Source organism: Monodelphis domestica, chromosome 1, assembly GCF_027887165.1.
Source record: "Monodelphis domestica isolate mMonDom1 chromosome 1, mMonDom1.pri, whole genome shotgun sequence".
NCBI classification, from domain to species: Eukaryota; Metazoa; Chordata; class Mammalia; order Didelphimorphia; family Didelphidae; genus Monodelphis; species Monodelphis domestica.
The window spans coordinates 658,012,291-658,143,600 of NC_077227.1; the positions used below are offsets into that span (position 1 = coordinate 658,012,291).

The 131,310-nt window shown below is 37.8% G+C and overlaps 1 protein-coding gene across 3 annotated transcripts; it reads left to right on the plus strand.

The window, feature by feature from the left end:
• Positions 1-41,233: 41,233 nt before the first annotated feature.
• Positions 41,234-119,074, plus strand: LHCGR (luteinizing hormone/choriogonadotropin receptor). 3 transcript variants are annotated; one of them, XM_001382136.4, is made up of 11 exons: positions 41,239-41,790; positions 72,493-72,564; positions 74,790-74,864; positions 79,154-79,228; positions 82,826-82,900; positions 82,989-83,066; positions 98,776-98,844; positions 104,528-104,602; positions 107,845-108,030; positions 114,414-114,494; positions 116,816-119,074. In XM_001382136.4, the coding sequence occupies exons 1-11, from the start codon at positions 41,627-41,629 to the stop codon at positions 117,966-117,968; spliced, it is 2,103 nt and encodes a 700-aa protein (XP_001382173.1). In that variant the 5' UTR covers positions 41,239-41,626; the 3' UTR covers positions 117,969-119,074. The 3 variants fall into 3 exon arrangements, with proteins under 3 accessions (XP_007476905.1, XP_007476906.1, XP_001382173.1); XM_007476843.3 differs by lacking the exon at positions 98,776-98,844 and having other exon boundaries at positions 41,234-41,790; XM_007476844.3 differs by lacking the exon at positions 72,493-72,564 and having other exon boundaries at positions 41,237-41,790.
• The last annotated feature ends 12,236 nt before the right edge of the window (positions 119,075-131,310 follow it).

Here is a 131,310-nt window from a genome sequence, read left to right on the forward strand (position 1 = left end):
TTAAAAATCCTCAGATGAAGACTAAAGTAAAGATCCTAAAAATCAAAGAAGAAATTAATAAAATTGAAAGTCAAAGAACTATTGATTTAATAAATAAGACTAGAAGCCAGTACTTTGAAAAAAACAAATAAAATAGAAAAAGTACCAGTCAAACTAATTTTAAAAAGGAAAAAAGAAAACCAAATTGATAGTATCCAAGATGAAAAGGGAGACCTCACTTCTAATGAAGAGGAAATTAAGGCAATCATTAAAAATTATTATGCCCAATTATATGGCAATAAATATGGAAATCTAGGTGATATGGATGAATATTTACAAAAATATAAATTGCCTAGACTAACAGAGGAAGAAATAGACTTCCTAAACAACCCCATATCAGAAAAAAAATTAACAAGCTGTCAAAGAACTCCCTAAAAAAAATCCCCAGATCCAGATGGATTCACAAATGAATTCTATCAAACATTCAAAGAACAACTAATTCCAATATTATACAAACTATTTGACAGAATAAACAAGGGAAGAGTTCTGCCAAATTCCTTTTACGACACAAATAAGGTACTGATTCCAAAGGCAGGTCAAAAACAGAGAAAAAAACTATAGACCAATCTCCTTAATGAATATAGATGCAAAAATCTTAAACAGGATATTAGCAAAAGACTCCAGCAAGTGATCAAAAGGGTTATTCACTATGACCAGGTGGGATTCATACCAGGAATGCAAGGGTGGTTCAATATTGGGAAAACCATTCACATAATTGACCATATCAACAAGCAAACCAACAAAAATCACATTATTATCTCAATAAATGCAGAAAAAGCCTATTGAAAACACTGTAAAGCATAGGAATAGAAGGGCCTTTCCTAAAAATAATAAACAGTATGAATCTAAAACCATAAGCAAACATCAACTGCAATGGGGACACACTAGAAGCCTTCCTAAAAAGATCAGGAGTGAAACAAGGATGCCCATTATCACCTCTATTATTTGACATTGTATTAGAAACACTAGCTATAGCAATTAGAGAAGAAAAAGAAATTGAAGGTATTAAAATTGGCAATGAGGAGACCGAGCTATCACTCTTTGCAGATGACATGATGTTCTACTTAAAGAACCCCAGAGAATCAACAAAAAAGCTAGTCAAAATAATCAACAACTTTAGCAAAGTCACAGGATACAAAATAAACCCATATAAGTCATCAGTATTTCTATATATCTCCAACACATCTCAGCAGCAAGAATTAGAAAGAGAAATTCCATTTAAAATCACCCTAGACAATATAAAATACTTGGGAATCTATCTGCCAAAGCAAACACAGGAGCTATATAAACACAACTGCAAAATACTCTCCACACAATTAAAACTATATCTAAACATTTGGGGAAAAAAAGCATTGATTTCTCATGGTAGGATGAGCTAATATAATAAAAATGACAATCCTACCCAAATTAATTTACCTATTTAGTGCCATACCCAATTAACTACCAAAAAACTTTTTTACTGAATTACAAAAAAAACCATAACAAAGTTCATTTGGAAGAATAAAAGATCAAAGATATCCAGGGAAATTATGAAAAAAAAATGTGAAGGAAGCAGACCTTGCAGTCCCAGATCTCAGACTATATTATAAAGCAGCGGTCATCAAAACAATTTGGTACTGGCTAAGAGACAGAAAGGAGGATCCATGGAATAGACTTGGGGTAAGAGACCTCAGCAAGACAGTCTATTATAATCCCAAAGATCCCAGCTTTGGGGACCAAAATCCACTATTTGATAAAAACTGTTGGGAAAAGGTTTGGATCAACATCTCACACCCTACACCAAGATAAATATAGAATGGGTGAATGACTTGAATATAAAGAAGTTAACTATAAGCAAATTAGGTGAACACAGAACAGTATACATGTCAGATCATTGGGAAAGGAAAGACTTTAAAACCAAGCAAGAGCTAGGAAAAAAATCACAAAATGTAAAATGAATAATTTTCATTACATCAAATTAAAAAGGTTTTGTACAAACAAAATCAATGCAACCAAAATTAGAAGGGAAGCAACAAATTGGGAAACAATCTTCATAACAAAAACCTCCGACAAAGGTCTAATTACTCAAATTTATAAAGAGCTAAACCATTCGTGCAAAAAAATCAAACCATTCTCCAACTGATAAATAGGCAAGGGATATGAATAGGCAATTTTCAGTTAATGAAATCAAAACAATTAATAAGCACATGAAAAAGTGTTCTAAATCTCTTATAATCAGAGAGATGCAAATCAAAACAACTCTGAGGTACCATCTCACACCTAGCAGATTGGCTAACATGACAGCAACGGAAAATAATGAATCCTGGAGGGGATGTGGCAAAGTCGGGACATTAATCCATTGCTGGTGGAGTTGTGAATTAATCCAACCATTCTAGAGGACAATTTGGAACTATGCCCAAAGGACACTAAAAGACTGACTGCCCTTTGATCCAGCCATAGCACTGCTGGGTTTGTACCTCAAAGAGATAATAAGGAAAAAGACTTGTACAATAATATTCATAGCTACACTCTTTGTGATGGCAAAAAATTAGAAAATAAGAGGAAGCCTTCCAATTTGGGAATGGCTGAACAAATTGTGGTATCTGTTGGTGATGGAATACTAGTGCAATCAAAGGAATAATAAACTGAAGAAATTCCATGGGAACTGGAATGACCTCCAGGAATTGATGCAGAGTGAAAGGAGCAGAACCAGGAGAACATTGTACACTGTAGTACAATCGAATGTAATGGACTTCTCCATTAATGGCAATGCAATGATATACAAGAAAAAACACTATCCACATTCAGAGGAAAAACTGTGGGAGTAGAAACACAAAAGAAAAACAACTGCTTGAATTCATGGGTCAAGAGTATATGGTTGGGGATGTAGAATCTAAATGAACATACTAATGCAAACACTAACAACATGGAAATGGGTTTTGATCAAGGAAACATGTAATACCCAGTGAAATTGCGTGTCAGCTATGGGAAAGGTGGGGAGAGGGGAGGCAGGGAAATAATATGATTCTTGTAACCAAGGAATAATGTTCTAAATTGACTAAATAAATTAATTTAAATTAAAAAAAATAAAATATATGTTTAAATGATTTAAAAAAAAAAGGATCCAGTTACCAAGATAGTAGGAGGATGATTGATGGCAAGGTAATTGATATACAACTCATCTTTTCTTGAATACAAGTGCCAACTTGGAGCACTGAACTTATACAATGTTATTTCAAGTCCCTTCAGGCCAGGTACCATGTTTTCTATGTCTTTGTAACACCCAAGAAACCTGCAGTCAGTGCTCAATGAATATTTGTTGATTTGATTCTATTCTCTTTTCATGAACCAGGACTAGAGAAAGGCAAGTGATACTACAAGGTATATTACTTTTCATAAAGGCCTATAATTTTTTTCCTATAATTTTAAAGACAGACATTTCTGCTCTCCATGCAGGGGTGTACTGATAAATGTGTAACAACCAGTTCTCCAGGGAAAAAAAGGGGGGGGGGGTAGATTTGATACACTTTTAATTTAATCTGCATTATTCACATTTTCAATATCTCTTTCTTAAGTCTAGACAATCAACAAAACAATAAATCAAGCCTTGATTTGTAGCATTTGCTGATTACTGAAGTATAAATGCTCACACTAAAAATTTAACAATTGGCTCTTTAGAGCTTGATACAATAGGCTCTAGGAAATTCCTGATCTCAGAGCATTACACAATCAGCCCTTATGATATCCTGTCATTCTAAGCTTCTTGAGGGCAGGTACCAAGTCTTCTATTTCTTTATATCCAGTGGGACTACATATAGGCAATGCTCAATGAATATTTATTGATTTGACTTGCTTTTCTTTTTGTAAGCCAGGTAGGCAGCCACCAAGGGCACCACTTGTCAGTGTTATAACAAGATATGCTTTTCTAATATTACTTTTCACAAAGGTACATATTTCAAGTGACAGCAAATTCTGCTCCCTATGGCACATAGCTATTTTGTAATGTCAAGCTACATGTTCTGCCTAGGAGGCTCAAAGCCTTTAATGGATTGCATATGGCACAAGAAGCATCAATTTCCAAACCTTGTCTTGGCCACATCAATGCCTTGTCCTTTTCCATGTCCTGCTTTCACGCCTTTGTCTGGAATGCCCTCCCTCCGCACCTCCACCTCTCAGAATTACTTCAAACCTCAGCTCCAACATTTCCTCCTACAAGAAACCTTTCCTGATCCCTGAAGCTACTAATGCCTCTCCAGCCTCAAAATGACCCTCTCTATATTTTGTATTTGCCCATACATGAACAGCTGAGCTCCTCCTCGAGAATGTCAGAGCAAGGGGCAGTTTCATTTATAATGTGCAACCCAGAGCCTGGCATCTAGAAGGCACTTAATAAATACTTATTGATTGATTGAGTGAATGAGTGATTGGTTGTTCCAGCTCTGGGCTAAGCTCCCTAATTAAACTCTTCAAAGGCAGACTCCTTATCCACAGCTCCTCTTGTATATTCCATATCACTAAGTCATTCAGTAAATTCGTAGAATTGTGGGATTGGAAGGAAACGTGGAGATCAGGTAGTTCAGCTCCCTTGTTGTACAATGCAGAAACAGAAGGATAAAGTGATATATACCCAAGGTCACATGGGGAGGAAGAAACAGAGCCTGGAGACAAGTCCATGTTTTCTGATCTTAATTCTTGAATTCTTTTAGGTCAATGAATTCATGCCATAAAAGCATATCCTTCTACTTTGCACATACATAGTCTCCCTGTTCTTCTGTTTTTAATTTTATTAGTGGGCTTGGTATGTGGATAGACTGACCACCCCTGACCCCATTCATACCACTCCCACAACCAACTTGAAAAGATCCTGGCTGATTTTTGTTTGAAAAATAGTCAAGGCAGCAGTGGGGAGGCTCAGTGAATAAAGTGCCAGATCTAGAGACAGGAGATCCTGGGTTCAAATATGACCTCGGACACTTCCTACCAGTGTGACTCTAGACAAGTCACTTAACCCCAGGTGCCTAGCTCTTACCTCTCTCCTGCCTCAGTATTGATTCTAAGGCAGAAGGCAAGGATTTAAAAGAAAGAACAGTCAATACAATAGATGATTAGACAGGGTTGGCTCCTGAAATAATCTTGTCATCTGTAGTAGTAGAATCTCCCTCTCCCAGGCTGCTTTGTCCTCTAAATGCCAACTGTAAGTTACAGGAGGTGTCACATAGGGAGAGACTCCATAGGACCAAAGTCTGTTCATTGATTTTTCTTTTCATTTTACTGCACATCAAAAAATAATCATTAGTTATAGGACCTTGCTTATAATGTTGCAATTCATCATTTCAGTTCATTGATTTGTACAACTACATATGTTGCTTTCTATGGGTCTAGACCTGTAATTACATTGATAAAAGAGATTCCTGGCGAAGAAACTCCCTCTACCAGAGCAGACAAACAATTTGGAACATATACACTTAGTGAGCTGACTGAGGCACTAAGGATTTCAATTACTTATCTAGAGTCAGAGAGTCAATATATGTTAAAGACAAAACTTGAACTCAGGTCTTCCTAACTCCAAGAATAGCTTCAGGGGCAGCTGAGTGGCTCAATTTTAAAGAGACAAGACCTGGGTATGAGAGGTCTTTCAAATCCAGCCTCAGACACTTCCTAGCTGTGTGACCTTGGGCAAGTCAATTAACTTCCATTGTCTAGCCCTTTTTACTAATTTGCCTTAGAACCAATATAGAGTATTGATTCTAAGATAGAAGGTAAGGGTTTAAAATATAGTTCTTTTTCCGCTATACCACACTGTCATTAATGTACATTGCATTTTAATAGAAATAATTTTAATTGTGTTTTTTTAATTTGCTCCAAGATTTACTTAGTATCAGTATCACTAGCTTCCTAAAACAGAGAAACCAATGCTAACCTAAAGGGTGTGTGAGCATCTTGGAGGATTTCACACATAGACCACAAAGAGAAAAGAGATCCCCAATCAATAGGGATGCATAGGCAGCCAAGTGGCACAGTGGATATAGTGTCTATTAGGGAATAATTTTAGAAAATTTCACATTTACTTATGCATGATTTCATCACCTAGAAACAGAAAACAGTCCCCAGATAAACTATGCAAGCACAAAAACTACACACCAACACACACCTCAAACATCTTCCTATTACCTCAGTTCACCCCAAGTTTTGTCCTGCAAGGTCCTGTCACAATCACTCACAAGATGAAACCCTTCTCAAGTCCACTTCCACAAGCAAACTTCGGGTCTCTCTCAGGGCAAAGTGCCACGTCGATTGTATATCTTTTGGTGCTGTATACAGGTTGTGCTGAGGAGGATTAGTCTGCCCTCCCACCTTCCACCTTTCACCATTGCTGAATCCCCAGGACTCTGCTCTCCCTTGCAACAACCTGACTTCACCAGCTTGGAACATCAGGCCAAGACTAGTGATACGGCCACTATTTATTTTGGGGTTCAGGAAGGATACCTTTCTGCAAGAATGCAAGACTCCGAAACTTAGCTTAAAAATAAAAAAGAGAAATTTATTAATTTAGAGAGTAATGTTGAGAATGGTCAGGAGGATGGTACAGGTGGAACAGCAAGATGGAAGGCTGCTTCTTGGGAAGACAGCATAGATGGAAAGACTGTCACCCTGGGAGGACAGCATAGATGGAAAAGCTGTCCCCCAGAAGACATCAATTCTGGGGATTTTATACTCTTTACACAGATGCTGTGTCATGGTGAGGACAGGGCTCTAGAGTGGTAAACCCTCAGGCATTGTTAGGGGTTTGGTCATCTGACCTGGGTCTGCCTGGAAACATAGGGAATGACCCTCATAAAAGATTCCTTAGTTTTAGGGAGTAGATACAGCCTGATAGAATAGAGGTATAGCCTGGAGGTGCATCTCTCTGTCCATCTTAAATCTAAAGGAGGATCAAAGGAGGATAATCTCCTCAGGGTTTTATAGGAGTTATTAGATGTTTTGGGTTAGGAGTCATGAGAATGTATGGGAGCAAAGGAATTTCCGTGATAATAGTTTGCCTGAGTTTCTGGGGGTACAATGCCCATGTCAATATCATTTTAAAGTTGGCATTGATGAAGACTTTCAATGTCATGTCCTTATCCCAATTTTCCCTAATAAACCCTTTGATTTTTATTGGGCAGTTTGCAAAGTGAATCAAGGTGAGTCTCAGAAACACATCTCATTCTAGCAGAACTGACTGTATTGGAAATTGATGACTTACTTGATGATAGCCAATCATGTATTTTGGACTTCCAAAGTCTTTAGTGAACTCTAGATGAGGTTCAAAGGCTGAAGAGCTATTTAATCTAGGTTATTTTCCAAATAAAATTTGGGGTAGTTTTGTTATAGTTATTTGTTCTTTATAACTTTGCTGTGGTGGAAGTCTGAAAATGGGGCAAATGATTAAAAATCCAAACTACCTTCATCCCCACCTCTTAAAGAAAAAACAAAAGGGCCAATGCCAGACAGGCCTGAGAAATCATGGGTCTGAGGCAGAATCCTGGGTCATCCCAGGCAAAGAAATCCCCCACCTGCTCCTTGTCCTTAGTTTATCAAGAGAGTGCCAATTGCAATGACCCCAACAGACTCCTTCTCAGATAAAGACCTCCTGCTTCATAGAGGCTTCTCGACCAAACCTCACTGGAATCTGCCCTTGAAATCTGGATAAATGCAGTTCAAATTTGAAAAAAAAAATAAAGTTGTGAAACGGATCTGGGCAATGATGCACTCATACTGAATTCAAGTAGTGGAAAAACTCACCACACATATTTATTTTACCTCTTCATTAAAAAGGTTGACGTTGGGTTATGTGCCGCTCAGACAAATCTCTTAAATGTGTCAAGAGTGAAGAGGGAGCTCACCAGGAGTTCTGAGGAGGTCCATATGTTCTTGACAAGGACATTGCTACACTGGGTAGCTCTCCCAATATACCTTGAGACAATTGGAAAGGAAGGGAGTTGTAGAATAAAGTTCTTTTTCTGGCACTGGCACTAATTAAATATGCCACTGTCCAAGGTCAACACTTTACAAAACTGTGTTGCCACCATTTTTGTTTGGTGACCACAATTCAAAACAGCAACTATATATATCATTGCATCATTTCTCACCTCATCCTCAACAACAGGCATTTTCTCCCCCTTCATTCACCCATTATTTTCTGACTTTCTTTCTTCCTCCCCGCTTGAGAAAACCATTCTAAGGCAATTTTCTAGTTTCAACCAAGTATGCTTCTATGTAAATTTAGGTTATTCAGTTTCCTTCCCAGAAGTATTTGCATTTTGAGACTCTCTCATTGTAATTTGAAAGGTTTTACACCTTTTGAAAGATAGTTCAATTTGTATTAAGTAAAAGTAGTATATATGGGAGAAGAGGTCTTCTCTGTTACCCTTTTTTTTTTACCCTAAAAGGATTGGTAAGTGCTGGGCAAGTGAGGCCAAGTGACTTGCCCAGGATCACACAGCTAGGAAGTGTCTGGTTCTCAATCCACTGAGCCACCTAACTTCCCCATTCTTAGCCTTAAATAATGTGTAACATCCCCTCTGGCTTCCTTTGGGACTCTGCTCATATAACACCTGTAAGAAGTTCTTTCCAGTCCTATCAAATTCCCTTCATTTAGGTAGACAAGTGGTACACAGTGTATGTTCTAGAGCAATAGTCAGGAAGACTCCAGTTCAAATCTGATCTCAGACACTTACTGGTTATACAAATCTGAGCAAGCACCTCACATTGATGGTCTTATGGTCTGAACCTCTTCCCTCTTCTCTTCCTTGCCAAGGGACAGGAACCCCAAGTTTATCTTTCTTTGTGTCCCCATCACTTAATAGAGTGTCTGCCTCAATTTCCTCACCTGAAAAGCAGGACTAATAATAGCACCCACTTCCCTAAGTTGTTGGTTAGGATCAAATGGGATAGGATGTATAAAACATTTCACAACCCAAAGAACTATATAAATACTAGCTATTCTTATTATGTTGGGGGCAGCTAGATGGCCTAATGTGCAGAGCACTGGACCTGAAGCCAGGAAGACTCATCTTCCTGAGTTCAAATCTGACCTCCAACGCTTACTATGTGACCCTGGGCAAGTTGTTTAACCTTGTTTGCCTCTGTTTCTTCATCTGTAAAATGAGCTGGAGAAGAAAATGGTGAACTACTCCAATATCTTTGCCAAGAAAACCCCAAATGGGATTACAAAAAGTTAGACTTCACTGAAATTAACTTAATAACAACAAATTATGATTATCTACTCTATACTTTCCACTTAGTTGTTTACATGCTGTCACTCCCATTAGAATATATGGCTCCATGAACATGGAGTCAACCAACACTTATTGACTAACTGAGCCCCAGGCTGACACCTCAGTGTTTTCAGACTCACAGGTTGGGTCCAGAGAGGTCTGAATACCACCTCAGGTTCAAGGTTACCCTGTGAGGGACTCTTTCTAACAGTTCACAAACTGTCCTCAGTATATATATAGCCAATAGACTCAATGAGCTCTTGGAATTAAAAGACATTTACTTTATCTACATACCAAGAATAGCTTTTTTTCCCCCCTACAAAAAAAAAAACCCTGGTCCAACATAAGCCCCAGAGAGTGTGGTGGGAGTAGAAAGAGGAAAGTGGGCACAGTGAAAGTGAGCAGTGAAAGCAATGGTTTCTGAGGCCATGGGGACAGAACACAAGCAGCCAAAGCCCTAACTGGAACAGGAACACCATTATGTCCTTTTTACATCTGGAGGCTTCCTGAAGCCCACTAAGGGGATGGGGTTCAGTGACAGTGATGGACAAGCTGCTCCAGTGCTAGACTGAGATAGTTCTTCAGTCAGCTAAAGAGAGGCTCAGTTGGACTTGCCATTCCCAGGGCATGAGGTCAGTGGCAGACAGATCCATCCAGTGCCAGCCAGTGTCAGCCACTGGCCAGGCTTCTCACAGGGCATATCTCTGCTGCATGGACAGATCCTCTGCAATCCCAGGCTTTCTTCCTGGATGTGGCCTCAGCCAGGCATTACTAAATATTTTGGCTAGAGTTTTAGAGTACTTTTCTAGCTGGAATGTGATTGTACCATTGCAAAAAGGGCAAAGACCCTTTCACGTATGATGGACAGAAGTCTCTCTAGTGCTCTTTTCCAGAGTAGAGCTAGAATTCAGAGCTGGGTTCCCTCAGTGAAACACTTCACCCTAATGTATGGGGTGACCATCCTTGCCTTTTCTTTGAATCTTCAAGACTTAGCACACTGTGCCTGGACACAGTAAATACTTAATAAATGCTTACTGGTTGTTCACTTTTTATAATAATGGGTTATTGAAATTATGTGTAATTTGTGCAAGTTAAATTCTTTAAATTTCAAGGAGTTGCTTTTAGAGAGAAACAATTGAGAGTCCTTTGGCAAAGTAAAGCATCTTTTTGTAAAGATCAGATTGTACTTTCCTTAAGGATTGAATTGTTTCTGTCTTTTTTTGTGCATCTCCAGCACTTAGCACAATGCCTTGCAAACAGTAGGCATTTAAGAAATAGTTATTGACTTGATTTTGTAAAGTGAAAAACACATTGCTATTTATGTATATGAAGTTTCTAATTTCCTATTTCAGTCTCCTTAAGCTATTTTACAGATGGAGAAACTAAGGTCTAAAACAACTTCTAAAACACCCAAAATCATCTGGTGTACTCTGTTTCCCACATTTCTCCTTCACCTCAGTCAGGATCCTGTCTCTGATTCCCATGGTTAGCCCACTTCATCATTTCTGCCTCCCTTTCTGAAGCACAGAATAGAATAGATTTCCTTCATGGCTACCCCACTCAGTTCCTAAGTTGATGTATCATCAGATTTTTGTGAGCTGGACCAGATTCTAGCACTACAGAGAAAGGATGGACCTGCCTCCTGACCAAGAAAAGTACTTTGGCATCTTTGGCCATTTGTCATGCCATATTTCTTCTAACTCCTAGATACACTTGCTTAATGGATCTTATTGCTTAACAGAAGTATATGCCTCTTTCATAATCGATTTAGGCACAGCCTCAGAAATGGTAAAATGGGGCACAGGACAATTTGAAAGCATTCTTGAATCCACTTGCATTTTCTGAGGAGTATCCAGCATCAACCTGACTTCCACTTCTAGAGGAAATTGCTTTTGCCACCAAGATGCACCATCCTTAAAGTCTTGGTTTACCCAAGAAAGATGTGAGGTTGATGAACCCATTATTCCTTCCTTAAATGGAATCAAGTAGACAAAATAATTTTTAATGGCTGAACTTGAATATGCTAGAATAGCCCCTCTCACTTCATTATGACAGGTAGTCTAATATAGTAGTGTCAAACTCAAATAGAAAGAGATCCTTTTGGGGCTTATATTGACTTAGAAAATAACAAATTGATATTATTAATGTTGTATTGCATTTTTTTATTCTGTTAAACATTGCCCAATTATATTTTGATCTAGTTCTGGCTATACTGGAGAATTCTGGGGCCATATAGAATCCCACGACTTGAGTGTAACACCTCTTATCAGATAGAGATTTGGCCTGGGAATAAATAACAACTGAATATGAATCCCATCTTCCAAAGGCTTTACAAACTTTAAAGCACTATATGAGTGATATTTTTTCCTGTGATATACAAACCCTGAAGTCATATTTTGAGTGTCTATACTACTCATTTGATAACTAATCAAAGACCACATCAAGATATTGCTTCTATAATTGCATAAGGAAGAATGGTATAGTGTCACCAGCCTGAGACTTAGAAGATTTAATTTAGAGAAATAGCTCTGCTTCTTGCTGTCTGTAGGAGCATGGGAAAGACACCTTTACTTGCACACGGGTACCCAGAAAAGTTATCCCACCCAGGCTCAAAATATTTTGAAAGGATAGACCCAATGCAAAACCATGGCTCATAAACTCCTTTCAATGTATGAACTTTTACTAATCAATGAGAGGATGCAATCAGTTTTTTAAAAAATGTAATTAATGAAATAGTATGTTAAGAAAAAGCACAAAATATTTCCTCCATAAATCAAGAACTAACTCTCTTATGAAATATGTATACTTTCAGAGACAACATGCAAGAGTATCATACATGAGGGGCACACATAGAGAGAACACATGAGGACAGGGTATATATTTAGAAGAACAAATCTCTAATTGTTTAAATAACTGATATCTTTTGGTGATATAATTGCCCTATTCTCATAGGGCCCAGTTCCCAATAGGCACCAAACTCTAGTCCTCCTCATTAAATATGGCATGCTCTTCTGGGAGTATGACATTGTCCTGGGTTTCTGGAGTTAATCCCAAGAGTTGTTATGGCAACTAGACTCTCATATTCATTCTTCAACATTTAACAGCAAATGTTCCCTAAATGAATAGTTATATGGCAAGGATTACCTCTAAACCACTAAAAGATTAAAATAAAACCCAAAAGAGAATTCACATATATACCAGATAGGTTTAGTTTCTGTTGTTGTTTAGTCATTTCAATTGTGTCAATTCCATTTCAATTAGTGACCCTATTTAGGGTTCTCTTGGCAAAGATACTGGAATGTTTAACCATTTCCTTCTCCAGCTCATTTTTACAGATGAAGAAATTTGGACCAACAGGGTTAAATGACTTGCCCAAAAGCCCATATCTAGTAATTACTTCCTGAATCAAGGCTTGGCACTTTTTAAAAGCAATTTATTTTTCAAATTACAATAATAATTTTCAACACACATTTGCCAAAATTATGAGATCCTAATTATCTTCCTCCCCTCCTCTCTGATGGTAGCAATTTGATCTGGGTTATACATATATTATTATGCAAAACATATTGCCATATTGGGCATTGTTGTAAGAGAATATTCATGTAAAACCAAAATCCCAAAATGAAAACGCAAATAAAGCAAACTGAAAATAGTATGTTTTGACCTGCATTCTAACTCCAACAGTTCTTTCTCTGAAGATAAAGAGCATTCTCTCTCATGAGTCCTTTAGACTTACGCTGGATCATTGTATTGATGAGAGTATTCTTTCACATCATAGCATTCAGCATAGTAGGCCTACTGTTTCTGCATACAATGTGCTCCTGGTTCTGCATATTTCATTGCATCAGTTCCTGGTATGTCTCCATCTTTTTCTGAAATCATCCTGTTCATCATCTCTTACAACACAATAATATTCCATCACCATCATTTTTTACCACAATTTGTTCAGCCATTCCCCAATTGATGGACATCCCCTCAATTTCCAATTTTTTGCCACCATAAAAAGAGCTGTTCTAAATATTTTTGTACTAGTAGTTCCTCTGCCCCCCCCCTTTTTTTTTCTTGAGATACAGACCTAGTAATCCCTATATACTGGATTAAACAGTATGTACAATTCTATAGTGCTTTAGGCAAAGTTCCAAATTGCCCTCCAGAATATTTGAATCAGTTCACAACTCCATCAACAATGCATTAGTGTCCCAATTTTGCAGCATCCCTTCCCCAATTATGATTACTATGCATTCCTCTTCATTTTATGGTCCTCCTTTTGGTCCTCCTCTTTTTCTCTCCTATTACTCTGTTCCAAATGTTTTGCTTTTGACCACTAGCTCCCCCACTTCACCTCCCTTCTGTTAGCCTCCTCCTGCCCCTTTTCTGATTCGCATCCTACTGCTCTCTAGATAAAGATAAATTCTATACCCAAATGAGAATGGTTATTATTCCCTCTCTGAGCCAATTCTGATAAGAGTAAGAAGCACGGCCCATGTCCACCCTCATCCTCCCCTCCACTGTGATCCCTTTAAGATTTTTATAACATTGGCATTTGTTTTAGTAAAAAAAAATGTAAGACAGAGTTTTTTGCCCTCAAGAATGTTACAATCTAAGAAGTGGATTCCCACATTAAATCTCTTCAGGCATATTTTACTCGAATTTTATAGAAGTCTACCCTTAATTGTTCAGTTATTTTCAGTTGTGTTTGGCTCTTTGTAACCTCATTTGACATTTTCTTGGAATTACTTGGGACAAATACCTCCAGATCTGCAGAGTTTCTGTTCCTCCATCAGCCCTTTCACACTGGCAACAGGATCGCTACAGGCTGGCTTGTTTTTGCTTTACATAGATAAAAATTGCTTCATTCCTTATTAGTAAGGCCCCTACCCTACCAGTTTTCTTAAAGACTGCAGTGTTAATTGGTTAGAGCACATGTGCCTCAGCTCATAGGCAGTCTTTTTCAAACTCACGATTGATTAGGCACTTCAGCCTAGGCACACATCCAAGCCCCTCGGTGGCACTTGCTGTCTGGGAAGAACCCGTAATGGAACAGCTCTTGTAATTAGCCTCAAAATGACATATAGTCTGGGACATTAAGAAGCAGCGGTCATCTCCGAACACTTATTCTTCTCAGCTTGAGTATTAATCCAGAGAATGGCCTTCACAGACATATCTGGGGAAGTGGAAGAAAAGATGCAAATCTACATAGTGATTTTTTTTGGGGCTTTCAGTTATTTTTTTTTTATTTTAAGAGTGTAAAAGCATTTATAGAGATTATATACATCCTGGTTCTACATAGTGATTTAAAAAAAAAAACTTTCCATTTTTGTCACACTAACTTCTGAGGCTACCAGGGACTATCCTTAAAAGCACACTTTATTACCTTAATATGTAAGCAAAAGGGACCGCATTAAGCTATATTCAAGGTGATGTCTCTTCTCTTTAGACAAGGATTCTCCCAAAATGGAAAACCGTATTTGCTTTTTAAATAAACAATAAGCAATAACAATAATGACAATACAGTCTTGTTCATGGCTTCCCCTCAGTTTTATTAGTAGAAATTCATTCAACCAAAGCACCAGTATAAAGTGGACCAGTGCCATCACGTAAGACCAAGCAAGACCACTTGGGGCAAGCAGAGGATTCAACTAGGGTTGGCTCTACTGAACTAATGGTCACTCTATGAAAGCAGCCTCTGCTACTACCCGTTTCTGTGGTCTTTCAATGTATTTCAGCTGACTCTTCACCTGACATACTACTTCTTCCTCATAAGAGAAATGGGCTCTACCTCTCTTTTTGAGCTTAAAGCCGAGTTGAATCCTGAGCTAGCTTTAAAAGGCAGAACCTTCATACCGCCAGTTATTGGGACTAAAGAAAATCAGTTTTATACTGGGAAGAGATATGTTTGCTCCCAAAATGTTAGCCTTCTTCTTAGGATAAAATCATAACCATTAGAAAAATCCTACAATTTGGAAATATACCCAAAGGGCTATAAAACTGTGTATAATCTTTGATCTGGAAATGCCACTATTGGGTCTGTATCCCAAAGAGATAATAAAAAAGGGGGGAAGGATCTACTTGTACAAAATAAAAGTTTATAACTGCTCTTTTTGTGGTGGCAAAAAATAAGGGGATGTCTATCAATTGGGGAAGGGCTGAACAAACTGTGGTATATGGTGGTGATGGAATACTATTGTGTTATAAGAAATGATAAGCAGGATGATTTCAGAAAAAGTTGGAAAGATCTGTGGGAACTGATGCAGAGTGAAATAAGCAGAACTGAGAGACCATTGTACACAGTAACGGCAATATTGGACAATGATCATCTAAGAAAACTTGGCTATTCTCTTCAATGCAGTGATGTGGGACAAACCTGAAAGACTTATGACAGGAATGCCATCCTCCAGAAAAAGAACTGTTGGAGTCATCTTTTACTTGAGGGTATCTTTGATTTTATTTTGGGGTTTTGTTTATGTATGAGTGTGCTCTTACAACAATGACCAATATAGAAGTGTTTTTCATGACAATAAAAAATAAATAAAGCCTAAAAAGAGGGGGGAAAGAAAGAAAAACCTGATGTGGGGACACCTAGGTGGCTCAGTGGATTGAGAGTCAGGGCTAGAGATGGGAGATCCTGGGTTAAAATGTGGCCTCAGAAACTTCCTAGATGTGTGATCCTGGGCAAGTCACTTAACCCCCATTGCCCAGCCTTTACTGCTCTTCTGCCTTGGAACTAATTCACAGTATTGATTCTAAAATGGAAGGCAAGAATCTTTTATTTTAATATTTGAAGTATATATACTTTGTATATATACATATGTATATGTATATATACTTAGTATTCTTTGCAGTATATGGGCATATACATAGTATAATGGATAGACCACTGAGTCTAGAATCAGGAAACTCATCTTCCTAAGTTCAAATCTGGCCTCAAACACTTACTCACTGTGGGACTCTAAAGAAGTCACTTAACCCTGTTTGCCTCAGTTTTCTAATTTGTTAAATGAACTGGGGAAGGAAACGGTAAAACCATCTAGCATCTTTGCCCAGAAAACTCCAAAAATTGTTCAAGAAGAGCCAGTTATGACTGAAACAACTCAAACAAGAAGGTTTAAGTTATATTACACATATGCACACACATTCCCTCACACATAAACATGCACACATCATACTTTAAAAAAAGAGTTGAAGGAAAAGTTTTTAATTTTGTGTTGCTTAAAACCTCAGTCTTGGAATGGTCTGTTTTATTGAGGTAGAGCTTTTAAAAATGATGTTTTTGATAATTTTCTTCCCTAAGAGGAATTTTTAAGTCCTCAAGATTATTAAATTGTAAAAGTAATAAAAACAATATTAACTCCCAGTAATACAGTGCTTTTCTCACAACAATCCTATGAGGAAATGGTCTGGAACTATATAGACAAAAGACCCTGTGGATTAATTCTTCATTTTTTAAACCAGTGTGTTTTCTAAATCATACTGAAAAGGTACATTATAAATTGGCAAATTATATCACTTGGCATTTTACTCATTCAATAAATGAACCCATTTTAAACAGGTGCATATGCTGAGAACACCATAGATGCATGAAAACATTCCAGCTCATTGATGTGCACTAAATTGGCAATGTGAGGCTGCTCAGTTTAGATCATGTGATTCATTAAAGTCAAATCAAGAGGGTAAAAAATGAAAATAATAGGATTGTACCATTAGAGACATATGTGGATTTATGATCCAACATGCAGAAAATAAGGAATGTGCATTTATAGGGACTGGGGGAAGCAATCCTGTTTGAAAACAAAGCTTCTAAAGTTGATACAGTGGATACATTTACAATAAAGCCTGTCTAGAGGAAGAAACTGAGCTATAAACACATATCCTGAGCCAACAAAAAAAAATTACCCATAAACATATAGTCAGAGTGGAATTTCAGTGAGAGTCCCAAGAATATCTTGAAATTCATAGGTTTAATCTGAATAAGCATCATGAGATTTGAAGAGGATCAGTAGAATATTGTGGATATTGATATGGAATAATGATTCTTCAGGAGAGCATCCTATGAGACTCCCATCATGTCCTCAGAGCATTTCCACCAAAATAATAGATGACTGTAGCATATCTGGTCAATAGTGCAATAAAGAACTCACATCAGATGCCTCTTAAAATTTATGATTTATGTTATTACAAAAAAATAATAATATAGTCTCTAGTCAATTGTCTTTCAAAAGGTACTTTAAAGATTTCAGTACCTTAGAGGCAATTGGGGAGCACAATGGATAAGGATGTCAAGTCTAGAGTCAAGAAGACATCTCCCTGAGTTCAAATCTGGTCTCAGACTTAGCTGTGTGATCCTGGGCAAGTCACAACCTATTGACCCGAGTTTCCTCATCTATAAAATGAGCTAGAGAAGGAAATGGCAAACCACTCCAAAATCTTTGCAAAAAACAAAAAACAAATAGTCATTGAGAGTAGGATACAACTGAAGAACAAAGCCTCAGTTTCCTCATATGTAAAATGGAGTTAATAATAGCCTCTTCCTCCCAGAGTTGTTGTGAGGACCAAATGTGATACTATTTGTAAAGCCCTTAACACAGTGCCTAACACATGGTAGGTTCTACATAAATGCTCGCTATTCATATTAATTATTTTTACCATTATTATCATGGCTACAAGAAACTCCTCTTTTAGTATAGCCTTTTTTTTTCCTCAAGTGTAAGTGATTGAGAGGAAAAATAAGAGATTCAGTAAAGCAATACAAAGAATGGTCCACACCTTTCTTTTATTAACCTTTGTATGAAAGGATAGTGCCATGAATATAAATATAAAACAACCTAAGTTTTTAAAAGCCCAGGGGCATGTTAGCCTCAGAAGCATGAAAGAATTGTAGCACAACCAGGCAGGATTTAGAGTTATTTCCTCCACTGTTCTAGAGAAGGAATAATTCTACTGTGGGGTACAAGAATGGAAGAGAAGTTAACAAAAGGGACAAGGAACACTATGACCAGAGTGGATTTATACCAGAGGGCAATTATGTAGTTGCACAACTGAATATGCAATTCCACATAACAAAAACTGTAAATATAATAAGCTACCTCAATAATAATAATATGATCATAGCAATAGCTGCAAAAAGGGTTTTTGATAAAACCCAACACTTCTTTCTCTTCAAAATTTTACAAATCATAGGAATAAATGGACTTTTCCTTAACATAGTAAACAGCATTTATCTAACTCTATAATTGAGAAAAGTTAGAGTCTTTTACAATCAAATCAGAGAAAAAGCAAAGATGCATTTAGACACTACAACCATTTAACATGGTGCTAGAAGTGCAAGCTATAGCAATAAGACAAGAAAGTTAAATTAAAGGAATAAGCACTGGCAACGAGAAAACAAAATACTCACTTTATATACATTCTTGACAGTGTACTGAGAGAGTTCTAGAGTTGATTTCAAAATTGATTGAGATAATTAACAACTACATCAAAGTTTCAAAATATACCACGAATCCACATAAATAATCAATATTCCTATATAAACAACAAAATCCAGCAAGAACCAGAATGAGAAATTCCATTCAAAAAAACTATGGAAGCTTTAAAATACTTGGCAATGCATTTTCCAAATTCACCCAAAAACTAGAAAATATTCTTTACAGAAATAAAGACAAAAAAATGAATTGCTTATGGGTAGGTCAAGCCAATATAATAAAAATCACAATATTGTCCAAATTAATTCAGTTATTCCCTGCCAGACCAATAAAATTCCCACAAGAATATTTTATAGAGCTAAAAATTTTTAAAAAATTCACATAGAAGAACAAAAGATCAAGAGTCTTAAGGGGGAAATGGGAAGGAAGGTGAGTTGGTACCAGCTCTCAATCCACAGCTGTTATTACAAAGCAATCACCATTAAAAGTAGTACTAGGTCTCAAACTATACTACCAAAAAAAAACAATCATTAAAATGATTTGATGCTTTTTATAAATAAAGACTTAACCCAAAAGGTCAGAATTAAAGGATGGAGTAAGACCTTCTGGGCCTCAACTGACAGAAAGAAGGCAGGAGTGGCAATCATGATATCTGATAAAGCCAAAGCAAAAATAGACCTGATCAAAAGGGATAGGGAAGGTAATTGTATTTTGTTAAAAGGGACTTTAGATAATGAGGAAATATCACTAATCAACATGTATGCACCAAATAATATAGCATCCAAATTTCTAATGGAGAAACTAGGAGAATTGAAGGAAGAAATAGACAGTAAAAGCATATTAGTGGGAGACTTGAACCAACCATTATCAAATTTAGATAAATCAAATCAAAAAATAAATAAGAAAGAGGTAAAAGAAGTGAATGAAATCTTAGAAAAATTAGAATTAATAAACATATGGAGAAAAATAAATAGGGATAAAAAGGAATACACCTTCTTCTCAGCACCACACGGCACATTCATTAAGATTGACCATACATTAGGTCACAGAAACATGGCACACAAATGCAGAAAAGCAGAAATAATAAATGCAGCCTTTTCAGACCACAAGGCAATAAAAATAATGATCAGTAATGGTACATGGAAAACTAAATCAAAAACTAATTGGAAATTAAACAATATGATACTCCAAAATCGTTTAGTTACAGAAGAAATCATAGAAACAACTAATAATTTCATTGAGGAAAATGACAATGGCGAGACATCCTTTCAAACTTTTTGGGATGCAGCCAAAGCGGTAATCAGAGGTATATTCATATCCCTTAGTGCATATATTAACAAACTAGGGAGAGCAGAGATCAATCAATTGGAAATGCAAATAAAAAACCTCAAAAGCGATCAAAATAAAAACCCCCAGCAGAAAACCAAACTAGAAATCCTAAAAATTAAGGGAGAAATTAATAAAATTGAAAGTGAAAGAACTATTGATTTAATAAATAAGACAAGAAGCTGATACTTTGAAAAAAACAAACAAAATAGACAAAGTATTGGTCAATCTAATTTTAAAAAGGAAGGAAGAAAAGCAAATAAGCAGCATCAAAGATGAAAAGGGGGACAACACCTCCAATGAAGAAGAAATTAAGGCAATCATTAAAAATTACTTTGCCCAATTATATGGCAATAAATACACCAATTTAGGTGATATGGATGAATATATACAAAAATATAAATTGCCTAGACTAACAGAAGAAGAAATATATTTCTTAAATAATCCCATATCAGAAAATGAAATCCAACAAGCCATCAAAGAACTTCCTAAGAAAAAATCCCCAGGGCCTGACGGATTCACCAGTGAATTCTATCAAACATTCAGAGAACAGTTAATCCCAATACTATACAAACTATTTGACATAATAAGCAAAGAGGGAGTTCTACCAAACTCCTTTTATGACACAAACATGGTACTGATTCCAAAAACAGGCCGGTCAAAAACAGAGAAAGAAAATTATAGACCAATCTCCCTAATGAATATAGATGCAAAAATCTTAAATAGGATACTAGCAAAAAGACTCCAGCAAATGATCAGAAGGGTCATCCACCATGATCAAGTAGGAATTATACCAGGGATGCAGGGCTGGTTCAATATTAGGAAAACCATCCACATAATTGACCACATCAACAAGCAAACCAACAAGAACTACATGATTATCTCAATAGACACAGAAAAAGCCTTTGATAAAATACAACACCCATTCCTATTAAAATCACTAGAAAGCATTGGAATAGAAGGGTCATTCCTAAAAATAATAAACAGTATATATCTAGAACCATCAGCTAATATCATCTGCAATGGGGATAAACTAGACGCATTCCCAATAAGATCAGGAGTGAAACAAGGATGCCCATTATCACCTCTACTATTTGACATTGTACTAGAAACACTAGCAGTAGCAATTAGAGAAGATAAAGGAATTGAAGGCATTAAAATAGGCAAGGAGGAGACCAAATTATCGCTCTTTGCAGATGACATGATGGTCTACTTAAAGAATCCTAGAGATTCAATCAAAAAGCTAATCGAAATAATCAACAACTTTAGCAAAGTTGCAGGATACAAAATAAACCCACATAAGTCATCAGCATTTCTATATAATTCCAACACAGCTCAGCAGTAAGAACTAGAAAGAGAAATCCCATTCAAAATCACCTTAGACAAAATAAAATACCTAGGAATCTATCTCCCGAGACAAACACAGGAACTATATGAACACAACTACAAAACACTCGCCACACAACTAAAACTAGACTTGAGCAATTGGAAAAACATTAACTGCTCATGGATAGGACAAGCCAATATAATAAAAATGACCATCCTACCCAAACTCATCTATCTATTTAGTGCCATACCCATGGAACTTCCAAAAAAATTTTTTACTGATTTAGAAAAAACCATAACAAAGTTCATTTGGAATAACAAAAGATCAAGGATATCCAGGGAAATAATGAAAAAAAAAACACAAATGAGGGGGGCCTTGCAGTCCCAGACCTTAAACTATATTACAAAGCAGCAGTCATCAAAACAATTTGGTACTGGCTAAGAGACAGAAAGGAGGATCAGTGGAATAGACTGGGGGCAAGCGACCTCAGCCAGACAGTATACGATAAACCCTTTCTTTTTTTTTTTTACCCTTACCTTCCTCTGGGAGTCAATACTGTATATTGGCTCCAAGGCAGAAGAGTGGTAAGGGCTAGGCAATGGGGGTCAAGTGACTTGCTCAGGGTCACACAGCTAGGAAGTGTGTGAGGCCAGATTTGAACCTAGGACCTCCCATCTCTAGGCCTGGCTCTCAATCCACTGAGCCACCCAGCTGCCCTCTCTTTCAATTAATTTTTAAATCTCTTCCCAGCTCCTTCTGTGAGCTTCCTTTTTATAATTTCTTATGGTACAATAATGTTCCATTATATTTGTATACCCCAATTTTTCTAGTCATTCCTCCAATAGGAGGACACAATATAGTGTACTTGAACATGCAAAATGCTCTCTGAAAGGCATTCCTTCAATGGCATGTATCCCATGTGTATTTGCAAATCATACATGAATCTTTGAATGAATATATTAAAAAAGCATCTATTAAACATTTACTGTGTTGTTGTTCAGTCATTTTTTCAGTCATGTACAATTCTTTGTATCCCTTTTAGGATTTTTTTTCTTTGGCAGAGATCCTGGAGTGGTCTGCCATTTCCTTCTCCAGCTCATTTTGCAGATGAGGAGACTGAGACAAACAGGATGGAGTGACTTGCCCAGGGCCTAGACACAACTAGTACATTTTTTCTTCTTCTGGTTATCTATCTCCAAGATGACATTCTTTCATGTGATTCTTTGCTGTTAAGGTTATCCTGCTTATTCCTGCCATATGCATTACTGTGGCCCTTTGGAAGACAATTCAAGAAAATGAAATGTTCCTGGCTTTAGGCTCAGTGTTCTATCCATTGCATCACCTAGATGCCCATTTACTATATCATGTGCCAAATAATGTGCTTAGTTCTGGGTGAAAGTTACATAAGCAAGATAGTCCCAGACCTCAAGAGTGAGGGGGAAACAACCCTAAGAGGGAGTATTGTCAAGAGAAAGATGATTTAGTTAGGTAAAGTATAGAGAAGACAAAGACAAGTGATATTCTAGATCCTTCAAAATGAGTTTTCTAATTGCTCAAGAGTTTGACCTACTATTGTCCAGAGTATAATATGCAGTTAGATAAACAACCCAGAAAGGTAGTGTATTAGTATTGCCTTATTGATGTTTTCTGCAAATGAAAAATTAGCTGGGTCTAGGGCTGAACTAGAGGAGTTAAAAATGGATATTTTTTGGATATGGATATTACCATGGATATGTATATTAAATCAAATAATACTTATTATGATCCTAAGTTTTTCTCTAAAATGAAAATCTATGTTCATAATGTTTATAATAATAATAATAATAATAAACTGAAGGCAGCCCTGTAGTATAATAGAGAGAATATTGACCTTTGAGTCAGGAAGATCTGTGTTCAAATTCTTACTCAGATATTTACTGGTTGGGTGATCCTGGGCAAGTCACTTAATCTCTCTCTGTCAGTCCATCAGTAAACATTTATTAAGTGCCTGTTATGTATCAAACACTGTGCTAAGTGCTAGAGATACAAATAAGAAAAAATAAAGACAGTCTCTCCCCTCAAGAAGCTTACAAAGAAAGGAAGACAATAGACCAAAGGAAGGTGAAAAGCTAAGCAGAAAAGGGCCCCCAGAAAAGATCCCATGCAGGGATTTGCATGAAGTTCATAGAGTCTAAACCAAAGCAGGTATAAAAATGAAGATAGTAGTATTCACCTCAAAAAATTATTATAAAGATTAAATAAAATAACATAATCAAACATCTTATAAACTGTAGCCCACTATATAAAGATAGCTATTATCAGCATTATTAATATTATACCAATAATGTTGTATGCTTACAACTCATATAATACCACAGACTCAAGAATAAAAATCAAGTGTCTTCCAAAGGGCCACAGTAATGCATATGGCAGGAATAAGCAGGATAACCTTAACAGCAAAGAATCACATGAAAGAATGTCATCTTGGAGATAGATAACCAGAAGAAGAAAAAATGAGTCAATCACCGAGTGAGAATGAGGGAGAGCCAATTTGTAGACCACAGGTTTTGATAGAATATATACATCAGCAGAATGAAAGGAAGGTCCTCAGGATATTGGGCTGTCCTTATTGGTGAATTGACGGGACAATGGGGGCCATAGTTCTGGGACAGAGGCATCTGAATCAATTGTGATCTTCACTATTGGAGGGAATACCCACATCAGTGTGATCTCACATGGACTAAAATAGTCAAATATCTTCTTAGGATTTTATCTTTTCCAAAAGGTATTCATAAATAAGAGATTTTTTAAAGGATATATACAGAAGTTGGAAGCAAATGAATAACAAATGATGAAGATAAAAATATGACATAACCCTATAAAAACCATGGCAGAAACTTGGAATAAACTGAGGTTGACAAGAAAAGCCAAGGAAAAGACAAAGGATTTTTGTAGTTCTATTGAGGGAAAGTGAAATATCAAAAAAGAAAAAGTATAGCATAGCAGTTCAGGATAGATTGGATAACTAACAACAGAGCAAGGCAGAATTGGTTAGATTTTATTTGGCTTCTCTTCTATTCTTCCAAAAAGAACAATCTTTGTACTGGAAAGAACAAAATGAAAGTGACTAATAGAGAGCCAATACCTACATGAGTTAAAAGGATGATAAGAATGTCCCTAGAATCCTTGACAAATCTGTCACTACATCAGTGAAATATATCCTTTTGGATACTAGAAAAAGTGGTGAATATGATTGCTGATCCACTATCAATGGTATTTCTAGGATTGCAGAGAACAGGAAAGGTACCACATAATCAGAGAAGGACATGAGTTGTCTCAAATTTCTTAAAAGGGGATAGATGGCAAGGGATAGATAATAAACCAATAATTTGATTAGTGAGCTTGACTTTGATTCTTGGAAAATTCTAGAACATATTTTAAAGAGGTAGTTCATTAGTTAAATTGCTAGTATCCCTAACTTCCTTTGAAGCTCAGACCTCAAGTGTTATCTCTCCTTCAGGAAGCTTTTCCTGATTCATTCCCTAACTTCTTAGTATTGCCTCCTCCACCCTCCTTCCTCAAATTATATTTCCTTGTATGTATTTTCTATTTACTTTTACATGTATATGTTATTTCCACAGATGGAACATAAGCTCCTTATTGCCCCATCACTGAAAACAATACCTGACATTCAGTAGGTGCTAAATAACTGCTTAATAGGTCAGAGAAAACATTTCTCTATTGAAGCTAGAATACACTACTGTTTCCAGGCCTTTATAAAACACAAGATGATGTTTCATCTTCCTCTGTCCACCAAAGCACCTCACCTGCCCTCATATTATCTTCAAAATTTCATAAGATGCTTTCAGTCTATTTCTCATTGCTATCAAAAGGCACCCACAAAACTAACAGTCTTCAATGAGGCTCTCATTTTTTTGCACCAATTTCTCAGTGACTAGACAGCCATGGTTCTTGCTTTGGTCCATCTCAATAGCAATACACCATAACAATTCAAAAATGATGAGTCCTAATCACACATAATCCCAGTAAATTGACAATGTTAAATTCTAGCTACTAAAATAGCATATTAGGTACTATAGGTACCATATTATCATTTGGCATAACACAGGATGAAAGATACAATGAAAAAGCAACAGAAAAAGACTTAAATTGCCCTTTACAGTTCAGAAAAAAGGGGGAAACAATCAAAGTGAAAAAAAAAATTAGTGGATCCTATTTCACACTAACTCATGCATACTTAACCTTTTTTGTGGAATGTATTCCTTTGATGACAGCCTGGTGAAGCCTATGGATCCCTTCTCAAGATAATTTTCATAGAAGTAATAGAAGTGCTTCAGGTCAAACAGGAAGCTGGAAAATTCCTTTGATTCCTCAAATTCTTGTGAATAGCAACCCTAAAACATCAAAGAACTCCTGATAAGAACTTGGACATCAAAGAGAAAGACCCTTGAAAGGATTATCCCCTTTGGATTTTCCCCTAGATTTCAAAATGGACATAGATATACATATTCTGGTTATGCCCCAAATTATCAATGGGTTGAAATCTAGGATATCTACTTAAGCTATCCCCTATATCTTCAGGATATGTCACGACTCTGACCTCCATCTTGTGCCTGAGTTCATGCCCTCCTCAAGTCATGTATCATCTACTGTAAAGAGTATAAAAACCTTAGAATTGATCTCTTCAGAGAGGCAGCTTTCCATCAATCTGTCCTCCCAGCCAAATTCAATACCTTCTACATTAATAAATTTCTCTTTTTATTTTAAGCTAAGTTTTGGAGCCTTGCATTCCTGCAAATGATACCTATCTTGAACCCCAGGGGTTCACCTCAAGTCCTCCACAACAGAATTACAAAAGAAACCAATTATATTTAAATAAAGTATTTAAAATATTTTGACAACAAAGTTATATGCCCCAGATGCTAAAGACAAGCCTAAAGTCAGAACTTTCTTAGTTCAATTTTGGGTTGAAATGAGGCACTGAACAATTAACAAAAAAAATCTACTTTGCTCTAATGCAGCAATAACATGCAGTAAGGAAACTTAGCCCTGACCCAACCTGGGTAGAACTTTTTATAACTTAAGGTGACCAGGAAGTTGCCTTAAAGAAGCAGAAACCACTCAGGTCCCAATGACCTATTTGTAAGATTTTCCTCAAAGTCAGTGAAATGGGCTAGACAGAGCTATTGAATCCTTAAAGTCAAGTTGAAGCCAGAGGAATCATGACCAATTAGAAGCCTTCCATTTCCTAGTGGCTATTAATGTCTCTCACATCTTTCTTCTCTCATTATAACTGAACATTGGTGCCTCCTCCTCTCTGTTCCACCCAGACAACAAATCTGGGCCATTTTGGCACCAAAGCCATACTGGAAATGTCCCAATAATGGCAGTTGCTGGAGAAATATTACACAGGGACTTGGTTCACATTTAAAGAATCACTCCCTTCACATCTACAAATTACTATGAAACAAGTGTTTTTTTTGGACCTACAAGTAAAAATCTAGTTAATATTCAGAGAAGAAAGTAACTATTCTAAGCTGGTAAGTCCAAAAGGGAAGATATCTTAGAGGAGGTATCTAGAAAGTTGGAAAGAATGTTGACAGGCATAGATAGAAAAGGAGAGATACCAGGAGGGAAGAATATAAACAAAACCCCAAAAACAAGAAAGTAAAGAGTAGGTTTTGGAACTATTGAATCTTCTTCTACTTTCAAGAGTCATGGCTGAAGTAGTGAGAAATGAGGCTAGAAAAATCAATGGAACCCATTCACAAAGGACCTTAAAAGTCACATTTGTAATACATAGAGCTAAGCTTTTTGTGATGGCTAAAAATTGGAAAATGAGGGGGTGTCCCTCAATTGGGGAATGGCTAAACAAATTTTGGTAAATTATAGTAATGGAATACTATTGTGCTATAAGGAATGATGAACTGCTTGATTTCTATAAGAACTGGAAAGACTTCCATGATCTGATGTGGAGTGAAATGAGCAGAACCAGGAGAACATTGTACACAGAAAGTGAAACACTGTGGAAGGATCCAATGTAATGAACTTTGCTACTAATAGCAACACAAAGATCCAGGACAATTCTTAGGGACTTATAAGAAAGAATGCTATCCACATCCAGAGGAAGAACTGTGGGAATAGAAACACAGAAGAAAAACATATAATGTATTACTTGTTTATTTGGGCATAGGATTTGGGATTTAGGTTTTTAAAGATTACTCTAATACAAAAATGAATAATATGGAAATAGTTTGTGAGTGATGATACATGTATAACCAATGGAATTGCTCATCAACTCCAGGAGTGAGGAGGGGAGAGGGAGGGAGAGAACATGAATCATGGAACCATGGGAAAACATTTTTAAATAATAAATAAAAAGAGAAAAAAATCACATTTGTGAGTTTGGACTTGACTCTGACATTGAGGAGCCATTAAAGATTTGAGGGCAAAACAGAGTTTTATAAACTAGATTTCTAGAGTCTCTATTGGACAGATTGTTGCTGTGGGTACTGGAGAGGAGACATAACTTAGTTGTGCTCCCTGGCAGAATGTATCTTCTACATCTTTATATTTCCTTCAACAGCAGACACAGTTGCTAAGCTGATTTTCTCCCTTTAGGAAGGCAAGGAGAGGGAAGAGGAAGGCCAGAACTGTGATTTCATTCCTATAGAATTCCCAGTGTAGAACTCCCTCTATCCATGCAAAGAATTGCCTGGGGCACTGAAAGATCTTTGAAAGATAATGGAAAATAGGAGAGGTGTCCTAGGATGGTGTCTGGCACAGAAAGTTAGGGACTGGACCTGTGATTTAATTAATATAGTTGGCTCCTCGATATGGAAACTCTCTCCACCCATGCAAGTTGGCACCTTCTCTGTAACATAGACATAGACTTTAAAAAGTTGTTTTAGCTATGGTGTCAAATTCATATAGAAACAGGAGCCCATATAAGGATCCCTGTGGGCCACATAGTGATTTAGTTTTAAAATGTAATATTATTTATGTTTTATTGTCTTCTTATTTGTTTTGTTAAATATTTTCCAACTACATTTTAATCTGACTCAGGTCACACTCAGGAGTATTGTGGGTCACAGACTATCAACAGCCTCATGTCTGACACCACTGGCCTGGAGTGCTGAGAAATAGAGTGATTTGTACATAGGTACACAATTAATAAGTCAGAGGCAAAAATTAAGTCCAGGTTTTTCTCATTCCAAGGCAATCTCTATCCACTGTAAATTGATGCTTATACCTGAGCACAGAGTAAAGGAATAAATAAATGAAACAGAAAGACTATTGCAAAAGTCTAATTTAGATGCTCTTAGACTCATAGTTGGGATAACAATCAGACTCATAGGTGGGAGAAGTGAAACTAGAGAAGACTGGCCAGATAAAATCTAAGCTGCATCTCTCATTATATAATAAAAATTGGTTACCTAGGATGCCAGGGAAATCATGCTTGTTGTTCTAAAACACTGATGTTGGTGCTTATATTGTGTGTGTGTACAGGTTTTAGAGTTTACCTCAGCTAATTTTTACAAGGGACTCCAAAGAGTTTGAGCTCAGAAGAGAAACCTAACTCTAGTCTCACAAACCATTAGTATACGATTCTCTCCTTATTGGTGGAGACGAATGCCATAAGGGGTGGATCAGTTATTGAGAGTTGAAGAGAAAAGCACTCTTCAGGTCTCTTCAAGCTTCCAGTCTCTTCAGGTCCTACAGTCTCTTTGAGTAGTTCTGGCTTCTAGTTTCAAGACAGAAAACATCCAAGATCAGCTCTTCCTCAGGTTGCTGAAGGAAAATACTGGGAACCCATGAAAGGAGCTGGAAGTCTTCTTCATGCCCCAATACTTTCCCTTGAATGAGATCTAGGAATCTCTCTCTGATTTGAACTGTTACTTCTCTTTCCCATTGGGAGAGCTCCATCATTCCGTATTATCTATTGTATAGTCTCCTATGTATGTCTTCTCTGACTTCTGTTTTGCTACTGATTTGGATAAATGGGGTAGCACTTTCATAAGTGTTACCTATGGTCATTTTGGAATTGATATTTGAAAGGAAAGGGGTCAAGCCTTGGATATAAAGCTTGGGATCATCCTCTCCCCATAATGAAACAGCAATCAGAAATTAGATTGAATTTAAAAGTTCATCTTCTAGCCTAACAATATTTATAGGAGCAGATGGATTAAATTATCTCTGAAGAGAGCAGGATGGCCTCTCATGAAGAAGTTTGAGTGGAGTGGGGGTTGGAAAAGAGGCTAGAAAAACATCTATTCTTCATCTTAGCCACACAATGATACTCTCATGCTACAAGATAAGGGGTGGGAGGAAGGGAGAGGGCAAACCTGTTAGAATTTCAGGTATCAGTGGAAGATGTTTAAAAAATTATTCTGGGAGACAGAGGGAACTTCTCATACCAAATGGGTGGCTACTTGCTCTACTAAGACCAAGTCAATTGGGAATCATTAGCTGTTTTCACTACACCCTTCAATATCTGTCATTCTGTAATAGCTGTCACTTCTAAAAATCTACCTTGAAAGAGATTTGCCCTAAAGATAAGGGATCTAGTCACTTGTGTGCCCTGGGGTTATAAATTGTCTCTCTGCTGTCATAAGTCTATGTGTCTACTTGGTGAAGCCTGAAGTCCAGGAGGCATAATTCAATGTGACAGATGTCGGCTGTGGGAGAATGGATTATGCATCTCTAATGGAGCCTGAGCTGAAAATAAGTGGAACACCTTAAGAGTTCTTAGGTAATGGCCATTGGAATGTGCTAAGAATCCCACTGAAGCCAATGGAAAACCACATGTTCTCTCTCCATGTTCTTTGAATTCAACATGATTCTAATGGCATAAGGCCAAAAGACTTTGAAGGTCACCTCTAATTCTAGGATACTGTGATCCAGTGAAATCATTTCTTCCAAATGCAACTAATTACTATTAGCAGAATTGGCCAAGAACAAAATGTACATACCCTACCTCCCCCTTTTTCTTCATTTCATTTTACTTTTCCTGGACAATCACACCCAGTGCCTTCACTGGGCCCTTTATTCAATTCATCTTATAAATAAACACACCTGTAATCAATGCTAATGTGTGACCCTGGACCAGTCCTAAGCCTCTCAGTAACTCCAGGCTACTGTCTCAAAGATGATAACTTGCAGAATTGTTGCTGAATAGCACTGAAATGAGGAATTTCCTGAAGTTCAATCAGGCCCAAAAAAGGAGAAATTCCATAACGGGTTATTATTATTAGCTTACTCTTTGACTTATGTTCTTTATCCTAGACATATGTAGGTTTTAGAAGAAAGTACCCAGAGAGAGCAAAACTTACCCAGAACGAATGGATCTCTATAGGCATAATACTAAATCACAGAATCAACAGGGCAGTAGAGAAATTGGAGGGGGCAAGGAGATTCCTTCCCAAGTCCCCTGAAATCATACCATATCATTAACTCTGGTCAGCCAGTCATATGCCTCTTATATTTCAGGCACTGTGCACACTCTGGGGATACGAAGGCTCTAGTAAAAGGATACCTTGACCCAAACAAGAATGTTCCCGAAAAGTGGTGCACACATCACACTTCTAAAACAAAATCCTGTTCCATATTGATTTGTGTCATCATTTCGAAGATTTAATCTCTTCATTTCTGATAATTTTTCAATAGACTTTAGCACTTTAGTGTTGAGTTCTATAGTCCCCAGACAATTAACATGGAAAGAGATAAAGTTAAGGCTAGAAGAAGGAACTTTAGAGGCTATTTAATCTGACTCTTTTACCCACTTACACTTCAGTAAACCAGGGTCCAGGAGATCAGTGACATGAATTATCCAAGATTATACAGTTAACACATGACAAAGCCAAGACTCTAACCCTATTTACTTTAAAAGTTTTTTAAATGTTTCAGAAAATTATTCAATAAGGTAAAAACTCCTTCTCAGGAGAAATAATTACCATTTTATTATTCTTCCCTCTGATTTATCTTCAAGGCTAGTTTGCATATCCACTGAGTTATGAGATTTATATTGTATGCTATAATAAGAAGCATAATTAGATATCCATATATCTAATTTTCTTAAAGCAATGCCCATCTGTAATTGCAGAAATTCCAGCAGGTGTCTAACAAGGAATAATAATAATAACTTACATTTATAGAGGGCTTTACAGTATGAACATCACCTCATTTAATTATCACAACAACCCTCTAAAGTTGGCAGCCTTTTATTATCCCCCCTTTCCATAAGAGAACATCAAGGGTCCTTGTCCAAAGTTGTAAAACTAAGCAGGTCCAGAGCTGGGTCTAGGTCTAAGGTCTTATAAATAATGCTACAGGATTTAGGGCTGGAAGAGATTTTAGAGACTATCTAGTCCAACCCCCTTATTTTATAAAGAAATTTAGATTTTCTGACTCCAGTTCCATTGTCCTTCACATAATACCATGCCACATCGAAAAAATAGCAAGAGGGATTGGGATGGAAAGCCTCAGATCTCCAACTGTCTATGGGATGTATTGAACTAGATGTCTTGAAGACATCTTAAGTCTAGCACGTCCAAAATTGAATTGATTATCTTCCCCTTCCCCCCACAAAAAAAAACCTTACTCTTTTTCCTAACTTCTGTATTATTATTAAAGGTACCATCATCTTCCTAGGCACCCAGAATTGCATCCTATGCATCATCCATGACCCCTCACTCTCCACAAATTGCTGTCAAGTTTTGTCTCTTCTACCTTTTTGATATTTATTACATATAACTCCTCTCCACTGAAGCTGTCACTGTCCTGGTGCAGGCTCTCACCACCTCATACCTGGACTATGCCAATAGTCCACTTGTTAGTCTTCCTGCCTTAAATCTTACTCTAGTCCATCCTCCACCTAGTTGCCAAATTGTCTCCTATTCCACAAACTCCTTTGGCTACCTCTCCAGAATCAAATACAAAATTCTCTAGTTTTAAAGCCCATACTCTTTCTTTCTCATTTTCTCATGACTTACTCCCTTCTATATACCCTTTAGACAAGTGACAATGCCTTCATTGCTGTTCTTCTCACAAGACATTCCTTTTCCAGGCTCTGAGCATTTTTACTAGCTGTCCTCCATCCATGGAATTCTCTCCCTCCACATCTCTTCCTTCCAGCTTTCTGCAAATATCAACTAAAGTCTCACGTTCTGTAAGAAGCCTTCTCCAGTCTTCCTTAATCTTAATACCTTCCTTCTGAGATTATCACTAATTTATCCTGTATATATCTTGTTCATATATAGTTCTTTGAACTTTGTTTTCTTCCCCATTTATGTGAAGAGCAACGACTAGTCTTTTGCTTTCTCTGTACCCGCAGCACTTAGCATAATGCCTGACATGTAGTAGGAGCTTAATAAATGTTCTAAGACTGCCTGAAAATGAGAAAAGTCCAATAAGTCAGTTAATCAGGAGCAACACAAATAACCATATACCTATTTATCAATGATCAATATTCCTTTATTAAGTATTTCTTACATTCCAGACACCGTGTTAGCTACTCAGGAAATTTTTTAAAAAGAAATTAAAATAATCCCTACCTGCAAAAAGTTATGGGAGATGAGAAGATACATATAAACACACAGGCATGTGTATGTATGTGTACTTATATGATCCATATACATACAAACATATATGTATATGGATGTATACAGAATAAATATAAATAATAAGTACAAACAAATGCAAAATAGTTAACTGTAAAGTAGTTGAGGAAGAAGAGCATAGCAGTTGGGGGATCAGGAAAGGCTTCATGTTGAGGGTGATTCTTGAGTAGCATCTTTAAGGAAGAAAAGGATCCAAATAAGCAGATATGAGGAGGCAATGATGAGGAATGGGGCAAAGAACACAAAAGCACAGAAGTGAGTGCCTCTGTAGAGATGGGACATTAGAGTATTGTGTGAAGAACAGAGAGAAAAATAGTTGGATTGCAAAGAAGAGAGAGAAGGGAACTACAGTTCTGAGATTTGGAAGAGGTTGAAACTAGATTATGAATGTATTTAAAAGCTAAATAAAGGAGGGTTTTATCCTAGGGACAACATGGAACCACCGAAATAAGGGTCATTTACAAAGCTACTGTTTTCTAGTTTTTCCTGGAGCCCTAAAATAGCCCCAGATGTAATGCAGCAAAACTGTGAGTACTTGCAGGTTTCACAGACATGTGAAGAGTTGGATTGGAGTATGAAATTCCTGAGAAAAACTAAAAAGGCTTTATGAAATTTCACAGAACCTCACTTTCAAAGAGCATCTTTTTTTTTAATCCTCCCTTTTGGTTCCAGGAGAGAAGTTGGGTAGTGGTGATTAAGTGAGAGCCAAAGGGTGTTTTTCATTCCCTCACACTTCTATACTCCAACCTTCTCTTCCAATGAAAATGCAAAATGATGTGCTGGGAAAGGTAGAGTGATCTCAGTGCCAAGTCTACTAGGACATTACCTGCAAGAACCAAGAATATTTTTTTATAGTTCCTCTGAGTTGCTGTGTTTGTTGGGGGGGGGGGGTATCTCATTTCTTCCCTTCTCTGAATTCAAGGTCTTGGTGTGATATCAAATATTCTTGAAATTAATTCAGGCCTCATGGAGCATAATGATAAACAAGAACCTTGATCTTCTGAAATTGCTCATGGAACAATGATTTTCTCTTTTGCAAAGGCTAATAACTAAAGCTCTCAATTAATTTTGTCATCTTGCAGATGAACCCACAAGCACACTGGATTATAACCAGAGTCCTAACAAGTCTTCCTCTGGAACTCTCTTCTTATAAAGCCAATTTCATTCAAGAGTCTAAATTCAAGAACATTCTAAAACAACAAAAGAGAGGTGTATACTGGGAGATCCTTATTCTATTCTAAGTTTCATTACTGTCTAGAAATAAACTTGAATCTATAGCAACCTCCTTGCATCTCATTGTCAGGAAAACAGAACAAGCAATTATCTATGTGGTCATAATCCTATGAAGGGGCTGCCAATTTACAGTCATGTCAATTCTAATCAGCAGGCTGGTAGAATTTAAAATATGTACTCCTGCATCAGGGACCAGTGAAGATTGGGAGGAAAAGGGGGGGGGAGGGTTAAAGGAAGACAAAAAAGTGAGTAAGGATTTTATGACAGGTCTATTTTGAATAGGCTGATCCATCTAAGGTCAGATATTAAGAAAACCAGGTTGCAAATAGGTAAGAGTGGATCCCATTATAAATTTTGATATAGGGTATATTTGATGTAGGGTGATTTTGTTATAATGAATGACTGCTCAATGTTATAACAATGATCATAACAATGGTAGCAATTAGTATCCTGGTTATAATTAGTAACACTGTAAAGAAAAGCATTATGAAAATTCATTATAATTGTTATCTTTCTTTTAAGAGAACAAGAAACTCCTAAGAAAGGATTTTGAGGCTAGTCTGATGGGGGCTATAAATAAGGAGTGAGTAAATAGAATTCAAACTCCTGAGGCTATCAATATAACATTAAAGAACCTGAGAAATGATCAAATCTTATCCCTTCATTTTTCAGAGGAAGAACTGAAGCATAAAGAAATTTGAGAGCAGAGTTGAGTCTCCTTAAAGTTTGTGCAATGCATCTTTAAAGTTAAGCAATGGAAAAGAAAGAACTTGATTCCAAACTGTTTAAGGGAAATCACTTGCACCCATACAAAAACATCATGGTGTACTGAAAAATCCAGACCTGGGTTTGAATATGGGTTCACTAATTTACTATTTCTGTGACCTTGAACAAGTCTCTTAAATTTAAGAGAAACTACTAGCAAGGGTGACAAAAGATTGACAGTGGCAATTCTAATACCCCAAGTAAAAAGGGAAGAGGTAAAATTTTGCAGTGCTCTGCATAAATTTTTTTGTTTGTGTTTCTTTTATATCCAAATGACTAATTGCTTTCCATACTCAAAGAACAGACTGGTCTCCCTCCTAGACAGAAGGCAAAAGAGTTCTAGAAATATGCCACTCCGCTCTCCAGGTTATCAGTAGAACAAAGTGTTCCTTTTAAAAATTATAAAAACAAAAGGGCTTTGATGTGAAAACAAAGAATAAAAGGGATCTGGAAATACAGAAGGAAATATTGACCTGTGTCAGGAAGCTAGAGAGTAAAAGAAGGCCACGCAGAGGATAAAGGGGAAAAGAAGGAACGGTTTGAGTATTGAGAATTAAGCAACAGAAATGAGACTCTTCCTAAAGAGGAGGGAGCTGCTTATTCTCCAAGGTCTATATTCATAAGTGCTCTGAAGGTATACATATCATACAGTAAGGAGCAGAGGAATGAAGCGATCAATAGTATGGTTTGATTACTCCTTGTCCAGAGACTTCAGGGCAGTTATTTGCTGACTTGAGCAATCACAACGAAGAGGCTGTTATGTGTGTATATGTACCAAATCTCATAACTGTATGGATGTGTATATATAGTTCAAGACAGAGAACCTCCAAAGACTTGGCAAATGATATGACTCCTAACTAATTCTGGTGATTTTCTATGGGCATGAATAATACTTGTCCAAAATATCAAGGAAATAGTATTCAATATGACAGCATCTTGGTCAAGAAGTCAAAGAACTAGGGCATGAGTATTTCATTTTTTTATCCCTGCTTTCAGTCAAAGGAAAGGACTTCAGAAGATAGTCATATTTGGAAAACTGACAAGAGTTAGATTTCTGGACCAGAGCTTACAATAGTGAACTCCAAGACAGGGATGGAGCATACCTAATAAGGGCTATTAAGTCTATATTTGCATTCAGCTTTATAAATCTAATTGTAGCCAGAGCACAACACATGCACCCCCTCCTCTTCCTTCTCTCTAAATTGACTCAGTCATCCCCAACCTACAATCACATCAACAGGTCTGGGGGCTTTCCCTGGGGTGAGAGGGGAGGAGCAACCACTAAACATGAAACATTTACTAAACCACAAAACAAATGCAAGAAAAAGAATAGCATTTATGTAAGGGAAGGCAAAAATCGTAAGAATTAAAACACCACAATCTATAATCTAGACTGTAGATATTCATGTCCTTGATCCCTTTTAGGAACAGTCTGCAGCATCTATTACCATCTGGGAAAACCAGTTCTCTATTAGTTGTTCCCTTTCCAATTCTCTTAGCTCTCCTGCTGGTATTTGGGGGAAGATCAGGAAAGGCTTCATGTAGAAAGTTCATCTTGAAGGAAAAGAGGGATTCTGTAAATTGGAGGCACGGGGATGGCCTGCTGGGCAAGGTTGCTTCCCTGATACTCTTGGGCTACTAAAGCAATATCAAACTCTTTTATCACATAGTCACCCTTGGCAGGGCACTGAGAAAACATTAGATTCTTTTCATAAAAACTGACTGGCAGAGCTCATAGCAAAGCCTTTCTTTCCCTTGTTACTTCTCCCTCCCAAGCCATAAAAAACAGTAAAGGGTAAAGTAAAAACAGAGGGGTTTCCTCTGTTAAGTATAGATAGCATTAAAGAGTCAGCTTTTAATCCAGAAGGACTGTTCTTTCCTCCCAACAGCTTCCAAAAACAATACAAAAAAACATTCTCCTCCAACCAAATAATCCCTTCCATGATCTATAAAACCTTCCCATTGATTGCATATAATTATTGGAAACTCCTGAATACTGTCTTATGTAAACAGCCTTCCATGTCTTCTATCCTCATTTTCTCAGATTCTCATCTTCGCCTACTTTCTATCTTCAGCTGGTCACAACTGTAAGTATCCTCCAGGCTCTGACTTAGTCCCTCTATTCTCTCTCACCTGATGACACCATCAGCTCCTGTAGGTTCCATTTGATCTGTGTGTAAATGATCCCCTTTATCCAGTCCTACGTTCAAACTAGATATCACGTAGGCATTTCAAACTCAAAACATGTCGAAAACAGAACTCATCTTTTTTTCCCCAAGCCCTATCCTCTTCTGAACTTCTCTATTATTTATTGTCAAGGCACAACAATGCTTTTAGTCAACCAGGTTCAAAACTTCAGGATCATCCTATATGCCACCCTTACCACCCATACACAGCTAGTTATCAAATCTTGAAATTTCTTTCTCCATATCTCTCTCAAGCCCCTCCTCTTCACTGATATAACTACCCCATTAGTTCAGGTCCTCCCTTACCCATTAGCTAGATTATTGCTTCCTATGTGAATTCCCTGATTCAAGTCTCCAGGCCTTTCTCCTCACTTCTAACAGTGATTTTCCTTAATTGTATATATGGCTGTGTCCCTCTTCTATTCAATATTTTCAAAGGGCTCCCTATTCCTTCTTGAACAAAATATAAAATCCATAGTTTAATTTTTAAAGTCTCCCTCAACTGGGATCCAAACTATCTTTCCAGCTCTTTTGTATGTGATTCCTCCTCTAAGCATTCTATAAACAAGCCATATATGCAAACCAGCAAATCCAGCCATTTCTCTCCATGTCCCTGCATTAACTATCTCCAGTGCCTGAAATGCATATATCCCTCACCTCCACCTTACAGAATTCCTTTTTTCCTTCAAGCATTACCTTCTACATAAAGTCTTTCCTGATCTATCCTAAAAGATGTCCTCGCTCTCAAAATACCTTGTAGTTAAATATTTTATATTTATATATATTTGTTCTTCTTGCATTTATTCTGTATATGCTTTTTCTTGTTGTCTCTATTAAGATATTAGCTCCTGAAAGAGAATTACTTTATTCATTGCATTTAAATCCTTAATGTCTAACACAGTACCTAGCATGTAGCTAGTGGTCAATAAATATTTGTTAATTGATTGGCATCTATACATAAATGTGCAGAGTATCACTCAATCAATAACATTTATTTAACAATTTCCATCTGTCAGACATTCTGCTAGTAATGCAAAGAAAAAAGGTCAGAGGAAAAGGTAATTGCCTAAGTGAAACTAAGTCTTGAAAGAAGATAACAGACTTAGCCCTCATGCTAGAAGAAGCAGAAGTAAAGAACTTCATTCAGTCTGATATGGAGGAGCAAAGGATCTAGTCTTTAGAACCTATTAGGAAAAGGTATTATTCAGATGAGGGTGTGAAAATTATTTTACCTATTTAGCAGCTCCAATGGGCTCTACAAGAAAACCTAAGCCCTCAAAAAGTCTCTGTGGAATTAAAGAGAAGAATCCCTAGCGTGCTGGTATGTTACTTGTCTTCAGTTCAGTTTCTTACTATGAAAATACAAAACACAGGGCAACATTAAGTACATTGTGGGGAAATGGGCCTCAGTAGAAAAGGAGTAAAATTATGGTGATTGCTTATGAGTACAGACCACCTACTCAAAGAGGACATGAAAATAACCCAAAGTGCTTAAGCCAGGTACTTTAAAGCCAGTAAAATCTATTATGTTGAAGGAGAAAAGATAAAATACAGTTGTGTAGGAACTTGGCTTGAACCAAGGCAAAGTGATGAAGTCCTGATACATATAGTAGTGACAAGACAAAGAACAAATTAGAAAAATGATTAAATTTGCTTATTAACAAGACAGAGTCTGTCCAGAATCAGAGTCTATTCCTATCAGGGCTTCATGGCCAGGGTATGGTTCCTTGTAGGTGCTCAGCCTCAGGGACCATTGGGACTGGTTGGTTTGAGCTGGTTCAATGGTTTTAACTGTAAAAGATTGATAGCAGCAGAGTTTACCTGAGTAAACACAGAAGGACTATTGTTATGCCAAGCTCACAGCACATCTTGATTGGGGGGCATATGCTTAGCTGGAGATCTGGACCTGGAGAACATGACAACTGAAGAAAATGAGAGACACTGGCAAAGGGTCGTCTATGAGCTATGGTAGGTTCTTTTTCATCTACTTCATTTTGGGAGGGATGAAATAAAAGGTGTATCTAAAAGAAAAAGAAAACCTAAAAAATTCATTTGTTACCTCAAATCTCTATATAGAATCTAGAGGACATACAGTGTGGTAGTCTGAGATTACCCAAAGCAAACTTTGAATAAGTACATTACAAATGAAAGATAGAATAAAATTTTGATAGGGCTTCCAAGATTAAACCTGGTCTATATAAACCCAGAGCCAGGAGGTCCTAGGTCATGGTTATACTATTCTTTAATCAATTAATCCACTAGCACTTACTAAGTACTCACCATGTGTTGGAACCTTGCTCAGCAAAAACTGTCTCTGCCCTCAAAGAGCTTACTTAATGGCAAAGAATCTTGCCAAAGAATCTTCAAGATACACAATGAGGAGGTGGAAAGTAGCCTTAAAAGGTTATTAGTAGAAGCTGAGGGAACCAAGAAATGCCTGTTGCAGAAGGTGGTGTTTGAGATGAGTCTTAAGGACAAGATTTTTTTTTAAAAAGTGTTTCCTGGTTATTATTCCAGAAAGAGTATTTAGAAATTTTTAGCGTTCTAATCCAAAGAGTCAGTGTCAGCTAAGGAAAAAAAAAAAAGGTCTCCAATAAAGTTTCCCAGGTAACTGTGCTTGACTTTATACCATTATCATTTTTATCAATGACTTGGATTAAAGCATAGAAGTCATGCTTGTCAAATTTGCAGATGACACAAAACTAATTCTTTGGATGACAGTCAGAATTCAAAAAGGTCTGAGCAGAAAGGAACCTCCAGTCAAATATAATAAGGTGAAATTGAACAGAGATTAATGTCAAGTCTTACACTTTGGTTCAAAAAAGTCAATTTCACAAATACAAGATGGAGGGGGTGTCATTGGCTAAACATCAATTTCTCTGAAAAGGATCTTGGGACTTTGGCAGACTGAAGCTAAATATGAGTTCACAGTGATGTGGCAGGCAAAAAAAAAGTTAAGGCAATTTTATGCTAAATTAAGAAAATAATAGAACTTTATTTAAGGCATTAATAACAAAGCAAAATAGCACAAACCCAAGCACAGATGCCTGATGCATGGCAGTGCAGACATACTTTGAAGTTGACATCAAACCATTTGTGACTATTCTTGGGTTCTGACCATTATGCCAATTCCAAATCCATCTTACTGTACTTTTATCTAGCCCACGCTTCTCCCTGTTTTCCAAACACACACACACACACACAATATGTGAAGCAGTTATCAAACCCTTTGTTAAAAGCTTAGTAAACAATATCTACAGAATTCCTCTAATCTACCAATTAAGAAACATCATCAAACAATCAATTTTTTAAAAGACTATTCCAAGTCGCCAGGCACATAATAGGAAAGAGAGCAATCCCACATCCATAAAACTACAGCCAAATGTATGTAGAAGCATTTATATCCTTGCAAGAATATAGCATACACAGGGCAAATGATCTAAAGCAGAAATCTCTGCATGAAGTAGGAGGTTCTCTGTAGTTTAAAATCCAAACATTTAGGTTAGGAATTAAGATCTCTATGGTTCTCTCTTTTACTAGATCCATAATTATGGGCTTCAACTCTCTAAGCCTCAAATTTTGCATCTATAAAATGGGGATACCTATCCTGATGGCCATTTTTCATGGGAATCAAGTGCTTTGAAAACTATAAAATGTCAAAGAAATAGAAGACAATGTTATTATCTCTCCTCAAGTTTCTCATAGCAAGGAACCTGACTCTCTTTTGTCCCTTATATAGGTTTCCTTGAATCATCTATTAGACTGTGTCTTGCACAAAGAGAAGTTACTTTAATACATTTTTAAACACCTCTGGAGTCCCTGAGCTACAAAGTCTATGTCTTTTTCCCAGATATCTAGGATTCCCAGAGGTTAAGGATCCCTCACAAATGTAGAAAGAAAGAAATTCTTTTCTTTGAGAAAAGGAAGGGGAAGCGCTGATAAATGAGAATGCTATCTTGTAGTCAGTGGGAGAGCTTGCTCCCATTCAAGGTCCTAAGAGCATTTAAAGGGCTTTCAAATGCATAACTCTCTATTTAATCTTGACAAAAAACTCTGGATTGGAAGGCTTTGGAAAACTATGCCAGTTTCACAGATGAGGAAACAGGTTCAAAACCAGCTGGTGTCAAGGCAGGGACAAGAAACCTAGGCTCCAGACTTTCTCAAATTCTAATCCCATCACCCTAAACTGATTCCTATTAACTGGGACCACTCTGGGTTGGCCAGGAGAGGTGGAGCGATGTGGGGCGGGGCTGAGAGGGATGAAGCTGGGACCAAGGCCCGGGTCCCAGTCCGGGGCAGAAACTGGTCCTCCCTCGGATTGGAGGGTGGAGGGAGGCCTGACTGCAGACAGACATACAGGTTCCCAGGAAGGGAAAGAGGAGGCACCCTGGAACCCAGGAAAGGAGTGGAGGAAGGTCCTAGTTAGAGGCGGTGTTCCTGCAGCCCTGACCATGGGTGTAAGGCTGTGAGATGGACAATGGGACGGCTGCTGACCGTGAAGGCACTGCTGCCGGGGTTGCTCCCCGTGCTTCTGCTGCTGTGGCCACCACCGCAGGCGGGAGCGCGCTGTCCCGAGTTCTGCAGTTGCAGCCCAGATGGCGCCCTGCGCTGCCCGGACGCTGGTCCGGGCTTCACCAGGCTGTGAGTAACTTCAGCGGGCAGCCCGAGGGAGGGGAGAAAAAGGGAAAAGGAAGAAAGGGGAGATGAAGCGTGCCTCATGCTGGGAATGCCAGCACTGCCCTGGTCCTCTGGTCCCCATCTGCTTCCCAGAGGCACTGTGAACTAACGGAGAGAACAAATGGAGTTCGGGGGACCCGGCTCTGCCACTTGCTCCCTTGGTGGCCTTTGGGCAAGACAGTTACTGAGCCTCCCTAGCCTCAATTTCCTACTGTGTAAAATGTGTAAAATGAAGACAAGATTACGATTAGATGACCTTCTAGTTCTAATCCCTGTTTCACTCTGTACCACAACTTTCTCCACTTTGGGGGAGCCCAAGCCCAAAGCTAGGGCGCTTCCCAATCTAAGAGTTCTGAAACCTCCCCAATTCATCCCATCCGTGCTGGAATATCAATCAGTGACGAGTGGCTGTAAGCACAAACTGGGCTGCCCAGGACACCAGGTTCAACCCATCCTCCTATCTGGAAAGGACATATTGGCAGGGGGAGAGGGTAAAGGGTAAGGAGTGATGGGTAGACTGAGGAGGATATATATGGATGGAAAAACCTGGAGAAGGAGGGCCACATTTACCACCTACTTTCTCCAAGGCCAGACCTTGGCATAATGTTTGTCTTTCTCAGCTCCCTCCTGCTTCAATTCAAGTTCCCCTTAATGCACCCTTTCCCAGTGGGGCTTCTGTCTTCAGCTTTTTAGTGGTTTCCTTTCCCTCTTCCTATTTGAGACTCCTCTCTGAAAATGATTTTTATGTCATTTATTCACCTTCTTAGTGTGGATCTAAGTCACTCCCAAACTACAAAGTTTTCCCAGAGATATTTTATAGCTTAACCTAAACTCTCAGCATGGAAAGAAATTCTTTTTTTCTTATTGAGAGGATTTTGTGTTACAGGAGTGGAAGCACAATTGTATTAAATGCAACACTAGTTCTCTGCCCCCATCCTGTGTTTATGTGTGTTTTAAGTTTAATTTTTAAAGTAACATCCACCTCAGAGAGTATATGGGAGAAATATTCTACCCAGTCATTCTCCTCCAATTCATATATAACCATATATAAATTTAATCTAAAGCTTGATGGGGCCTCAGAACAAGTCAGCTTGTTCAAGAAAAACTAAAAAAAAAAAAAGTCTTCTTCCATATATCTAATATATGGTCATCCACCTTTGCTCAAAGAACCCACCCCACTCCATAGGCAAAACATACCACTTTGAGTTAACTCTAATTGTCTCAAAAAAAAATTTTTTTTCCTAAACTCCATCCTATATCTGCCAGTTTGCAATTCTCTATCTTTGCTAGTATTTGTGCCCTCAAGGGCCAAACAGAACAAGTCTAATCCCTCTTTCAGGTGACAACCCTTCAAATTCTTGAGGACAGCTAACATTTCTTCCTCTTAAGATTTCTACAGGCTTAACATCTCTTGTTCTTCCAACTGGTTCTCACAGGACATTAACACAAGGCCCTTCAACCTCTTAGTTGCCCACTCTGGACAATTTCCCATTTATCAATCAATTTGATTGATACAAGCATTTATAAAGTGACTACTGTGTATGTACCAGAACTGTGTTAGGCACTGATAACTTAAAGTCTTACAAAACGAAATGAGTCACTAGCCTTGAGGAATATTCAATGGGAGGAAATAAAATGCACATTTATAAGCAATAGGGCCTAGATCTGTGATTTAACCAGTATAGAGAACTCTCCAGGAAGGAAACTTCCTTGACCTATGTTCCTTCTCAAAAGTGTCATCCTAGAGATTCTTGCCTAGAGCACTTGAAATGACTTGCCCAAGGACATACAACTACTCAGTGTCAGAGATGAGACAAGAACCAAAGTCTTCCTGCTAGTCAGGCCATTTTTCTAGCTAGTGCACTACACTGTCATGTATGCACATAGGAATATAGACAAGGTAATCTAGAGGAGGAAGGGAGTAGCACGAAAAGCAGGGGGAAGTAAGAAAATACTTCACAGAGGATGTGAAACATTTGAGCTAAGCTTTATCACTGTCCTTTGAATCTCTGTTTAGTAGCTGGTATTGCTACTAGGTATTACTAGCTACTTCTAGTCTTACTTACTATAAGAGCGAACAGCTCCCTCTATTCTTTTAAGTCTCCTTTTACTCACATATAAAATGAAGTTAATAACATTTGACCTTGTTAATTAAAGCTGTTTCTAATCTTTGAAAAGATATGAGCATAGATATCTAGATACATCTAAGGAATTTGTGAGAATTTGAGGGACCCTAAGAATGCCATTGAGAAAGCTGAATCCACTGGACAGTAGAAGCAGGAGTGCCACATTCGGAACAGGGATGGAAGAGCATATAGAGTCTGTAAAAGATCTGGTGGGTAGAGGACCTGCCCCTGGCTCTGCCCTTGGGAAGGGCTTCTTGCTTGTTCCCATTCAGTCAGTCCCCTGTTCCATCCTCCTCCTTCCATGCTCCCAGTGGGTCATTCTTTCCCATTCTGTTTACTAGTTTGGAAATTCTGCTTTTTAATATCCCGTGGACTCAGTATTCCCTGTGGCATCTCTGGGACCTCAGAATTTTTCATAATGACAAAATGTACTCTTAAGTCTACATACAACATGAATATATAAACTACTTTTATTGTTATCCAAATGAACAAAAAAGCAGCACAATTCAGGTCTCCTAATTCCCAAACCAAGGCTCATTACACCAATTACATTATCTAGGCAGAACAATTATTGAGTTGAAGGATACTGAAGGGAAGGGAAGGGGGGAACTTCCCTGAGAAGGTATATGTAGTAGAGAAAATATAGTGAAATAACTCTATATCAATAAAATTTTTAAGTGTCTTAATCATTTTAGGATTTAGCAAAAAGAATCAAGGGTCCTCAAAAGTAAATAATGATGGATGCCAGAAAGGTATTCAGATCAGAGTTGCTCATCATCACTGAGATAAGCTTACTGCTTGCAAATTTTTTAAATGGCAGCTTTCAAGTTTTTGCCCCCCTTTTCATATTTTACTTAAATTCCAGGTATCTGAAATACAAAAATAGAGTTCAAAGATCCCTCCAGTGTGATACCAAGAAATGGCCTCCCACATTCTAGCTCATTTTAATTGGGGGGGGGGGTGAACTTGTAGTTCATAAGAGGCTTGATTTTAAATTTCTCCTTCTTTTCTCATTAGTTCCAGGCAACTAGAGGGAAAGAAAAAAACTCACCTTACCCATAGTTATATAAAGATCTTTGTCTCTATGACAACAGAAAGGTTGATCTACTTGATATGGAAACAGCTTCTAAAAATCTGTTAGTAGGCAAATGCTAATAATAATTATAGCACTTTATTCTTTGCATGTTGTGCCTGCTGAAAGGAGATTAAACTCTTGACTTTATTGGAAGACAATATAATGAATTTTTAGAAGGGTAAAAGGTTCCTCATATGCACTGTTCCACAGTAATGGAATGAATGATGTCAGCTTCCTGACATCATTCCTGAATTTTTTCCTCTTCTTTTACTTTCAATTCAATTATATTAACAGAGCACTTTCTTTGTACCTAGTCTTTTGCTGGGTACCATGGATGAAACGGGTGGAGCATATTATGGCCACTATGAATTAAAAAAAGGTAACATATTTTAGTTGGGGGGACTTGAAAAACAATTAAAGAACTGTTAAATAGAATATGTGATGTATTTGGGAATCATCTTAAGCCAGGAAGATTTTACTTCCATTTTGGTCTCTGAAATATATTGGCTATATGATATTGAGCAAATCATTCAACCTTCAGTTTCCCCCAGAAGATTTTCTATGACCAAAAGTTTCAAAACAGTTGCTAATCTGGCAGCTAGTTGGCGCAATGGATAAACTTATGGTTTTGGAAACAGAAATATCTAAGTTCAAGTTCAGCCTGAGACATTTACTCTCTGTGTGACCTTGGTCTAGTCACTTAATGTCTGTTTGTCTTAGTTTCCTCAATTATAAGGAATAATAATGATAGCACCTACCTCCTGGGGTGTTGTGAGGATCAAATGAGATTTTTGTAAGGTACTTAGTACAGTGCCTGGCACATAGTAAGTACTATATAAATGCTAGATGTTGTTATTCATCTGAATCAATGGAGGTAGTATTCTCTCCTGAAATCTCTTTCACCAGTGAAAACCTAAATCTTGACCCAAAAAAGGTAGTATAGAACCAAGGTGGATGGTGCTAACAATAAAAAACAAATGCATCTGGAGAAAGGAAAGATCATCTTGGGGTAGAGTAATCACAAAAGACTTCAAGGTAGGTAGTCAATCTGAAAAGATGGACATGATTTTGATAGACTGGAAGATGGAAGAGAGCACATGTGTGACTCCAGGCAAGCCATTAAATTGTTGGCTCCACCAAGTAACTTCCTAGGAAGTTAAGAAGTAATTGTTGTCTATATCTGTGAACTAAGTTTTTTTATGCTGAGAGATCCCACAGATGCAAACACAGGATAAAAAAACTATAAAAGTGCGCCAGAATTTCCTTCTTCTTTATCTCCTACATAAAATCAATCCTATTCTAGCTCTTGAATCTGTTCTCCTCTTTTAACCCATAATGCCACCACTGTACTCTAAGGCTTCATTATATTTAGCATATCACAAAAATCTTCTCCCTAACCACTCTCCCTACTTTCTGTGTCTTACTCCTCTAATAAGATCCTATTTTCTGTTGCCATATTAAGCTTTCCATAACACAACTCTGATTATTTCATCCTCTTGATCAAAAACTTTTTTTAATACCCATTATTTTTTTCCAGATAAACTCCATACTTTTTACCTTGGCATTCAAAGCCCTAGAGGTTTGGCACCAGTCAATTTTCTGGCCTCCTCTATCTCCCACCACTCTGTTTTACATTTCCTAGTTTTACTCCTGGCAAACTGACAAGACTATCTATCAAATAACCCTGGGGTGAGGAAGAGACAGAGGGAAGGAAAAAAACACACTGTGCCACTTTTTGCCTAAGAAAAGCAAAACACAGGTCAAGCTGTCCATATACATAGTTAGACTTTTTCGTGAGATTTCTCATGAGTCTATTTCATATGGAACTTAATAATCCTTTCGGTAGAGGAAATCAAAAATAGGGTCAATTCTAAGAAGATAAAACTTAATAGGGATAAATATAGTCTTAAACAGGTTCAAAAACAACTTCATAAGCACAAGAGGGGAGAAGAACAGCAAGAAAACATTGTGAAAAGAATCAGAAGGTTGTAGTGACTTCTAAGTTGAATAGGAATCACAGTGTTAGTGGAAATTTTAGATTGCATTAAGATTAATAAAAGCATGAGAAAAAGCATGGCAGATGAATAGAAAGCTGGTCTGGGAGTCAGGGAAACCTAAGTTTAAGGACTATTTCTACTAGTTTTGTGACTATATCACAACTCAATCTTAATAGCCACAAACTACTCCCAGGTCCTATGTTACAGAGGAGTTCCCAGATACAGAGGACTTAAGCTATCTATAATAATGGAGGGAGTTTCTACCATGGGAATTTCCCATCTGTCATAGATCCAGATGAATAACATTACCCATTTTTCTCCGACCTCCCCCACCAAAAAAGAAAAGGAAAAACAGAGAAAGAGACTTAGTGCTCTAATGAAGAGATATGATAGCTCTGCTATACTCCATTCTAGTCAGACCAATGTCTGATTACATTCAGTGTGGGTCACCACATTTTTGGAAGGTCAGTAATTAAACTAGTGTCCAGAGCCTGGTGACAAATATAATAAGATCATGGTCTCTACTGGTCCCAAAAAGGAAGACCAAGACCAGTAGGTAAAAATTGTTAAAGGGCAAAGCTTTGATGGAAGAAAAAATTTCCTAAAACTTACAGCTGTCCAAAAGGGGGCACCTCAGATTATAGGAGGAATCTCTCCCACCATCTCTCTGTCTGTCTATTTGTCTCTGTCTCTATCTCTATCTGTCTCTCTCTCTCTCTCTCTCTCTCTCTCTCTCTCTCTCTCTCTCTCTCTCTCTCTCTCTCACACACACACACACACACACACACACACACACACACACACACACACACACACATGTCCAGGATGCTATAGAAGGCATGTCCAGATATAGGTGGTACATGATGGGCTCTGAAGTCTCCCTTCCTTCTTTAAGATTCTATACTGTGGGCCATTATCAGAACATTTTAAAGCCCCAAAAAGACATCCTAAAAATCTCACAAAAATGCAATAACCACAAAAATGTCACTCAAATGCTTCTCAGCTTTAGACACTCTATCTACCCAGAGAAATGGCAATAATGCTGTGCAAAGAGTCAGGTCAGAAGATGGAGGCTGTAGGGCCACCTCTGATACTTTTGTGGCTGTGTCACCTTGAAGCAAGTTACTAAACCATTCAGGACTTCAGATCCCCTTGTAAAGTGAGGCTTCAACTATAAAATTAAAGCATCTGACTATGTATCATCTCTACAGTTCTTCCTGGACTAACATTCTAGTAGTCCCGTGGCCACTCTTTTCTTTCTGATTATTTTTTCCTGAATTGCAAAGTGGAAAAGCCAGATTGTTTTAAGTCCTTGCTCCTACCCCCACTTTATCTCTTTAGATTCCATCCCTTCCTTGAAAAGAGACAAATGGTAACCTTCAAAAAACTAATCTACCAGGGTGACTGACTGTACAAGGATTTTTGTTCCATTGTGTTTCATTCATATCTCAAAATTAAGATTTCTTCTACAAAGATTCAACAACAAACCAACACAGCCACCTAGACAGCTGCAGAGTCAGTTGACTTTTAGACCTAGAAAGATTAACTGTATTGAGGCACAGCATTATTGTTTTGAGTGGGCCTTGGCCATATGTGACTCATATTTAATAACTACTTTGAAAACAATAAATGACATTTTTATAGCACTTAAGGGTTTATCGAGTCCTTTCCTCACCACAGGTCTGTGAGGTGGGTGCAACTATTGTTATGTACATTTGACAGAGGAGGAAACAGTTTCAGAGAGTTTCAGTGACTTGCCCAATATCATTATAGAGCCAGCAACACCCAGCATTAACTCTATATTCAGTTGTGCCATGCTATTTCTCTAAGGAATATGTGCCAAAGGCCATATGAATGGGACAAATAATAATAATAACTGTTGGCAATTGTATTGGAAAGGATTTACAAAATGTTTTACATACAAAGTGCTATACAGATTCAGAGAAAGGGGAGATTATCAGTGGGATAAGAGCAGAAGAATAGGGTTCTGAACTGAGCCTTCAAAGATAAAGTCATACAGTGATATCTTAATAATATAATTTTTAAAGCCTTACTTTATATCTTGGTATTAATTATAAACCAGAAGAGTGGCTAGGCAATCAGGATTAAATGATGTGCCCAGGATCACACAACCAGGAAGTATCTGAGGTCACATTTGAACTCAGATTCTCCTGACTTTAAGCATTATGCTCTATCTACTACGCTGCCTAGCTCCCCTGATAATACACAATAGATCAGACTAGTGTTGGTCTTGGCCATGAAAATTTTCCAGGACTATAAGCTCCCTGAGGGTGAGGGCCTGTTATATTCTTTTTTATAGCTTCATCAGTTCCCACCCCAGTGTCATGAATGCTATAGATACTCAGCTCTATTTTCTGGATGAATTAAAATACAAAGTAGGGCATAGTAAGATGGAGCAAGACATTAGTAAGATTTTTTAAAGTATTTTTTAAAGTATATATATATATATATATATATATATGGGGGGGGGGTCAAATGGCCCCTTCTCTAATGAGAGAAAGGAAGAGAGGGAGGGAATTAACTGGGTACTTTAATGTAACAAATAAATGTTTTTAAATACCTTTAAGTCAAATGTATATTATATATGAATTATTGAATTACACTCCTTGCAAAGTTCAGAAGCAAATCATCTTCTACCTCCACTGTCCATTTTTTTTCACCAGCCTTTGATATATTAGATAACACTGACCCAGAAAACATAGCGATAATCTGGTAACAAATTTAACTTTTTTAAAAAGGTAATTATCTTTAAGAACTGGATGAATGATGGTAATTTCTCTCCAAATTCATCTTCAAACTCATTAATAACTTGTGAAGCACTAAGTTGGAGCTAACTTTCAAAATACAACTCTCCAAAAGTTTTAAGTGTCTGGAAACAGAGGCATGTAATGAAGGAGCGTCCTGAAGCATATCTGCAGTGTCACTGACATGACAACATAATGATATTCTCTGCTCCTGAAAAATACTTTTGAGAAATCATTACAGTTGATGCAGATGTTCCCCAGGGAGAATTCAACATATAGGTCTATTTACCAGAGTTATTCTTGTCATGTCATATTATTACTGGAAGAGCTCTGGTTTGCAGAAGCCTGGGCTTGGAATGGTTGTTTTGTTTCTTTAAAAATTAGACTTTAAATGGCTCTTTTTGAATGTGCTTGGATGTATTTACCATTTTCCTCTCAGGCTTTTTTTTAATTTAGTTGTTGCATAAATGACTTGGAAAAGCTATTATGCAAGAGATCTTGATAGAATGTCTTTGTTCACATTATAGTGTGAAAATTATCTATACTTTCTTAGGTATGCTAGAAAAACTGTCATGGTTGACAGTCAACCCAATCAACTAAATACAAAAGGGTTTTGATTGGCTGAGTTCTTTTTAAACAGGGAGCTTACATGAGCCCCTGCTGCCTGATTGGCTCCCCAGAGGTGAAGAATCAGCTTTGCTGACTCTCCCATTCTCTCCCTTTTAAAAGTGCCAAGGGAGGTCTTTAAGGAGTTGTTCTTTGGTAAATATGAGGAGGTGGAGGGCAGAAAGGGAGGAGGCAAAGTATGATTAGCCCTGTTGAGGCTACAGTTGAGGAAACACTTGGGTCTCAGAGAGGTCCAGGGAGTTGCTCAAGATTACACAGGCAGAGCTAACACAGAAACCAGCATTCTTTCCCACTTGCTCCAAGGTGACTCCCAGCTACTTTCAGGAAAAGCTAAGGGTGGAAAGTTTTCTTTTCTTGACTTCATGTTTCTTCTGTTTCACAGGGATTAGTGAGAGGTTGTTACTTAGCTACCCAGGAAATTTTCAGGAAGGAAGAGGAGAAAGGAGGTCTTCTTCCAACTTTTGACAGCTTTACTAATGACTAAGAGTTTGTGCCTGTCACAGAGAATAGAGTTAATGGTTAATTATGTGGCCACAACAGCTGTTAGTAGTGCTGTGCCTTCTGTACCGATACAGGGAGCTTGCCCAGTGGGGAAATTCATCCCCAGGCGATTGCACTCCTGAAGTAACCTGGTGAAGGTTACCCTTTCTTAAGGGAAGGGGAAAATAGTGGAGAGGAAGGAAGTCAGTGGATATAGGTAGGTTGGACAACCTCAGGGTAAGTGTCCCACCCCTACTACAATTCAACAAGTTTTCATTTAAGCACCTTCTCTCTATGCCAGCCCCACAGACTGAGTGTTAAGGAGGGAAGAAGGTGGGGGGGAAAATAAAGCCAGTCATTAATTCAATTCAATTTAACAAGCATTTAGTAAGCACCGACTATGTGCTGATAGCTGTATTAAATGCTAAAGATACAAAGGCAAACCACAGTCCTTGCCCTCTAGGAAATTCTATTGATAGGAAACAAGAAATACAAATTATATACAAAGTAATTTCCCCGAGGCAGGGCACAAGTTTAATAAAAAGCAGAAAGGTTTTAATATAACCTTTCTTTCTAAAGGTCCAAGAATACTAATACACACATTTTGCCAGCTGAGAGATTGGAAGTGTCTCTTCTCTTATGCCATTGGCTCAAACCCGCATTCCAAAGTGCTCTCATCAATGTTAAACACCAGGATTGGTGCCAGTTTCATTTTAACCTACTAGTTTCAATTATCTTTTACAAAGGGATATTCACTGCAAATATATAGGAAGAACAGAAATCCCCTCCCCGCCCCTACACCTAGGGGCACATTTACCCTCGTATTACGTCTAGCCATGGGTATAGTGGGTTCAAACTCAAAGTAGTTGCTATAAGACATTAGTCCCACCATGTTCACTTTTAAATGCTATATGACCAATGGATAAATAACTATTGCTCCCTCTGGGCTGCCTTCAATCTATGCTAGATCAAATAAGTCACTTTAAATATTATCCCTCACTGTCTCAGATAGCCACAAAATCTGGCATAGACTCTGGATCTCTAGTGCCTCACTATTCTGATCTTTCAAAGTTCTCAAGGTCATAGACATCCCCAATATCCTTTCACTTAAAATCAGGAAAGAGAAAATGCAAAGAACAGTGACCCAGATTCACGGGCCATATTTTGGCCTCAGGAAAACCCAAAGCCTCTACCCATTTAGAGGTGTAATTATTTCTATGTTTCAGTAGCTCTGTCTGTCTGTCTCTCTCCTCCCCTCCTGTTCTCTGGCTTTGTCTCTTTCTCTGTCTTTGCCTCTGTCTCTCTGTCTTTGCCTCTGTCTCTCTCACTCTGTCTGTCTGTCTGTCTGTCTGTCTCTCTATCTATCTATCTATCTATCTCTGTCTCTCTGTCTCTGTCTCTCTGTCTGTCTCTGTCTCTGTCTCTGTCTCTGTCTCTCTCTCTCTCTCTCTTCCAATTCACTGTCTAGGTTAGCACCTTTAGGAATGCATCTCAGTCCAGTGAGATGACTCAAATCAGTTATAGAATGTCTGCACATGCTTCAAATGGGAGAGTAGTATCTTGTTACAGGCTATAATGCCTTTCTGGGAGGAGATGCTCCAGTAGGTTAGCCAGGTGGGTTGATCACATTGCCAGTGCTCTGCAGATCAAGCTGCTATTGGTCAGTCCCCTGATACATTAGTAATAGGATAGAGGTTCTAGAAAAAATAATAGAAATATTGAAAAAAATGAGATACCAATACCAGAAGGAAGGGATTGCAATAGAGGGGTAGAAGGGATCAGAGATTGTAGTCATAGAAAGGACCTTTAAAGTAGACTGCCCCTAACTCAGAATCACAAGATTCTGTACTGAGTAATAAGTAAGTATAAGAAGGTCATGCCCTTCACTGTGGCAAGGGAAATGTTGATTAGAGTATCAATCCCTGAGAAAAGGGTATAAGAAGGAGGGGGATGGATAGGAGGCAGTCAGATGGCATAGCAAAGTGCCATCTACTTCCCAGAGTCATGAGGATAAAATAAGATGATATTTATAGCACTATATAAATTATCATTTCTAATATTATAACATTATTAAGTTACCAATCAACAAATATTTGTTAACAAGTAACAGTGCTATGGTTGGGGGACATTAAGCAGTCATTGTAGGTACTTAACAAATGCTTGTTGTTTAATTGATTGATTAATCCATGCCTCATGAATTTTACAATTTAGCTAGGGAAATAGAACATAAATATGTGAAATGTTAAATAATTACACAAGTGATAAATAATAGGTCAATACAGAAATGGGAGAAATGTTCCCAGACAATACATGATTAATCACCCAATGGATATGCTTAAGGAATGAATTTATTGGCACCAGATTCTCTAACCTATCATTATAATTCCTCATTCCCCAAATTTATAAATAACTACAAGATTCAGAAAGTGCTTTCTCTCACAATAATCTATGATGTATATACATGTCTTATTGTCCCCATTTCACAGAGAAAGAAACTTTCCTAAAATTAAAGTCAAGGGCTCTGATATAAAAAATACATCATGAACAAAGAGGATGAGTTCAGAAAAAAATAGAAAAACTTATATGAACTGATGCAAAATGAAGTGAGCAGAACCAGGAGAACTATATATAGTAACAGAAATATTATATGATGATCAGCTATAAAGGTTTCAAGACAACCCCAAGGGACTCATAATGAAAAAAAAACTATCCACAAAGAAGAAACTGTTGGAATATGATTGCAAATCAAAGTATTTCATTTTTTACTTTATTTCCATTATTAATTTTTATATGTGTCATATGTTTTCTTTCACAGCATGAGGAATATGGAAAAACGTATTGCATGACAGCACTAGTAATTATTTACCACCTTGGGAAGCCAAGAGGGGAGAGAGGGAAGGAGAGAATCTGAGTTGCAAAATGTCAGATAACAAGGTAATGAAAAAAAAAAGTAAATTAAAAAAATAAGAGAGAGAAATTCAAAACATGGATACTTACATTGTAAAATGTTAAGAGGAGAGATCACTATGGACCAGAGTAAGCTGATGAAGCTTTTTGAAGGAGGAAAAATATGAATTGAATTTTGAAAAACAGCACATGGATAAGGAAGCAAAGCATATCAGGCATTGAGAGAAGTCAATGAAAAGCCTGCAAAAAAAAATGGTGCCAGTCAGGATTTGAAATATTGTATTCAAGGCAGACAGGTGGCATAGTGTGGATAGAGCATTGGTCTTGGAATCAGGAAAAGTCATCTTAATGGGTTTAAATCCAACCTCAAATTCTTACTATTATGTGACCCTAGACAAGTCACTTAATTCTGTTTGCCTTAGTTTCTTCTTCTGTAAAATGAGTCAAAGAAGAAAAAACCAAACCTCTGCAATATCTTAACCAAGAAAACCCTAAACAGTTCACTGAGAGTTGGACACAACTGAACAACAAAAACAATAATTCAAGGAACACTCAATTCTTTCATCTCAGGATGTAGTGGCTGGAGACTAGAATTTACCAATAAAAGTTGTCTCTTACGGACTTTCTATCTGAGATTTCATCTCTCTTTTAGCAATTTTTGTTCTGTCCTCTCCAGTACAAAAAGAATATATTGGTAGGGGGAAAAAAATCCAAAACTAAAATGAGAGCAGTTCAAGTTTCTCATGAACAAAAGTAATCATTATTCCATTAATCCTGAATAAAAATCAGTCATCATTTCTTTGATTCTCCTCTTTTTTCCTAATAAAGAAAAAAAAACTTTTTGTATTTTCTTTTTAGTCTCTATTCTTTTCCAGCTTCAGTTCATTCTGTGCTTAAGTGATCTTGATGCTATTCTTAGGGGACCATGTGACTGCTAGGTATTCGTCCTATTCCCTGCTCTTTTATATACCTTCCACATATCTTTTTAAAATCTAAATTCAATGAGCATACACACCAGGTTCCCTAAACAATTCTTTTTTCTCTTCATTGGAATTATTTTTCTATGTCTTTTGGATCTTATTCTTTTTTAAATTTTTTTTCATCTATGTAGTTTTAATATCCTTTTTTAAAATTTTGAGTTCCAAACTCTCTCCCTCCCATCCACCCCTCCACTGAGAAGGCAAGTGAAATAACAATTACACATGTGAAGTCATGCAAAACACATTTCCATATTAGCCATATTTTTTAATAGAGAAAGAAACATATAGTTTTTTTTAAAAGGATGTTTCCTTCCATCTCTGCTCAGAATTCATCAGATCTCTCTCTGAAGGAGGAAATCATTTTTCATTATGAGTCCTTTGGAACAGTCTTGGATCATTGTCTTGATAAGAGTAGCTACGTCATTCATAGTTGATCATTGTTACAAAAAATGCTGTTTCTGGGGACAGTGTTCTTCTGGTTCTGCACTCTTCATTTTCCATTAATTTATATGTCTTCCCAAGCTTTTCTGAAATCATCTTATATGTCATTTCTTATGGCACAATAGAATTTCATCATAATTATATACCACAACTTATCTCACTATTCCCCAATTAATGGATATCCCCTCAATTTCCAATTCTTTGCCACTACAAAAAGAGATATTTATTACTATGAATATTTTCGTACATATAGGTCATTTTCATTTTTTTTAACTCTTTGGGAGACAGATCTAGAATTGCTAAGTCAAAGAGTATTCACAGTTTTATAGCTCTTTGTGTATAGTCCCAAATTGTTCTCCAGAATTGTTGGACGAGTTTACAACTCCACCAACCGTACATTAATGTACCCATTTTTCCATATCCCATTCAGCATTTATCATTTTCTGTCATGTTAGCTAATCTGATAGTTGTGAGGTTGTTCCTAAGAGTTGCTTTAAGAGTTTAAACTTGTATTTTTCTAATTAATCATGTTTTAGGGTATTTTTTTATATATTTGATTTCTTTTTCTGAAAGTTTCTTATTCATATCTTGTGACCTTTTATTGGTTGGGGAATGTCTCTTATCTATATAAATTTGCCTCAGATCCCTCTTGGAATCGGATTCTTAAGAGCTTATCTTTCTTCCTAGACTGACATCCCCTATAGAATTTTATTTCATGGGACTCCTACACATCTTTGCTCAGAAACTTTTGACATTCATCCTCCCTAAAATATCCAGTGCATATCAGACCAAACTTTTCTTTTCCTCAATCACACATTCCAAAATAAAGTGGTTTTCAGTCCAAGGTTCCCATAATTTCTTTTAAAAAAATCCGGAGCAGCTGGGTAGCTCAGTGGATTGAGAGCCAGGCCTAGAGATGGGAAGTCCTAGGTTCAAATCTGGCCTCAGACACTTCCCAGCTGTGTGAGCCTGGGAAAGTCACTTACCCCCATCACCTAGCCCTTACCACTCTTCTACCTTGGAACCAATATACAGTATTGATTCCAAGATGGAAGGTAAGGGTTTTTTTTTAATCCTTACCTTTTGACTTAGAATCAATACTGTGTATTGGTTTTAAGGCAGAAGAGCAGTATAGACTAGGCTACTAGAGTTAACTGACTTGGCCAGGATCACACAGCCAAGAAGTGTCTGAGGCCAGATTTTAAAAACAGGATCTCCCATCTCTAGATCTGATTCTCAATCCACTGAGCCATCTAACTGCCCATGATTCCCATCATTTCTGAAAAGATGATTTCAGAGAAACCTGGGAAGAGTTATATAAACTGATGCAAAATTAAGTGAATAGGATCAGAAATATTTATACAAAAACAACACTACAAACATACACACACACACACACACACACACACACACACACACACACACACACACACACTGATTAAAGAACTCATATCAAAGCAATAACCAAAAATGATTCCAGAGGATTTACAATGAAGCATACTGTCTACTTTCTAAGAAAGAGGTAAGGGATTTAGAAAGCAGAAAGAGATATGGGCAAATGTGAAAAATACTTTTGCTTGTCTATGCATATTTGTTATAAAGGTTTAGTTTTCTTTTTTTCGGGGCAGGGGGATATGACAAGGAGAGAAAATATATTTTTGTTCATCAAAAAAATTTAATTCTTAAAAAAAAGGAAAAGTAAAATTAAATATTTGCAACTCCAATTCCTCTTTTTGGTAAAAAGGCTCAGAATAGCAGTTCCTCTCATTACTTCTTTCATCTCTCAAAGAAAAAAATTGTCATTAAGGAAAACCAGAAAATTATTAGCTTCTTTTCTTTGGGCAAAGAAAATGTTCTAGCAAATGTCCAAATAATTGAAGTTCTCATCATGTTCTGCTATGCCTCTGCAGTAAGCCTGTGCTCTATTTCTCAAACTAATTCAACTATTTCCTACTTCCATCCAGGTAGTATATTGTAAGAGTTTAAATTTAGGCTTCATGCTAAATATGAAATTTTTAAAGTAATATTGTGGTCGCCAATTTAAAAATATTATAGCTTAAGTCAAAATGACTTTTAGCAGCGTTAGTTACAAAGAGGTGGAAAGAGTAAAAGTGGAAGAAATGTAGGTAAAGAGGCAGATTCTAATAAGCCTACCAGTCCTTCTCCTGAGAAGTCAGGTTCAGCCTAAGCCAGGCTTCCCCAAGACTCTGTCTCCACGTGGATTTCCCAGTAATCCTCAGCAGAAGTCCCAGTGATGTCTTCAGCCAGGGTTCCACCAAAACAGCCTCCTCCAAAGCCAAGGCAGGAATCTCAGTCATTCATCCAGCAAGCTGATGCAAGATCTAGGGGGAAAGTCTCCTTCAAGCCAGGAAAAGAATATCCAGAACAAATCTCTCCAAATGCCAGGAAGGCTAGACCATGTTGATCTCTTTTTATACCCTTTTTTCCATGTCACTTTCTGCCACTCCTTCTCAGAAACCAATGGCAGTCTTTCAATTTGCCTAGCACTGTCCAAGGGGGTGAGGGACAATGGCCTTTGGAGTTGTCACTTACTCTACTCAGTGACTTGTAAACTCTCGTACTTAAAAGTAAGTAGGAATACTTTAAGTTCTTGATTTGATTAGCTAAAAATTGACAAGGGGACAGTTCATCCTATCTTCACAATATAGTATACTCTGGTGATAACCATCACTTCTCTTTCTACCTTCACAGGACTTTACCCTAATGTTCTGTTCTGTGCTTCCAACTAAGGTTCCTAGATTTCCTCATATATTAATAATTTCTTAATATTCAATGCTATTTTCTCATCTGTTCTCCCCTTTACATGTCCTGTTTCTTCTGTATAAATTATTTCCTTGAAGAGTCATCTTTCAGTCATATATTTCACCTCTTCAAATCTTAGTGATTTCTATGAGGCCAAATTTGTTTCTTGCATTAGTAGCTATAGTTCAAATTCCTTATTACTCATGCCATATATTTGTTTATCTACGTAGCTAAGGGGTATAGCAGATAAAGGGCAGTACTTATAGTCAGGAAGACCTGTGTGACTCCCAAACAAGTCACTTAACAGCTACCTGAATTGGTTTCTATATCTGAAAAATGAAGATAACAAAAGCACTCACTTCCCAGGGCTGTTGTAAAAATGAAAGGAGATAACACTTGTAAAGTATTTTGAAATAAAATGCTATGTATTTGCTATCTATTGTTGTGATTAGGTAAATAGGCATCTATGTGAAGTCATCATGGGTTTTATTGCTAATTTTCTTCTCAGATTTTTTAATATAATTTTTTACAATTCTTCCTACAATGTAACTGTTACTTTCAATAGTATCTCTCCTAGTGGATTCTATGTAAATAACATTTCCTTCCCCAGTTCCTTCCTTTTTAGTTTAAAATATTCTTGACTAGATTCATATGACTCTAGGAAAACTAGTTTTACTATTCATTACTAGGTGATCTCCATCTTTGTCCAAAAGCTCATCATTCCTATTTTTTAATGCTATTCCAGAAATAAAAATCAAGCTCTCAGATGCCATCTTGATTTGAAGTCAGAAGACCTGGGTTCAAATCCTAGTGCTGCTACTTATTAATGGATAACTCTAGAGAAGTCATTTGACCTCTCAAGGCTTCAGTTTTATCTTCTGTAAAATTAAGTTGAATTTAAAAACCTCTGTGTTTTCCATCATCTCTATGAGCCTGTGAACTTCCCAACCAGCTGTTCAATTCCCAAATCTGTTTTTCTCTCCTGAAGCCCTAGTCTTTGATCAGCAGCAGTGGTGAAAATAACACCTGCGCCCCTACGGACTTCAGTTTCTTGGCCAAGACTTCATAATCCTTAGTTATGTTCAATAGGTTCCTTCTGGCAGTATCATATGTGCCCAAGTTAATCAGCAAAAATGAGTAGTAGTTGTCATATTTGACAAGTCTTGGGAGTATCTATGTTTGTCCTAGATACATATCTTTGGGCAGAGGCTCTGAATCTGAAGTTCACAGGCCTCTAGGAATTTCCTGCAATAATTTAAAAACATTACTTTGAGGAGTGTATATGGGCTTTACCAGATTGATAAAGAAGTCCAGGAAACATACTCAAAAATGCTAAGAGAACCTGCCCTAGGGGAAAAGGCAGTTCTCTTTACTGCTGATATATAAATAAGTGCTGCTTCATCACTGAGTCATCAATCAGTCCTATTCGGTTTTTTCTTTTTTTTTTAACTGTAACCAGATGATCTTTCACCTGAGAGCATCTGTATTCTCATCCTGGAGGATACACAAGGTGGTAACCCTTTAGAGATTCTCTGTTCCCTCTCCTCAGGAATAACTTGAAAAAAGTGCCTATAAAGGCCCTTGAGGTATAATCTGAATTCAAAGGAACTGGTACAAATAAGATTAAAATTGTAGGTAACTGGAGTATTTGAAACTGCTCTCTTCAGTTACCAGTGATCTCTTAATTGCTGAATCAAATGACCTTTCCTAAAGCCTCCATCCTTCCTAACTTCTCTGCAGCCCTTGGCACTGTCAATCACCCTCTTCTCCTGGAAACTCCCTCCATTTGGGATTCTCATTATATTATACTGCTCTCTCTTGGTTCTCTTCCTCCCTGCCAGAGCACTTTTTTCTTAGGCTACTTTAATAAATCTAAATTCATATTGCCCCACAACTAACCTTAGATGTCTTTCAATATTCTGTTTTGGGTTCTCTTCTTTTTCTCTCTATACTTTCTCACTTGATGATGTCTTGAGCTCTTATGACTTCAATTATCATCTCTTTAGAAATGAGTCATAAATCTTTATATTCCCAACCACTCTGCTGAGCTCCAAATCTGGCAACTCTGAACTGCCCACTGGACATTACAGGCTGAATGCCCCATAGGCATCTCAGACTCAACATGTCCAAAAGAAAATTCATTATTCTCCTCTCTTCCAGATTTCTCTGATACTATTGAGAGAAACATCTTCTTCCCAATCACTTGGGCTCATCTATGTCATCTTCAACTCCTTACTAATACTCTTCTCAAATATCCAATCTGCTATCAAATTCTGTCATCTCTACCACTTCAACATCTCTCTATTCACACATCCACCATTCTAGGTCAGATTTTGATCACCTGGATAATTGCAATAGTCTCTTAATTTTTCTCACTGCTTAAAGTCTCTCCTCACTACAATATAAGCTCCACATGGCAGCTAAAATGATTTTACTAAATTACAGATCTGATCAAGTTACTCTCCCACTCAATGAATGACAGTGGTTCCCTACCACTTATACTACAGCGATCCCTCACCTTTTGCAGGAGACCCCTTTACATTCCAGAGACCCCCATGATAGGCAGAAATCTGCAAAGTAGCAGCATTATGTTGATTTTATTATTTATGTATATTTTAAGACTTTATAAACCCTTCCCACCCTCTTATAAACCTTTCCCACACTTTTATAAATACTGATCCAATCAGTATTCAGGATACAGAATACAGCACTGTGGTCAGTTGCCTTTCATTCCATCAGCCAATAGTGTGTCATGTACAATCTCATGTTGGAAAACTTGCACAAGCAGCAGTGGTGTACTGCATTTCCATTGTGTACAGTACAGTATTCATCCACAGATTCCCAGGATATAGCAAAAACTCCATGATGCAGAATTAGAATTTTTTTAAACCCACAATACACTGAAGCCACAATAAGAGAATAATGATATAGCAAGGGATGACTGTATAGGTTTAGGTAAAATAAAATCTGATTTTATTTTAAAATGTTAAACCATTCTTAGCTCATGGACTATACAAAAATAGATAATGGGGCAGATGTTTTTTCAGGCTATAGTACAGGCTATGAATTATTTATTCTTGACTTATTGGCTCAAATATAAACTCATATATTTATCACTTAAGGCTCTTCACAATCATGTCCTTTGTCTTCCCATATTTTTAAACATTATGCCCCTCCAAACAATCTACACAAACTGCCCTGCTTGGCATTTTCATATGCAATATTCTCTCTTGTCTCCAGGCTTGTATGTTCCCCATACCTGAAATATTCTCCCTTCTCACCTATATCTCTTGGAATCTCTGTCAAGATTTAGCACAAATGCCATCTTTGACAGAAGGTCTTTACTGGTCTACCTAGTTAGTTAGAGACTTCTCATTTCTGGTTCCCACTGATCTATTCTACCTTATATATCTCTAATCAGATGTCCTTTTTTCCTTCTATCAGATCATCTCCTTGAGGACTGAGATTGTCATTTTTTACTTTTTCTCTATATCCTCAGTGCGTAGCATGGTGACTGGTACATAGTAAATGCTTTATGCTTTATAAATACTGATTGATTAGTACTAATGTCTCCTCTCCTTTACTATAGGTGCCTAAAGGCCAGCAAATAAAGACATTCACCTTGATAGACATTGGCATCTCTTTAATAGGCCTCACCTACTTCAAAGCATGGAAATTTTATATTATAAGAAAATTGGAAGTCATTTTCTGGTTAAACTCTAAGATATAAGCATATTTTTACAGAGCAGCTTTGAAAAAAAAGTACAGAAATTCTTGAGTAGTGTTAAATATAGAATGAGATATGAAAATCTTATTCTTGTGAATTAAAATAAGGGAAGGTTTTCTCCCTGCCACATCACCATATTCATTAAACAAAAATACTTTGTGCATTTCTGATCCCTTCTTGATTTCTCTCTTTTTTTCTCATTTTAGGAGTTCTTTTTAAAATTCAGGGTTTGTAACTATAGCAATAAACTAATTGCCTGTGAAAGATAGATGAGTCTTTTTAGCTTCCTTAAATCGATAATATAGATGGTTTTTTAAAAAAATAATTACAGGATGGCAAATAAAAATACTTTATTGCTACTATGCTTTAGACAGGTCTTTAATGTGTATGTGTGTGGGGGGGGAAACTTATTGAAATTTCTTCAATTACTATCTTATTTAGGTTCAAGTCATATTGGATGAATTCTAAGTTCTCTTCCAAACTGAAACTTGGTGATTCTCTGCTTCTGGAATAGAATCTAAAACCACAACTGAAGTCTAGAAGGTTCCAGATGAGATGATTATCTCTCTACCACTGACTAACAATGATTCATTAAATGCCAAATCCAAAAGCCTTTTCTTGGTTGCTCTTCCTTCTTGACTTCCTGGCAATACCTGATACTACTGACTACCTTCCCCTCCTGGATACCCTACACCAGTGAAGGCAAATGTTTTAGAGACCTTAGAGACCGAGTGCCCAAACTGCAACCCTCACACCACATGTGAGCCCCCCGTCTTACCCCAAACAGGGGAGGGAAGAAGTGTTCCCACTGGAGTGCTGGGCAGAGGGGCAGGTCATTTGAGAAATGACCTCAGGGGCACATGGAGAGGAGGAAGGGAGAAGCCCCCTCCAGTATGCTCTGGTACACATGCCACAGCTTTGCCAACACAGCCCTATACCATCATGGCACTCTCTTAGTTCTCCTCCTGTCAGTTTAACTACTCCTCAGTCTGCTTTCCTGGATTAATATCTATACCACAGTCTCTAACTGCAGGTGAACCCTAAGACTCCATCCTGTATTTTTTTTCTCTTTATACTCTCTCTCTATTGGTGATCTTATCTGCTTCCCTGGGTATAATGACCATCTGCATACAATTGACCACCCAGTTTTATATATTCTGCCCTAGTCTTCTGAGTCCTATATCATCAATTACCAAATTAATATTTCTAACTGGATATCCCAGAACCATCTCAAATTCAGCACATATAAATCAGAATTCTTATCCCCCCCCAAAAAAAATCCTTCTTCTGAATTTCCCCATTTCTATCAAGGGTACTACCATCTTTCCAATCACCCAGGTTTGCAAGCTCAGCATTACCCAACTCATTCATTTTCACCTCTTCAAGATTTCTCACATCAGTCCCCTTCCTTTATTTATACAGCTACCACCCTACATTGGGCTGTTTTCTCCTTCTTGTCTGAACTTTTGCAGTAGCCTCTTAATTGGGGCTCCTTGGCATAAGGATCTCTCCTCTCTGATCCATTGTCCATGCAGCTTCAATTTCCTAAAGTATAGATCTGACCATGGCCCTCCTTTGTTCAGTAAACTCCAGCTATTCACCATTATTCATAGGATCAAATTAAAACCCTTCTGTTTGGTGTTTAAAGCCCTTCCAAACTTGGTTCCAATTTTCCTTTCCAGTCTTAAACATCACACCCCTTTAACTGCTCTAAGGTCCAGCTAAAAGGTCCTCTTGCATTTCCTCATGTAGGACACTCTAAATCCCATCTCTGCTTTTTGCATTGACTATTCTCTTTGCTTGCAATGTCCTCCTTCCTCACCATTGCTTCTTAGAATCTCTAGTTTTATTCAGGGTCCTTCTAAAGAGATACCTTCTCTATGGAGGCTTTATCAGTTCCCCAAGTCCAACATTCATTTTGTAGATTCTTAGATACAAACATGTTGTCTACCTCATTAAATATAAATTCCTTGTTGTTGAAGACTTATTTTTGTCTGTGTCTCCAACACTGGCCCAGAGCCTAATGACTCTTAAAAATGAATGTTTATTGATTGACTGACTAGCTGTGTGACCTTGAACAAATCACCTCAAAAATGTAGGCATCTCTTTCCTCATCTTTAATAATAATGATAGCTAACATTTCTATAGCTCTTACTATTGGCCATTGTGCTAAGTGTTTTACAATTACTGTATCATATGATTCTCAAAATAACCTTGGGACATAGATGGCATTATTATCCTCATTTGTAAATAAAGAAACTGAGGCAAACCAAGGTTAAAGTGACATACCCAGAACCACTCAGCTAGTGTCTGAAGCCAAATTTGAACTCACATCTTCCTGACTTGAGGCCCAGAGCTCTATCTACTGTGCCACCTCACGACTCCCATAAAATAAGAGAATTGCTAGTTGACTTTCCAGTACCCACAATCTACGATGTTAATTTTTTTTCTCAAGTACTGAAGTACTGTTATTTTTCTTTACACAATGATGAGCTGGGCATGACAATTTTTAGTTCTTAACATGACTTTCAATTTTGATGTTCTACTATCACATAAGAATATTAAGGTAACATTAAATAATAATAAATTAGCTGGGGGGGGGGGGGCAGAGAGCCAGGCCTAGAGACGGGAGGTCCTAAAGTCAAATATGGCTTCAGATACTTCCTAGCTTTATGGCCTTGGGCAAGTCACTTAATCCCTGTTGCCTAGCCTTACCTCTTTTCTGCCTTGGAACAGGATTGATTCTAAGACAGATGGTGAGGGTTTTAAAAAAATAATAAAAATAATAAATTAGCTAGATGCACAAATTTACAGGCAAACTTCTTTGCAATTCAACTTTGAGTAATTGAGCACTAAGACAATAAGGGAAAAGTGGGTTCAAAAAAACTGTTTCCTAAAGCTTTGATTTATTATGATGACTTCTAGAATGATGGCAAGATGTAACATTCATTAAATAAGCTCATTCTTGCCAGCCTTAAGAAAGAAATGCTGGAAGTCAGCTCTTTAGATGCTGGAAATCTGACCTTTCGATATCCCATATAGATCTAATGCTTTAATAGCATTAAACTGTAGAGCTGATGGGTACCAGCCAGAAACGATATTGCCATATCGTCAGGTCAGTTTTTGATAGAAGTAAACTGTTAGCCTTGCCTGTCACATTAAGTGGGCTATATTAGGGTTTAGATCAAAGATATGTGCAAGATATGCTAAAAATGCATATCAAGGGAGTAACATTTAATTTGAAAATGAGGTCAAATCAGTTACAGTTCAACAATTTTAAAAGTGCTAATATTTGTTCAATATCAAAGGCAGACTGCCCCACGGACATGTTTCTTTTCAAAGAAGGTTTATTCTATCCTTAGATTAATATGGATGAATAAATCAATAAACATTTATTAAGCATCCACTATGTGCCAGGCACTGTGCTAAGCACTGGGAATACAAATACAAAGGAAAATAGTCCTTTCCCTCAGGGGGCTTACCATCTAATAGGGGAAGGCAATATAGAAAACTGAAGGTGGGGGGGTGGAGAACAGCCAGGAAGGTACCCAGCATGGGCCAGAATAGAGAAGTCCAAAGTCCAAAAGCAGTGTAGCTGGTGGGAAATGGGGAGAAGACTGTGCTCTGGGTCCCCTTCTTAAAGAGAGGCTTTGGAGCCCATGGTTCTGCCTTCAAGGAGGAGGGTTCAATCAGGAGGGCAGAGGATCTTGCTGAGATGTGAGTACTGATTCAAATTTGCAGGATAATGAGATTTGCCAATGATGAATATATATCCCAATGATATACACATGAGGGCTTTATTTGCCAGGGCAAAATTATACTTTGTAAATACTCAGCAAATTTACACATCTGCTAGCAGTCTATTTAGGAGTATTTGCGATGGGCAATGAGTGGGTCAAATTCATCATATTCCTGCCTGCTCACTCACTCTGCCAAGTCTAGAAAAACGATAGCCTGGAGAAGGGCCTAACCTCCATGGATGGGCCCAGTGGGGATGGCATCACCTCCAGCTTCCATGACAATACCATTGGTATAGCCAGACACATACAGATACAACCCAACTTGAAAAGGATCATATATGGATGGGGTCTTGGCAATCTCAACTATATCTCTCATCTTCTTATGGCAATTTCTTCTTCCATTTTTGAATTATCTGAAGTCATCATTCTAATCAGACAAATTAGAACTGAAAAGCAGAGAAGAGGAACAAAAAAAAAGGAAAGAATGTCCTGTCACTGAAAAGTGCTGCCAGCTACCCCTGAGAGCACTGAGTCTATCCTTCTTCATTCCACTCTGCATAACCCTTCTCCTTTGCTCTTACTTTGGATTTGTGGACAACAGGATGTTTCATCAGTGTGGTAGCCCACAAAGGACACAAATATGAGAGGAAGGAGATATAGGTTTGAACCCCAGCTTTGCCACCTCACTTCTTGGGAGACGATGGGCTAATAAAACCTCCCTCTGTGAGCCTCCCTTTCCTTGTCTATAAAATCAAGTGGTTGAACTGACTTCTGCACTAAATTGGGTCAGTCCTCTGCAGAGAGCCTGTCTGAAAGGTAGATTCCTCCAGGAAGGAAGATTCCATAGATGGGAAGTTCCAGGAGGGAGGAGGATCTGCCTCAGCAGTGATAGCCCATCTAAGTCCAGAGAGATTTTCTAGACTACTAGAGAGAAGATTGTTGATGGACTTCAGTTAAAGCAACAAGGAATGTTTACTCTGAAGGAAAAAGGACTTGGAGAGGAATACATTAACTCTCTTCAAGGTTGAAGGACTCTCATGTGTAAGATGAATTGGACTTGTTCTCTTTCGCCTCCAGCAGCAGAGCTAAAGCAATGGGTGGACATTTCTGAGAGATATATTTAGGCTTAATGTAGATATAACTTCTTAGCAACTGAAGCTATCTGAAGCTAGTCTGATTCTTACTAAGGAACTGAGTAAATGGACAGGTCACTGGATTTTCCAAAACTCTCTGAATATCCCCCTATCACCACCACCAATGGAATTACAAATTCAGAATTCTACTGAAATTACTGGCATTTTACTGGGATTTTATTTATAAAGTAATTAGCACAGTGTATTGAACATAGTAAGTGCTTAATAAATGCCCGTGTCCTTTTTTCCTCATATGAAAAATAAGGAGGCTGGACTAGGTGGCCTATAAGGTTCTTTCTAGGTTCTGCACCTGATTTTCTAGTTCTAAACTTCTTTCCAGATGCAAATTCTAGGAAACCTATTTTCTTGATGGTCTATTTGTATGGTATGTCTTTGAGTAGTAAAGAGCGAACACAAGAGCAGAAGCATGCTATATATTGTCAAAAAAAATTAGATATGGAAGCAGAAAGCTGTTGTTTAAATTTCAGGCTCTAATATGGAATTGGGACAGCAAAATGGCCTCATGGATAGAGTGCTGGGCCATCTTCCTAACTTCAAATCCAGCCTCAGACAATTACTAGTTATGTAACCTGGGCAAGTCACTTAACCCCCCTTTACCTCAGTTTCCTCGTCTATAAAATGAGCTACTGAAGGAAATGGCAAACCACTCCAGTATCTTTGATAAGAAATTCCCCAAAAGATGGTCTCAAAGACTAAGATGCATGATATTGCCAACTTGCTTTATTTCTATGGGCCTCTGTTTCCTCACCTGTAAAAAAGGAGGTATTGAACTAATTGAGGAAAATGCTAAGATCCCTTCTAGCTCCAAACCCATCGTTATAATTTGCATTATTCAATGACCACCTTCCTAAAAAGGTTAATGTAGACAATTTTGGATGTTGAGCCATATTTTCTAGTGAAGAACTTGCTATTTAAAGAAAGCCTATAATAAATATTTGCTTTACAAAAGATTGTTTCTAAGTACAGATGAATGAATACTCCTTGATTTCAGGAGTGGGTCTGTTGGTATTTTTCATAGCTGAGGTTTTCTTAGAGAGCAGCAGAGAAGTCTTATCTACTCTAAAGAGGTATCTCTGTGAGTCTGGTGTGAAACAGTATTTTTAAAAAGGTAATGAATAGACTTTCTCAAAGAATCTGAGTGTTTGTATGTCAGCTAGGGTAGAACAGAAAGCAGGGTCTATCAGGAGAGTGGGCACAAACTGAAAGTTCAAAGATGGTGGAGCTCTTATTGAGAAGCCATGTGATAAAGGGTTAACTCATGGCTCCCAGTTACTGGAAGTCCTCTGCCATTGTGGATTTTCATGAATTTCTCCTTAGATAGTTATAGTTCAGAAGCCTAATAACCTTGTAGAGTCTTAAAGCTGCTTTTCCTTAGTGTATCTAGTTTGGCTTGAGTCTTAATTGGATGTTCCTAAGTACCCAATATAGAAATTTCTGTTAGCCACTGACCTTCAGGGACACTGCAGCCAATGAGAGTACTCTTATGGCTCTGATGGATCAACAGAACTCATACAGTGACCTGGGGGTAGGGAAAGAAGAACATAAAGATTCTTTCTTCTTCTTCCCCCAAATAATTCCCTATTGAGGGCATGGCTAAAATGGCCCCATCATTAGACTGGAATGGCAGATGCTGAATTAGCAGGCTAGGTTATATAAGACCCCAATGGAGTCTTCCAGTAGATTAAATGGCCTTTCTTCCATGGTATTTTCCATCCTTATCCAGTGACCAAACCACTTCTTTCAAGTTGACTAATGCCTTGTTTACATCTAGTTTACACTTTGGGATTGATTGGTTCAATTGAGAAGTTTTAACCTTCTGTATTTACATTAATTGAGATGAGCCCACCACCACCTCTATTACACCAGAAAACAGGAGGAAAGAAAAAGAGGGAACAAAGAATAGGAATATAAGGAAATTATGAAACATTAGAAATGGACAAATTAAAGAAATGTTAACAACCATGGAGTTCAAACAAGTTATTTTACAGATAAGAAAACTGAGATCTAGAGAAGGAAAATAATTTGCCCAAGGTCACACAGCTAGTATAAGGCACAACTGGAATGTAAATTCACATCTACTGACACCTACTGTACTCTATTACATCACTGTATCCCAAATCACATTCAAGGTTCAGCAACAAAAATTTTGAAATAGTCAGAAGAAACTATACTAAGTGATAAGATAAATGATTTTTTAAATTATCTAAATGATTATAAACGGCATTATTTCATCTGAATTCATCAGGTTTCTCTTGTATTTTTTATTTGAATTTTGAAACTTAAGGTTTTATTCATAAGTACTTGTCCTTGTGAGGGATTTCTTGTACTCTAAGGCATGAAATTAAAGAGAAGATCAGGTTTACCTTCCTGTGGCTATCCTTGAAAAACAGGTATGTAAAACTTTACAGAGGAAATGTGAATCTGTAACAGACAATACTGAGTCCAATATTTATACTCTCTTTGGCTTTCCCATCCCTCTTAATCCTTTTGTCCCAGAGACTGAGAACTTTCTGCCCTGTATGGCCATCTTACTATATAGGAACCAGGTCTGGTTCTTTCCTCTGGGTACTAGAATAGAATATCCCCATTTCCTGACCCACAAAACAACTTCTCCAAATTGTTTCTCTTTGTTTTTATAGAACTACCCATTGTCTTTCTATCCTTGGGCAGCTACCCCACTTTTCTTATCTTTCTTTTCTTTAAACTCTCTGCTATTTCAGCCAGTCAATAGATATTTATAAAGCACCTACTTGTCAGGCACTGTGCTAAGATAGAAAGAAAAGCAAAAGAATGGTCCCTGCCTTCTAGGAACTCTCCGTAATGATTTCCTTTCTCTCTTGAATATTCTGAAACAAATGAGCTCTGCCCCAGCTGCACATTTAATTCACAGAAATCTCAAGAACACAACGTAAGCATAGGATTCACCTTACAAAAATTCAATTTGTACACAACCTTCTAAGAAATACATTTTCTGAGTCAAGTGGGTGCATGTGTATTACTATAGTTCTGCCCAGGGATTCTGATACTCAGTTTTCTACTCCTGTGACCCCAAAGTCCTTCTCAATCACAGTCGCATGTCCAGTGTCATCTGCTGTTAGTTCAACTACTATTCCCTTGAGTCTCTTCATCTTTCCCTCCATTCCTGCTGCTTTTTCTGCCCCTTGACATCAGTATTAACTGAGGCCAATTTCATTTTGGCACCAGGAAAACTCTGTAGCATAGTTCCTAGTAATCTAGCATTTCTCCCATTTTTTTCTGCCCTTTATCCTGCCTCCCAATTTCCTTGGCTTCTATCTATCAACACCTTCTAGCAACCTCCCTGTTCAAATCTGAGCTCTGTAGCCCTCCTGGGAATCAGACCCTACACCCACGGCCATCCTTCTCCCAAGCTGCCTGTGGAGAGACTAGGAATGTTTTGCTCCTGTTTGCATGAATAAACAGTTCTGAAGGGTTTGGCTGAAGTTTTTATGTAAACTCTCTCCAAAATATGTTCCGTTCTGCATTATCCCTTAGTAATAAAGATTCTGGGATCAGAACTTGGCTGTCAATTTTATTGATGTTGCAGGGGGTACAGTAGAATACAGCTTTCTCTTCTGGAAATTTATTGGCTTGGCAGTGCAGAGAGCAATAAAACCATGTTTTTAATCAGTAAGCCAAGCGGACATGATTCAGAAGAAATATAGGAAGCAAACATGCCATAACAAGGAGACTTTTTCTTCCTCGTCATCTCTGTTCTTACCATAACCCATGTTAAATATTTCCAAGTGTTGAAAAACATATTTAATGGGGCCATTTTCGGGAACAGAATTAAAGTACAAAGCCTGATTTGCTTCATGTTGGGGGGTCCTATTATTTTCAAGGCTATTCAATGGAGCCATCCATTTGTCACATGCTCACAGGGTTTTTTTTTGTGAAAGAAGCATCTGATAATCTGGCTTTTAACTGCAGGTAATGTGATGTAGTGGGCACTGGACTAGAAAGTCAGGAGACCCAGATTTTTTAGTCATGGTTCTTCCATGAGCTAGATACTATAGATATATAACCTTGAAAAGTTATCTAGCCTCTCTGAGACTCATATTCATGGAAAAGGAGAGTATCTATTGTGTTTATTATGTGCCCAGCATTGTGCTATGCACTAGGGATCCTAAAAAGAAAATAGAGATACTCCCTGCTCTGAAGGACCTCACCTTCTAATTTGGGGTGGGGATACCAACACATAAAGGAGGGTTCACTTGTGGGTGAACAAATAGAAAATCAAGATGTTCTCTGCTCTCAAGAAGCTCACATCTAATTGAGGGAACAACATATTGGAGAGGATGTGTTTATGTTCATTTTATGGCAAATGGAAAGGCCAAGTAGGAACAGTAAGGAAAAGTAAGAAAGAAAATAACAAGGCTAGGAGGATCTTGGGGAGTAATGGCAGAGCAGGTGGTCTACCAAGAGAATAGTGGTTCCACAGTTCAAATGGAGTGGGGCTCTGCACTATCTCCCAGGAATATGGGGGCCAGTATCCAGCTAATAGTGAGCTTAAGAATTGCTCATTGGAGCAATGGGAGCTGTTTGGGGAAGGGATAAACCTGTGGTGTCCTTTAGTGGCAACAGATGTAGATAGTCTGTTTTCCTATAAAATGAAGGACTTGGTGGGGGCAATTGGGTAGCTCAGTGGATTTAGAGTCATGCCTAGAGACAGGAGGTCCTAGGTTCAAATCTGACCTCAGACACACAGCTGTGTGACCCTGGGCAAGTCACTTAACCCCCATTGCCTAGCCCTTAACCACTCTGCCTTGGAACCAATACACAGTTTTGATTCCAAGACAGAAGATAAGGGTTTTAATTTTAAAAAATTAAAAATTTAACAAAATTAAGGACTTAGCAAAATGATATTTAAGGATCCTTCCCTCTATAAAATTCTGTGATTCCTTTCTGATATGGTAGGAATCGAAAGTTCTGGATGTTACTCTTAACCAAGAGTTAAGAGTATAAAATACAGCCCTCCCTTATCTCCTCCTTGTGCTGACCTTTTTTTTTTTTAATGAGAAATCTGACTTTGAGGATAGGGAAGGTCTGTTCTTTTTTGCTAAAGGGTAAAATGATCCTTTTACTCTTCCAGGGAGATAGGTGTATCAGGTATATTTATCCTCAATTGAAAATGAATCAACTGTATCAGAGAGGCTAAATGACTTGCCCAGGGTCACAAAGCTGGTGTCACATGCAGGTGACATAGTCTTTGCTGACCGCAAGGCCAACATCCTTGCCCCTAGAGCATGCAGCTCCTCCTCTCTTCTGTCACTTTAACTCCCCTCCAGAACACCTACTACAAGACTCTAAATAGATTAGTTAGTCCATAAATGCTTATCCAATGAATAATTAGATATATGAATGAAATAAATGCACATATAGGTTCATCCCTCTATGAAGGTGCTCTAGGATCAAAATGATCTGGGTGAAGCCTCTCGGGTTGATGATGTGGATTCCCGGACATAGACAAGGGATAAGAGAAAATTGTTCAAAAACCTTTGGTTCCCCTGTCATATCACTCCTGTTCTCCTTTCTCCCGCCTTCCACCCAAGAATCTGAGCACCGCTCCCTCTGCTCCTAATCTCCCGTCCCTGCCTGAAGTAACCTGATTCAGCTCTTCAGAAAAGACCAAACGATGCCCATGGCCCTGGCCTCTATAGAGAGGAAAGTCTAAACAACAGCCAAGAGTCCAAGGACTGCGCTACTCAGGGAAGATCAGTTTTGTCATGAGGGAACGCAAGGAAAAAAGTGGTCTGCTGGGGGATGAGGGCAGTGGGGAGAGGAAGTAAGGGACACCACACCACACAATTATGTAAAAATCTAAAAGTGCCCAATCTTGAAATTCCCTTTTGTTTTCCTTTTCTAGATCACTTACCTATCTCCCTGTCAAAGTCATACCTTCACAAGCTTTCAGAGGACTTAGTGATGTCTTAATAATGTAAGTTGGTTCCCATATACAAAATGACACAACTAAAATGATTGTTTCTTTTCTTTTCAAGCAATAAGAGAAAGCATGGCTGAAAGGGGATAATTTTTTATGGGGGGAAATGTGTTTAGGAAAGTAAACCCTATTATTTCTGTCTATATCCATATAGCTAGCATCCAGGGACCTTTGAAGGAAAGGTATGATTTTCAGGAGTCATTAAAATCCAGATAATTAACCTCGCTTCACAGAACTGAATGCATTTTGATAAGTGATGATAAACTTCCCAAGCGGAAAAGGAGATAGATTCCAATCATAAAAACTCTTCTTCTGCAATAGAACAGCTATTCCCCCATGACACATTTTTAGATAACACCCACATCAGAGAAAATGTGTCTGGTATTTTATTGTGCATCTGAGGATAATCTTTGTATCTAAAATGTAATAAGTTTATGACAAAAACACAATATTTATAGCCATATTGATGAAAGGAATTTATCAAAAGTGTAATATAGCCTGATAATGCCATGTTATCTTGTGTCCTCTCAGATCTGACCTTTCTTCCATTATCCCCTGTGCCTCATCTTCCCAGGCCCAAGCTTCCATCCATATACATGGGCCCTCTAGGACCAAAGTCTCCTCCAGTAGCAATGGCACAGCAGATGGTTTAGAATTTTGGAAAGAGTCAAACTCCATATTTTCTTCTTTTTAGGGGGCCAGGAGGAAACATTGCACGAAACACAGAGATGCAAACTGACTAGGCTAATACAAAAGAAAAAGATTCTACAATTGCTGGGTCTAGGCAGGTACCTCATTGTACTTTAATATTCACAATAATAATAAACTATGTTATGGTGAGGGATCTCAGTGGCCACCATAAACAGGCTGCTCAAAGAGTAAACTTTTCTACCTCCCCTCATACTTACAGTTCTAGCAGCAGCCCAAAATTCCTCTCCAATGGCATTAAATAGCTTAGGACTACTTTTAGTGGAGGAGGCATATCCAAAGAAGATGATTAGTCCACATTAGCAGCTTACATGGTAATGTCTAGCTCCCTTTGAGGAGCAGTTTCAAAATATAGAGATGATTAATAACAATGCATATGTATATTGCTCTTGAATTTCTACAATATACTTTCCTCTCAACAACCACTCTGTTTAATATGTAACACAATTATTGCCATTTCACAAATGGAGAAACTGAGACTTAGAGACTAAGTACTTGTCCATGACCATATTTTAAAAGTGTCTAAGGTAGATTCAAACCCAGATCTCCCAACTTAGAGTGTTGTCTTCCTACTATTCCAATGCCACTTTTTTAAAATTTCTCTACAATAAAAGCAAACTATTGGAAATTTAGTGCCAAATGGAAGGAGTCGGCATAGTTATTAATTGTTTGTATTGAGGCAGACAGGGTATTTGCCCCTGAAGCTGCCAATGAGGCTTAATCACCCTTTTAGTCAATTAATCGATAAATATTTATTAAGAGTCAACTATTTGCCAGGCATCGAGCTAGGTGCTAGGGATGCAAAGACAAAACCCTTCATTAGGAGAGCAGCCATCAGTGCAATAAACAAGCCATGAAGCTGAGAACCAGCTCAATACAGACTGTTGCTCAGAATAGACCTTCTCTGGTTCACAAATGGTTTTTGTCAAAGCATAAGCCTTTATCTGAGCCATTAGCCTTAGGAATACAAGGGTATACAAAAGTACAATTGCATCAGTTTGCTCTTTTTCCCCTGGCTGCAGATCTGGTCCTGCATTTGGTCTTTAGTCATAAGGCATACCTAGGCACATTTGAAGGCACTCTGCCAGTTGCATTGATCTCAGTGTCCAAGGAACAGCCATGGTGGGTCATCGTCATCTAAATGCATAACAGAACTCCATTTGAGAAGATTCAGCCTTAAGTTGTGTCATGATTAATTTGGACAGAATTTTAACACTCGTTTATAGCACAGCAAGAAACACAATCACCTATAAAGCCAGGCTGTCAACAGCTGCAATGGGAGGGAGCTGAAAAATGTGCATTTCAACTCTACCTGTACCGCAGGCACTCACTCACCCAAGCTCCTAAAGGGAAACATTAGGACTTTATGATGCTGTGGATTTTCTGCTCTTTTTCAAAGAAAACACTCCACATTTTTGCTTCTTTTACCCCAATTGTTCCATGTCATGCACGGCTCATTCTCATGTAGACATGATCATCTCTTTCATGTTGTATTCTTTCTTTTCTCCCCCCAGTGAAATCTCTCAGAGTGACTCGTTGGAAAGGATGGAAGCTAATGCCTTTGACAGCCTCCTCAATTTGTCTGAAATGTAAGTGTCGGCTAACAGATAGTTTATTGCTGTACACTATTACCCTCGCTATGGAGAGCCTGCTCCATTTTTGTATTCAAGCATCTGCTGAAAGGATCCAAGAGGAAAAAAAAAACCTGCCACAATTACTGGATTTGGGCAGGCACTAATTTCTCTCACCACAGTGGCCTAGAGGTTGCTATGGTGACAACTGCTTCTCCCTAGGTGCTGTGTAAACTCTGAAACATCATGACACAAAGTTGGAAATTAAAATTGGCATGTCAGAGTCCAGGCAGCAGCTTCCATCTCTCTCACAGGGATGGAGAGGGGAGTCATAGAATCATAGATAATGGTTTTAGAGCTAGAAGGGAACTTAGAGACTATCAAGTGCAACATTTTACAAATAAAGAAAGAGAGGCATATAGACTGAAAATGACTTGCCTAGGAATTCAAAGCTACTGTTTTGAAACAGGATTTGAATCCAGATCTTCCTCATTCCAACTCCAGTGCTATATCTGGTATACCATGCTGCCTTTCATCCTGGATCTGGAAAGCAACAGACAATGTGGAAATCTGGGCGAAGGATCCCTCTCTGGTTTCCTTTCATCTTATTGTAAATGTTGAACAAAATCTTTCTATTGCTAGATCGTAGATTCATATTGAGACTTAAGAGTAAAACGGACCTTAGAGATAATCAAGTTCATCTCTCATGTTTTACAGTTAAAAACTAGGACCCACAGCTAGTTAATGGAAAATTCAAGATAAGAATTCAACTCTCTGGACTCCAGGGATGGTGGGCTTTCATTTATACTGTGCCAGAAGTTTCTGACTCCAGATCTTAAATAGCATCTTGGCCCTAACCTAACTTCAAGGGATACTGTTAAAGTCTTCTCGAGCCCTAAACCTATGATCCTTTTCTGCCAACATTTACCAAAAAAAATTGATTTTAATTTTCAGAAAATAATCAGATCAATCATCCAATAAGAGTTTATAAATGCTTGTATGTTTCCACTACTGTTGTAAGCATACAACTGGGTCAGTCAATGCACAGTATGCAGGTGCTTTAAAAAATGCTGGTTGGGGGGCAGCTGGGTAGCTCAGTGGATTGAGAGCCAGGCCTAGAGACAGGAGGTTCAAATCTGACCTCAGACACTTCCTAGCTGTGTGACCCTGGGCAAGTCACTTGACCCCCATTGCCTAGTCCATATCATTCTTCTGCCTTGGAGCCAATACACAGTATTGACTCCAAGACGGAAGGTAAGGGTGTAAAAAAAAAATGCTGGTTGACTGTGAGGGACAGGGGAGAAGAATAAGTTCCAATCATAGAATCCTAAAATTTCAAGAGTTAGAAAGGAATTCAGTAGACAACTAGTCCAGCCCATACCAGAAAGTGAATTCCTTCTTTAAAAAAAAAAAAACAAACCTCTTACCTTCCATCTAGACATTGTACCTACTTCTCTCAGAACAAGTCTATCCATCCCCCTTTCCACATGACAACCCTTCAAATACTTGAAGTCAGCTCTCATTTTCCTCCCCCCATCCCTCTACCTCAAGTCCTCTCTTTCCGGGGATAAATATCCCCAGGCAGTCACCTCTGCTTCCCAGGATTTCACTCATCATGTATTTGGGGAGGTTAGACCTTAACAGATCAGACAAGGCAGCACAGATCCAGAACGCTACAGTATATACAAATACAAATAAAGTTTTGCCCTCTTTGGTTCATTTGTATTGACCAGAGATAGCTTACTTTCATAACCAACAATCTAATTCAGCCCTTTTTACAACTCAACCAGATTACTGTAATTATTTCCTGACTGGTCTTCCTGCTTTCTCTCCCTACTTGCCAAACCATCCCACACACAAGGACCAAAGCACGTATCTCACCATATCATTCCCCTCCTTAATAGTCTCCAAGGGTTCCCTACTGACTCTAAGGTCTAATATTATTTCATCTTATTTCTTCCTTTTAAAATGCAAATTTTGCATCCATTAATTAACCTTTCTTAAGCACCTACTACATGTGCCAGGCATGGTGCTAAGTACTACAGATACAAATATGAAACAGACAGTCCCTGCCCTCAAGGAGGTTACAATCTAAGATACACAAAAGGAAGCTGAAAAGAGGAAAATAAGAGCAAAGGGGTGATAGTAGAAAAGCCGATCAGAGAACTTCCAAAGTAATACAACCTGGTGAGAAATGGGTCTCCTAATGTACTTATTTGTTAGTAGAGCAGTATATGTATATATCAACTTTATTTATAAATAAGCATATGTTTTAGGGATGTATGTGCCATTTCTTTATTGATGGAGTATAGAATCAAAAAAGCTTAGAAATTAACACTCCAGAAGATAGTCTAATTTCAGGTCCTCAAAAATTAATAATAGAAGAGTCACCAACAATGATGAGATCACTTGTAGAATGTCAAAGTCAAATTAGCTTGGTCAGTGTGGAAATGTAATAAATATTAGAGCGCCTCCCATCAATGGTCACAGCTTTTTTTGTCACAGAGGCTCCAGAGTAGAAGCCTTGTAACTGTATTGATTAACGTTCAGCAATGGCTCAAACCTTATCCAATATCAGAGGATTCACACTGATGAGAAGCGATATAATGATTCTATTGGAAAGAAGGCAGAGATAAACAGAAAAGCTTTTTTTGATGACTATCGCTACTTTCTACAAGGGAGAGCCCCTTTGGGAGCAACCTGATCAAGTTAAGGAAAATAATCCTAACACTCTATACATGAATGATTCTTTTATATTTTCCAAAGTACTTTTTTATAGATATTATAATAAAAATATTGCTGTTCAGTTGTTTTCTCCCATTTGGGGTTTTCTTGGGAAAGATACTGGAGTGGTTTGCCGTTTCCTTCTCCAGCTCATTTTATAGTTAAGGAAACTGAGGCAAACAAGATTAAGTGATTTGCTCAGGGTCATACAGCTAATAAATGCCTAAAGCTGCATTTGAACTCAGATTGCTGTGTCTTCCTGACTCTAGGTCCTGCACTCTATCCCCTGTGTCACCTAGCTGCCCTAAACATAGGAACTATATAAATGCATTTTTATAGTGCTTTAAGATTTTTAAAGTACTTTGTATGGATTACAGATCTACAAATACGAACTCATTTGATTCTCACAACAATCCAGTGGGGTAGCAACTATTATTATCCTCATTTTACAGATAAGGAAACTGAGGCAAATGTTAAGTGACTGGCCCATGGACTCAGGGCTGGCAAGTTTCTGAGGCTACCTTTGAACTCAAGTCTTCCTGACTCCATGCATGTCCCTTAATCTACTATACCACCTAGCTAGCTCTGTAAGACATTTACTTACTCTAGTGCTTGAAGCAGAATTAAAATTCAGATTTTCCTAACTCTGAATCCAGTACAATATCCATTATAACATAGCTGCCTTTGGTTTTTATGACAACTTGGAGACGGGAATGATGGTTTGTGTTATCTATGGAAAGGAAAGAAGACTTTGCCCAATCACAAAGCGGGTTAATTGTAGGGGAACAACTAAGATCCAGGCTTACAGAATATCAGTCCAGACTCTTTTCCCCTACCCCAGTTATTCTCATTTGGGCTCAAGGTCCCTCTACACTCTTAAAAATTATTGAGGAACCCCTCAGCACCACCAACAAGAGCTCTAATTCATGGATATTTACTGTATTAGAAATTAAAGTGTCTTCATATTGTGATGAAAATAGTTTTGATGATATAGAACTCCTAATAGGATCTTGGGGAATCCTGGAGATCCTTCACCATTAGTCTTAGAAACTACTGCTCTAGTGGACAAACTATTCCACATAAACCACTTATAGTCATGCCACCACATTGGAAGTATCCTCCCTTTAAAAAGAAAATGGCTCACATATGGGTCTCTCTCCAGCTCTCAATGAATTTCCCATAACCTTCAGTGTGTACACTTTATACAACATAAATAACATTTGCTCTGTTTCAGAGCCTTGGAATTGTCCCAATCTTAACTAATCCCTGTTGTCTTTTGGGCTGGAACTGTTTCCCAACAAATAAATTTCCTGCTGAAATTTTGGGCAACTTCTCCCTCCCCAGCAGAGCAAAACACTGGAGATTCCACCTGGCTTATAAAGAAAATGGGATGAGTTTACTGGAAATATGCTAATACCTTTTGCTATCCCCAGAATCTCAGTACTTCTTCCCAAACATATAAAAAAAATGCTAGATTGGTCCCTGTCTCTTTCAGACAGCTGCGTTGGGAACTCTAGAGTCTCAGGTATTCAAAAGTACATGTATCAATGAAATGACTGCACATTTTCCCTCCCTCTTTACAGACTGATCCAGAATACCAAAAATCTGGTGTACATTGGACCCGGAGCATTTACAAACCTTCCACGGTTAAAATATCTGTAAGGAATTTTCATTTTCTCAGAAATAGGATTTGTTTTACTTTTTGATAAAGACTAAACCAATTAAAAAGTTGAAAAGAAGCTATTTCATAATGATAATAATTCACTTAGTGTTGCTTGAAAATTTGACCTTATTCATAAGCTCATGTAATCATAGGATATTGGTGCTAAAGAGATCTGAGAGACTATCAGATCCACTCCATCCCAACCCCTATGTTAAAAGTGAAGAAAATGAGGTCAAAGAATTTAAATAATTTACCAAAAGTCCCATAGCTCGTTAGTGGCAGAGCTAAAGTGATGAGAAGCTAGGCCATCTGACTTTTTCTACTACCCCATAACATTAGGCAGATATTCTGTGAGTTATTCATAGGCTGATTCTAAAAAGCTGAGTGTCAGTTCAAGCCTATCTTTAGTTCACTAGGGGAGCCAGCCATACAAAAATAAGAATAGCATTTACATTGTACCCATCAACTATGTGCCAAGAACTGTGCCAAGGCCTTTTGTAAATATTTCATTTCATTTCATCCATACAACTATGAGAGGTAGGTGCTATTACAGTGCCCATTTTTCTGTTGAAGAAAAGGAATGAAAAAGTCCTACGTTGAAACCTTTGATTAGAATACTCTTTCTGACATGGATAATTTCTCCCTATCTTTTTTGTTAAATTTGTTTTTTTAATGTTAGATTTTCTTTATTTTGATTCAGTAAGCATTTACTCAATCTCTACTACATGTCAGACTCTATACTAAGTTTTCAGGATACAAAGGCAAAAATGAATCAATCCTACCTTCAAGGAGCGTACTCCCTAATGAAGAGAGAGAGTAGGTGCACAAGTTGATGCAAAATATGTACAAACTAAAAACAAAATAATGGGGCGTAGGGGGATATGGAAGAACACTAACAGATGAGGGAATCAGAAAACACCTTGCATGGAGGATAGCACTGGAGTTGTGCTTTGAAAGAAATAAGAGATTCTACAAAGGCATAGAAGTACCAATAGCTCCTAGCACTGAAGAAATGCTTGCTGATTGGTGAGGGAGCACATTCTAGACATGGAGGACCACTTGAGCAAAAATGGGGCAGGAGAAGAGATAAAAAAAAAATAGAGATCACCTCTCCATTTAGACTCTGTTAGAACACAGAAGAGGAAAAGACTTATGCAAGAATTCACTCACTAAGCAAACATCTTTAAGCATCTGCCCTATACCAGGCACTGTACTAGGATGGAGGGATACAAAGACAAAGTTCACCCTTGCCCAGAAGAAGCTTATATTCTACTGGGGGGAAGTAACTCCTACACAGAAAAGGAAATCCAAGATATACCCAAAGTAATATATGTAAGGAAGGGAGCCGTAATACCTGGGGGCATCAGGAAAGGTCTCATTTGTGAGATTATATGAGCTTAGTCTTGAAGGGATTTGAGATTCCAAGAATTGGAGATGAGAAGACGTAAAGGATAGTCTTTGCAAAGGCATGGAGGTGGGAAAAAAAACATGGTGTTCATGTGTCATGAACACCAACTAGACCAGTCAGCCAAACTCAAAGATTACAAGAGGAGAATCAAGAGAAATTCGTTTAGAGAGCTAGGTTGAAGTGTTGTAAATTCCAAATGGGGAAGTTGTCATTTTATCCTACGGGTAATAAGAAGTCACTGAAGTTCCTTGAGTTGTGGAGGACCATGTGGAGGCCTTGTTTCAGAAATAGCTTGTAGTTCTCAGCAATGCAAAGATTGGAGACAATCCTGAAAGACTTATGATGGGGAATGCTTTCCACCTCCAGAGAAAGAAGAATTGGAGTCATCTTTCACAGCAGTTTATCTTTGGTTTTATTTTGGAATTTTGGTTATGTATGAGTATGCTCTTACAAAAATAACCAATATGGAAGTGTGTTTTACATGACAAAAAAAAACAAAATTTTTAAACTTAAACAGCAAAAAAATTAATAATGAAGGACAAAAAAAGAAAGTGATGGAATAAATGCTAATAATAAATTTTTAAAAGAAAGAAATACCTTATAGCTGTGTGTGTGTGATGGATTGGAGAGTTAAGAGCCTGAAATCAATTAGAAGGTTATTTCAACTGTCTAGGTGAGAGATGATAATGACCTGAATTTGGATAGTGGTCACATAGTAAAGAGAAGGAGATGGCTAGAAGATATGTTGTAAAGTTAGAAGCAAGAATGATAAAGATAAAGGCAGTGGAGAGAAAAGAGTCAATAACTATGCCAAAGTGGAGAGTCTGGGTTACCAGAAAGATAGTGGCTCTCTCAACGGATATGGGAAAGTTTGAAGGAGTGGGTTTGAGAGGAAAATGATGAAGATGAGATATCTATGGGACATCTGTAAGGCAAGGCAATATGGGACCAGAGCTCAGGAGAATGAAGAGGGTTAGATATCTAGATTTGGAAATCATCTGCATAGAGATGATAATTGAACCCAATGAAGTAGAAGATCAAATCCTTGAGAGTGTAAAGAGGGAAGAGGGCCTCAGAAAGTCTGTTCTCACAAAAGGAGCAGGATATGGATGACAATTAGCAAAAGAGACTGAAAAGAAATGTTAAACAGGAAGACAACCCAGAGAAAAATGTGCCCTGAAATCCAAGGGAAGAGGGAATGTCTAGGAGGAGAGAGTAATTAATGCCAAATGCTTCAGTAGAGTCAAGAAGGATAAAGATTAAGAAACTGTCTTGAATTTAGCAATTAAGAGTGCAAATAAATGAAGAAAAGATGGAGAGTTTGTATAAATATGCACTAAAGCAGATTATGGCTAGAGATGGAAATTTATCTCTCTCAGATGATTTAGGGAAGATTTCTAGTGATTTCCTAGAACCTTCACTTTCCTCATAAATGCTCATGAGCTTGTATGAAATTATTGACAAATGTAGTCCCTTAGTATCAATGAAATGAAGTTAATGACCTTTGGCTCCATGAGTAGGAGGGACAAACCAGTTCTATAAGTAAACTAAAAAGGAAGAAAGACACCATCATAAAGATAGGTGTGGGGAGTCTAGCTAAACATAAATATGAATTATGTAGAAGGCCCACAAAATTATAGTTGACCACAAACTCAGTGTGAGCTAAAATCAGCCATAGTGCTCATCCTACTGGACCAAGTAGGGAAGGAAAAAAGTAATCTCTCAACTCTACACTGCATTAGGCAAAGCCTTATTTGAATACTCTGTAGAGTTTGTGGTCATCACAATTATTTTTGTAATTATAAGTCAAATTTATATCACATTTGACAGTTTATAATCTGCATTCCTCTGAGGTAGGCCAGGCAAATATTATCCTCATTTTAAAGATGAAGAAACTAAGGCTCAAATGCCCAAAGTTCTATAGCTAGTAAGTAGAAAATCTGGGATTAGATTTAGTTTCTGCAATATCTGTCTGAACTTTATCTACCCTCAATGCTCAGGTGCTTTTAGGCTCAGAGAATGTGCATCACCAAAAGTGTAATCAAAGTCAAATTCCATAGTTTAAAATTTTTATTTTAACGATTTCCCCTTTTACTTTCTGCAAAGTTGAGTCTTTTGCAGGTTTTCTTTTTGTTTTCTCTTTTAGTGCCTTAATCCCCAGCTCCCTTCACCTTTCCCTTGCAGGAGCATCTGTAACACAGGCATACAAAAGCTCCCAGATGTTACGAAAATCTTCTCAGCTGAATTTAATTTCATTTTGTAAGTACTAGGCTAATTGCTATGCATAACAGTTTCACATTTGTCATCAAAATTTGGAAAGTAAATATTTCTCATTTCTATCCTCAAGGGAAATTTGTGATAACTTACACATAACCACCATCCCAGGAAATGCTTTTCAAGGGATGAATAACGAATCTGCGACACTGTAAGTAAGCTCTAAGACCCAGAGCCTCTTAGCAACAGTACTTTTCGTACCTCTAGCTCAAGGTTTTTCACTGATTAGAAGGTTTTTCTTTCTTAACCAAAATTAACATTGTTCTCTACACAAAGCTAAGAGTAAAGAATAGGAATAATGATCTGTTCAAATTGTGCCCATGACAAATGATCCCAAGATAATGTGCTGGCTCAGTATGAATTTTAGTCAAAGGAGTGATCTGGATAACACATCTAGCTAATTAACTCATTTATTTTCTCTTGTATTGAGGAGATACTTAGGTACTGGATAAACACTCCAGTTTCAACCCTTTTAGTTATATTTAGCCATGAAGAAACTGAGGCAGATAGAGGTTAAAGTATTTTGCCCAAGGTCACTCAGTTAATATATATCTGGATCAGAATTTGAACTCAGATCTTCCCAATTCCAAGTCTACCATTTTATCAACTATAACATCTTAATAGTATATTATCTGTATAAATTATCTACTCAATTAATAGGCATCCCTTCAACTTCCAGTTATTTGCCACCACAAAGAGAGCTGCTTTAAATATTTTAGAGTACATAGGTTCTTTTTCTTTTTCCCAATTTACCTTAGGAAATAAACTTAATAGTAGTATTGCTGGGTCAAAAAGCAAATGCAGTTTTATAACTCTTTGGACATAAGTCCAGATTGATCTCCAAAATGGTTAGATCAATTCATAGTTCCACCGACAGTGAATTAGTCTTCTCCATTTTTCCACATCTTCTCCAACATTTGTTATTTTTCCCTTTTATCATTTTAGCCAATTTGATAGGGATGAAACAATATCTGAGAGTTGTTTTTATTTGCATTTCTCTAATCAATAATGATTTAATATGATGGAACCCCCCCAAAAAAGACAAACAGGTTAATTTTTTTAAAAACACATAAAGATCTATATGAAGTTATGAAGAATAAAACCAGAACCAAGCAGAACTCAAGAGAATATTATATACAGCAACAGAAATATTGTTTGAAGAATGATTTGTGTATGTCCACCTCCAGAGAAAGAACCGATAAATAGAAATAGATGTAGTTAAATATACACAGATAGATAGAAAGGTAGATAGATAGATAGATAGATAGATAGATAGATGATAGATAGATAGATAGAAGATAGATAGATAGATAGATAGATAGATAGATAGATGATAGATAGATAGATAGAAGATAGATAGATAGATAGATAGATAGATAGATGATAGATAGATAGATAGATAATAGATAGATAGATGATAGATAGATGATAGATAGATAGAAGATAGATAGATGATAGATAGATAGATAGAAGATAGATAGATAGAAGATAGATAGATAGATGATAGAGAGAGAGAGAGAGAGAGAGAGAGAGAGATAGAAGATAGATAGCATGCATATATCTTTTTTTTCAAATGATACATTCTCTAATGTGGGTAGAGGAGGGCAGGTGATAGTTACATGGATATTTTAATGTAACACAATTAAATTTAAGCTTTCAAAAATTATCTACTAAATCATAGATTGCTATCTATATTAGCAAAGGGAATTACAGCACATAGTTTCCCCACACTGATGAAATTCCAGATTTTTCTCTTATTCTTTGAAAACTATTTTTACCTATGGTGACCAGATGGTTCAATGGATAGAGTACTAGGCCTGGAGTCAGGAAGATTCCTCTTCCTGAGTTTAAATCTGACTTTAGACTCTTACTAGCTATGTGATCCTAAGAAAGTCACTTAACCTTATTTGCCTCAGTTTCCTCATCTGCAAAATGAGCTGGAGAAGAAAATGACAAACCACTTCAATTCCTTTGCCAAGAAAACTCCAAATGGGGTCACAAAGAATCAAATATAACTGAACAAATTTTCACCTGAATTCTGTCAATCTTTAGTCCTATTTTTTCCATTATTCTCTAAATGGTTCTCCTCTCTATCTGACCTATTGTTCTCAGTTTCCTTTACAGGATCATCATCATTCTCATACTTATGAAATATAAGCATCCCCAAGCCTTTGTCCTGAACCTTCTTCTCTTCTCTCTCTACTCCCTTAGTGAGTTCATATACTCCTAAGGATTCAATAATGATCTCTTTGCAGAAAAGTCACAGATCTCTAGATCCATTTCTTATCTATCCCCTAAACTCCAATCTTGTATCACAAATTGTCTATTGGCCATCTCCACCTGCATGCCCTAAGAATCTTGAACTCGACACGTCTAAAACAAAACTCATCTTTTTCCCCAAAACCATCATGCCTCCAAATTTCATTATTCCTCGACTTCAATGCCATCATCACAGTAACCCAGCTTCCTAACTTGGTAGTCATCTTTGATATTCCCTTTTCCCTCATCCCTATATCTATTCAATTGACAAAACTTGCTGATTCAACATTCTTCACACACCTTATTTTCATTCCTTTCTCTCCTCACACAGGAGCTATTATAGTTTAGGTCCTTATCACCTCTCTTCTGGACTTTTGTAATAGCTTCTGAATTATCTCCCTGCTTTCAGTCTCTCCCTTTCTCCAACTCATTTTCCACAGATTTGCCAAAATGATACTCCTAAAACACAGTTCTAAACATAACATTCCCATTCCCACTCCTATCTTCAATGATTTTACATTCTCATGGCGGAAAACAATTCATAAAGAAGAGCTGGAAAGAGGTGGAGAAAGAGGGGGAAATGGTATCAAGATGCCTGGGAGGTGGCATAAAACCCGGGCAAAGCTTAGCTTTCAGAGGACGGGGATCCAGGGGTGAAGTCCAAAGCTGAAATGATGGAGAAATGAGGATGACGACTGGAGCATAAGCTGCATTGCAAGAGGATGGCCAAGAAGTGGCATAGAAACCTGGTGCTAGGCAACATCATAAGGTGAATGCTTTCCTATCCATTGGAAAATGTGATATCTCCTTCCTAGAAGGTCTATCTCTTCAAAGAGGAGAGACAGACTTAGATGCATGCATCTGGAATGATTTAGAACAGTCTTACTTGAATCAGGATATGATCGGTAGCTTCTCAGCTAAGTATGATGTGATTCTAAATGACTTAGGTAGAACAGGTAGCAGGAAGAGAGAGAATGACATCCCTCCCATAAAGACAACAAGTGCTATGAGGTTTCCATGAAAGGAGAGAGAAAAATCATTGAGGACAACTTCATGGAGGAGGTGAGGCTTAAAGTTATGAAATCCTAGTCGTTCAGGGCTGGGAGAAACCTTGGACTTCAGCTAGTCTAACTCTGGATAAGAGAATTTTATGGATAAGGAAACAAATTCAGAGGCTGAATGGCAGTAAGTTTCCCATGGCGTGTGAAGGGGATATTTGAGGAGATTAATATAAAAGGAAGAAAGAAGTCATGTGAGATAGAGGTTGGATAGGTAGGTTCAGGCCAATTAAATACTGGAACAAGCATTTTAAATGAATGGCTATGGCTATAGAAGCCTACCATAAGGAGGGGTTTTTATTACATTGACCCTTCATTCTTTAATGTTTCCATTTTTCCAATGATGTCCCTGACATGGGAATGCCCCGTTATAGCACAATTGAGATCATTCACAATTTCTCATCCTGTGTGGCTCTTGTCTGTCTATATCCCTCCCATAAATCTTCGACAGCAAGTCTACCAAACCTGCTACCTAATAGCCTTCTTTTAGTCTTATTGCAATTACGTGGCTACCAATGCACCAGTTTATTATCTCTTGATCTCAATATAGCCATCTCCTTTTTGCTAATTCCTTCTACACGCTTCTCCTGTATAATTCTTTATTAAATAATGTGTAACAACCTTTTAATGCCCACCATGTGTCTCTCTGTTGTCCTTCAGTGTCTCATAAGTTGCATTCTTTATTAGCTATGGTATTACATATGTGTTCCGGTGATGTGGCTTTTCTGGAAAAATATTGATGTCCAAAATACGGGTCTTTGTTTTATAGAGAAATTTAGGACAATTAAGAACACAATATAATTTTCCAAATGTCGTGTAACGCAGTCTCCTCCCATTCAATTCTGGCCCCAGCTCATTATGCATCTATATATAGTGTTTGTCCAAGATATATGTACTAATAAAAACTATTACAATAGCTAGCCTGTATATAGAGTGCTTTAAGGATAACAAAGCACTTAATTACATTATCCCACCATTTCACAGATCTGACAGAGGCAGCATCTGAGGCTGGCTTTGAACTTAGGTCTCCTGAACTCCAGGGCCAGCACACTGGCAAGCTATGTTCAGCCACCAGGCGATCATATTCTGAAAAATGAGCAATCCTCTTTATCCACTTGGCTTTTCTGCGTGACTATTAAACCAAATTCTTTTGAGTAATTATGGCTCTTATTGAGAAGGCTCTGCAGTGCTCCAGGGATTGATGCAGTCAGCACAATGTCATTTGCAAACAGGATCAATTGGAGGACCTCATCATCTGTATACAGGGGATTCCTCTTCAATTTAGATTCTATGTATGATGGTGTCATACTCCTTTAGCAAGTTTACATCTCTTTGTTTTATACCTCATTTGATATTTATAACCAGAGGACTTTCAATTAACTTTGACATATATAAGGATGATATCTTATTGGAAAAGAGTCTTTAAAGTAACATTCTACCCCATTGAAACAATTTTTTACAATAACAAGCACAGGGGTATCTTGTATTCTCTACACATTTCAGTCAATCCAGGGTTTAGCATAGTGCCCAGCACATCATAAGCACTTAATGAATGCTTGTTGACTTCACTTGACTCATGGCTGTGAAGATGTATCATTTACAAAATCCTTCCAGTTGCCTTCTCATACATTCATCAAGGATGCTCTCAACATGTGCGTAGATTTTTCTCTTAGAGATTTTGTGCAATTGTAGGTCTATGGGATGACAGTCTTCCAAATTTTCTCAATCCTTGTTTCTTAGTCATAATAAGGACAATGATTTTCTATTATTTCATATTCTCCTCTATCTCTCATATATATTGATAATTGATCCCTCAATGCTCTCAAAATTTTATCATCTCTGACATGAACCTCCTCTGTGTATATATGGGATAGTTGATCTGATCTTCCATTTTTGTTCTAGTACCATTTTTATTTCTCCATGTGGCATACTGAGGACTGTTATGTTAGAATGAAAATATGGTAACTTTAATGTCATCAATGGGCAGAATAGTTTGTCATAGAAATCTCAAAAGATGGTTAGCATTTTTCATTTATTAACCTCCTTCTAGTTTGATTCCTTACTACTCTTAGGATGAACTGGTTTACTTGGATTTTTTGCCAAGTTTCCTATAAATGTGATTTTCCCAATGATATTTCTTGCTATTACTTTAAACTCTATTGTACATAAACTTCCAGTGTCCTGCTCTATAAGACTTTATAAATGAGCTTATATCCTAAACTACTTAGCAAAGAAACCTAGTCTTTGCTGTCTGCAGCAGTTTCTCCTCAGTATAGTGATGGGTCATCAATTAAATTTTTCTAAAAAAGGATATCATTTCATATCTGTTTTTTCCTACCACTTCCCATTTTGTGGTATCAAGAGTTTTTTTCAAATAGTCCAAGTTATAGTACTTTCATTTGTCCCCCACATATTCTTTTAATTTATAATCATTCTAATTTACTTCTGATATTTATCTTTGCTCTAATAAGTCAATATCTAATTATATACACATTACTCATTAAGAAATTATTCCAACATTGGTAACTAATAGTTTCCTGTCCATTAAGATATAATCAATTCCACTTTTGTGATATTATTTAGTGATCAAGCAGAATGTCTTCCAACTTTCTTCTTAAAGAAAGTAATTGTGAAATATAGGCGTGTGAGGCTTTTATTTAAGTCTTTGGTGGTTTTGTTACTTAATTTGATTCATATTTCACGATGTTATTTTTCAAAATTCTCCTCCATTCCCATTTTTACATTGAAGTCATTGAAATTTAAAATATAGGAATTTAATTTGGAAGGCCTTACTCACTTGTTCATAGATTATCTCTACCTCCTCATCATCTACATAAAATTGTTGGCACATAATGTTGGCACATATGTTGGCACATAAGCTACAATTATCTTCATGGTGGTCTTTTTATAAATGTTCATCACAAGCACTCCAACTAAAATGGTGAAAAAGTGTCTTGTGAAATGATGCTTCTTATTGTCTTTGTACATATGATATAACTCCTCCAGCTCTTTATTTGCCTCTCCTAGAAAGATCTATGAGTCATCTTTCCATTAAGCTGAATCTTTCCATTATGACTTCTGGTTTCATTTATAGCAAGAATATCAAGATTAATTTGAATAAACACCTTCAGCAGTATGTCTATTCATTGGCTTCTGGACACATATCTCATATTTAGGCAGAACCAACAGTTAGGTTAGACAACTTTAAAACTACATAATTCTAAACAACCTCTGTCTCCTTTTGAACCATTCTGCCATTTTTACTGCAAAAGCAAAAAGCAGCTGCAAAGAACTAAGAACTGTTTAGTATTTTTCTTTGTTTCATGGACTGATGTAGCCAAAGAATTCATCACCAAATGACTAGCTTACTAGTGATGAACCTTTATACTTGGTAAGTTGGTCCTCAGAAAGTAGACTTAACCACATGAATGGGTCAGTGGAAATTGCACTGGATATGGAGTTGAAGAACTTGGGTTCAAATCCCACCTCAGTTATTTCTTACCTTTGCAACTTTGGGTATGACATTTAACTTCTATGCACTTTCTCATCTTTAAAGGAGGAAGATTCAGTTATATTAGAAAGCCTAAGGGACCTTATAATTCTAAATCTATGATCTTAGTTTCCACTTAGGCCTTTCCAGCTCCAGCCTCAAAAATGCCTCCAATCCATCTTTTATCAAGTCCTATAACCTTGGACTGGGGGTACCTTAGAGCCAATGTGTCAGAATCAAACACATACATTCCATATGCAACCCACAATACTCTTAAGTGGGACCCAAAACAGATAAATGTCATCTGTGGAGGCAGCTAGGGGACTCAGCGATTGAGAACCAGAGCTTAGAGGCACGAGATACTAGGTTCAAATCTGTCCTTAAATACTGCCTAGCTGTGTGACCCTGGACAAGTCACTTAATCCTCATTGCCCAGCCCTTACTACTCTTCTGCCTTAGAACCAATACACAGTATTAATTTCAAGGTAGAAGGTAAGGGTTAGTTTTTTTAATGTAATTGGAATATATTTAACAAAATAAATAAAAATACAATAAAACATGGATAATGTTCATGGATTTTTTCTGTACAGTTTAGTGGCCCCCATTTCTATTTGACTTTCATACTACTGCCATAAAGAATAGAGAAAGTCTCAGGGAACATTATCAAGGGCTCAATTGTCACTGACTTTGTAATGCACTGGCATCACACCCAAGACCTCAGGAAGTTTTTAGCACAGCCCAATATATGAGTTGTTCCTAGGGACACACAGAATATTGGACATTAGAGGTTTCAACTCTTGCTTTCTCTCTCTTACCCATCAAGTCAACTAGATCTATACTCAGAATATTTGACTCAGTTTGGGACATAAGACCAGAAGTTCTGGATCTGTTTTTTTTAATTAATTGTCATAAGCAGCCTCCAAGCAGGAAAGAGGTTAATGTCCTCTTTATTTCTGTTGGAAATAACTATCTTCCTACTCCCCCTGCAAAACTGCCCAGCCCCGGTGATTATGTTAGCCCATCTGATGTTGAATAAAAACTGAAAATGAATAGAATATGAAGTAAAGTATATATAGGGCAAAACAGTACAACTTAATATCATGCAGCCTAAGGGGAGTAGTGTTGGGTATAGGGGCTGGAGAAGAGACGGAAGAAAAGAAAGGAGAAAAAGCAGAATGGGAAGATATTAATTACAGCCAATATTATGGCTGTCACAGGTTAATTTAATCAGTAAGGATTTGTAAATCGCTGTTATGTCCCAGGCACTGTGCTAGGTGCTGGGACAACAAAAGCAAAGAGAAAAAGTCCCTACCCTCAGAGAGCTTACAGTCCCAAGGGGAGACAACATGTACAGATACAGACATATACAAACTAGAGCCAAGATCACTTAGGAGGAGAAGGACTAGCACAAGCTCAAGAACTTGAGCAGCCCAGAAGAGTGGCCAATCCTACAGATGTAAGGGGTAAATGGGATGCTTTTTTACTACAAAATGCCAAACCTCCACACAAAAATTGTATGATATTCTTATTGTAGTGCCATTAATTTATCATTGTTATTATTTTAAGGGTAATCAGTATGCCCCAGTGGGATGTAATTGCCCTGCCTCAGAAATTAATGAGGATTCCGCCATTTCCATCATGGCCCACAGTGGCATTATGATTTCCATTCTCTTCAGAGGTTAGCAGATCAATTGGAATGGGAGAGATTAGTCATTTACCTAGCTAGTCCTCTTGTTCTAAGCTGAATGAGCCCTTCTGTGAGTGAAGGATCATGCAGAGTACCCTACTGAAGTAATGGTATTATACTTAAGGAGAAAAGCATCGGTTTCTCAGCTCTAAAGTTCAACTCCATAATTAGAAAATAATAAGAGCAAGCCTTCTCTTTTCATTATTAGTGGTATTTGAGGTTCGCACTCTATGTGGCCCCTCTTCCCTCTCCTTGCTCAAATCCATACCAACTCTAAGCTCATTTGCTAAAAACAAAACATTTCACGGGATGCCTGAGTAGCTACATAGGACGGATGCCAGAGCTGTGCAAGTCAGTGCTAAAGTGCTATAGAGCCACGTTGCCTTTTCCTGTAGGCGTCTCAGAGAGGATGCTTTTAAATGATCCCCTCCTAATCAGAAGTCACTGAGCTGCATCACAGCTGAAGCCAGCTGCCCTGGTCCTAGCTATACCGGACTGGGAGCCAAGAGACAAGGCTGTCTGATTAGCTGTGTGACGTTGGGGAAATCACTTCATCTCTCTGGAACTCGGTTTCTTCTTCTGTAAATTGAGTAGAGTAGGCTAGCTAACATTCTAGAAGGCTGGGTCAGACAGCATGGGCTCAGCCACCACTGTCATTCACTATCCCTCACCTCTCTTTCTAGAAGAGATCACAGGGATTCTCGAGGCTTCTCAGAGGGTGACTCTGACCTCTCTTCTCCTTCCTTCTCCCTCTCCCTAAAACTGCAATGACTGACCTCCTTTCCCACCTCCTTTCCCAATCTGCCACCTCCATCCCTCTGGCCCCAGCCCTTCTTGACTTTGTGGCTGCAAAGGGGAAGAGGAATAGCTTTGAAATCAAGGATCTCAAACCCGAGGGACACCTTCCTTGACCTCACACACTGAGGCTAACTCAGCTAAGATCTGCATGAGATTGGTGGAGAAGCAGAAGTGACAAGTAGCCATGGAGATTCCCTGTCCCACTAGCAAACTCAACCCTACCTCACCCTTCCCAATCCTTGTCTTCCCAGACCATCCCTCCTGATTGTCCCATTTGGAAATCACTTTTATAGTTTCCCCTCATCCATTCTCTCCACCTCCTAGTATTCACTAGAACCTAGCTCTCTCCTGAAGTTACTGCATGTCATCATATGCTCTTGGAGTTTGGATGCCCCTTTTTCCACACAAAGAACTAGGAATATTCATAATGAGATGACATCTAGCATTTCTATAATACCCACTAAATACCAAGCATTGTGTTAAGAACTTTACAAATATCTCAGTTGATCTTCACAACAATTTTGGGAGTTATGTGCTCTATTGGCCCCATTTTTTATTTTTTTAGTCCTTACCTTCCATCTTGGAATCAATACTGTATATGGGTTCCAAGGAAGAAGAGTGGTAAGGGTTAGGCAATGGGGGGTTAAAATGACTTGCCCAAGGTCACATAGCTGGAAAGTGTCTGAGGCCAGATTTGAACCCAGGACCTCCCATCTCTGAGCCTGGTTCTCAATCCACTGAGCTACCCAACTGCCCCCTATTAACCCCATTTTATAGATGAGGAAAGTGAAGCAGAGAGGTTAAATGACTAGCCCACAGTCACACATGCCTGAATCCAGATTTGAACTCATGTCTTCCTAATTCGAGACCTGGCTCTTCATTATCAATATACTTTTTATCTCTTGCTGTCACTTTTAGACACTCTTTCCTGTGCCATTGGCACCTAGCAACTACCTCTTCTCCTTAAGGCTTACTTTATCCTCTCTGGAAATGTGTTGCTGTCATCTATGGATTTCCATGTCATTCTTCCTCTTTCCAAACAAGCACAGAACCTGACTTTATTTTCTTCTGCTCCTCCATCTCTTACTCCCTTAAGGACCTTGGTCTCCCACTTTCTCAGCCTCCCCATCTTCAAGGACCTCTGACCCCAAACCACTTCTACTATAGATAAGCCTAACCAGACTTCATTCCTCCTCTTGATTAATTTGCCTCACCTGTAGGAATCCTTAGTTAGAGCTCTGGTTCCAAGTGACCTGATGTGGGGCATCTTGACTAAGAACTCCATAGTTCTGATTAAACCCGATTGTTTTACAGCAGCTAAGGATCTAATTAGGCCAGACAAATGGTCAAGAAACCTAGGTTTTAGTCCTGAATCACGGAATCTTTGAGTAGGCATAGATCCCAGAAGTCAACTAATCCAATCTAACTGAACAAGAATCTTCTCTGCTGCAGAGAAGTGATCATCCACCATTGGCTGGAGACCCTCCAGGGAGAGGGAAGCTTCTGCCTTCCAGGGCAGCCCAAGCTAATCTTTGAATAGCTCAAATTGTGACAGTTTATTTTCCTTGCTTCATGCCAAAGCTTGAAGCTTTCTGATTCTTCTGCCAGCTAATTGTGTAACCTTGGGCAACCACAACCAAAATTTGCCCTTGATTCTCTCCAAGTCATGAGGATCTTATGTTGGTGTTGATGAAAGGACTTTAAATGTAGTCTTTGGTACTCAAATCGATAGCAGTAGTATTGATGCCCAGATGTTCAGAAAGGATCATCTTCCACATCTCCTTTGTGCTAGCTAAGAACATTCCAGTGGCCCAGGGTGAGGAAGAAAACATCTACCAAAGATCCAGAGGAAGGGAGAGGAGAGAATACTTTGCCATTAAGATTTTCAAGCAAGGATTATGCCAGAAACCATAGGGCACTCAAGTTAATTTGACAAAGATTAGTTTTTCATCTCAATAGCCCCAAAATGTGAATAATTGTGAGTCACAGAGTTAGCTTTTCGCCTATCTTCAAAACATACAAATATGCTTCACAGGAAGCAAACCTGATATATGAAAATCTGGATTTGCAAAGTTCAAATCAATTGAACAAACAAATATCAAGATACTAGGTGCTAGCCCCTGGATCATTTAGGCAATAAGGACTGTCTTTAAATGATATCATAACAATAATTAATGATAAAAGGTATTTCCATAGCACTTTGGTGTTTGAAAAATACTTTACATATATAATTTCATTTGATCCTCCCAACAACACTGTGAGAGATAAGTGCCACAGGTATTATTTTCCCATTTAAAGATTAGGAAACTGAGAGTGAAAAAGATTAAGTAATTTACCAAGAATTACATGGTTAAGAAATTTCAGAGGCAGAATTCACTTAGGCCTTACAAACTTGAAGATCTGCACTCTATATATTATTGCAGGCTTATGAGAATATGATCTGCCCACAACGTTTTATGCCCACAGTTACTGTGAACAGCAAGGTCCACATATAGACAAATACACTAATAATTTGTCTTTGTGGGTGCTCCCCAAAAGCCACTGGGGGGGAGAATTAAATAAGACAAAGGTCATAGAAATGTTTTTTTATAAATGGAGAAGGAAAAGGAATACATTCTGGAAGAAAGGAGAGAGCAAGGGTAGGAGACATTATCACAAGCCAGCAGGAAATAGTCAGCTTACTCATTTAAGAAGCTGAGTCTCGGGGGCAGCTGGGTAGCTCAGTGAATTGAGAGCTAGCCCTAGAGACGGGAGGTCCTAGGTTCAATCTGGCCTCAGACACTTCCCAGCTGTGTGACCCTGGGCAAGTCACTTGACCCCCATTGCCTAGCCCTTACCACTCTTCTGCCTTGGAGCCAATACACAGTATTGACTCCAAGACGGAAGGTAAGGGTTTAAAAAAAAAAAAAAAAAGAAGCTGAGTCTCCTTTTTCAGAGAACTAATGTATTAGGACACTTGAGCAGTGCTTTACATAGACAAGCTGTTATTATTAGGAAGGTTTTCCTGACAACAATCCTAAATTTGCATCTTCACACCTTTCATTTCGCCCATCATTTCTGATTCTGTCCTCTTCCATATGAAATTCCTTCAAATACTTGAATGTGACTATCATATCTCCCCCTGAATCTTCTCCAAACTGAACATTTCTCATTCCTTAAAGTAACTCTCACAGGACATGGACTTGAGGCCTTTCCCTCTTCTAAATATTTTATGGCTTCGCAATATTCTTCCTTAAGTGAGTTACCCAGAATCAAACACAGTTCTATGGATTTGGTCTAATAGGGTCAAGTCTGGCAGAACTGTTACTGGTCTGCTCCTAAAAGCAATGATCTTTTTATGCTGCCAAAGAGTGAATTGTCTTTTTTGGTCACCACATCACACTGCTGATTCATACAAAGAGTGCAATCCACTTAAACTTCTAGATTTTGTTCTTTTTTCAGAAAAAAAATTGCTGTCCAGATATGTCTTTTCCATTTTATATTTCTGCTAATATTTTGAACCCCTAAGGAGGCTTATATTTAACTTGTCGAATTATATCTTCTTGGATTTATGCAAGACAAAATAAACCCACAAAACCAAAAGCATTTTTCCATAATAATAACAAAATACAAGAAGAAATAATGGAAAATGGAATCTCATTCAAAATAAGTATACAACATATAAAATATTTTGGAGTCCATCTATCAAAGCATACTTAACATTTGTAACAGATAAGATGATAAAATATTCTTGTTCAAGGAACAGCAGGAAGACCAAGTGTCACTTGACTGAAATGTTTTGAGTAGGTTTGGGGATGGAAAGTATAAGAAGACTGGAATGGTTTGTGTGGCAGGAGGGTGAAAGATTTGGAAGACCAAAAAAATGGTTTTGTATTTGATGTTAGAAATGATCAGGACCCACTAGAGTTGGAGTGGGCATAGGGTTATATGGTCAGACCTACACTTTACGAAAATCACAACAAAATGGAGAATGGACCAGAGTGGGAAGAGACTTTTGGCAGGCAGGCCAATGAGCAGCCTATTGAAATGGTCTAGATGGATATGAGAAAGAACACTATCCATATTCAGAGGAAGAACTGTGGGAAAAGAAACACAGAAAAAAAAAACTGCTTGATCGTATGGGTCGGTGGGTCTATGACTGAGAAAGTAGACTCTAAAAGATCACCCTAGTGCAAACACCCTAGTGCAAATATTAATAATAAGGAAATGGGTCTTGATCGATAGCACATGTTAAAACCAGTGGAATTGTGTGTCAGATATAGGAGGGGATGTGAGGAGGAGAGGGAAGGAACATGAGTCTTGTAACCATAGAAAATTATTCTAAATCAATTAATTAAATAAATTTTTTTAAAAAAGAAATAGTTCAGATGGAGACCTATATCAGTCATACCATACCTTTGGTCATACCAAAGGAGGGAAGTGGGTGTTCAAGAGAGGTGAAAGAGATAGGTCTTGGCAACGGACTGGATATGGGGGAGGAGAGATAGTAAGGAGTCAAGGATGACATCTAGATATAAGACTGGTGGACTAGAAAGATAATGGTACGCTTGACAGTAGTAGAGAAGTTTGGTGGAGAGGTTTAGGAAGAAATACGAATTAAGTTTTGAATATATTAAGTTTAAGATGTCTCTTGGATATTCAGTTCTAGATGTCTGATTGGCAGTTGGAGATATGGGACTAGATGTCAGTAGAGAGGGTAGAGTTGGATAGTAGATTTGAGAATCATGAGCAGAGAGATGATAATTAAATCTATGGTTGCTGATGAGATCAATAAATGAAATAGCATTCAGAGAGAAGAGGGCCCAGGACAGAGTCCTCTGAGACATTTAAGGTTAGTGGGCATGACCTTGATGAAGATCCAGCAAAAGAAACTGAGAAGGAAGCAGCTAGGTGGCTCAGTGGATAGAGCACCAGACCTGGAAATGGGAGGTCAAAAATGAGCTCAGACACTTTCTCATTGTGTGACCCTGGACAAATCACAACCCCAATTGCCTAGCCCTAATTGCTCTTCTGCCTTGGAACTTATACTCGGTACCAATTCTAAGGCAGAAGGTAAAGATTATAAGGGGGGGGACAAGACAGACAGAGAGAGAGACAGACAGAGAGAGAGAGAGACAGAAACTGAGAGGCAGAGAGAGACAGAGAGAGGGAAGGAGAGAGGGAGGGAGAAAGAGGGAGGGATAAAGGAGTGGGGAGAAAAGGGAGAGATAAAGGGATAGAAGGAGGGAGAGAGGAAAGGAAGGAGAGAGAGAGAAAGAGGGAGGGAGAGAGAGAGACTGGGAAGGAGAATTAAAATAGGTAGGAGAACCAGGAAAAATTATGTCCTAAAAACCTAGAAAGAAGAGAGTATCAAGAAGAAGAGGGTTACCAAGAATGTCAAACACTGCAGAGAAATCAAGAAGGATGAAAATTGAGAAGAAGCTCTTGGATCTAAAAATTATAAGATCATTGGGAACTTTGAAGAGAGCAGTTTCAGTGGAGTGTCAAGAAGAAAGTTTGAGATAATGAAGTGAAAGAATATTTTGTAGATGGCCTTCTCAAGCAGTTAGCCATAGAAAATAAGAAAGATATTGGATGATGGTTAGCAGAGATGAAAAAATCAAATAAGGGTGTTTTGTGGATAGGGGAGATATGGTAATGTTTATAGGCAATAGGGAAGCAGCCAGTAGTCAAAGAGATTTTTTGTGGTGGCAAAGAATTGGAAATTGAGGGGATGTCCATCATCTGGAGAATGGTTAAACAAATTGTGGTATATGATGGTGGTGGAATACTATTGTGCTATAAGAAATGATGAGCAGGATGATTTCAGAAAAAAAAAAGCTGGAAAGATCTGCATGAACTGATGCATAGTGAAATAAGAAGAACCAGGAGACTATTGTACCCAGTAACAGCAATACTGTATGATGAAAACTGTGAAAGACTTAGCTACTCTCAGCAATTCAATGATTCAGGACAAATCTGAAGGATTTATGACAAAGAATGTTATCCACCTCCAAAGAAAAAACTGTTGGAACCAGATGCAGATCAAAGCATACTATCCTTCACAATGGTTTATTTACAGTTGGGGGGTGACTCTAGGAATTCTTTGTACCATAAGGGCTTAAGAACCATTATTTTGTAGAAAACTGAGGGAGACCTAGATTAAGTGACTTTCCCCAAAGTTACAAAGATAAAAACAATGAAGAAAAGCTTTGACCTTTGGTCCTCTGACTCCACAATCACTACTCCTTCTACTGGGACACCATGTTGATCTCCAAAATCTTTTAGCTAAAAAAATTTATTTGATTCTATTCCATTGAATTGTCTCAAAATGACTCCCATCCATATCCACATGCCCGCAATATTGGACATAGAAACTAAACTAAAACAAAAGATATTCCCTGGCCTCTGGAAGCTGAAAATCTCAGAAGTTAAACCTCCTGTCAGTGAGACATGCAGCTAGGTATGTGTGAATTATAGTAATTTCCTTAGTATCAAATACCCAAAAGAATCGTTTTCCATTTCTTAATCTCATTTCTTTGAGTTTATTCTGTCCCTATTCCCCATCTCACCTCCCCCTTTTCTGCAGCAAACTATATGGAAATGGATTTGAAGAAATACAAAGCCATGCGTTCAATGGGACGACACTGATTTCACTGTAAGTATTCTCCTTATTCCCGCAGCTCATGAATAAAAATGAAACATTAATCTGGCGACCAGATCAAATTCAATCTTCAGCAACTAACTCTAGGTAAAAATAAACTTTCAAGTGGTTAGTCATCAGCACTTCACATATGTTACCAAGCAACTGACTGGCTGGAAACCCCAAAGCACCCTACTTTCAAAGACAGAGCAGGCTGCCTCTATACATAGAGGTTGACAGTTTGCTAAATATTCAGCACTCCACTTCATACTTTCTTCATCTCACAACTTCCTTCTATAATCCCCTTTTCAGGTAGATGGTATTTCAGAGAAGGCACAATTTTAGTGGGGGGCAGGGGAAACATAATTCTCAAGAGGTTTCTTTCTAGGCTCCACTATTCAGAAATCAGACCACAGCCAGAGCAGAAAAAGCAAGCTAGATTTCTGGAGCCTGTTTTCCTGCTGTCCAACAGGTCCTAAATGTTCTTTTCCAAGTCCCACCACAGCACTTTGTTCCTAGATCAACCCTTGCTTAGAGAAAGGTCATTCACCTTTAACTCAGTAGCAGAACCATGCCCCCACCATGCTTCCTCTTCTTTCACCTTTCTTTGGTCTCTTGGCTTCATGTCAAATGCAATGAAAGATCTTATGTGCAGTTGATGACTCAGTGGACCCAGTGATGAAGGACAGGATAAACAAAACCAATTTTACAATATCAGTGCTACGTAAAATATCTATAGAAAGGTATTTTTAAAAAAAACACAATCTTGCAACAAGTATATCTACATAAGGACTTGATTATTTTAAAATGGAAATAAATTAAAGGAGACTGTCCATATTACTAAAAAAAAATCATACAGTTACTGACTCCATAAATTAAAATTCCATAAAAGTTAAAATTCCATAAGTGAAGCAAGATAGTTGGTTCTCAAATCTGAACCAAATACCTTTTTATGTGATTCTCCATATCTAAGGTTGACTTTTACCTCATTGTATATATAGATTTAGCTACATACACATATGCCTTGAATATATAGAGATTCACATGTAGCAGTACAGTTGCTTGTCTAATTCATGGTGCACTTGGGTTATTTGAATTTGTTTCTGCCATGAATATGCATAGATACTCATACCCTGTCTGTTATTTGGTTCAACAAAATTTCAATTAATCAGAATTCAATTTCCACCTGTGAAAAGAAAAAGAAAAATTAATTTTAATTTTGCTTAAAAAGAAAAAAATTAAATACTATAAAATTTAAAAAAAAAGAAAAGAAAGAAAGAAAAATAATTTAGAGTTTATGCCCCATACTCAGTGCTCACGCAATTCAATCTCCATCTATCTAATAATCAGTGACATTTGGAACCAATGATTCTAAACCCCAGTAAGAGCAGAGATGAGCAAATATATGCTGTCATATTTATTAGACTATACTTAAATCTGGAAAGAAGATTTTAAGAACATTTTCATTGATGCATTCATTCATTTCACAGATTTGTTTTCATTGTTTTCATTCAAACTGAAAAGGGGAAAAATGTACATTTTGAAGTACTGTCATTTCTAGGTATTATTATTAGTCAGTCAACAAATATTTAGTAAGTTCTTATTATAAACCAAGCACTATACAGTCATTATTATTATTAAAGCTGTTGTGGTTCTGATTTGTTCTCAGTTATCTAGAGAATTCAGATAACTAGTATCTGCTATTGCTAGAGCATTCTAGTGGCTTATGGGCCAATCTGACATTTTTTTTCTTTTAGCCTCTCCTATTGAATTCTAAAAAGCAGTCACATGTGTGCTGGCATGCTGAAGGAATTCACCTCTCCATTCAGAATAGCTCCCCAAAGCAGAAAGCAGGGAAAGTGTGGTCGATTTATTTGTTTTTTGACTGGATTACAAAATGTGTAGATAAAAAAGATGATGGTAGATGGAATAGAACTGGGCTTTAATAAACCAAGCAAAGCTCTCTCTTGTGAAAATGTGAACAATTAATTTGAACTGGTTGTCACGGGGATTATTTACTCACATAGCCCAATTTGAAAGATTTACGATCATAACTGAACATAATTAAAACAAACTGAAACCTGAGGAAGAACTGTGGCAGCTTGGGAAAGGGAACTCCATTTGATTTAGATTTCAAATAGCAATTGACTCTGACAACCTGATCTCTTTGAACGTCAAAATATACTCAAGGGATGGGAATGTGCAAAATGCGTGCATTCTAAGATACTATGAAAGGGCTGAGAGTTTCCACAGTAACACACTTAGGAGAAGCATTCCAAAAACAGTCCCTGGGGAAGTGGGTTGCCGTGTATTGATGATTTTTAGATGACAAGAATGATTTGGAGACCAGCAAAAGGAAAGGCAAGAAGACATAAAGGATTCCACTCTGAGACCAATGCCTGGTTAAATAGCCAATCGTTGCTGACTTCAAGACTCCTAAAAGCCTGGGCAGAGGTCCTCCCTTCAATGGCATAGATCCCCAAACCCCATCTGCACACTAATAGAAGATTTTCATGCCTTCATTTGAGCCAAAAGTCATCATCTGGTCAATAACCCAACCTTTGGGGATTTTACCCCATTGGTTCTTAGAGGACAAATACTAGATTCACCATTAGAGTAATTATTTAAAGGTCTCTTTGGCTTCATGCTAGGATCTCCTCATCTCTCTTCCCTGTACCTGCCTTGCTACAATGAGACATCATAGTAGGGCTTGAGTGGAAGCCTATTTACCATGTAGCTCCATAGTAATGGCAAGGCTGAACAATGCATAGGTTCGCTAGCAGTTTATCAATTGTTTTCCTGAATAACCCAGAATTCTATAATGAGGATCCAAAGGCCCCAGTCACCTTTCCTGCTCTGGGAGTATGACCTTAACTAGAAGTAGAATAGCTAATTAACTCTTATATAGAACTTACTAGGGACCAGGCACTGTGCTAAGTACTTCATTATTATCTCATTTTTGTCCTCACAATAACCCTGGGGAAATGGGATGCTGTTATTATCCCCATTTTACAAATAAGGAAACAGAGGCAAATGGAATTTAAGTGGCTTGCCCAGGGTCACACAGCTAGTAAGTTTCTGAGGCCATCCTTGAACTTAGTAGGTCTTCCTGACTCCAGGTCTGGCACTCCATACACTGTGCCACCTAGAAGACAAAAGACTTGAACCATGAGGGCAGTCAAATTCCCATTTACTCTTAGAAGAAATATTTGCTAGGATATAAACTGACAGAGAGAAGGCTTTTTAGACTCACAAGGCCCAGTTAACAGCTCAGAGCTGAACAATTAAGCATAAGGAGCTCTAATTTAAAAAAGCAACAAAAATCCTCAGGCAACTATCCAAATAGCTTCTGTAGGGGACCTCTATTGACTCTTAGCACTCTAGTTTCTGGAGAGTTTAATCCTTCTCTCTCAGCTCCTGATGCTACTCTCTAGACTTCTGGACACTGACTTGGATCCTCAGACCAGGCACCATAGCTCTTCCCTTCTGCCTTGCTTTATTATGGCTAGCCCAGACCACCCTGCCCAGAGACTTTGAGCCTGGCTAGTCCTCAGCCGGTAGGACTAGCCAAAACTGGCCCAGAAAAGACAATGTGATCAGCACATGCCCCCATTTAAGAAAGAAAAAACACATTTATGACCTCTAATATTATTTTTCAGTATTAATTATTTCCACTCCAATGTTGATATCTCCTCAATTAATTAATTAATTAATTGATTATTAATGATATTGATATGAATTGATATTGATATGATATGATATGATATTGAATAATAATGATATTAATGATAATGATAATGATAATGATAATTAATACCAATTGACTTTAACAAAAAGATATTTACTAAACCCATAGGAAGAAGAGAAATCCTTGAATCACACTCTTCCTCTATGGCTGGAGAGAATATGCTCAAACCGTATAATGGCTACACATGTTCCTCCCACCAAGGGGCTTACTTAGTGTGTTCTAGTTGATGGAGGAGTTGCTCCCTTGCTTGTGGGATATGGCGCCTAGGAATAGAAGTTGATTCCCTCCTTGGCTGTGTCCAACAAATTGGCCTTAGGGCTGGCTCCTCACCAGACAGGCCTGAAAGGGAAATTTAGTTCTTTGGCTTCTGGTGGTCCTTCTGATGTTTTGAAATTCATGAGGTCATCTCCTAGGCCATCTTATACATTCACTCACCTAAGACTGGGGTGGGTACAGGATGAAATAGAATGCAAAGGAGAAAAAAAGACATAAAACTACTGTGTGCTCAAGGCCACACAGCAGTCAAAGTAGGGAAAATAAGGGCCACCTGAACAAAGACTGAGTTTCAATTCTTCCATTGGAATCTTTTGTATGCCCTCTTAGTTCCAGTTTAGTGGTCCAAAAAAGGGCCTTTTTTTCACACACACACCCCTCAGTAAGCAGGAAAAAAATAGTCAGAGAATGCCTGTATACATACCCTAAATTGAGGACACGGTGCCCATATGACGCGCCATCATACATCTCCAAAAACAAACTCCCCAAGCATCCTTGTGATTCAGAACCAGGCAGACTTGAAGGCCTGGGACCCAGAGGGCCAACCTCTTGTTTTATTGGCATAAAAGGCTAAAAGAGGAGTATCAAGAAAAAAAAAAACCATTTCCATTATTCTTTTCTTGACCTCTCCCTCATCATTACTGGCTTGAAGGCTCTTCCCAGCTAATGATGAAAAAGCAGCTATTTACATAATCAGATTTCAAGGGTTCAGAGAAAAACTCTTGTTTCAAAAATATCCCTTTCATGATGTTTGAAGTTCCTTTAACGAGAGGGCTAAGCTTTTAGGTTCCCAAAGAAAGATCAAGTTAATAATACAAACTTCTTCTTGTCATGAGAAAGGAAAAACAGTAACAAATTTTTAATTAATTTGCACTAAGGCATAAACAAAGTGGGAGGGTAGAAAAGGGAGGATCTTGGAACTTGATATTGAAGGGGGAAAGATGTTTATCTAGGGGATCAGGAAATAGGAAAGACTGGAAAGAGACTAGAAGTATAGAAGATATACCTCAAAGTCTCAGAGAGGTTCAGTGGCCTCCCTAGAGGTCAATGAGAGAGGGAACTCAAAGTCAAAAGTTTTTCAGATCTTGTGTTCTTTCCACTATACTTTCACTTGATTGATTCTTGGCATGATGAAAAAAGACCCCCATCCTGTGCTGTCATCCTATCCCTAGGAGCTGCCAGTCCAAGACAAGTCAAACTGGAGAAGAGAAGAAATGGAGAAGGAGGCAAAATAGTCTTGTATCTCAGGCCAGGCCCTATCCCTTCTTGATTAACCTGGAATCATCTGCTTTCCAGGGGCTTCTGAAGCACAAATTTCCTAGGCATCTGCTAGCTTGTGTTGGACCTTAAATCAAACTGTCCCATGCTGAGGGGAGTAGAGCAGGCAGAGGAAGAGAGTTATTGGCCTGAAATATCTTTCCTTCATCTGGCAAATAACTTTGCCTAATTTTTTTTATTTTTTTCTTTTCCCCCTATTCTCTTTATGCAATGATAAATATTGCTACCTTTGCAGAAGCAAGCATAATTTGGGGTATGAATGCAATATTCACATTCCAATGCACAACATACACCTAGCATTTCTCAGGAATATTTCACACACACACACACACATACACACACACACACACACACACACACACACTCTAAGTCCTAAGGAAATGCCATTCTCTTCCATAGGGACTTGAAGGAGAATAAGAACCTGAGGAAAATGCACAACGATGCCTTGAGAGGGGCCACAGGACCCAATGTTTTGTGAGTATGATAGAGTATCCCCTCCTGAATAACTCCCTATCAGGGTTCAGTGGCTCCCATGACTAGAGAGATGCTAAATGCCTCCTCCACCCTACCCCCTGACACTTTGCCCTGGAGCTATTGAAACCATCCTCAGAATCCTCAACTAGTCCCCCATTCTTTGTACCTGAAGATGCATCTGTTAACAACCTCGACCCTATCAGGAATGTGATCTGGAAGTTGAGTATGTCATTCAGCATACTGCATGAGAAGATTTGAGAAAGTTCAAGAAGGCTTCCCTGCCCAAAAGCATCTCCACCAAGACAATACCTGGTACAGGCTGCTTGTAATATCTAGAACATTCTATAATCATGTGACTCTCTCCTCCCTCCCTCTCTCTCTCTCTCTCTCTCTCTCTCTCTCTCTCTCTCTCTCTCTCTCTCTCTCTCTCTCTCTCTCTCTGTCTCCCCCTTCTATCTCTTTTTACTCTCTTTCCTCTCTCTCCCCCTCTCTGTTTCTCTCTTTTCCTCTCTCTCTCTCCCTCTTTTTTTTACTCTCTCTTTCCCTCCCTCTCTTCCTCTTCTCTCTCTCTATCTCTCTCTCCCTCCCTCTCTCCCCCCTCTTTTCTGTCTCCCCCTCTCTCTGTCTCTGTCTCTCTCTCTCTCTCTGTCTCTCTGTCTCTCTCTCTGTCTCTCTGTCTCTCTGTCTCTCTCTCTCTCTGTCTGTCTCTCTCTCAGAATAAGTCTCCTTGTGATTCTTCAAATTGAGGGACTCTATCATTATGGAATAGCATTGTGGAATAGTGGTCAGAAGGAAAACACTCCAGAAGGCAAAAGGTGAAATTGGTAAAATCAGTAAAATTATGAGGTTGGAAAATTTGGTTTGCGTCTTTGGTGTCTTTCTCTTCCCTAATACTATTTTTTTCCTCCTTTTCATGTTCTGGGCCATCCATTAAGTCCCCCAAAGTCAGAACTGAAAATAGAGAAGTTCTGAGTTCAAATTTGACCTCAGTTACTTATTAGCTGTGTGACCCTAGGCAAGTCACTTCTGCCTTAGGATTGCTAAGGGTTTTAAACAAACATGTAAGCTCCTTGAGGTCAAAGACAAACTTTTTATCTTTCTCTGACTCCAGCTCTCCAAAACCTGGCACATAGTGCCTTGATAAATACTTAATAACTGATTCCAAGTACCCAAGGGTCTCTGGTTGCCCAGGAAACACTGGGCCTCCCTCTCTTCTGCCACTTTGTTCATTATCTTCTCCCTCCTTGCAACCTTCACCTTGGAAATATATATTACTAAGAGATGTAGAGACCAGGTGCTCACCAGCCCAGCCCTGACTTCTCAGTGACCAAGTGAGCCCCTGGAGCCAGCACATTCTTGATCCCTACATCTCCCCTCACGCACACACGGAGAGTAAGTCAGGGACAAAATGTAACCAGATTACAGAAAAGTAAGGAAAAAGCATACTGACCTACTCCTGGGGCTGTCGCCTCTAGGTTTATTCTTAATTGTGACTGGTGAAAACTACTGAAAAAAACTGCAAGGGGAAAACATTACCTCCTTTAAACAAAAACAGATAACTGGATCCCCTAAAACTTAACAAAGTCGTCAGCATTAAGATCCTAGAATTGCCTTTGATAATCAGTCTAGAACACCAAATGCAGAATTTACTAGCAACTCGTGAAGCTTATGAAAAGTGAGTACTTTTGTGAGATTTGTTATTTTTGTGAAAACCACAATCGTTTTTTAAGATTTCTGTGGCCAACAATCGATCATCTTCTCTCACACTTAACCTGCATGTTTTTCCCAAACCAGATCGGTCAAACTCTTTATATTTGAGAGTATAGGACCCTCTTCTTTCATGGTACAAGGAAAATAACACTTGCTTTATAGTCAAGAAAAACTAGGTTCAAATCTCACCCCTGCTCTGTACTCCCTGAATGGGCCTGGGCAAGTCGTTTAACCTCTCTGGACCTCAATTTCTTCCTCTGTAAAATTAAGGAATTGGCCTAGATGAACTTTCAAATTCTCTTAGTCATATCCATTACACTGGAAAGGGTATAATGGAAGAATACAAATTACAATAGTAATAGTTATTTATAGAACATTTTTAAGGTTTCTGAAGTTTTACACATATTGTTTTAAGAAAGTATGCTGCTCACAAGCAATTTATTGCCTAGTTGGACCTGCGAGAAAAAAAGGAAACTATTGAAGCACCTACTGTGTTAGAAACTGCTGAGAATAGTAGATTATATGATCCTCACAACTACCTTGGCAGCAACTACCTTCCCCATTTTACAGTTAAGGAAACTGAGGTAGGCAGGATCATATAATGTACTAATTCCCTGCTTCTAGATTTGAACTCTGGTCTTCCTGACTCTATCTGCTATTCCAATGACCTGCTTTTATTTATACACAAAGCAGGTATAAAACAACAAAATGGAAGTGGTCACCGGAGACTGGCCCAGCCACAAATGCATGGAGCTCAGAAGAGGGAGAGATCCTTCTGGTGTAGGGTGGTGAAGATGGAAGGCCATCAACATAGGAAATGGGGTTTCAATGGGTTTTGAAGGATGGAGAGAATTTTGAAATCCCATGGACTTGGATGCCTGAAATTTATATTGGTATTTTCGCAAGTCTGGCAAATTTTGAAAATTCAAAACCTGCTTCTACAACCTCGTTTTTTTTTTTCCTATTTGGGAACTCTTCACATAGCTCTGCTGGGAGAGAAGCACTGGTGCAAAAAGAGTTTAGGGGAGCCGTTGCTCTGGAGACTGCATCTTGCTTCCTAGGTGGAAGATGGCTAATGCCACACAATGGTTCTTAATAGAATAACAAACCTGTACTTCATGAAAGCCTATCCCACTGAGTTTTATCAATCTGGGAACAAGGCATTAGAAGCCTTGAATGCTTTCCCCTGGGGCAGCATACAAAAGATGATGTCATTGCATGAGCCTGCCATCTCAGAATACAAGTAATTTCACTTCTCCTAAATGCCAAATGTTATGTACAGACACAGGTATAGGCAGGAGCTGAGACAAAAGCGTAAAGGACAGAATAATGGCTCCTTAACAACAATTAAAAGTAAGATATCTCTGGTTTTAGTTCATACCCAGTGAGATTGATAGAGACAATAAGGAGGACAAACAAATGAAAAGGCAAACTTCAAAAAAAGAATCAAAATCATTTCACTATCCTGGGAAGGTGTGAGGTATAAGAAAATTTAATGAAATAAACAAACACTTTATCTTTTTTCTCTACAGGGATATTTCTTCTACCAAGCTGGAGGCACTGCCTAGTTATGGGCTGGAATCCATTCAGGTGTTAATTGCCACATCGTCCTATTCCCTAAAGAAATTACCACCCCGGGAAAAATTTGTCAATCTTCTGGAAGCCACCTTAACTTACCCCAGCCACTGCTGTGCATTTATAAACCTGCCAACAAAGGAGTAAGTATTTTTTAAAGAATAAAAGAAAACCAACTGCACGGTTGTTCCAAAAATTCACATTTTCAGACTAGGCAATGTCAACCCCCTAGAGTATGTGGTAGCCAGCTGTATGGGAGTGGGGTCTCTCTCAAAAGAGAGGAAAATAGAAGGAAAAGAACTTTTCTCTAGGGAAATGCTATTGCCAAATAGTTAATTCACCCTATATCTGCAATGCTTCTGTCACCATTCTGGGCTAATTGAATTATGGCCTAATTTAGTCATTGCAAAATTGAGGATATAACTTGGCTCCTCAAAGTCTAATCAGCCCCAAGCCTCCTCAGAGTTCACCATCTCCTTGGGGTATGGCGGAGGGGGAGAGAAGAGGTTTAAATTAACACAGTGTCTTAATCTTCTAAGTAATATGGACACAAAATACTGCAAGGGGATTTCCTCAGTTATTCCTCTCCCAGGCATGCTGATGAGTGCCTTCCTTTTTTTTTCCCTTTAAACCCCAGGACAGGAGCCCAGAGAAGCTCACTCATGATTAATTCGCTTAATAAGTAACAAAATTGATAAGAGCCACAGACTTACTTTGCTCACATTTTTGGACCCTTTACTGCCTAGCCTCACCCGTCTCCTTTGTGAAAGAAAGCTTTTTGTCTGTCTTTTCCCGTTCCAAAGGACCAAGCCTAGGACTCAAAGCAGCCAAAAGAAAATGGTCCAGGTTGAGGGAAGGGGGGGGAAGGACAGAAACACAGAAATTCACCTTCATCATCAGCTCTACCTCTCTGTCTGTCTCTGTCTCTATTTCTTCTCTCTCCCTCTATCTCTGTTTCTCCTCTCTCTTCTCTTTGTCTCTGTCTCTGTCTGTCTCTCTGTCTCTGTCTCTTTATCTCTCTTCTCTCTGTTTCTGTCTCTTTCTTCTCTGTCTCTCTCTGCCTCTCTTTCCCTCTCTGACTCTCTGTCCTCTCTTTCTCTTCTCTTTGTCTCTCTCTGTCTCTCTCTGTCTCTTTCTCTCTCTCTCTTCTCTGCCTCTATCTCTATCTCTGTCTCTCTCTCCATAGCACAAAAAAATGTGTTCACAAGCTCTGGAATGAATTTTATTGTTCTGTCACTGCTGTTCTGTGTGTGACACTACGAGAAAGAAATTCTCCACTCTCAGAGGGTGTTAATTACCTAGACATAGGACCTGCTCCTTCACAATCTTGCAAGTGCTCTGGGCCAAATGGGGAAGGAATCAGCAACTATACAGAGAAAGAAATAGATTTAAGTGAATTCAAATCAACAAATATTTGTTAAGCACCTATTGGAAGTATGGTACAGTGCCTAGGCACTGGAAATACAAATATAAAAATAAAATTGCCCATGACCTAAGTGATTTATACTTTATTGGAAGGGTGCAGTATGTTCCCCAAAAATACTAAAAGTGGGGGTATAAGAAGGCACCCCTGCAGAAGCAATGCTTGCACCAGATCTTGAAGGAAGCTAAGATTTCTTAGAAGCCAAATGAAGAGGAAGTCTATTCCCAAACATTGGACAGCACGGAGGTAGGAGATGAAATGTTGTATTCAGGGAACAGCAAGAAAGCTAGTCTGACTAGGATAAAAAAAATATTTAAAATCACAGGGATGTAAAAATGGTCTAAAAATGTGAAGTACAACCCAACTTCAAAAGGTTTTAAATACTAGGCTAAAGGGTTCCTACTTTGTCCTAGAAACCCTAAGGAGACAGAAAAAGGTCTTGAGTGAAGTGGCATGACAGAATCAGTACCTTAGGAAGATGATTTGGGGATTTATGTAGTGAATGAATCGATGAAGGAAGTAACTATAACAGTCTAGACAAAAGGTGATGAGAGCCTGAACTAAGATAGTGACAGTGAACTGACAGGAGGGGGACGATACAAGAGATGTTGCACACAAAAAAAATTAGCCACACTTAATTGATTGGATGGGTGCAGGCAATGAAATGACTTTTCAGTCAAGGATGATTCATTCATGTTAATTGGAGCAATTGGAAAGATGGTTGCTTTCTGAACAGAAAGAAACAAGTTTGAAGAGGGAATAGGTTTAAAATGAAAGAAATAATTCTTCCTTTGGTTGGTGCTAGAACTAGAGAAGTTAGAGATGGATATATAGATTTAGGATTCATCTTCATAGAGACAATCAAACAGGTGAAATCATCATTGAGAATATATAAATAGGTCAGACAAATTTTAGCCAAATTGAGGGAAAGAAAACAATTAAAAGGGGGAAAGGACTATTAGAAAGGGAAAAGGTAACAATACAGACAGAATGCAAAGCTGATCAGTTTTCATTTTGGTTCTATTTTTTCTAATAAGAAAGATCTCTGACTAAAACCAACCCAACAAAAATGACCAATACACAGTTTTATAGTGAAGATGGAGACATTGACAGCACTTAGCAGTCCTTGATGAGTTCAGGCTACCCTGGCCCTGATAACTAGATCCCACTTATTGAACCATCTGATAAAGGGTGCTTAATGAACCACTGTCAAGGATTGGTGAGGACTGGAGAAGGGCATATTTTGTCTTGATCTTTTAAAAAAAGGAAAAATAATGGAGTTGGAAAACTATAAGCCACTGAGAATGACTGATTGCTGGCAAGAATGGGAGCACTAATGAACATCTAGAAAAGGAAATGGGTGATATCAAAGAACCAGCATAACTTCGCCAATAAGAGGACTTTCTTTTCTTTTTTGATAGGGTCATTAAACTGGTAGATTGAGGGATGCTGAAAATAAAGTCCACTTACTTAGTAAAACATTTAATAATCTATTGTGCTCTCTTGTGGAAAGTTGGAGAAATGTGTGTGGATTGTATAGGACGTATTTACACATTTAGATATAAAGAAAAGTTCCATATCATCTTGGAAAGAGATCTCCAGGGGAATATCCCTAGATTTTATGCTTAGCCTTGTACTGTTTCGTATGTGTATCAATGATCTGATGACACAAAATTAGGAGGGATTGCTAACCTGTTAGACATCAAGGGAAAGATTTTTAAATATCTGAACTAGCTAGAACAATGGGCCAAATAAAATTATTTTCAATTTTTGACAAGTTTGTATTGTCAAATCACTTGTTTGTACAATGGTACATAGATCACTAACAAATCACTTGCTTGTATGTAATTGTTTACACGTCATCTGCTCCATTAATCTGTGAGCTCCTTGAGAACAGGGACTGTCTTTTGTCTTTCATTGTAGACTTAGTGTTTAGTGAAGTATCTGGCACATGGCAGGTACTTAATAAATGCTTATTGATTAATTGAAGTTCATCTAAAAATGATATAAGTAAAAAGAAGAGAAGAAAGAAGGAGTTAAATTAGTTGACCTTAAGCTCAACAATGTGTTATGGCAGCAAAAAAATTAACACACTTTTAGAATTAAGAAGTAAAGTGCACAGAACTAGATAGACGGCAGTGCTACTATACTGTGTCCTGGTCAGATCAGATAAGATTATATCCAATTTTGAGTGTCACATTTTTGAAAGGATATTGATAAGAGTAGAATATGGCAACCAGAGCAGTGAAGAGTGGAGAGGACTAGTCAAAGAAAATGAGAATGTTGAAAGTAAAGACGACTAACTGGAAAGGTGGGGCATTAGAACTATATTCAAATATAGGAAGAGATGTCATGTGAAAGAAGAATTAGACTTGCTCTTCTGAGTCCTACAGGGGAAGGGGGAAACAAAGGAACAAATATTTATTTACGATCTACAATGTTCCAGGCACTGTACTAAAGGCTTTAGAAATACTTCATAGTTGGCAGAACAGGTAGCAATGGATGGAAGGTACAAAGAAAACAATTTATGTATGTTACAAGAAAAAAAAATCCTAACAAGCATACTTATCTAAAAGTGGAATGGGTTGCATTAGTGAATAATGGATTCTTTACCTGAGGTCTTCAAGGAAGAGCTGGATAAACATGAACCAGATTTGTGAAAAGGGGACTTTGTTGTGCTGGCAGAACTTTTGCCTTTTGGAAGCTGGAAGAAGAGAAGACAGCCTTAATTTTTAATATATGACCAGATAGAATTAGGTAGGCACTTTAAAATGTTTTATTATGATGATGATTCCTGTAATCTTACACTTCCAAGCCCACAATTCCATGGAAGGGATGTAGCACACCTTCTGAGAGCCTGGAAGACAAACATTTAGTTCCATTACTTTGGGTTCCATTTGTAAGGAAAGAAAAGCTACCTCTGGGAGAAATGGATTACATGACACAATAAGCAAGAGTTCACTTAGGGACACCTAGATAGTGGATAGAGCACCAGACTGGGTCAAGAAGACCTGAATTCAAGTCCTGTATCAGACATTTATTCACTATGTGACCCTGTATGCTCTGGTGTCCTCATCTGTTAAATGGAGACAAAAATAGAACCTACTTCCCAGAGGGGTTATGAAGATCAAATGAGATACTATATGTACTGTTTTTTGCAAGACTTAAAGCACTAAAAAAATGATATTGTTATTATTAATGTCAGGTGAGAAAGGAAATGGCTCCAAACTGAAAGTTTCTTTAGCTTAGGATTCCAAGCTGAAACAAAGAGACTCTTCCTTGAAGCCTCAAACTTTTGGATGTTGAGAGACTAAAGTTGGATGCCAAAGGAATGTTTGTGCAACTCAGTGTCACAACCCTGACCCACTGCTGCTCTGTACTAGATAATATGCAGCTGTATTGAGCAGATGGTCTGAAAAGCCTCTTGGTATCTTTTATTAAGGTTTGCATGGAGATAAAGAGGGTGATGTCAAGTGATAGCTTCTGAAAGCCAAGAACATTCACATTTCTCTCAACAGTAGATTCATCTCCAGAGAACACAAATATGAAGGTAGAATCAACACCAGTTGGCAACAGTTTGGATATAAGGAATGGGAGAAGAGTAGGTTGAGAAGAAGAATTGGGTTGAGAGCCCAGGTGACTGGAAGGATGCTTGTACCCTCTGCAGTGATAGAGAAGTGGAGGGATTAAGGTTGGAGTTGATTAATCCTGTGTGGACACACTGGGAGTATCCCACAATGCCCTGGTGTAACTTCTACCCTGGGCCTCCTATCTCTTGCTTGGTGGCTGCCTCTCCATCAGTCTATTTCACAAAAGCCCTAATCATACTACAGAACACTCCTTTCTGGCTCCCTCCTCCCAGCCTCCTTGCCAGCCCTCTGACTGCTCACACACACACATACACATTCCAGTTATGGAACCATTAAGTAAGATCATATTAATGTATATTGTTCCTAGATGGAACCTGTCGTTTTTTCCCTATGGCCTCCCTCACTTATGGGTATAACGTACACCCCAGGGTGTCATTCCTCCCTCTCTCTTCTCCCTCTATTTGAATATAAGATCCAATTGTTTTTGATTTGGTATTTGTATTCCCAATGCTTAGCTCAGTACTTAGCACAGAGTGAACAACACTAAATTTGGGGGTTGGGGGCAGGGGAATGATCCATTCATTTCATTCCATTTTTCTCTGGATCTCAGTGTCCCCATCCACAAAATGAGGCAGTTGGACTGGATTTTTCCAATTTCTTTCAATGCTAACATCTTATGATTTCTGCCATCTGTGAAGTGTAATCTTACAAGCAGACGTGGAAAGGCGCCCACCCATAGTTTCATAAAGGATACACCATTCCTACCTGACATTTAACCCACCTTCCCACTTTTGTGGAAGGGGGCTTGTAAAAAGAACTTCTCTAGTCAAACTGGCTGAAGATATATAAAAGGGTCTCATGCTCCCCTGTGAAATACTGATATTCTCACATCTACCTCTTTTTTTTTTATTTAGCCCTAGCTTGTTCTTGGGCGTTCAAATCCTGATGTTCTTTTATGTTCTTGCTATTTCTCTAGATGGCTAATCCATTTAGTGGCTTGGGAGATGGAGGGGTGGGAAGAAAAAATCTCAGTCCATAAATATAAAAGTTCAACATCCAAACTAGACTAAAGGGGCCAGAATTCTCAACTTTTGTTCAGTTTTTACAGAATAGATTTCAAGACATGATTCAAAGCCATAAACTTTTGCTGGTTACCTCCTTACCAAGGCCAAAGTAGAGAGGAGAATGGTGAACAGCAAGCCTTAATACACTATAAAGGAAGCTTTTAATGAGCATTGAGAGAGCCGTGCTTCATTGTGACAAATATAAGATTTTTTTCTCTCTAGAGCCCACACAAAATACTTAGCATGCAGGAATGTTTTATCTAAGCTGAGAACACTATAATGACAATTCAGAAGCCTTTAGTCTCCCACCAGGAAGCACTTCAGTTAGGACAATGGTGCAGAACATAGATGCTGGTGTAATATGTGAAGAATTTGGAGGAACAAAGCCTAGACATGATCAGATTTCGTTTAAAGACCAAAAGCTTAACTCCTTTTTTCTTTTATTTTAGCCAGAATGTTTCACTTTTCATTTTTGAAAACTTTTCCAAACAATGTGAAAGCACAGCAAGGAAACCAAATAATGAATCATTGTAAGTATTTGCATGCAAAGAAATACAATTTTGAGTGCACTTTGTACAAAGGTGTTTTTAAAATATTAGATCAATCTTGGAGGGGAAGAGTGTCGCGGAGGATGTTTTAATCGTTTTAAAACAGGAATTTCTTTTTTTCTAGTATCACATGTTCTGTTAAGTGACACTTCTCTTGTAGCTAAACAAGACATTCAAAAAATGGTACATTGTGTCTAACTGATCACTACTTAGTTTTTATTTAACATATTTCAAAAATTAATGGATTTATTCCAACCTGTTTTGAAGTCACTAATGGCCAAATGATGGTTTAATTTGTAGTAATTTAACTCCTTTCTCCATTTGGTGTATGTAGCAGATAACTTTTAAGTTGGCTTTGATGAATTCTAGACTGTTTCCAAAGTCATCAATGCAGCACCCTTTCTGAAGAGGGATTTAGGCCAGTTTAATCACCAACCTCATTAGTTTAAAGTTGTCTCTGTGCCTAATGCTGGGGACTTAATGTTTTAAAGCAGAGGAAAACAAGCAGAAGAAACAAGAAATGTTTTCCCTGTGTTGGTTCATGGCGAGAGCAAAACCAAATTTCCCCATTCAACAAAGGGCCCAATCCCCCCAAGAATTCACTCTTAGTAATGAATATGTGGATCAAGTGAGTGTCTAAGAGCTATATATGAAGAGATTTAGGAAGAAGAGAGAAACTGGGGGGTATATTTGCATGTGGAAGAAATATCCTCAAGTACGTGGTAAGTAACCCATAGTTTTATGAAGTGTGCCCTTTATTGATCTATAGCCTCCAACCTCACCTATATTATATAGTAAATACATGACTGTTCTATAGACATCTCAACAATTTATTTCTAGGCTTACCTTCTAATATAGCTGTTACAGATGTTATTGCCTCAGAAAATCATAACTGCTCCTTCCTCACATTTCCTGAGCTTCAGAATTACCATTACATGCAAAACCAAAGGCCCTCAAGATAATTACTGTTTGTTCTTCCATATCATTAATTTTCTTCTCTTTTCTTTCAGTTTACCTTTTCTCTGTCTTTTTAAAAATTTCTCTTTTTTATCCCAGTCTCACATCTTTAAAGGCAGAAAACTTATTAAAATTGAAGTGCATGAGATGGGAACTGATACATCACATAGTTAATAAAGAGGCAAAGATTCCCATATCAAGTTATTTTCATCTCTATAATTGCACTTAGAGAGTAGTATCCCTTTGGTGGGCATCATCCTTGTCTCGTGTTAACATCTATTTTCTAAACTCTTCTCTATATTTTTATTCACATCAAACTCCTCTTTGAAAGCCCACTTCTTAAACTTTTCCCCACCCCTCTCATTGTCTTATTTCATAAAGCATATTATTGAGTTGGGGCAGAGGAAAGAAGAAAAGTATAAGTGATCAACCTTAATTTAAAATATTTGCAAAGATCTTGACAGGAAAGTAATATCAGCTTCTATAGCCCCTGGTATTTTAATAATAATCTATCCATCCCCCATATAAGGAATATCCATTAAGCTGTTGTATGTCACAATATTACAATCTTGCCCAAACACTAAATGTTCTAGTAACTCCTTCAGAGTTAGAACCATCTTTTTACCTGATCCAGATGAGAAATTTCTTTCCATTTAAACATGTAATCCTTAGGTAATAGAACCATTTTAGTATTCTCTCTTTTCTTAACATTCACTCTTCAGCATGCCTTTTATTGATCTCTCACCATCCTCCATGGCTTTACCCCTACTCTCAAAACCCAGACCTCCTATATCTCCCAATCTATCACTGACCCTGCTTCTACATACTGAACTGTCATTGGTTTGAGATTGAAGTCTTGAAGGAAGACAAGTCTACCAGGAGCTGTTGCAGATTTCCAATGTAAGCCTTGCAATGAGACTTGTACTCTACTATAGAATAACAGCTTGATAGTAGTTTGGCTGGCAAATAAATGAGATAAATAGCTAAGAAAATGCCAAGAAAGGATTCTTTCAAGTTTAGCAAGCATATATTGTGTCTCTAAATTTGTTTTCCAAAGAAAATCACCCTCTGTAAACAGCTTCATTATGTCTTTGCATCAACGTGCACAATCTATAAAAAAAAAAGTCTAAATGGTGCTTTATTTCTTTCTTAAAGAACTCCTACATCAATTCAGAGTTCTGAGATAATTTAACAAATAAATGTGAGACCAGGGTTTGTTTTGGTTTTGCTTCCTTTTCTTTCTTGGCTTAAAAAAACAATACTAAAGATAATTCTTGCGTTTCTTTGTACTCAGAACCAAAGAAAATTTCTTAGGTTTACAACCAATTAAGATATTCTTCTTACAGCTATTCTGCCATCTTTGCGGAGAGTGAATTAAGTATCTGGGATTATGACTATGGCTTCTGCTCACCTAAAATACTTCGATGTGCTCCTGAACCAGATGCTTTTAATCCTTGTGAAGATATCATGGGCTATGACTTCCTTAGAGTCCTGATTTGGCTCATAAATCTCCTAGCAATCATGGGAAACTTTACTGTCCTCTTTGTCCTACTGACCAGTCATTATAAAATGACGGTACCCCGCTTTCTCATGTGTAATCTCTCCTTTGCCGATTTTTGCATGGGGCTCTATCTGCTACTTATCGCCTCAGTTGATTCTAAAACCAAAGGTCAATATCATAATCATGCCATTGATTGGCAGACAGGAAGTGGTTGCAGGGCCGCTGGCTTTTTCACTGTGTTTGCAAGTGAACTTTCTGTCTACACACTCACTGTAATCACTCTAGAAAGGTGGCACACTATAACATATGCCATGCAACTAGATCGAAAGCTACAATTGAGACATGCAGTGCTGATTATGCTTGGAGGGTGGCTATTTTCCACGATATTTGCAGTGTTGCCCCTTGTGGGTATTAGCAATTACATGAAGGTTAGCATTTGTCTCCCCATGGATATCGAGACCACCCTCTCCCAAGCATATATACTGATCATCTTGGTAATCAATGTGGCTGCCTTCATCATCATTTGTGCTTGTTATATTAAAATTTACTTTGCAGTCCAGAATCCAGAGCTTGTAGCTGCCAACAAGGATACAAAGATTGCCAAGAAAATGGCAATACTAATATTCACTGATTTTACCTGCATGGCACCTATCTCATTTTTTGCCATCTCAGCTGCATTCAAAGTACCCCTCATCACTGTGACCAATTCCAAAATTTTACTGGTACTATTTTATCCAGTTAACTCCTGTGCAAATCCATTTCTGTATGCAATTTTCACAAAGGCATTCCGGAGAGATTTTTTCCTTTTACTGAGCAAGTTTGGCTACTGTAAAAACCGAGCAGAACTTTACAGAATGGAGAATTTTTCAGGTTACACCTCCAACTGCAAAAATGGCTCCACTGGAGCAAATAAGGCCCCCCAAAACACGATGAAGTTGTCCACTTTCAAATGTCAGTACACCACTGTCCTGAAAGAGACGTGTAGCAAAGGATGCTAACTGTAATGGAACTGTCTCACGGCAGGATCACAATTGTATAAATACTACTGAAATTAAAGTTTGCTTCTTCAATTTTATTTGTTAGCTATCAGTGATGTTTACATAAATTATTTGTTTTGCACAATCATTTGCTCTTAAGAGTGGCTATGTGGAATAATGCATAGGAATCTGGTCTTGAAGCCAGGAAGACCTGGGGGTAAATCCAGCCTCTGGTGCACACTGGCAAGGCAAATTTTTAACCTCTGAATGTAAAGGATGCTCTCTAAGACTACAAGATGCAAAGAAGTTGACAGCCTATATTGGTGAAGAGAATTTCCTAACCTGAGATATGTCTATACCAGTAAAATCACAGGTCTAGACCCTGTCTCTGTCTTATTGGTTCTTAGATTCATAGGGCTGAATTAGACCTCTAGAGCATTGCATCCATTCTCCTTCCAAAGGGTGCTGAGATGTTCATAAACAATGTAAGCATTCAATATCCTTATTTGCTCTGTGCAGCTTTTAAGCATCCTAAGAATATAAAAATGTTTTATTTGTTGTTTGGTAAATGAAATGTATTAAAGAAAATAGAGCTTTCTTAGAGGCACCATCTTTTTACTTTCAATAGAAGAAAATTTTGACATACTATAATGTTTTTGGTGGTAGACAAATGCAAAGGTTAACTATCTGGTAGGTAGGGACATTATTTGATAGTATCTTTAGTATCTGTCACAGTGGTTTTCATTTGAAGTATTGGGGGTTGGGGGGTTGTAGACTCTCGACTTTTCATTAAATACATTTAAAGTCATCATTACTTGCCTGTTTCTCAACACATCTATTCCAATCCTTTTTTGATGGCACAACAAAAACTGGCTCTAAATACATTGTATACTTATTAAAATCTTGCTTCTTAATATGAGAAGATTCTCTCCCCCCCAAATCTTTGCAAAGTTGTGGTCCACACGTGCGTAATGTCACAGAGAATGTCAAACTTGTTTGATATATTGATTACTTTTGTTAAATGTTTTCTTCATTGTTTATTCTTTGTAACTAGGGAGTGACCCTCTGGGTGAAGAGACACAATAGGAAATTTAATGACACTAAAACATAATAAATATTATTTTTAATGATAAATGTGACAAATTCTGAGAAATTCAGGAAGGCTTATAGGAATAGAGAGAATGAAGTAAGCAGAACCATAATAATTTACATGATGACCACAATAACAAAGAAAAATGACCCCGAGCAACTTCAAGGCAGTGATCAATAATGCTTTCAGAGATCTCAGAGTGAAACAACTGCTACTCCTCAGCTAAAAGTTGAGGGATATGTAAAAGATTTGTTTTACTTAACTATAGTTCTTTCTTATATGAGAAGTCTCTATTGGAGAGGAGAAAGAAGGAGTCAATAGCACTGCTAAAAAAAAAACTAACCACCACATCAATAGAGATTTTAAAAATCTCTTTTTTTGATTATTTTCCCTATCTTCATACAATCTGCTTCTTCGCCTGTTTATTGCTTTTATCCAAATATGTTCCTTAGTTTGTCTCCCTTGTGAACTGGCATTCATGAGTTTCTCCCTGAAATAATATAAAAATAAAATGCTAATTTCTCAGGCCTCTATAACCATACACTATAAACTTTTTGTTTCATATATAAATTCAAGACCCAAAACAACAAAGTAAGCAAGAAAGTAGAAGGTATAAAAACATCTATTCTTCTGTAGGTATTTCACCTGAAATAAGTCTCAGTTCGCTCTAAATTGAAAATATATAGATTTAGACAAAAGTCAGTATGCCTATTCCAAAAATTATTTTGATGATGTTTGACACATTAATTTTTATTATATATATTTTGCCATATTATATAAGTCTAAGAAATATACCATCATTTTCTCCAACACAAGTTTAAAAGGTTATCTATGACTCATCACCCCATATATCTGTCTCTGTTTCTCTCTCTCTCTCTCTCTCCCTCTCTCTCCCCCTCTCTTTCTCTCTCCCTCTTTCTCTTCTCTCTCTCTCTCTCTCTCTCTCTCTCTCACCTCCCATCAAATCAAGTCTTATTATCCTTTCTTTTTGCTGTTTGGAATTTATTCCTTCCTTTCCTTCCCTACTGATTCCATCCTCATTCAGTCTATCACTTCACACTTATACTTTAGTTGTCAAAAACTTCCTAAGTAGTGTCTTTATCCTCATTCTCTACCTTCAGCCTATCCCATATACCTGTTACCAGAATCTTAGTAAAATCCCACTTTCAATTAAACTCTGAAAGCATACAACATTCTGAGCTAGATACCAAAGAGAATATAAAGGTGTATAAGACTTGTTTTCTAACAGTGACTCATGGTGTACTAGAGAAAGGCTAAGACATATATAAATATACTTTCATATTTTAATTTGTACATATCATAAAGATAAGAAAAAGTACACTATCAAAGGAGGAAGAGACAATTTCTGGCCAATAGTACAAGGAAGGCTTTATGGAGGAAGCTGCATTTAAGTTGAGTACTGAAGGATAAGTAAGATTTTAACCAATGAGGATATTGGGGACAGTGTTCTGGGAATCAGTAATAGCATAATAATGACAAAATTAATAATAATTATAACTAGCATTAATGAATAGCTATAATGTTTACAAAGTGCTTTCCATATGTTATCTTGTCTCAAAATCCTTTGAGATTAGAGCTATTATTCTGCCTATTTTATAGTTGAGGAAACTAAGGCAGATGACGGTTAAGTGACCTGCTCAGAAGCATACTGCTTATAAGTGCCTGAGGCAGAATATGAACTCAGGTCTTACTGCCTGATGGCCCAGGCACTGAACCAACCAGATGCCACAAAAACAGAAACATTTTCAAGTCAACAAGTATGTGTCAAGTTCTTCCTATGTGCCATGTGCCATTAGGTAGTGAAGTGTAAACACAAGCAGAAAGAGAGGCTTTCGGTCCTTGCCTTCAAGGAGCTTACATTGTAATGGGAAAAACAATACATAGAAGGAAGTTGAACAAGACCAAGGGAGGAAAGAGAAAACTTCCTCACAGGGCACAGGACTAAAGTTGAGAAAGTTAGGAATGGAGTCTGGAGAGGAATAGGCATGGATAAACTTGGGGTATGTTTAGGGAAGAATGTTCCCATCTGGTTCGTATGTGTTGTGGGTGAAAGAATAGTCTGGAATAAAGATGGATCAGATGATTAGAACTAGCATGTCTAGCATGCAGAGCTGGGACTTCCCTGGGGAGGCAGTGGGCAACCACAGGAAAGGACTAATAAAATAAAATCTGTGTATTGCAAAGAGGAACCCAACAGGACTAGGTTGGATCACAGGGTGGTACTGTGGGATGAGTACCAGCTCTGGGATCAGAGAATTGAAATTCAAATCCTGATTCTGCCACTCATCTTGTGTGTATCCTTGGTCAAGACTATCATCTCTCTGGGCCTCAGTTTACTCAAAAATGAAAAGGTTGGACTAGATGACCTCTGAGGTCCCACATCACTCTACACCTATGATCCTGTGATCCTGTGATGGGAAGAGAAATTGCTGGGAATGATTGCAAAAGGCAATTAGGAACTGAAGTAGAGTGGAAGTAGAGACAAGCAGTGGAATAGAGGGAATGGATATAAGGGTTACTGTGGAGAGGGATTTTGGAAAAACTCAACAATAATTAGATTTGAAAGCAGGGCAGAGTCAGGGATGACTGAGGTTTCTGGCAAAGTAAAGGTGACTAAGAGAATGATGGTGTGATCATCAAAAATAAGAATGAGCTTTTTCAGGGGTTACAGAGTGGGAGACAACGTCTTCTTGAGTTTGAGATGTCTAAAGATATCTAGACTTGCCACAGATATGCCACCGTTATGAAGTTCATTGTCTTGGCCCACAGTGATGTCACGCCACAGCAGAGCAACGAAGGGCTATGCTTCTACAACCAAAGAACTCTATCCCATTTTTTGAGACAAAATGTCATTTGCCCAATGCCTCAGGCTCTCTCCGTAGTGTGAATTTTCCTGACCTGATCTGCAATTGTCATCTTTGGTCACCTGCTACAAAATCCTTTTTGTCACTTGTCCTTTGATGTAGGGATTATCTCACAACACAGCATTCTCTGAAACATGACTTGGGCCACACATTAGGTTTTTCAAGATGGAAAAAAAGGGGAGGCATAGATGAGAAACTCAGGTCTAGAGATACAAGAAGAGTAAAAGTTAAAATTACTGAGTGAATGAGGGCACCAGGGAAGAAGTTACTGAGAGGAGAAAGAGTCAGTGTGAAAGTCCACAGCAAGGGGAAGAATGAAAGCCATCGAAAAGGCAATCAGGAGCAGTAAGAGAACTACTTAATGGGGTCACAAAAAACAAGAGAAGGGTCCATATTCATTATGTAGGGATGATCTTCAGTGTACTACGATGAAGAAAGGGCAAAGAATCACAAAATCTAGCCTTGCAAGGGTGCTCCATGACCATCTGGCCCAAATCATATCTGAAAAAGAAACCCCACCACAACCTAGCAAAGTGTTCAATCAACCTCTGATTGAACACCTCAAATGAGAAAGAGCACAGTACTTCCAGAGGCAATCCATCCCATCTCAGTAATGTTTTGAGTCATGACCTTCTTCTCTATGAGAGCCATTAAATGTTTGAAGAAAGCATTTCCCTCCCCTAAGCCTTCTCTTCTCCAGTCTACACATCTCCAATTCCTTCAGTTAGTTCTTATCTGGCATGGACTTAAGGCCTTTTCACCACCAGTGACCCTATTCTAGAAGATAAGTACTGAGAACTCATGGTCTTATTGGCCTGGATGAGGAAGTCATTGGGGACCTCTGTGAGTACAGAGTCAGTAAAAAGACTGGGATAGAAGTCAATCTGCAAGAGGTTGAGAGAGATGAAGTTGGGGCAACAATTTCCATCTATGCTTTCAATTAGTTTATAAGATATTGGCAGGGAAAGGCCATGATGGGGTAGTAATTCAAAGATAAGGTCATTTGGGGGGTTGTGATGGGGCTTTAAAAAAAAAAGGCAAGACCTGAGCATGCTTGTAGATAGAGAAGAAAAACCAGAAGAGGAGAAACTGAAGTTACAGAAGATAAAGTGGATCTCTAAAAAAGGGATAGGAACAGAAAAAAAAAGGTCAGCTTTCACAAGGTCACTCACGTTCATTCATTTCACTCTTGTTGGACACTTCATAACACTTTTTGGAATATTCTTGGCAAAGCCCCTGGAGTGGTTTGCCATTTACTTCTCCAGCTCATTTTACAGATGAGGAAACTGAAGCAAACAGGGTTAATTAAGCAACTTGCCTGGTGTCACACAGCTAGTGAAGTGTCTGAGGCTAGATTTGAACTCAAGTCTTCCTGACTCCAGGCTTGGTGTTCTATCCACTAGCTGCCCTCATAAGGTCAGAGACCCACTCAAAATTTGACAAGTGGTTGCCAAATACTTATATACTGATTACAAACTCTTCATGCTAGCATTCAAAGCCCTTCCAAACTAGCCCTAACCTACTTTTTCCAATGATAGTTTTCACTATTCCCCTAGATAAACACTCCATTCCAGTCAAACAGGCTATGTGCTGAACATTTCTTGCCTCTGAGTTTTTATTCATTCCATTACCCTCAACTGGTATATATCCCCTGCTTCTCTCCACATGAATCCCACTCATCCTTCAAGGGTTAGCTCAAATCCAATTAAAACTTCTCTAACTAGGCCAGATCATAGAAATCTTCCCTCAAAATGTGTTTAAAATTAACCTATACCACCACTTGGCACTTATGATATTGTGCTTTGTATCTATTTTTTCATATGTGTCTGTCTCCCTGAATAACTAATAATTCGAGTGTAGAGATCATATCATATTTTTGTATCTACCACAGTGCCTTGTACATACCTTATTATCTGTCATTTAGGTGAGTTTTAATTACTGAAGTGCCAAAAAGTCTTGTTATAAGGTGCCACTATGATTCTAAACACATACCTCATCCCCACCACCACCAAAGTTGGGATTAAAACAAGAAGAATGAATTTTCTCAAACAATATAATTTCTACAAAATGACAGTTATTATGAACAAAGTACAAAATGTTTGGTATATAAAAATACTCATATCATTAATATTAATCTTGGGTTTTGCCAGAAAGTATTAATGGAGTAACAGAGATACTGCATTCCTTCACTCAACACGTACAAGACACTTTGGAAACTAGTTTTAGTTCCTACAAACATCTATCATTAGGTTCACAAAGAAATTAAGATTCTAAACCACAAAGGTTCTAAGATAACAGGGTTCATAAACACTACAATTAGAAATTTATCTTATACAGTCTTTCTGTTCTTTTAGTAGACATACCACCATGGATATCTTGCTTATAATTTTGCTTTCCAATTACAAATCACTCTTCCCACCTGCTTTGGAGTGTGTTTACATGAAAAACAGCATAAAATTAACCTGCTGACATGATAGTCAAAATAAAATCCCCCTCTAAATTTCCCACCTCACCACCCCAATTAACTGATGCTGTTTACTTGAAAGTTATTAGTTTTCTATATAGCTTAAATCTCTGAAAATGAGTGTATCAACTGGAATTTAGTCTTATTACCCTATGAAGGCTGTTTGAGCTGCATACATAATTATGTGTAAATATTACAGCTGCAGTCTGAGTTATTCTGCATATTAAGTAAAAAAGGCAAAGCAGGTGTTAGTACTAGGTAGCTGACCTAATCCAAAAGAGGAGAGATTAGATAGAGGAAGGGATAAGAAGAATAAAAGTTAGGACATTTGCCATGTTGTCTCACAGAGAGTAAAATACTCCCTTTATAGGCTTCATTTAGCCCATTTCTAAAAGGAGGATCTCTGCCTGCTACCAATGTGACACTGTTGGACATTGTTGACCTCTCTTCTCCAGATTGTCGTGACACTGATCTCTTACGGCTCTCCTTCTACCTTCTCCTTTTAGGTCTCCTTTGCTGGGTCTTCATCCATGCCATACCCACTAACCATAGAAATGCTTACCCAAGGCTCTGTCCTAGACTCTCTTCTTCCTCAATATATTTATAGTTGGTTATCTCATCAGCTACCATCTCTATGCAGATGATTCCCAGATCTATAAATCCAGTCCTAATCTCTCTCCTGAGAAACAGTCCCAAATCACTCATTGTTTTTTGGACATATCAAACTAGAATTCCCATTGGACTAACAAAATCAGCATGTCCAAGATAGAAATCATATCTCCTCCAAAACCTTTCCTTTTTCTAGGCTTCCTTATTACAATCCAGGACATTATCACCTTTCTAGTCTTCCTTGATCATAGCCCATACCCAACTCCTCTCTCTTGCTAACTATGTATATGTACATATATGTGTGCGTGCGTGTGTGTGTGTGTGTGTGTGTGTGTGTGTGTGTGTGTGTGTAATCCATTGGCAAATTTTGTCTTTCCTACCTTCATCACATCTTCTGCATTCATTCACTTCTCCCATTCATACACCGCCACCCTAATTCGGACCATCTTCACCTATTGTCTGGATGACTGTGATCGCATTCTAATTGATATCCCACCCCAAAAGTCTCTCCAATCACTTTAATCCATTCTCCACTCAGCTGCTAAGGTGATTTTCCTAATAGGTCTGACTCTAGTTTTCTCCACCCACCCCCCTAATAAACTCCAAGAGTTCCCTATTACCTTCAGGTTCAAATATAAGTTCTTCAGTTTTGCATTGAAAGTTTTTTATAGCCTGTCTCTTTTCTATCTTCCAAGTTCTTACTCTTCTCTACACACTTTCTGGTGACACTGGTCCACTCTCACAGAGGAATATTCCACCTCCCATCACTGCATGTTGCAACAGCTTTCCTTCATGCCAATGCCTAAATTAATCTCCCTCCTCACTTCCATTTCTTAGTTTCCCTGGTTTCCTTCAAGTCTAAACTCAAATACTACTGAAGGTTTTCCCAGATACTGTCTTCTCCTTTAAGACTACCTCCTATGTAATCTATATATATTTTTTCTGTAACTAGTTATTATTTACATGTTGTCACTCTCATTAGAATGTGAGCTTCTGGTGGGAAGGAACTGTTTTTAATTTATTTTCTCTCCTCAGCACTTGACACATAGATTGATAAGAATTGTTAATAAATGCTTAACTGATCAACTTAGAAAACTTATATGAAAGGCACAATTTTTCATTATTATAAAAATGAAACAGGATATATTTAATTATCCATAAAGAACTTAATGGCAATGAGGTTATGGCAAATTCTGGAACTTGAACTCTACAAAAAGTACCTGTTTTTAGTCCTACATAGACTGACGCAGACAGATTTTTGCCAGTGACTTAGCTAAAGATGAAATGTATTCATCATCAAATGTTATAGATGACACAAAGCTGAGAGGGACAGGCAACATACTGGATGACAGAGCCAGAGACCAAACAATCTAATGACTCTACATCATTGCATTTACCCTAATAAGATGACATTCAACTAGGAGGAGAGTAATGTAAAGACTGGCACCTGGGCATACAGAAAACACTTTATAAGTATAGGATGTGGAAGGAGTGGTTAGAAAGCAGTTCTGATAAAGACCTGTGAGTTTTAGTTTTGCTATGAGTCAGCAATGGGATGTGAGCCAAAAAGCAAATAAGGTCTAGAACTACATTAGAAAAGTCACAGATTCCAGAAATAGGGAAGTAATAGAAATCCTATACTCTGTCTCCATCAGACTTCATCTGAAATATTCTGTTTGGCCCTTGGAATCACAGTGTGCATAAAAGATTTCATATGGAAAAGGCATGAGATTTGTTACAATTTGAGCCTGGCAAAAAAAAAAATGGGTCAATGAAGGGAATTTGAAAAGGGACTCCTTTAGTCTAAGTGTCAGAAAGAGCATTCTAACAGTCAGAGCTGTCCAAAAGGGGAACAGGTTGCCAGGAGAAGTAGTGAAACCCCACTTTGAGTAAGACTTCAATCAGAAACTCTATGGCCATTTGTTGGGCAAGTTACAGTAGGATTTCTTTTATATATGGATTAGAGGCAGCAAGGCAGTGTAGTGGATGAGTGGAGCTTGGAATTAAGACTTGAGTTAGAATCCTGCCTCAGAAACTTACTAACTGTGATACCATGGACAAGTCAGTTAACTGTCTACCATAGCTTCCTCATCTGTAAAATGGGGATATGTAAAGTACTTTGCAAACCTTAAAGTGATCTAAATATAAACACTGGTTCCTACATGCAAACTGGACAAGAAGACCACCAAATTCCCTTTTCACTCAGTATCTGCAACTCAGTAACTTCTTCCCCCTTGCCTTTTTATTTTAGAGTTTTTACATAAGTGTGAAGTAAATAGATACATAACTTGGGAACTCTCTTGGAGGCTCTAGTTAGTCTTTGTAGCTACTTCTACTTTCAATGCAGGCATAAATCATTATATGAAATCAGTTTAAAAAAATACAAAGTCCTATACTAATGCAAGGAATAATCACAAATATGTTGTTGTTATCATTGCACCTAGCAAAGCAGAAAAGCATAACAAAGCTGTCAATTTTTGACATTTGAGATGATGAGCAGAGGTAGAAGTTTGGAAATAATAAAATGCTTGAAAAAGGATTTGAGGTTTGGGAAGAAATGAAAGTGAAAAATGACTTTGAAACTGTGTATTATGTTATTACCTAATAATATGTTTTCCCTCAAAAGAAACTCCTGGTTGTTAGAGAACTATTCTAAGACAATGGTAGAAGTTCAAGAAGAAAGCTGTTGCTACCCAGATATCCAAGACTAGAGATAGCGAAAACCAAGATATCCTGTCAAGGAAAAGAAAGGCTTTTGAAAAAGAGTCAACTAAAAAAGCCCCAGGAGGCTACTCAGAGAAAACACAATAGTAAGTAGATGATATTAGTCCAAGTGCAAGTTTTTACTAGGACAAGCTTCTTAAGAGATAAGCTTCAGAAAGAAATGTTGGGTGCATATATTGTATAAGGTAGGCTAGGAATGTCTATTCAAATAAACTTCATTACAATAACTATTCTTTAAAAGAATTTTAATGGGAAATCTTAAAAACAAAATTTGTTAACAGAGATAAAAATGGATGAGTCAAATATTTTGTATCCATAGAACAATTTCCATTAGATAATTTCAATGTATTGACAGTAAATCTTCAAAGGCCCCTAAGAAAGTGATGTTAGGAAGAAAGATGTCTCAAATCCCAAAAAATGCCAGTAAAATTCTAAAAAATGTACCCAAAAGAAGTTATTTAAAAAAACAAAGAGAATCAGTGAGTAATTCCTGTATCCAGTCAAAGACTACATAAAAAGAAGACTGGAATACTCTAGTGCAGAGCAAAGGCAAGAGAGAAGGTAAGATTAGTTCCCACCATTGGTTATCCCTCAGAATCTAATTGCAGCTGGAAAGGGAATCAGACCAAGATACTTTGTGCATGATCCAGCATCCAGACTACTTGGGCCTGAACCACAGCAGGAGGTGAAGCCAGACAATTTCTTCAGAAACTGTGGCTTTGTCCTAGCAATGAACTCAGGATCAAACAGGGGTCAATTCACACCAATTAGAAAACCGGAGAAGAGTTTGACTGAAACATAAGACCCCAGGGTGGAAATTAAGGCAGAAGATAAGCATAGGCAGAAGAAAACACCAAATATAACAAATAAATAAATAAATACTTTGGACTAAGAAAAGCCCAAGAGGTAAATGCTGAAGAAGTAACTCCATAACAAATCCAAGATAAAAATGCCTTGGTAGTACCTGGAAGAAATGAAACAAAAGATACAAAATGGAATGTTTAGGGAAAAAAATACCATACAAAAGAAATAATAGTTTATAATAAACAAAAGCAAACATCATCAAAGAACTGAATTTTCTGAAAATTAGAATAAGGCAAAAAGAACGCAACTACATGAGCAAAAAAAGAAATGTTAAAATAAAATTAAGGGTTTTTTTTTAAACCAGAGTATATATATGGTATATATTATTAAAAACAAGTCAAAACAAGTCAAAGAGAAACAATATAAGAATCATTAGACTTCCTAAAAATTATGACTAAAGAAAGAAGTTTAGAAACCATATTTTAAGAAATCACAAATGAAAATTGACTAAAACTCTTGGAACCAAAAGGCAAGATGAAAATAGGAAGAATTCACTGGTCACCCACCTCCCATAAGAACTCCAAAATGAAAACTGAGGAGCATCATAGACATACACAGATTTCAAAACAATATACAGAGCTTTCAGAACAAATAAAAAAATACTGGAAGCTGCCAAAAAAAAAAGAGTTTCAGTAACGAGGGAACACATAAGACTTGGCAGCTATCACTCTAAGAGAAAGAAAAATTTGGAATGCTATTTCCAAAAAGTAGGCATTCATGAAGGCTTATAACTAAGAATAACCTATCTGGCAAAACTGAGCATATTTCTATAATGGAAAAGATGTGCTTTTCATTAAATGGAGTATTTCTAAGAAATCTTGATGAAAAGACCAGAATTAAAAAGGTGTTCTGAAACATAAATGCAGGTGACAGGCACATTTGATCAGCTGGAAGAGACAACATAAGAATAAATTGTTTATAAACTAATAGGGAAAGAAAAAACAAATGTGTCTCCTCAGAACCCTAAAGTCTTAATGATCACAGAGGAAATTAAAAAGCAAAAGCTGGGGACTTCGTGATGTTCTGGTGTATCTTAGGAGAAGGAAATCCCAGGAATATTCAACTAAACTGAAGAGGAAAAGGAGATAACATTATTTTACATAACAGAAGTTTATGACAGGAAGCATATAAAAATATGATCAAAGGGATAGGGGGAATATGTATCCCAGGAACTTTATTTTCATCTGAATCTGAAGAAAGAAGCTTGAACACACATACACATACAGAGAGCATGATGCAGAAAGCATGAAAATAATCAGGGAGAAGGGAGGGGGTAGGAAAAAAGGGGCTTGGATAAGTGAGGAAGTAGTCATAAGTAAAGTAAACCCTAACGTCAGAAAGGGACGCTTGAAGGAAGAATTAAAAGGGAAGAAACAAACAGTGAAAACATGACTGGGGAGAGGTAATGGGATGGAAACACTGTCATTTACAAATCAGAAATGTTGAGCAAATTTTTTTTACTATGTTCTTCTAACACAGTGCCCAGAAAATAGTAGGTGCTTAATTAACGGTTGTTGAATTGAATTAACTTGACTTTGTAAAATAGAGAAAGAAGGCAATGAGAGGAAAAGGTATAAGAGGAGGGCAGCAGGGTGGCTCAGTGGATATGGAAAGAGGCCCAGAGACAGGAGGTCCTCAGTTCAAATCTAACCTTGAACACTTCCTAACTGTGTGATCCTGGACAAGTCACTTTACTTCAATTACCTAGCCCTTACCACTCTTCTACCTTAGAATCAATACTTAGTATTAATTCTAGGACAGAAAGTAAGAATTATTTTTTAAAGGAAAGGAAAAAAAGTATAAGATGGACAGAAATTCACAATTAATAAACATTACCTTGAATGTGAATGGGATAAACTCACCAAAAAATGGAAGAGGATAACAGAATGAATTAGAAAGCAGAATCCAAAAGCATGTGGTTAACAAAAAACACACTTAAAACAGATTCAGAAAAAGATAAAATGAGGAGCTAGATCAGGATTTATATACTTCAGGAGTAGTTATCATTATTTCAGACAAAGCCACAATAAACATTCACATGATAAAGAAAAAAAGCAAGGGGGGGGGGAAAATTATATTACTGTTAAAGGTAGTATAGATATTTAATAATCAACATTTAATATATAAATGCATGAAACTACAGAACAATTAAATGCTTAAAGAAAACAAATTGAATTACAGGGAGAAATAAAGTTAAAATTAGGAGAGTGTAGAATATCAATTTAATACCTTCAGGCAGACAAATATAATAAAAAGCTAAACAAGAAGGAACTACCTGAACAGAACTTTAGAAAAATCACAAAAGAGATCTCTGGCAATTACCAAATAGGAACAGAAAGAAATTTACATATTTTTAAGTCATGCAAGGCACTTTTAAAAAAACCTGATTATATACTAGCACATAAAAACCTCACTCACAAATGCAAAAAACTAGAAATACTAACTACATCTTCACTGACCAAAATGTAATAGAAATTATATTTACTAAAAAGACCTTTAAGGAAAGGATCAAAAATTCATTTAAAGGAAGCTAGTTAGCATCGTAGTTAGAGCAACAGGCCTAAAATCAGGAGGACCCAAGTTCAAATACTGACTTCTAATACTTTCTTGCTATGTGACCCTAGGCAAGTCACTTGACCCCCATTGCCTAGCCCTTACCACTCTTCTGCCTGACTCCAAGACAGAAGGTAAGGGTTTAAAAAAAAATAAAGTAAAGTAAAATATTAG

Coding starts and splice junctions, on each gene's coding strand:
- LHCGR (XM_001382136.4), top strand. CDS start 41,627: ATGGGACGGCTGCTGACCGTGAAGGCACTGCTGCCGGGGTTGCTCCCC. Junction 79,229..82,825: donor CTTCCACGGTTAAAATATCT/GTAAGGAATTTT, acceptor TTTCCCTTGCAG/GAGCATCTGTAACACAGGCA. Junction 108,031..114,413: donor ATAAACCTGCCAACAAAGGA/GTAAGTATTTTT, acceptor CTTTTATTTTAG/CCAGAATGTTTCACTTTTCA.